This window comes from Lacerta agilis, chromosome 15 (genome assembly GCF_009819535.1).
Source record: "Lacerta agilis isolate rLacAgi1 chromosome 15, rLacAgi1.pri, whole genome shotgun sequence".
NCBI classification, from domain to species: domain Eukaryota; kingdom Metazoa; phylum Chordata; class Lepidosauria; order Squamata; family Lacertidae; genus Lacerta; species Lacerta agilis.
In genome coordinates this window covers 31,365,021-31,491,480 of record NC_046326.1, presented here as the reverse complement: position 1 = coordinate 31,491,480, position 126,460 = coordinate 31,365,021, and the positions used below count along the sequence as shown (strand labels likewise).

Here is a 126,460-nt window from a genome sequence, read left to right as displayed (position 1 = left end):
TGGACTCCAGCCCACTTTTTCACAGGCATGTCATGAAATTTTCCTTTGGGAAGTACAGAAAGGAGTAAAACGTAAGGTCAATGGTCCCAGTGACCATTGTGGGGTTGAGTAGACAAAAGCTTATAAATGCGATTGTCTTTAAGGTGCTTGCCACTTTTGGTGACAGAATTCTGGATAGCACAGAACAGACTGGAGCAAGTAACTGGTGAACTCCTGGATTCTCACGCTTTTGAGATAACCTCACTAAAGCTCTCTCCTAGTAACGTACCAGAACTTGTAGATGTAACAGACACATAGACCTCTGTTTCTAATTAATAGGGAGATTCATTATACCTCTGATATAAGCTCTGACGTGAATTTGGTGATAATTGTTTTCTCATTTCACTAAATCTCGGTGCTGACAGAAATCAAAGCTCTGCTTCATGTATTCCACTGACATCCTCTGAAGGAGAATGTAAATTGCAACCCACCCATTTATCAGGGGTGTTAATGGAATATAAAAGAGATAAAGGGGCAGGAAGAGTTGTATAGGAGAAAAGGAAAATGTAAGCATAGTCATCTAGACATCAGTTGAACTCAGATGATACAGTTCTTCCTGGAACGGTATTGTTTAGAATACTGGGGAGGTCATCAACTCAAATGCTCATCTTGCCAGAACTTAAGAAAATTATTGTAGGAACCATTCCCAAGTGAAGTCATTTCCAGGCGAACAGAAAGTACCCATTTTTATGACCGACCAGTAGAAAGAAGCCAGCATTGCTCTGGAATCCTAAGAAACCCAAAAGTTGAAATATTTAGGTCTCCCGTCTTGGTTCAAAATGGCTTCGTAACATATCTAAACATACATCCAAACCCACTCTTTGATCTTGGAAACCATCACGCCAAATTGGGTGATGAGGTCTTCAGAGGTATCCAGATCAGTATGGAATTGCTTGGTCTGCCACCTTGTCCAATGGCTCCTCTGTCTTGGAACCTTCATACCAAATTTGGTGATGATATCTCTAGAGCAGGGATGTCCAACATGTCGATTGCGATCTACCGGTCGATTGTGGGGCATCGCTCAACAACTTTGTTTCTTCCTCTCTCAAAAAATCTCAACAACTCTGATCAATGCTCCCCCCAAAAAAGCTCAACAACTTTGGTCAATACAATGGGTAGATCACTGCCAGTTTTTTTTAGTGGGAGTAGATCGCAGTCTCTTGGCAGGGGCAGAGCGAGGGGGCGTAGGGGGTGGTCTGGCCCCGGTTTTCCAGGGGAGGGGGTGACACTTGGGCTGGCCCCACCCACCCCACCCCGCTGACGGGGCCGCAGGGCAGAGCAGCCTTGCTTGGCCGGCCTGCATGGGCGCTCCCTTCCTGCTGCTCGGTGGATGGAGCAGCGGAGGGAGGAGCGGGCCCAGCAGCAAGGTGGTGTCATGCTGACAACCCCTTGCTGCTGGCCCGCCTGTCCCTCCCCTCCCCTGCTCCGCCCAGCACCCAGCGCAAGAAGGGAGAGAGCGCGCCGGCCAGCTGAGCGAGCCGAGCCCCCGCCGTGCCGAGCGAGGTTATTGCTGGCGCCAGACCCGGGCTCAGCTCGGCTGGCTGGCATGCACTCTCCCTTCCTGCTGCTGGGCGGATGGAGCAGCGGAGGGGAGGGGCACTCTGCAGGGCAATGCCCACCCCCGGGGTGCCTCCCGTTTGCAGCCCCGGGCACCCAAGAGGCACCGTTTGCCCCATCTCTTGGAAGTTGGACATCCCTGCTCTAGAGGCATCTGGAATCATAGAACAGGTGAACAAACATTTCCCCATAATATACAGTAGATTGACATTGATATGTATTACTCATGTCATAACGAATCCTCTAGAATAAAGGGACATGTCACTAAAGAGCAATCACCAGAGGCAAGGGATCTAAAAAAGAACAAACAAAATATGCTATTCATTGTCCCCAAAGAGTTATATTTTGGAAGTTTGTGGGGAATGTAGATTTCAACCACGCTTTTCGAAAAACTTCCGGTTTCCCGCGGATCGCTAACAGACGCTAGTTTTCAGAGCTCTGAAACAAGCACTCTCCGAGAGGCTAAAAAAGGGGGTGCCGGGCTTCGCAGCCCCCCAAAAGGTCTGGGAGGGCATCCCAGACCTGACAAGGACACGCTGGGGTGTTGGAGGGGTTCCCGCCGTTGAAGGGGACCACAGACCGCCGAGCCAGCGTTCCCCTGCCGCATGGAGAGGAAGCCCGATTCTGGGAGCGACCAAGCGGAGAAACCCCGTTGGAAAGAAAACGCTGGGAAGCTCACGAGTTTAAAAAGGTCAGTCTAAAGGAGCTTAAAAGGAGGACTTTTTGCTTACGAAAATAAATTAAAGATTCCTGAAACATCGGGTTATAAGGACGTGAGAGGCTGGAGCTGAAGAGGTTTAAACAAAGGAACTTAGGTGAGCTTTCCCAGGCGCTTACGTTACGAGAAAAAGGAGGGGGCAAATCCCTTTGCTTTCTACGCAAATAACTCCGAAAAAACAATATCCCTTTGAACTTTTGGGAGCTGGAAATTGCATGCTTATAACAAAACGGGGGGGAATGAAAGCAGAAGAAGCGTCGGAAAGTTTGGAGACGTTAATGTGGGACAAAGTATATTAAAGAGGACTCATGGAGATGGTGGTGTAAAAGGAGTGGGCTTGAAGCTCTAAAGAACGTTCCAAGTCCCGGCCAAATGGGGTGGGGAAGGGAGAGCGAACTAGTATTACCTAGAGATTTACCCAGCGCTATAAGGAAAATTTTGAAAGGTTTTGCCAAATCTTGAAGGCCTCGGGAGGAGTGAGAGTGAGAGTGAGAGGGGTCTGGATACTGTTGTGTGGAGAACGATTTAAACAAACTACCCCGAACACAGCGATTTGAATTAGCACATTGATCTGCAGAATTGGTTTTGGAAAATAACATTCTAAAGCAAAAGCAAAACAAACATAAAAGTTTAAGCCAATTGAAGTGTGCCCCCTGGAAAGAAGGGAAAAAGTGGAAGAATCTTTGATGTAAATAAAAAGATGAAAGGACCTAAGAAGCTTTGACAGACACCACCTACAGGAAAGAAGAGGAACAACAGATAGGCTAAAAAGAAAAAGAAAAAAAAAGGGGAAAAATACAAAAGGAAGAAGACAGGAAAGCTGCTGCTTTTGGACCTGATTGAAATATAGTGTCGGATCCTTCTTCAGTTTCTTCTTTTTTTATCTTTATTTCTTTTTACAACCCCTTAGGATCTGCACTGGCCCTCCTCTTTGTGTTTTTTCTTTATACGAAGTTTGAGACCATAGTACAGGAAGGAAATTTAGGAGGAGGAGGGAACAGAACAGAATTGAATATTTTAATATCTTACTCCAAGACTGTCTGGGTTAGTAGGCTGTGTGAACTATATCAGGGCTTTAAGGAAATTGTTGAAAGATTGTGGTTGCCGATATTTAAGTTGTTGATATCGTAGAGGGATTTAGAGTGAGACCAGACAATAAATACAGTAGATATTGCTGCCATGTCTAATGCGAATAAGAAATCTTCCAGCTCCATGTCATCGGCTGTGACAACAAACTCCAATAGAAGGAACTCAACACAGGAACAAGAAATGAATTTGGAACTGAGAGAATTGCTCTTAGGACTTAAGAATGATGTTGCAGACTTAAAAAAGGAGATGAACGACAACACGAGATCAACGGAACAAAAACTGGATAAAATGGGACAAAAAATAGATGACAATGCAAGAATAGTCTCTGAACTTACAGGGAAGATTAATGACTTGGTGGTTAAGAATTTAGAAACAACTAAGATAGTACAGGACCTAAAAGGGAAAACAAATGCTTTGGAGGAGGGGTAAAAAAACTTCAAAAGGAAAATAGGGAAAAGAAGGGGGAAATGGAGAAAACTAAAAAAGAAATATCAGACATGAAGCAAACCCATGAAGCAGTCCTCGATGCCATTTCAATGATCGAAATGCATAGAAGGGAAAAAACACTGAGGTTCAGATCGATACCAGAGGAAGTAGATGAGGCAATACAACAAAAGTTGACTGTAGAATTAGCAAAATGGATTGAAATGGATGAGAAGGAGATGGAAAGCAAAATTGAGAGAGTGTTTAGAATTAAATCTAGAATTGCTAAAGAAAATAACTGGCCAGGGGACTGCCTAGTGACGTTTGTCAACATGGAGATTAGGGATAAAATTCTGCAGACCAGCAGTAAGAAACGGTTCAGGATACAGGAGTCGGAAATAATCATACATAAGATAGTTCCACCAAGACTCCTGAGGAAAAGGGACAAATTCAAACCTCTGGTGGAGGTGTTAAGGAAAAAATCGATTGCTCACAAATGGGAATTCCCTGAGGGAATATCTTTTTTCTTCAAGGGGAAGAGGAGAAGATTTCTGACTTGGCCCGAGGCAGATAGATTCTGGAGGACATATAAAGATGAATTGGGAGGTAAAAGACAGCTGGGAGGAGGGACGGACGACAATAAAAACTTATCAGAAGATGAAGAGCTTTAAGCCCTTGAGAAATTTTATTTAGTAAGACTCAGTCTAGGGTTCTCCTCTCGCTTTCTCTCTGTTTTATTTTTTCTTTCTTATTTAACAAAAAGTACTCTATAACAAATAAAGTTAATAATGGATATAAAGATTATGACTTGGAATATCAATGGTCTAAATGAAAAAAAGAAAAGAAATAAAGTAGAGCACATACTCGGCAAACAGAAATTAGACTTAATATGCTTACAGGAGACGCACATCCAAAAGCAACACACTAGAGTCCTCTGCAATAAAAAATTAGGGATAGATTTTGTATCTTCAAATAAATCTAAAAAAAATGGAGTTGTAATTTATGTAAACCATACTTGGACCCAAAATTGATTTATACCGATCCACAGGGGAGGGTTGTGATTGTGGAAATATCAGTAAAAGGGGAAAGAATTAAGGTGATTGGTTTCTACGCACCAAATGAAAAAAAAAGTGAATTCTATCAAAAGCTGTCTAAACAACTAGACGTTTGTATAGGAGAAAAGATTATTTTGTTAGGAGATCAAAATGGGGTAGTGAATCCGGAATTAGACAGATCTGTAAAGACAGCCAAAAGAAAACAATTAAAATTACCAACAACTTTTTTTCAGTTGATAGATTTATTAAATCTGGAGGATGCATGGAGAACCAAAAACCCGTGGAATAAGACTATACGTACTTTTCATACCCAAATAACTCGGCAGGAAGGATTGACGCCATTTGGCTAACAAAAGATTTAATAACAAAAATATCTAAAACAGAAATCCAACCAAAAACCATCTCTGATCACAACCCAGTGCAGGTAAATTTATCATGCGGGTCAAGAAAAACTACAAGGTGGAGATTAAATGAATTAATACTGAAAGATGAAAAAATAATTGATAAGGCCAGAGTGACGTTAAAAGAGTTCTTTGATTTCAATTTAAACAAGGGTACAGATGCAAATACGGTCTGGGATACCAGCAAGGCGGTCATCCGTGGCTTTTTCATTCAACAAAGTATAATCCTAAGGAAACAAAAAGAGAAAAAGAAGCAAGATTTGCTGGAAAGTATTAAGAAGAGGAGACTGAACTATATGAGAAACCAAATAATTTTCAAGTTAAGAAAGAGATAAAGATGTTGCAATCTCAATACTCAATGCTATTAAATGAAGAGATAGAGGTGAAATTAAGGTATTTAAAGCAAAGATATTTTGAGTATGCAAATAAACCGGGGAAACTTTTGGCCTGGCAATTAAAAAAGAAAGAGGCAGAGAGATTGGTAAGCAGAATAAAAGTAGGGGAAGAGATAATAGTGAACCCTAATGAAATAGAAAAGAGATTTGCCCAATTTTATAGAGATTTATATAGGGAAGGTAATGAGACGGGTGAAGAAGTAACTGATTATTTAAGAAAAAACTGCCTGCCAAAATTAACTAAAGAGCAAAGAGAAAGTCTAAATGGCCCAGTAACACCATATGAAATCCAAATAGCAATTAAAAAGGCGAAATTAGGAAAGTCACCAGGGCCGGACGGCTTATCAGCAGTATATTATAAGAAATTTGAAGATATTTTGAGTGAGCCATTAAAGAACATCATGAATAATATTCTAAAGGAGGGAACTATGCCGGACTCTTGGAAACATAGCTATATAGTATTAATCCCAAAACAAGGTGGGGACCCTGAATTAATGAGCAACTTCAGACCGATCGCACTCCTCAATAATGATTACAAATTATACGCAAATGTATTAGCAGAAAGATTAAAAAAGATATTGCAGTCTGTGATACATGAAGACCAGGCCGGATTCCTACCAGGGAGGCATATGTTTATGAATACTAGAAACATTATCAACCTGCTGGAATATTTGGAATTAGAAATCAATAAAGAAGCGGCCTTTATGGCGATAGATGCTGAAAAAGCCTTCGACAGGGTTTCCTGGAGGTTTATGATAAGAGCTCTAGAACAAATGGAATTTGGAGATCAGTTTGTAAAAGGAATAGAAGCCATTTATTCAAATCAGACAGCGAAGATCATAATAAATGGAAACTTGACGCAGGAATGCGAAATAAAAAAAGGGGTCAGACAAGGGTGCCCACTCTCCCCACTAATTTTTATTCTAACGCTCGAAATCTTATGTAAGCAAATTCGGGAAGAGATGAAATAAAAGGAATAACGCTCGGGAAGAGTAGTTACAAACTTAGGGCTTTTGCGGATGATCTCATAATTACAACGGAACAACCAATTAAGAGTCTGACAAAGGCATTGGAGTTAATTCGAGAGTATGGCAAGGTTTCAGGCCTGAGGTTGAATTTAAATAAGACTAAACTATTAGTTAAAAATCTTCCAATGGCTCAGAGAGACGAATTAGAAAAAATAACACAGATAAAGATCTACCCAAAAATAAAATACTTAGGATTAACAATAACAGCAAAAAACATAAATCTGTACAATGACAACTACTCCAAATATTGGAACGAAATCAAAAAGCAATTGGAGATGTGGAACAAACTAAATCTTTCACTGTTGGGACGCATTGCAGCTATAAAAATGAATGTTTTGCCAAAGTTTCTCTTTTTATTCCAAACTATGCCAATCTTAGGAAAAATCAATAATATAGACAAATGGCAAAAAGAAATCTCCAAATTTATCTGGAATGGCAAAAGACCTCGAATAAAACACAAGATAATGATAAATACTGTAGAAAAAGGAGGACTGGGCCTTCCGGACCTTAAGATATATTATGAAGCTGCCTGTTTTATGTGGCTGAAAGAATGGTGTATACTCCGTAATTGGAGAACATTAGATTTGGAGGGCCACGATTTGCGTTTCGGATGGCATGCGTATTTAAACTATGGCAAAACAAAGGTGCACAGAGGCTTCTGTAACCACATAATAAGGAATGCGATATACGGTGTGGGAAAAATATAAAAGATATATTGAGACAAGGGTACCAAAGTGGATCTCCCCCTTTGAGGCAGTGGCAATGAAACGAAAGAATAATGAAAAAGCAGAATGGATTACATACAATATGTTGCTAACAGAAAGAGGAGATGAATTGGTAGTAAAAAAATAGAGGAGATTAAAGAATATTTATCAAGTTGGCTGGATTACTTTCAAATAAACGAAATTTACAAACAAGACAAGAGGATTGGATTTGGGAAAGAGCCATCAAAATTCGAAAAAGAATGTTTAAATACCAACTATAAAATATCCCTGTATAAGATGTTGGTGGAACATGAGGTAATGGAGGAGACGGTAACTGCCTCAATGACAAAGTGGGCGCAGGATCTGGGCCACCCAATTATGTTTGAAGACTGGGAGAAATTTTGGCAGGTCAATCTAAAATTTACTGCAACCAGATTATAAGGGAAAATATGTTGAAAATGGCCCATAGGTGGTACCTCACACCGGCTAGACTCTCAAAAATGCATAAATGTGTTGCAAATGTTTGTTGGAGATGTGGAGTGGAAAACGGAGATTTTATACATATGTGGTGGAGGTGCCGAAAAATTAAAGCATTTTGGGGGGAGATATATGATGAATTGAAAAAAATGATGCAAATTGTTTTCCCTAAAAAACCGGAGATGTTTCTATTGAGCATAATAGATAAAGAGATACCGAACAAATTTAAGGAAGTCTTCTTGTACGCAACTGCAGCGGCCCGTTTAGTAGTGGCAAAGGTTTGGAAACAGCAGGATGTACCAAGTGTCGTTGACTGGCAAGTTAAGCTACAAGAACTGGCCGAGATGGCTCTACTTACGAGCAATATTAGAGGAAAGTCTAAGCAGAGATTCATTGAAAAATGGGAATGTTACAAAAATTATGTTGAAATATAACAAAAGTTTTGTCAGTATGCCAGCTTTCGAGGAATAAGGGAAGAGAGGTAGGTTAAAGGGAGATGGTGGAGTAAATAGATTTTAGAGAATGCATGGGATAGTAAATATAAGATAAAGTGCGATGTCGTAAGCACTCAAATTGAATCTCAGTTAAAGCAAGGGGATTTACCAGGAAGTTGGACACAAGGGTTCATATGTATGTGTAGGTATATGTATGTATATGTGTATGTATGTAGGTATGTATGTATACATATATGTATATGTAGGTGGGTATATTTGCTGTTTTTTTTTTTTTTTTTCCTTTTTTTTTTTTTTTTTTTTCTTTTTTCCTTTTTTTTTTTCTTTTTTTTTTTTTTTTTTTTTTTTTTTTTTTTTTTTTTTTTTTTTTTTTTTTTTTTTTTTTTTTTTTTTTTTTTTTTTTTTTTTCTTTTTTTTTCTTTTTTCCTTTTTCTTTCTCTTTCCTTCCCCCCCCCTTTTTTTTTTTTTTTTTTTTTTTTTACTTTCCTTTTCTTTCTTTTTTATCTCCTTTCTCCCCTTTAATATAAAAGGAGGTGGCAAAAGGCAAAAGGTACAGAAGGATGAAAAAGAGACATAAATAATCACTAAGTAAGGTTCCAGATTTTATTAAAATCTTGTGTTTGATGGAGTGGTTTGGTAAATCAATGAATAAGATCTAAATGTATAGGCGATATGGATTGGTTACTTTGTCATTTGGGAATTTAGGGGGGAACAAGGTATTCTTTCGTTGTTTGTTAATAGGAATTTTTCTTTTGGTGTTTTTGGTTTGATGTGTTTATTAAGTTTTTCCTTATTTTTTACCATGTATCTGTCTATTTGTGTATGTCTTGTGCTTTTGTGGTTTAATAATAATAATAAAAATAATAATAATGAGATTTCAACCACGCTTTTCAGCTCACAAAAATGCATTGCAGTTCTGATCTGATTTATTTGTAGAGAACGTTTGTGATATACGTCAAACTCCAAGCCAGAGGACTTGTCTGCATTATGAATATGTACCTTAGGGGGAGTCTGTGGCCCACCAGATGTTTGTTGGAGTCCAAGAACCATCAGCCAGCATGACCAAGAGATGAAGGGAGATGGAGTCCAACAACATCTGAAAGGTCACTGGTTCTCCAGCTGTGAATTTATTCTTCAAACATGGATCTGTTTATCACTGAGACAGCACCTTCCATTCATAATAGGAACATATCAGTAGACTTGCCAGGGGAAATTTAAAGCTTACAGAAATACATTTTTTTAAAAAACATTCAGAAAGAAGTTCCTAAGTGAGGGACAAAATGAATCTACTACATGTCCACAACAACCCTGTGAAGTAGCTTAGGCTGGCCTCCAAGTTCACCCAGTGAGCTTCAGGGCCAAGTCCTAGTCCAATACTTTAACGACTAGGCCACACTTCACCACACAAGTTGCTGTTCATCCCCTGGGAGGAACATACTGATCCCTGTGGCACGTCTAACTCCTCCACCTCCAAAGGAAGAAGAGAAAAGATAAAGGTCTGGGGAAAGTGATTTGGAACAGGAAAATGGCAAGGCACAGCCTCCCCAACCTGCTTCCCTCCAGATGATTTGGAGCATGGTCCTGAGAGACCCAGCCATGGGAGCTGTAGTCTGAAACATCTGGAAGGCAATAGGCCAGTGGTTCCCAAAGTGGATGGTACTGCCCCTTGGGGGGGGGGGATTACGTAAGGAGACACTAAGAGGCAGGGGGGCAGCAGGGAGGCGTTGGGGGTATAAATGACTATCAGACTTTGGAAAACTGTTATCACGGATCAACAGCCTCAGCTGGCAGAGCACAAGACTCTTAATCTCAAGGCTGTAGGTTCAAGCCCCATGCGGGGCAAAGATTCCTGCATTGCAGGGTTTGGAGACTAGATGACCTCGTGGTCCCTTCTAATTCTACGATTCCAAGTTCATCGGTTGTGCTGAATTAAACCAAATGTGCAATTAATTGCTACTATTTGGAAATTTATTGTGTTTTTCTCTTCCTTAGAGGGCCATGCAAATCGCTATTCCAAAATAATTATAGACCTGGGCAGGGGGCACTGGGGATACGTTTATGGAACCAAGGGAGTGGTGGCCTCCCAAAAAAATTTGGGAATCACTGCACTAGGGAAATAGTTTTGAAAAGCTGTTGCTGCTCTGTTTTGAGATCCAGGCAGATCTCTCCAGCAATGCACCTCTTTGGCCTGAAGACATACACAGGTCAATGGAGCATCTTCCAGGGTGTTTGGGGAGAGAAGAGAAAAGCACAAGGTTTTCTGCTGGAAGGAGCAAATGAAAGAAGGCATTCCCTTCTGGAGATGTGTCATGTAATGGCCTACATTACCAGTAATAAATAGGCTGCCTCGTTTCCCCCCCCCCCCAGGGTGCCTATCAGAACTGCCTATTCTGAACACTTTCTCAAAACTATGCTGATAAATTGGAACCAGCTCAATTTGGAAAGAGAGGCAGCCAAGACAAATATCTATTCATTCAATTTATCAGGGAGATTTTTTCTTTCTTTCTCCCCCCCCCTTTTTTAGAAGAGCAACCCAGAAATACAAACGGAACAGTTCTTATAAACCAGACATGCTATTAGTGAGCAATATTTTAAAAACTAGATATTTTTATAGCACTCAACGTATTGATAAAATGCTTGCTGGGAAATGAGGGCTACGGATATAAATTTGTGATCCAGTGCAGCATGGTGGTTCGAGTGCAGGGCTAGCACCTGGGAGATCAGAGTTCAAAACCTCACCTGACCACGAGGCTCACAGGGTGTGACTTAGGGGCCGGTCACTGCCTCTCGGCCTAACCTACCTCACAAGGTTGTTGTGGGGATTAAATGAGGAGGGGGTGAACCATGCTCACCACCATGAGCTCATTGGAGGAAAAAAAAGTGGTATAAATGCAGTAAATAATAGTATTAGGAAGATGGAGAGCTGGTTCATAGCATCTTTTGACACTGGGCCCTAGGAGATGTGCTCAGGGAGATCTTGAGGTGATGAATAAAGTCAAGGAAGCATCCAGAATGGGAGAAGCTGTAGTAATGAATGACTTCAGCTACCCTCAGACTGGCTACATATGTGTTCCAATCATGACACAGAGGTAAAAATTCTGGGTACCCTAAAGGACCGTGCCCTATGCTCTGGTAACTTCCTGGTTGGATTACTGCCACGTGCTCTACTTGGGGCTGCCCTTGAAGAAACTCAGAAACTTCAGCTCGTCCAAAATGCAGCAGCCAGTTACTGGCTCGTGTTTCCCCCGATCTCGTATGAACCCCTTTTTCAAACAGCTGCGCCGGTTGTCAGTTTCTTTCTGGGCCTAATTCAAGGTGCTCACGTTAGTATTTAAAGCGCTAAGCTACAGTACGTGCACCGCCAATGCCAGAAACATCAGCAGATACAGTTCCACTTGGTAGAATCATGGAATTGTAGAGCTGGAAGGGACCGCAAGAGTCGTTTGGTGCAACCATCTGCAATGCGGGAACCTTTTGCCCGAACCCACCATACTGAGATTAAGAGTCTCGTGAGCCACCTCGGTTCTAGTTCCAACCTCACTCAGACGCTTGGGATGGTAAGGGCTGGGAGAGGGTGTTCTCTGCAGCAGCCCCCTAGGTTGTGGAACTTCCTCCCTAGAGCGGTGTGTGTGGCACCTTCACTATACAGCTTCCAGGTGATGATGATGCACCTCTTTCCACCCTGGCATTTGGCACCTGCGCTGTTTCCAGGAGTCACCCTATTCCTGTGACTACGATCTGTTTGAAACGGTTTTAATTCTTAAACTGTTGTAACCCACCTTGGGACCTGCTGGGGAAGGGTGGGTTAAAAACCACAATCACAATAGCAACAACAGCTCTCAGCTGGATGATTTGCAGCAATTCGTCAAGGACTTCTGGCAGCAAAAGTGAAGAGCACATACACCACAACACAGATGGTCACACATTCGTTCTCAGCACCTCCAGGTAAGAGTTTGATTCCTGTCTGAAACTGGAGAACTGCTGTCAATCGAGAACACCAAGGATGAGACACCTGTGGTTTTCAGGACCCATCCTGTTGTTGTGAATGTTATCCGTTTCCACTGTTTTTAACACTGAATTTATTTCACAACCAAGATGGGCATTGAATCCTATAGCTGGTCTCTTAAACCAGTTGACTTTCACTGCTTCTCTTCTGCTCAGCCTTACAGCCCGAGCATCTCCCAAAGGCTGCCAACTCCCTCCCCCCTTGCCCATCTGCCATCACTTCATTCCCAGGCATCCAGCTTGGCTGGATTCTCAGGACCCCCCTCCAATAACTTATTCCACATGGAGGCCAAGAGTTTTGCCAGATCAGCCTCTGCCTCCCCCCGCCCTCTCACACACAGCCTCCCCTGTTTGCATTTCTCTCTCATGCTCTTGTTTTTCACAGACTTTTGTCCGAATCAATTTGATTAATCCTCTTCACCATTTTAAAAGGCATCTCGGCTGAGCCACGGGGAGATATTTCTGCAAACCCAAACGAGGCCGGATCCCCTTTGCTTCATAACTTAACAGTTGAAATACAGCTTGGTATTATCTCCTGGCCTGAGCTTTATCTCCCCACCCAGATCCCATCTCCTCGCAGACAATTCTTTGCTCTATAGATACCACTCTTGAGTTGTCTGGATGTGATCATATGCGAGCAAAACTGCCACCTCCTTGATTTATCGCCTGTTTCTTCAGAAATACTGTCTGGCATCATGTTCTACATTTTCCTTGCTACGTACATCATTCAAACCTTTTGCTATTTAAGGGATTTTTTAAAAAAAGTGAATTGGGTTTAGCAATCATGGCTGCAATTGCAGTACAGAGCGATGGAATCAGGCTTCTTTCAACACAAAACCCAGTGGGATCCTGGTGCTTATTTTGAGAGCCGAGTTTCCCTAGCCACGGGGAAAGGTCACCATGGAGCAAACAATTCCTGTGATCTCCTGGGGCTGCTTGGTTCTTATAATTACACCATGCATGAGGTGAAACAGAAATCATAGAAACTTTTTTTCTTACAGTATTATTACATTTGTATTCCAGCTTTCTTCCACAGAGCTCAATGTTGAGTACATAGTCAGAGGCGTAGGAAGGTCAGGTGGTACCCGATGCAGAAAATTTATTGCCGCCACCCCCACACATTGGTGTGTTGTTGTTGTTGTTTGCAAAAAATGGTTTTACGTTATTTCATATTTTCTTACAAAGGAATGTGGATTCTGGGCCTCTGATAACAAGTAGGTGACTATGGACAGATACTTAAATCTACAGGATGGATTGTGTTTGGCTTCTGTTTTTTATTTTTGTTTATTGTTTATTTATTTAATAACATTTATTTTTAAAAACCTGCAAAGTGGTTTACCAAAACAAAAACAAAAAAACAAAAAAACCACAGCGTGCAGGGGGCGGGGCGAAGGCAAGGCAAGGCTAATCTACTCAGCCTAGTCTCATTTTCTTCATATAGGCCGACTTTCCAGGACCTGGGAATTCCAGTGGAGGATAGGGCAGTAGGGTGGTTCATAAAATCTTTTTTAAAAATGCCTTCTCCAAAGGTCTTATCTTACTAAACTAGGGATTATATGGCTATATCTGAAATTTCAGCATATCAGTTAATATCTTGACCCAGCTCCACTGAATTGAAATTTCAGCCTTCACAACATAAGAAAACAGCCAAGTAAACAGCTATTTTCGTGGAGGAGGGTCAAGATATTAACTGATATGCATGAAATTTCATATATAGCTATATAATCCCTAGTGTAATAAGATAAGACCTTTGGAGCAGGCATTAAAAAAAAAAAAAAAAAGTTTATGAACCGCCCTAGTAGGGCAGTAGCCTAATTGTTCCTTGATAATTTGTCACCCCTCTCCATGATGGCACATGAGGTGACCCGTCCCCCTGCCCCCCTTTCCTACACCCCTGTGCATAGTTCTCTTCTTCCTCATTTTATCCTCACAACAACCCTGAGAGGTAAGTTAGACTGAGAGAGGCCCTATGTGAGCTTTGTGGCTGAGGGGGAATTTGAACCCTGGTTTACCAGGCCCTAGTCTCACCCTCTAAATTCTACACCACAAATAAAATCCTTCCAGGAATATTAACAGCACCTGCATGTTAAGTGATAGTTTTTTTTTTCTAACAGGGAGACAGATCAATCTTCCATACCCTGGGACATTCAGTTTTCTTGTGCAAGAGCAAAAGCAACCATTTGGGGTGCTGTGATCTCACATGATTTCATACTGAGATCTCACCCAGAAAAAAGCACTTTCACTCCAGAAAATAGCACATTTTTGGGGAACACAACCTCAGGTGGCACCCCAAACATGGCCCAGGGGAAAAATGTATTTCAGGCTCTGTGATCTCACACAGGTCACATGACTTGCCAGTTTTGGCACTCAAGATGTTGGAGGATATGGTCTTTACGTGTTCACGTGTTAAGAAAATGGGGGAGCGCAGCAGGTCCATCAGCTCGGGCTGGGTGGGAAGGTATCCTCTTGCAAGAGAGATCTTGTGCCTGAATTTGCAATTTCCCTCTGCCCTCCTTTTCCCTTTTCCTTTTGTGTCGTGGATTTTCAATTGTAAGCCTGTAAGGGATTTCCATTATCTTTGTGAGCCGTGGTGGTACAGCATGCTGTATTGATACTTCTGCCTTCGCACACACAGATCGTTATCAGGTGGCTGCACTTGCGGTGTAGCCCCGGGTGTGTGTGGACATATGCACAGCCTTAAAAACACGGGAAGTTACATCATGCCATACAATTTGTCCATCCAGCCCCATATTGTCTGTTCCGACTGACAATATCCAGCATCTGGGGCAGAGAGTTCAAGAGAGATGCCGGGGACTGAACCTGGAACCATCTGCAAACAAATCAAGTGCTTTACTATGGAGCTTCAGTCCTCCCCTTGCGTCGTCTTCTTCTTTGGCAATCACTCGTAGCGGAGTAATATTGTCTTCCATAAACATTTTAACAATGAGCGTGTGACTGTGGAGGCTAATTCTGGATCTACACATCCTTCCACAGTGGGGACATTGATTTTGGGCAGGAGTTGATCATGGTGTGGATTTGCCAAGCATGCCTTCCTCTTAGCACATTTCTCCCTTGCGTCCTGAGTTCGAGTGTCTTCAAACCCATGACACCTTTGGGAAGGCTGTTATCCACTGGAGCGCTCGCAGGCCAGTGTTTCCTAGTTGTCGGTGTTTATACTACATTTTTAAGATTTGCCTTGAGAAGTCTTTAAACCTCTTTTGTTGACCACCAGCATTACGCTTTCCATTTTTAAGTTCAGAATAGAGTAGTTGCTTTGGAAGACAATCATCAGGCATCCATACAACATGACCAGTCCAATGAAGTTGATGTTGAAGAATCATTGCTTCAACACTGGTGGTCTTTGCTTCTTCCAGTACACTGATATTAGTTAGCCTGTCTTCCCAAGTGATGTGTAAAAATTTTCAGAGACACCGTTGATGGAATCTTTTGAGGAGTTGGAGATGACGTTTATAAGTGGTCCATGTTTCACAAGCATATACAGTGGTGCCCCGCTAGACGAAAATAATTCTTTCTGCGAAAATTTTCGTCTAGCGGTTTTTCGTCTTGCGGAGCCAGCAATGACAGCCGCGCTCCGCAAAACGAAGAAAAAAAAAAAGACGAACATTTTTCCTCTTGTGAGGCAGCCCCATAGACTTTTTTCGTCTAGCGGGGCAGCCTTCCGCTAGATGAAGGCATTTTTTTCATCTAGCGAGGCATTCGTCTAGCGAGGCACCACTGTACTGTAGTAAGCTTGGTAGTAAATAGCTTTGTAAACAAGCATTTTGGTTTCCCTGCGTATGTCCCGGTCCTCAAACACTCTGCACTTCATTCGGGAGAAAGCCACACTCGCAGAGCTCAGGCGATGCTGGATTTCGGCATCAATGTGGCTCTTGTGGAAAGATAACTGCCTAGGTAGGAGAAGTGATCGACCTTTTCCAACGTTACACCATTGAGTTGGATTTGTGGTGCTGTAGAGGGGTTATTTTTGTACTTGTTGATGCAGCACTTTGGTTTTTTGGATGTTGAATGATAGGCCAGGCTTCTGGGCAAGCTTCTGCAAAGAGATTTAGGATGGTTGGAGGTCATCCTCTGAGCGTGCACACACTACATTGTCATCAGCATACTGAAGCTCTATGACAGAAGTTACAGTAACCTTACTCATTGCTTTCAGCCTGCTCAGATTGAAGAGCTTTCCATCTGTACAACATATGATTTCTACTCCGGTGGGGAGTTTCCCTTCGACAAGTGTAGGATCATGGCAATGAAAATAATGAATAGAGTTGGGACAATATCACAACCCTGTTTAACACCTGATCCCACTGTAAATGGTTCACTTTGAGAGCCATTGTTATCTGTGATTGCTGCTGTCATATTACCGGTATCATGGAAGAGCCGAATTTACAAATTTATCTGGGCAGCCAATTTTCAGAAGGACAGTCCACAGGGCATAACGATTTACAGTGCCGAAAGCCTTAGTCAGGTAATAAATGCCATATGGGACCAGAGGATGATAAAAAAAACAACTCACCAATGTTTTCCTTCTTTCCCCCGCTTCTTTCTGCTTTGCATCCTTCAGTGCCTATAATCCTGGCAATCGGTCAAGAGCATAAAATTCTGACTTGGTTTACAGAGCTCAGGCTGATTTAGCTGTAGTCCCTTCATTTGCTGCTGAATGCTGTCCCCGTTGCTCTTCGCCCTGTGGTCTAAGGATGGAAGCAAGCAATGGTTTTCATGAGAATATTTCTCTGCCCTTTCTGGTCAGGCCACTTTTGCAGGTGTGTGTGTATGTGTTGTGAAACAATGCAAAAGTCGTGGAAGCTGTTTGTCACAGGTGAAAGCGCTCTCTAGTTACTTCCCTAGCCAGGCAATTCAGCTGTCAAAATTAACCTTCCCCAACCTCTCTCCTTCCCTATCAAATGTTTCCCAACCAGCCATGATTGGCTAAGGGCCCCCAGGAGGTTGATGGGTGCTGTCTTCTTTCAATTGAGTGTATGTAAGCCACTCTGGGGAGGCTTTTTGGCAGAAGACGGGAATGCAAGTGCTATAAATAAAGAAAAAAGAAAGGCTTCCAGGGTGCCAAATTGCTTTTTTAAAAGTCTAACAGCTGCCTGGAAAGCACTTGGGGGTGGGTATAGCTGTACAAGGAAGGGTTAACCAGGGCTACCTATGACAACCTTAATGATGATAGATGCTGGTGAAGACGACTTTTTTCTTTTGCAGCAACTGAGAGCTGCAATAGGAGGTCCTCCTGTCCCGCCATCTCTGTCATCCCCTGTCCTGACCCCCCCCCCCCCCAAAAAAATTCACAAATGCCAGAGTGTCAAGGGAGCCTGGTAGATGAACGAGCTGCCCCAGAAGCAAATGACGACTGAGACCGCCATGGAGCTGAACTTTACAAAACTGTTATTTCTCAGGACGTATCAAGTTCCCGCAGGGGAGCCGTATCAGGTTGTCGAATCCACCGCCCGTCACCAAACAGCCGACTCACTCCTTTCAAAAGAAAAAGAGAGAAAGTATATATACTGAGAGTTTAGATGCAACTGTCTGGGACGTGTGCAGGCCACCCAGACTAGGCTGGGCGGGCAACAGATTCTGCATCCTGCACACAACCACACCAGAGAATGCAATGGTAGTGTATGCCGAGGGGAAAGTGCAGTTTTCAGATTTCAGCTTCCATTATAGCAGAAAACGGAACAGGGCCAGGGGGCTGCACAAGCGGCCAATCCCCAGAGGATACAGTGAAAAACTGTCAGTCATATCAGGTTAAAGGAGAACAGAGAAAGGAAATGAATTTAAGTCTGTTCCGCCACTAGGTGCTACTGTTGGTCCATGGAATTTGATATTGACAGTTGCTTCATCAAACACACACCTTTCTAATATTACTTTGCAATGTACAGTGTTATACTTTGAATGAATTTAGTCTCTGGTAACTCTAAAGAGATTATGTACATGAAAATCAATGGCAATGTATGAAAGGAAAAAAAGCTAGCAGACACGCATGGAAAAACTACAAGGCCTAAGAGAGCAGACTGAAAAAAACCCTAAGTGTTTTTTCATTCAGCATATAATTAATGACAGTGAACAGGAAAAGAAAATCTTCCACACATTTTGCAGTCTTGAGGAAATAGCATGTTAACCGTGCTCTAAGTAGATTTTTTTTATGTTAGCATAGCACACAGAGCATGTAGCGCATTAAAAAACTTAACAAAAACAGCTATAGCAGCAGCAAGAAAACTACCTCTATTAGTGTACTGCTACCCAGTACTACTAAATGTGTTCCACAGAGTTTGTCTTATAAAAGTTTCATATTAACGCAGGAAATTGAGCCTCCTGGAACAACAAAAGCATTGCTCAAAACTGGCTAAGGTGACGAGGAAGAATGGAGGCTCATGCATCTTACTAGCATTAGCTTCCAGATTTTTCTGGTTTTTGTAGCTTAATCAGCATGTGCTTCATATCTCCTTTTTGTAAACTACTTTGAGGTTTTTTATAGAATCAACTGGTGTATAAATTTTATGAAATGTGTGGTTGATGAGATGCCGATTAATGTGTTGCTCTTTTGTAATTGGGATGGGGAACCCTTCAGATTAAGTTTAAACCAAAACAAAACATCCTTTAACATGTTCTTTCTAAAAAGTTTGGATAGCCTCTCATCAATTTGAAATGGACAGTTGCTTGTACATAGACATGCTGTTATTCTTCTGAATACTTGGAAAATAAAGATTTATGGAGTACAGTAACTTTTATGTAAAAGTTTGGTTGTTTTTTTTAAATGATAAGTAGTTCAACTTGGTGAACAAGGGGTTTAACAGCATAATTCTGTACTTGTGTACGCAGAACTAAGTTATCTTTCTCTTTTACTATAACAGGTTTTTTTTTAAGCCTACAGTTGTAATGTTCATTTGGGAATGGCTCTGTGAGATCTACCTGAAAAACAGAACATAAATATCTTAAATTAAATAATTAATAAATACCCCAACATACCATACTATTGAGTAACATCCAGATCGGGGGTGGGGCTGAGGATAGATCTGGATCTACTGGCAGATCTCTGAATGATTTGCAGATTGATGAGGATTCTGATTCCCAATCATTTAACAATTGCAACAACAAATGATATGCACACACTAAATTCTACTGCAGAAATGAAGAAAGCTTGGGGATTTTGTGTGTGGAAGGGGCTGGGAGTGTCACTCAGTTCTGCTACTAAAAACAAAGTCCTGGTCTCAGAATTTTCTTAATTCTATGTCTTTTGTACAGGACACACGCCTGTTGTACTCCAAACAAAATAAAAAAAATATTCCTTCAAGTAGCACCTTAGAGACCAACTAAGTTTGTTCTTGGTATGAGCTTTTGTGTGCATGCACACTTCTTCAGATATACAAGTCCTCCCTAATTAAGGTTGGAATTCTATGCACATTGACCTAGAAATAAATCCCATTTAAACACTGTGGTCGTTCACACGTGCAAGAGTGGGCTTTAAGGATGCGACCCTTTGTCTGAGTAAACATGGAAATACCCGGCTGCTATGAAACGAGCCGTCTCCGATTTCCTCCGCCGGGGCTTCTCTCCGCCCTTAGCAACCGCGCCTGGCAACGTCGCGTCGCTGGGTTGGGCGGAGTCAGCTGGCATCATTCGACCCGCCCTTTCGGCCGTTTGCTCGGGTTGGTTTTCTACGCGAGGCCGAGGCTATGCGGCCTAGTCCGACGAGGGAATGCTGAAGGTGAAGATACTCTTCGTTGGCCCCAGCGAGGTGAGTGAGCGAAAGAGCGCCTAGGGTCCCTCTTGGAGGAAAGGAAAGCTCCCCGCGGTCTCACAGTCGCCTCCTCCCCAGCCCTTAAAAGCGCTGCGAACCACAACCATCCAGAGGCAAAGCTGCTTCTTGACTTTTTCAGATTAGGGCAAATCCAGTATTTTGTTTCCGGCAAAATGCCTTTGGGAAACATATATACCCTGACGTGATGGAGGCAGCTATTCCTGGCTGTTTGCTTTGAGCACCTGGTTTTCTGGTACACTGCCTCTGAACATGGAGGTTCTGCTAAATGCCGGGCTAATAACTTGTGTCCATCTCATCTCATTCTCATTAATGTCTATTTATTACTACAATCTGCTCTCTGTGGCACTTCCTCTGTGTTTGTTCTGGAAGCTGCATTTAGTTCAGGATGCTACAGCAGTGTTGCTGCTAGGAGTGAGACCCTGTCCGCATATAACACCTGTGCAGGTTGCCAATTTGCTACTGTGCATATCTCAAGGTGTTACTATTACTAAATAAAGAAGTGTGCATGCACACGAAAGCTCATACCAAGAACAAACTTAGTTGGTCTCTAAGGTGCTACTGGAAGGAAAATTTTTATTTTTTATTTTGTTTCAGCTTGGGAGTGGCTTACCTGCAATATCACCTTTCCTCATATATGCCCACTTCAGTCTGTGGAACTAGCACTGTTACAGGTGCTGCCTAATACCCCTTCTGCATTTATAATAAATTTGTATTTTAGTGTGGCAGTTCTTATTGACCTCAGGTGGGTGCCTTCACTGTACTCTTTTCAGCACCTGCTAAAAGCATTCTTGTTTAGATGAGCCTACCCAAATTTGTAGAATGTTTTCATGTGCTTTGATCTGTTTTAGGTTATCACTGATTTTAGATATTATTTGAATGTTTTACAGAGTTGTTTTGAATTGTTTTTACTGCAAAGTTAATTGTATTATTCTTTCTGTAAACTGCTTTGAGGTTTTGTTTTACAATCGAGTGCTATATAAATTTCATGAAATAACAAATAGAAAAAAAAACAATCTTAACATTGGGGGAGGATCGTAACTTAGGGGTCAGAAAACATACTTTGCATGCAAAAGATCCCTGGTTCAGTTTCTGTCACCTCCAGGTAGGATTGAAAGAGACCCCTTTCAGAGACCCTGGAGAGTTACTGCCAGTCAGTGCAGACAATATTGAGCTAGACGGTTTGACTTGGTAGCAGGAAGCTTCCTATTTTCGATTGCTAATCTTGCTTCTGTATTCACTTGTGATAGGCTGGAAAGTCTGTCTTGGCAAACTTCTTCTCAGAGAGCACCGAAGGCATTGGTAGTTACCTCCCTACACATGCAGTAAGGTGAGTTTCAAGCAGGTAGAGTGGAACTGCTAGCAAAACATGGATTCCCCCCCCCCTCCATACAACAGGGGTGCAGAACCTGGTATCCTCTGGATGTTGCTGGACTACATCCCCCATTATCCCTGATCACTGGCTGTGCTGAGGCTGATGGGGGTTGGAGTCCAGCATCTGGAAGTCCACAAGAAGTTCTCCATCCTTTCAAAACAGCATGGTTGCAAAATCTACAAGATTTCCTTGACATCAATTTCTTGGTTTTCAAACCAACTGGGCCTTCTTCAAGTGATGAAGTGTTTGTATCTGTTACACAGTCCAGTATGTGTGGATTACTAGTAAAGTCTTAAAATGGTACATGAAATGGGGGAAGGAGGAATGCCTCATAAGAGAGGGCAGCTGCTCCAGTGCCAAGTAAGCCAAATGCTTGGTTGGATGGAATTTAGGGCTGTGATATTTTTTATTTTAAAAAAAAAATTAACATGCCTTTCAGGGCACACTGCTTACAAAGGTGGCTTACAAAGCTAACACCACATTCCTAACTAAATATGTCCCCTCACAAGTAAGTTCTGTTGAATTTAATGGGACTTTTCTCCAGGTAAGTGGGGGTGGGTTTCATCTTTAGACACATGAAAATACAATTACGAAACATGCACACAGCATGGGTAACTCAGAACTGACATTGGAAAAAGGGACCAGCAAATATGGATGGGAGTTCTCTCCTTCAGGTAAGCCCAAAGAATGCCAGCCTTACTTATTTGTATAAAATACATATTGTTAAATTCTAGGATCCTAGAATACGAGATGCCAAATTTCGGTGGAAACGGCAAAGGAGCAGGGTGTCGGTTTGAACTGTGGGATTGTGGAGGAGATCAAAAGTAAGTGGATCTCTTACGTATCCTGCCAACTTTCTCAGAGTAAGTTGGGGTAATTCAAACACTACACCAAGCCATGGTTAAAGAAGGGGAGGGAGGCTATTCATGAGAAGTTGGGGCAAAGCCCTACCATTATTTTTTATCCTTTAAGAAGCAGAGGGCACTCTGGGCATGTTGGAAACAAGCACTTGTGTATGGGGCATTCTAGTTTGTGGTTGGTGAACCCCCTTCTAAAAACGAAATTCCAGACAAGGCACCGATTTGGTAGCCTGCTTGCAACATGGAACTTCTCCTCTCTGTGCGCTCCTTTTATTGCCCCTAAATATATTCTGCAGGGTTGAAGAAGAGGCATGGGGACATGCAGCGGGAGCAGGAGAAAGGGAATCATTCTGCTTACAATAATTACTTAGTTGGATACAGCCCAGTATGTGCAAAGCAGCTACAGAATCTCAACTGAGATTTTTTTAAGCAAAAAAATGATAAAGGTAGGTAGGAACCTAAAAAGAGCCCTACTAGATTGGGCTACTGGCCCATCTAGTCCAGCATGTTGTTCTTACATTGGCCACCCAGGTGCCTGTAGGAAACCTGCAAGTAGGACTTGAGCACTAGAGCACCCTCCTCTCCTCTTGTTTCCAGCAACTGGTATTCAGAAGCTTTGCTGCTTCTGACTATGGAGGCAGAGCAGAGCCATCATGGCTAGTAGCAATTGATAGTCTCATCCTCCAAGAATCTGTCCAATTCTCTTTTCAAGCCATCCAAGTTGGTGGCTGTAACTGCCTCCTGGGAGAGAGAGTTCCACAATTTTCTGCATGAAGAAATACTTTACTTTTTTTCTGTCCTGAGAACAGCTTCCAACTTTTGGCTTCATTGGATGTCCATAAGTTCTAGGGTTATGAGAGGAGAAAAAAAATCTCTCTAATCACTTTCTCCATGCCATGTATAATTTTATAAACTTCTATCATATCATCTCTTTCTCGTCCTTTCTTTAAACTAAAACGTCCCAAACACTGCAAGCTTTCCTGATAGGGGAGTCTTTCCACCCTCTTGATCGTTTTGTTGGCCCTTCTCTGAACCTTTTCCAACTCTACAATATCCTTTTTGAGATGAGGCAACCAGAACTGTACACAGATGATGCCAGCCATGCCGTTTCTCTGTTGCGCTTCCAGATTCGAGACTTGCTGGCCAGCACTGATGAAAGATTCCCATGGAGTCGTCATTGTTTTCAACCAAGACTCGCCCACTCATTTGAAGGAGATTGAAATGTGGCACTCCTGTTTTGTGCAACAACAGCAGCTGCTGGACAGCCAGTGCCTGCTCATTTCGCATCACAAGCCAGGCAGTGTAATGGACCCGGAGAATCTCACCTTGCGTAAGACCCTGATGCCTTGCTTTCCTGGCTCTTACCTATATTTGGTGTTTTGTCAGAATTGCCAATAGTTTTAATGGTTTGCTTCTTAAACTTCAAAGCTCCACCGCTGAACAGGCTGCAGGTGGTCCACTCTAGCCTCGAAGAAGATCCTGAAGATGTCCGGATGGAATTTGTGAAGTACCTCAAGGGCATCACCAAGTTGGTGAATGAGAACCGAGACAGAGAGGAGATGCTGCTGATCACTTAAAAGCAGGAGGAACGCTGCTGCAAATAAAATAAAAGAAATACCCATTTAAACACACACACACACACATACACTCCTGGTCTTTTGCTTTCTACCTAACCCTTAAAAAAAAAAAAGAATTTGGATTCCTCAGGTTTACACTTAAAGAAGCAGTTTTACAGCAGTGGAAGTGGCATGCATGTAGTGTAGTGGTTTGAGTGTAGGATTAGATGCTGGGAGACCAGGGTTCCAAGACCCACTTGGCATGAAGCTCACTGGGTGACCTTGGGACAATCACTCTCAGCCTAACCTGCCTCATAAGAAAAAATTAAAAAAATCCTTCCAGTAGCACCTTAAGAGACCAACTAAGTTTGTTCTTGGTATGAGCTTTTGTGTGCATGCACACTTCTTCAGATACACTGAAATAGAAGTCACCAGACCCTTATATATAGTGAGAGAGTGAGGAGGGGTATTACTCAGAAGGGTGGTGGGAATGGGTGATTGGCTGATGGGTGTGGAAAACCTGTTGATGACTGTTAACGACTGCAATTAGTCTTAAAGGAAAAAGCAAGGGGTGAGATGGCTAAAGATAGCTTTGTCATGTATAATGAGATAAGAATCCAATGTCTTTGTTCAGACCAGGTCTCTCCATGGTTTTGAGTTTGGTAATGAGTTGCAATTCAGCAACTTCTCTTTGCACTCTATTTCTGAAATTCCTTTGTATTAAGGCAGCTACCTTGAGATCTTGTATAGAATGTCCTGGGAATATACAAGGTCTCAAAGTAGCACACGAAAGCTCATACCAAGAACAAACTATATATAAGGGTTTGGTGACTTCCGTTTCAGTGTATCTGAAGAAGTGTGCATGCACACAAAAGCTCATACCAAGAACAAACTTAGTTGGTCTCTTAAGGTGCTACTGGAAGGATTTTTTTTATTTTTTATTTTGTTTTGACTATGGCAGACCAACACGGCTACCTACCTGTAACTGCCTCATAAGGTCGTTGTGAGGATTCAATGAGGAGTGGGAGAACTGTGTATGTCACCCTGAGCTCCTTGGAGAAAAGAGTGGGATATAAATGCAATAAATAAGATAGAAGTTCTTAGCTTAATCAGGGATGAGAACCCCTTTTCAGCCCAATGGCCACATTCACTTTAAGGGGTCTCATGCCAGTGGTGAGCAGGGCCAGAGGCAAAAGTGGGTGAAGCAATTAATGTAAATTGTAACTTTGTACAGGAGGCTGGTCTATAAACACACATACTACTTTTCCTGGCATGTCTTATCTCAGCCCAGGAACACATTCTAGCCCAACAAAAACATGGAGGGTACAAAGCAGGGTTGGTGAGGCTGTAGCTGGAAAGGGGGGGGGGGTAACCTGAGAAGAGTCCCAAGGGCCAGATAGAGAAGCTTAAAGGGCCACATGTGGCCACCAAGTCTGAGGTTCAAAAGACACTTTTTTTGTCTTGCTCTTTCAGCTGGCTCACACCAGAGCACTGGACCAAGTGCTGTTTGTTTTTTTGGTCTCACACTCATCAGCTAGCTCTTAAAAGAGCTTGGGACCAAAAGATGCTTGTTTTTGGTCTCACACTCTCGCATAACACAGCTGGCTTGTGCCAGAGTACTGGACCAAAAGACGCTTGTTTTTTGGTCTTGTGCGAAACAGCTGACTCCTGTGAGAGCCCAGGACCAAAAAAACAAGCATTCCAATTTTGATCAGTGGGATGTTGGAGGGGTATGGGTGACTTAACAGGCTAAGCTGGCTACTCCTTGGTTTGTTTGTTCCTGCATGAGTGGGTTATATCCACGAGCGCCTAGCTTGTGCACACCACAGTTTATTAAGCAAAGAAGTATGGCTTACTGTTAAGGATAAAAGTGGCTACTGTGCTGCACTGTGGGAAAAGATGATTCCAGGAAACCGTGGCCTGTGGAACATCTTGAGCAATGATGGTGCACCAGACTGTAAGTCATCTCCCAACTCTACAATTCTATGATTCCTTCTGCTTGCATCTGTATTTCCCACAGTGAACAAAAAGGGGAAGAACTTGGTAGGCTTTGAGAGTGCCACATAAGACATAAAGATCTGTAATGCGCACCATCACTTCCCCTTTCCCCCCAAAATAGAACTGATCTGTAAATCATATGGATGCCTACCCCTTTGCTGAGAAATTCCATATTTTATTGAGGGAGTCAAATTCTAACAATTTTGGTCCCAGTTCATGTTGAGCTGCAGCTGAAGTTTGTTCTGGTTTCTTGTTTATGTCCATAAAAGTTTTATAACCAGTTCACACAATAAAATTTTAAAAAGAGGCACATTATAATGATTGTACAGCTGCACAGAGCAAGCTAACAGAAGTCTAAAACTCACTTTGGGGCAATACCTTTATTAGGCCAACTATAATGAGCGCCACAACCCCAGAGTCGTCCGTGACTGGACTTAACGGTCAGGGGTCCCTTTACCTTTATAATGTCACAAAATAGTGCCTAAGCTTTGAGTTCTCAATAACTCAATAAGTCAGCAATAAGGGCTAGGAAACCTATCAGATGAGTCTGCTCTACCCACCACCCCTACCCCATGTTACTCTAAGAGCTTTTAGATCAGGAGTGGGGAACATTCCTTTCTAGGCAACCTTTTGCAGCTCATGTGCCAGAAATTTGTAAACTTGGAGGCACAGGCTCAACGGCAAATGTAGGGTTGCCAGATGTCCTAGCAGAAATCACTGAAGGTCCGGGAAAATCTTTATGCATAACAGCCCATGTCAGTAATGTAGATCTTGGTGAATTTCATGAAAAATAGCTCAAAAAGCTCAACTAGTTTGGTCAATATTTTAAAAAGCTCAAAAACCAACAACTTTTGTGTCCGGATTTTCACTTTTTAAAATATGGTAACCCTAAGCATTTTACAATTATATACAGAAGCCTTCTTTCTACACGTACACAAACATCGCCACCCCATCCTCCATCCAGGCCTGGCAAGAAGAAAAAAGAGAAATTTAATAAGGCAGCTTTCAAATGAGGCCATGGAGCATGTGTTTGTATCTGAACTTGTAGACAGCATACTTTTGGGGGTACACACATATACACACTCATCTGCATTCCATCTATTCTGAACCATACACCACATGGAACCTTTTAAACAAGAGGACAGGAATAACATGGTTTCCTGATGGTACTTGCAAAGATTTTCAACTGTGGAAGAATGTCCTACATTTCCAAAGCAGAATTATAAAAAATCATAAAGCCGCTATGGGCCTGTTTCTGCTTAGCAATGTATATGCTCGGTTTTAGTCTAGTATGTGGTCATTAAGACCAAGTGTGTAGAAAATACCAGACGTGGTCTTTGGGTGTTTGTGAGATGCAGCCTGAAAGATGTTAAGTAAGGGCACTGAACTATTCAAAGGTTTGTTACAATACTGTGGTTAATCGCTGGGAGGTTAGGGGGATTCCAAGCAAAACAAAACTACAGCAGATAACACATTTCACAAAATAGAATAGTCAGAAGGGTCAGACGGTGGTTGCTAGATAAACTTCCTAAAATAAGGGATCCTAAAGCATTGGTATAGTCTCCTATGTCTGCATTGGGAGTATAGTGGTACCTTGGTTTAAGAACAGCTTAGTTTATGAACAACTTGGATTAAGAACGTTGCAAACCTGGAAGCAGGTGTTTTGGTCTGTGAACTTTGCCTTGGAAGCGGAACATGTTCCGCTTCCTACTGAGTGTAAATTGAGCCCCCCGCTGCTATGGGAAAGCACGCCTTGGTTTAAGAACACTGGTTTAAGAACGGACTTCCGGAACAGATTAAGTTCGTAAACCAAGGTACCACTGTACATATGTGTGTTGGACACTGGTCAGTGTGTTTGAAAAACAGTGTGTGTATATACACACACTGTTTTTCAAACACACTGACCAGTGTCCAACACACATTAGACCCACATAAGCCCATTGACATGAATGTATTTAGCAAAACATGGACATCTTGTTGTGTCAATAGAGTAAATTTGAATGGAAGAGGATTATGGTGCAAACAATAATATTGCCACACCTGCTTGGTAATTATTTTCACACAGGATTAAACTAAGTTGCCACCTTGCCATGCAACTTTAGAGTTACAATTCTTCTTCTTGAGTCTTGTGAACAGAACCCCACAAGGGGAGAAAGAGGAGACTGACAGGAGATATCCGAGTCATCTTCAAATATCTCAAGGGCTGTCACATAGAAGATGGAGCAAGCTTGTTTTCTCGTGCTAACGAGGGTAGGACCTCAACCCATGGCTTCAAGTCACAAGAAAGGAGATTCTGAGTAATTATCAGAAATAACTTTCTGAGGGTAAGAGCTGTTTGACTCACCTTCTTTGGAGGTTTTTAAGCAGAGGCTAGATGGCCATCTGTCATGGCTGTGATTCCTGCATTGCAGGGGGTTGGACTGGATGACCCTCAGGGTCCCTAACAACTCCACAATTCTACGATTCCATGTAAACCGTAGTGCAGTTTTACCCCTATTTTTGTGCGCAACTTTGCAAAAACCCAGCCTCTATTTCCCCACCCCCCTGCAGTTTGAACAATGCTTCCCCGCGCTTAATTTTTGTCACTCGGCTTTTGAGCCCACTGGCGCGTAACGTGTGAACGCGCCCTTAATTTCTGTACGCGTGTGTGTACCTCTTCCTTTTTTAAAAAAACAATACCCCCTGCCGCGGGACCCTTCCGCGCCGCCCTGGGAGTCCTTGCCAGCTACAGCTCCCCCCAAAGCCGGCTTTCCCCGTGATTATAAACCTCCCCGGCTGCGTTTCCCTCCCACCGCCCGCCAGCCTCCCCTCAGAAGCTGCCGACCCGGGCGCATGCGCAGAGCTCCCCCTCACTCTCCTCCTCCGCCCCCCCCCCAGCTCCTCGCCCGCCCCTTTTGCCTGTCAGGATGAGGCGGCTGAGGCGGCCCAGGGCCGGCGGCGGAGGCTGAGGCGGCGGCCCCTGTTGTGCTCGCTTCGCTCCCCTCGCCTGACTTAGCGGGCCCGGCCTCGGCTTGAGCTGGCTCAGCCATGGCCCAGCCCGGGGCGGCGGCAGAAGAGTCGTCGACCGAAGGTGAGGAGGGGAAGCCCGGGCGCGGCCTGCGAAGGCTTACCTGGGCCTGGGGGGTCGCGTGTGTGTCTGTGTGGGGCGGGCAGATGGCGTTGGGGATGCAGGCCAGGGAGGCTTGGAAGGGGGGCGGCGGAAGTGTAGCCCCATCCCCAGGGGGGCTTCTCCCCTCTCCCCAATATCAAGCCCCTTACACCCCCTGTTCGTGCCCCCCCTTTTAAATTGTCACTTTCCTTACCCCCCCCCGTGTTTTCTCCTTAGCAGTCTCCTGTCTCCACATCACAGGACTATTTCACACCCCCCCCCCCCATCTCGTGCTTTACTTTATTCTTCTCTCTCCCCCGCCCCCGCCAGTAATGTATCTTTCTCCTGCCCCACCACGACAGGCATCCCCATGCAACTCCTTCTTTTGCTTCCCTAACCCTTACTTCTCCCTCCCCGCTCCTCGCAGTGCTATCTCCTTATCAGTCTTCCCCCTGTCTCGTGTTTTATTTTATTTCTCTTTTATCCTCTCCGCCCCGTAATTTATCTTTCTCCTGCCCCCGCCAAAGGCATTGCCTTGCAATTACTTCTTTGCACACTCCCCTACTGGATTCTCCTTATCAGTTTCACCCTATCTTTAGGACTGTTTCTCTCCCCCATCTTGTGCTTTACTCGTTCCTTCTCTCTCTCTCTGTCTCTCTTTCTTTCTCTCTCTCTCCCCCCCCCCACCACAGTAATTTATCATTTTCCCGCCCCACCACTACAGGCATCACCTTGCAATTCTACACACACACATACCCGCCAGCCTACTGGTTTCTACCCTCAGTAGCTACTCCCTTCAATCCTCACCTCAAGCGCTCTGTGTTTTTCTGTCTTACTCCCCTCATGACAAATCTCTTGAGTTTGCAGCACCTTAAAAGAATAACATTTATTGTGGCATTAAATTTTGTGAATTGGAAATCCAACATTCAAATTACAGTTGATCTTAAAATCATTGCTGGTAAAATATTCCACCACCACCCCCTTTTTTGCAGCCATATACAGCCCATTCCTTTAGCCTATTAAGCCCTATGCAAAAATGAGCCCAATGTTCCATGCAACAAACACTTCAAGCTTTCCCCCTTCTGCACAGTGGGCCGCCTCAGTTCCCTTTTCCTTCAGCTTCATGCTGTTGGCAGTTGCACATCCGCAGCCCTGGGTTATCCCATGTTTCTGAAGTTGTGGTTGACCTGTAAGTCTTTGGTGAAATGAACAAGACAGATCCAGTGGGTGAATTCTTCTTGGAGAGTAACGAGAGTCAAAAAACTGTAGAGTTGGGTTGTGGAGTTGGATTTTGAGAGAGAAGTGTGAGCGTGAAGGAAGAGTGTGTGTGTGTGTGTGCATACATGCAAGTCCCATGTGGTAGCAGAAATGTTCTTTCTGTACAATGAAACAGCAGTTATTTTACCTGGTGTGACACTACTATTGAAGCATACTAATGGGATTTACCTGGATAAGGATGTGCCCAACTTTTGAAAATCAAATTTTATGTGGTGCTATCATAAGCTACATCAGCTACATATTTTTACATTAAAAGAAAATTTTATGTTACTTGCAGCTCTTTAGGAAAAAAGTCAGGTAATGAGGGGCATGATAGAAGTGCATAAGATTCTATATGATGTGGAGAAAGTGGACAGGGAGGCATTTTTATTCCTCTCTTGATATTAGAGCCTAGGGCTGTCCAGTGAAGCTGAATGTTAGAAGATTTAGGACAGACAAGGTGCTTCATCACACAGCACACATTTAAACTGTGGATTTTGCTCCCATAATTCCGTTCAACAAGATGTAGTGATGGCCAGCAACTTGGATGGCTTTAAAAGAGGATTACACAAATTAATGGAGGATAAGGATAGAATTAATGTTCTGCCTCCACCTTTGAAGGCAGTGAATACCAGTTGCTGGGAACCACAGGTGCTGGAGTGCTGTTGTGCTCAGGACATGTCTTAGGGCTTTCTGTAGGCATCTGGCTTGCCACTGTCAGAACACATGGGTTGAACCAGGTGGGCCTTTCACCTGATCTAGCAAGTTTCTTCTTATATCCTTATTCACTTATCCACTACTGCTGGGCTCTCAAAGAAGTTTGCAGTAATTAACAGAAAAGTAAAACGGCTCTAAAACAATAGATTGTAAAACCACAAATCAGACTAAACTAACAATGCAATAAAAGTTGTTGCTACTGTTCAATAAAAAAATAAAAAGGACTTCTGAAACAGGAAGGTCTTAACAGTTGTTCTAAAAACGAGGAGTGAATTGGACAGGCCCAAAGGATTGAGTTCCTAAAGACGCTTAGCCAAAACAGAAAAACTACCACTTTACACATCTCCAGGAGTGAAGACACATAGAGCAGGGCTTCATCTGCAGATTTTTAGAAGATGCAGGTGTGGGAGGCATATTTGATAAAGGACAAATACTATTTCATGTTTTGAGTGTAATTACTAGCACTTTAAATTTGACATGAAGGCAAATGGGCAATACAATTGTACCTCGGAAGTCGAACAGAATCCGTTCCAGAAGTCTGTTCGACTTCCAAAACATTTGGAAACCAAAGCATGGCTTCCTATTAGCTGCAGGAAGTTCCTGCAGCCAATCGGAAGCCACAGAAGCCCCATCAGACATTTGGCTTCCAAAAATAATTTGCAAACCAGAACACTCACTTCCGGGTTTGCGGCATTTGGGAACCAAAATGTTCAAAAACGAAGCTGTTTGAAAACCAAGGTACGACTGTAGTGTTCTTCCTTAATAATAGCTGCATAATGTTCTCTCTGGCTACATAGGGCAGGAGTTTAGCTGCTGCATCCTGGATCATAGGTAATTTCTTCACACCATTCAAATGCAGCCTCATGGTAGAGTAAATTGCATTAATCCTGAAGAGTGATACAATGGTCAGCTGTCTCTTCCCAAAAAAAGAGCAGAGCTAGTAAACAGTGAAGAACACTTGTCACCTGAGAATCAAGTAGCAATACAGAGTTTAGGGTTACGTGACTGACAATACCTGTCATGGCAATATGGATGTATTTCTATGAGAATTTCTACCCTACTCATCTAATAATATACAGTACATCACAAAGTGTTGTTGTTGTTCAGTCGTTCAGTCGTGTCCGACTCTTCGTGACCCCATGGACCAGAGCACGCCAGGCACGCCTATCCTTCACCGCCTCCCGCAGTTTGGACAAACTCATGTTAGTAGCTTCGAGAATACTGTCCATCCATCTCATCCTTTGTCGCCCCCTTCTCCTTGTGCCCTCCATCTTTCCCAACATCAGGGTCTTTTCCAGGGAGTCTTCTCTTCTCATGAGGTGGCCAAAGTACTGGAGCCTCAACTTCAGGATCTGTCCTTCTAGTGAGCACTCAGGGCCGATTTCCTTGAGAATGGATAGGTTTGATCTTCTTGCAGTCCATGGGACTCTCAAGAGTCTCCTCCAGCACCATAATTCAAAAGCATCAATTCTTCGGCGATCAGCCTTCTTGATGGTCCAGCTCTCACTTCCGTACATTACTACTGGGAAAACCATAGCTTTAACTATACGGACCTTTGTTGGCAAGGTGATGTCTTTGCTTTTTAAGATGCTGTCTAGGTTTGTCATTTCTTTCCTCCCAAGAAGCAGGCGTTTTTTAATTTCGTGACTGCTGTCACCATCTGCAGTGATCATGGAACCCAAGAAAGTGAAATCTCTCACTGCCTCCATTTCTTCCCCTTCTATTTGCCAGGAGGTGATGGGACCAGTGGCCATGATCTTAGTTTTTTTGATGTTGAGCTTCAGACCATATTTTGCGCTTTCCTCTTTCACCCTCATTAAAAGGTTCTTCAATTCCTCCTCACTTTCTGCCATCAAGGTTATATCATCAGCATATCTGAGGTTGTTGATATTTTTTCCGGCAATCTTAATTCCGGTTTGGGATTCATCCAGCCCAGCCTTTCGCATGATGAATTCTGCATATAAGTTAAATAAGCAGGGAGACAATATACAGCCTTGTCGTACTCCTTTCCCAATTTTGAACCAATCAGTTATTCCATATCCAGTTCTAACTGTAGCTTCTTGTCCCACATACAGATTTCTCAGGAGACGGATGAGGTGATCAGGCACTCCCATTTCTTTAAGAACTTTCCATAGTTTGCTGTGGTTGACACAGTCAAATGCTTTTGCGTAGTCAATGAAGCAGAAGTAGATGTTTTTCTGGAACTCTCTAGCTTTCTCCATAATCCAGCGCATGTTTGCAATTTGGTCTCTGGTTCCTCTGCCCATTCGAAATCCAGCTTGCACTTTTCTGATATGAGGTACATCACAAAGTACCTCATATCAGAAAACAGTGCTTCCACCATAGGAAGGACAGTGTGAAGGACCACTTCATCAGATCTTAGGCAGTAGGCAGGCTGTTACATGAGAAGGTGGTCCTTCAGGTATCCAGGACCCAAGCCACTTTGCGATTTAAAAGGAATTACTAACACTGTGAAACCTGTAAACAAATTGGCAACCTGTGCAGCTGATGCTGGATAGGTATCTTCTTCTTTGGCGATCACTCGTAGCCGAGTAAGATTGTCTTCTGTAAACACGGTTTTAACAATGAGTCCGTAAGTGACTGTGGAGGCCAATTCTGGACCCACACGTCCTTCCACAGTGGGGAGATTGGTTCCCGGGCAAGGGGTTAATCACGATGTGGATTTGCCAAGCATGCCTTCCTCGTAGCACGTTTCTCCCTTGCGTTCTGAGTTCGAGTGTCTTCAAAGTCTACAACACTTTTGGTGAAGGCTGTTCTCCAACTAGAGCGCTCGCAGGCCAGTGTTTTCTAGTTGTTGGTGTTTATACTACATTTTTTTAGATTTGCCTTGAGACAGTCTTTAAACCTCTTTTGTTGACCACCAGCATTACGCTTTCCATTTTTAAGTTCGGAATAGAGTAGTTGCTTTGGAAGACGATAATCAGGCATCCGCACAACATGACCAGTCCAATGAAGTTGATGTTGAAGAATCATTGCTACAGTCTTCACCATACTGGTGCCTAGTTTTGGACTAAAACACCATTCATCTAAAGCCAGCACATCCTGGAGAGCACCAGGCTGGATAGGCTTGTGTAATGTTATCCCATGGGCCCATGAACAGCCTTGCAACCATTTTCTGGGTCACTTAAAGTTTCCTAACACTCTTCAAAAGGAAACCCATATAGGGTGCATTACAATAATCCATCCTGGATGTAGTTAAAGGATATGTTACTGTAGCCAGATCTGACATCCTCACAAATGATGCATACTAGCCTAAGATGGGGAAAGGTCCTTTGGCCCATCACTGGCTGCTGTGTATCCAAATACAATAGTACCTCCAGATGGTGAACCAGATTCTTCAAGGGAAGTACTATCCCATCCCAAATGGACTGCATCCCTGTTCTGCAGTCTGTTCCCTTCTCATAAGAATCACCTCTGTCTTGTCTGGAATAAGCTTCCGTTTATTGGCCCTCACCTAGCCCATTTATACCAGAATGTAAAGATCCTTAAGGTAGTCTTTTCTTTGGAGCTTCTTAATGTGGCTGCTCTACTCTCCCTCTTCACTAGCTATGTAAAGATTTGGGAAGCCTATCTTCAGAGGGATGAATCTGGAAAAGTAAGTATGTGGGATGAAGAGAGAGGATGTTATTTGAATATTACTATTTCCTAAGAACAGCAGAATGTGAAGTATTATACCGGGGCAGAAAACATAATATATTCAGTTTATGCCTCTATTAAAACTCTGTTAGTATGATTCATCTTTAGTACTGGCTGGTGATCTGAATAAATAGATACTGAACCATTCACAATATGTTAATGCAGACAGGGAGTGTAAAATGTAAGCTTGTATACTTGTGGCTCCAGCCTAAGACTTTAGAATGAATTTATGTGGAACAATGTAGGACTTGCAAATGGAATGGTACACATTGAAGGTCCCACTGAGGCATCAGTTTGCAAGGTAACATTCTCAGTTTGAAAATACCGGTAGTTATTGATTAAAAAGCTAGTCATAGATTTATTCAAGAAGAGTGGCTCCTTTACCTCTAGTACACTAATTAAAAGGCTATGGAAGTTCTACCTATGTATATAGAGAGCAGGGGCCAGAAATGCTGCAAAGAATTTAGTTGACAGATTTGTGTAAGAAATGTATCACTAAGGTCAGGGAGTTCACTTGGATGAACTAGATGTAATGAAGTGACCTAACATACTGTTTTAGGATTGAAAGAGGTACTGTATTCATCTGGGCAGGTAATTAAGATTATTTGTGTTTGGAAAGGCAGTTATAACAATTTCTGTAAGAAAACTTTTACTGAAGCTTCATAATATTAACCTAGGACATTCTGGGGAAAAGTTAGTTTAATCACTTCACAATTAACCAGTGGTATGTTTTTTGGAGAACAAGAAACAAAGATTGGATAATACTTTGTGGGGGGATTAAAGGAGTTGAGCAAATATCTTTATAGAACAGAGAATTAGACTTGTTGATCTTTACTTTTAGTGCATTCTTAGCTACCAAATTATATTTTATGCAGTACATCAAACCAAATCTGAACTGAAAACAAGATTGAACCTTTATTTTTGTTCATTTGCAACAGGACCAGAACTGTTGTTCAAAAGCCTCTGTTGAATGTTAACTGGAACAGAGGTTTTTTATTGGTTTAGAATAAGAATTTGACATTATCACATCCTTTTAAAAAATGTATATGATTTTTAAAATTTTCAGTGGCTCCAGTTGGAATGACTCATGAGGGCACAAAACCATATTTTATCCCCCCCTTTCCTCCAGTGAACTCAATACTGCATGCATGGTTCTTTCCTCAACTTTTATCCTTATAATAACTCTGTGAGGTAGGTTGGGCAGAGAGGTGGTGACAAACCGCAAGGTCATGCCAGTGAGTTTCACAGCTGAGTGTGGATCTGAATCTAGATCTCCCCATTTGTAGTCTGGCACTCTAGCCCAGGTGCATGGAACCTGTTGCGCTCCAGATGTCATTGGACTCAGCCCCAGCCAGCAGGACCAAATGGTCAGGGATACAAGCAACATTATCTGAGTTGCTGGTAAGAGATGTGTGAGGTTTCAACTACTGCCCAGCTTTGTAACTTCTTCAGCCTAAGTTTATAAAAGTTACTCACTTGCCAGCCCACACGTATAGATTAGTCATTTCTGGCACATGGGTGGCATGAAAAGGTCGTAGGAAGAATCACAGTTTAAGAGTTTCCCTGCCTACTTGCCTGAAGGTGACACCACAGGTGGTTAGCTATTTACGGATCCTGGTATACAGTGTTAGATGGTAGTGGTGGCCGTGTACAGGTCATCTTGCAATGTGAATTTTATTTATTTGAAACATACTGATAACATCCTTCATTCTGTTTAGAGTTTCAGGGCATTGTACAAACTATTTCAGGGTGGTGAATGTAATTCAGACTTGCAGATTCGGCTTGAGAAGGGTGCTTGCCCAGCATCTGCTCTGGTCACCCATCTCTTGTATATCACAGCAGTTGGTCGCACTACATCACAGAGAGCTGGACTTCATGCATAATTTCCCCCAGAATGTCAAATGATGATGGGATGGGGGCTGGTACCCTGCCACCATTTGCATGGGACCTGATGGGTCCTGGTTCTGAGGCAAGCAATTGCTCCCTGGTGTGCTTCTCCCGAAGGGAGACACCACCACCTGCTTTGGGTCAATCCTGGCTTCAAGCGTCCCTGTTTTCTCCCCAATGTGATTGGGGTAGCTGTGCATGTAAAACTACTATAGCAGCATGTTGGCTGAACTTCTTGTCTCTTTTCAAGCTGAAATGAAGTGTTTCATTTGAGTGAATCACAGGATTTAATGTGTATTCAGTTCATTGTTCTTTAATTAAGTGGGGAAAGTTAAATGAATGCATTTTATGTGAAGTTGCTTGTTATGACTGATTGGAGCTTCATAGATTTATTGTGTTTGTGATTCAGAAATTTTTGTGTGCCTTGGTGGCCAACCAAAACTTTGTGGTCACTAGCAACCTGCTCTCTCCCAAAGGAAAGGATTGTGACCCTGGCTTAGTGCTATGTCCCCATATACAATGTCAAGGGCAATCTTCTATTCTCTTCCTCAACTCCAAACCTGGACCTGGATAGCAGGGTGAGGTAAGGATTGCTCCTACAGTTACATTGCTCTTCCAAAGTATTTGGAAAAGCAGCAGCAACACAAGCCCTCTTCTCTCTTCTTCAGGGAGTAAGTCTGCAGTATATCAGTTTGTTGCTGCACTTCCAAGGTGCTTGGAATGTTTTTGAAATGCAGTGCCAAAACTGTCCACAGTCCCTCTCCTGACCCTTGAGGTGTGGGGTGGGGAATCATTCCCACAGTTGCACTGGAGGTTTTTTTTTAAGGATTTTTGCAGTTATTATAATGACTATCCCACTTTCTGCCCCTGAGGTTGGCTTGCCTCATTTGTGTTTCATTTTCCCAAATCTGTTTCTGTAGTTTAGAGGTCAATGTTTATCTTCATGTAGCCAAAATGGCACTATCTATGCACAAGAGAGAAATATTAGCAGACTTTAGCGAAACCTCAATGTTTGCAAAAGTGCCCAAAAGAAGAATAAGAATAAGAAGAAAAGTGCTAAGGGGTGTTTTTGTTGTTGTTTGTTGCCAAAACAGTTTAGTAGGAACTGAGTGTGGCAGTGGACTGCTGACAGACTGTTGGGAGAGAAAAGGAAAAACCAGGTGAGAAGGGAGATGAAATGGAGTATCATGGATGAGGGCATGGCTGGGTGGATGAAACGAGCATTCCACCTTGCAGGATTTTCTAGTTTCCTGGCATTTTGGATGCCTACAAGGATTTTTGCAATGCTGGAAAGCAATAGCCAAAGAATAAAAGTGAAGTATGCAGCAGATCTTTTTGTCTTATAATTGCTTTCATAGCAAAAGCAATTTATCGAAAAATGTGGATTTTGTTCTTATCACCTCCTATAGAAGAAGAGCAACATTTTTGTCGAACGGCCTGTCCAGCTACTAATTTTGTATGTTCTTTGCTTACTTCAGGACATCTTCAGGGTGCTATGCAAAAGCAGGAGTGAAATTTCCGTGGGTGTACTGCAGCCTTTAAGCAAAAACTTTATCATTCTCTATAATTACTAGGGAGTATGGCCGGCCCATCCATGAGGCAAGGTGAGGCAGGATCCTCTGGGGTAGCAGATCCTGATGTTGATTTTCTTTCCCCTCTTTTTTCTGATGTAGATCTTCCCTCACTCCTTCTTCCCTGGCAGGAAGTGGGGTACCATTTTGGGATCTGCCTCAGGTGCCAAAACGTATTGGGCCAGCCCTCCTTGGGGGGAAACAATGTATTCCATATTACAGTATTATGAGCTGCTGATTCTAAGACCCACCCTCACAAGTTCTGTAGTTACCTCTTCCTGCTGTTGCTGCTGTCCAGTTATTTATAATGTGACTGAGTGTTTTAAGAGAGAGAAAAATCAGATCTTCCACCCCCTCAACCACACTGCTCTCTTGCTCTCCGGAGTCTCTCCCATGCACTGAGAAGCTTGGGCAGCTAGCCATCAGAGATAACTGTCATTAGTGCAGTGCTGTGTTTTTACAGCAGTGGCTGCTCTGTCTCCCTCCCCTAGAGTTAGAATGTAGGGTTCTAGCCTAGGAGAGAGAAAGACAGCAGGAACTTTTGCTCTTTCTTGCTCTCTACCCCTCTCTGCCTTTGCCAGTGAGAAACAGTTGTCAGTATTCTGTGCTACATATCCTGAGCCCTTTTCCTTATCAGGAGTTCTAGGGAACATGTGCATACTATCTCCTCTCTGCCTTTCATTCTTCCACTGGAGGTTGCCCAGAGATAATCATTACTACAGGTGATCTTAATATTCCTCTAAATAGAGGAATGTTTCTGATGGATGATTTTGCTGTGCTCTTTGTGCAATTGCCTATACATTTTGTGCAGTTGCTTAGACATCATGGCGATAATGGGGATAAAGTAGAGTTAAAGAAAACCATGTACAGTATAGAGTGTGTTTCTGTTTTTGCTAGGAAATAATGGACAAAGATAAGAATCTTAATGATGGATTCACAGGATTTCTGGCCAAAGGTTTTCTATGTACAGTGGTACCTCGGGTTACATACGCTTCAGGTTACAGACTCCGCTAACCCAGAAATAACGCTTTAGGTTAAGAACTTGGCTTCAGGATAAGAACAGAAATGTGCAATGGCAGCGGGAGGTCCCATTAGCTAAAGTGGTGCTTCAGGTTAAGAACAGTTTCAGGTTAAGAACGGACCTCCGGAAAGAATTAAGTACATAACCAGAGGTACCACTGTACTGGGAAAAGTGAAATAAGGAAGCCTGCCCCTCTCTAGTTGAGTGCAATTTTCCACCATGCCTCAATAGATGATTACCGTATGTGAGCAGTTTGATTAGTACTAAGCAACTGCATGGTGGATGTGTGTAACAGTGATATAGATCAGTGTTAGAAATTGAGATATGAAAGCTAGGAGCTAAAAGGCACCTTAAACCTAGGTTATGGGCGCAACAAGAGAATGTCTAGGTGTGCTTTTTTATAACAAGAATACAAAGCTGAAAATGAATGAACTGCAGCTAAAATATTATGTTCATTTTTCACATGGTTTCCCCAGCCACTCTGGGCGGCTTCCAACAGAGATTAAAAATACATTAAAATGTCACACATTAAAAACTTCCCTAAACAGGGCTGCCTTCAGATGTCTTCTAAATGTCAGGTAGTTTTTTATCTCTTTGACATCAGATGGGAGGGTGTTCCACAGGGCGGGCGCCACTACCAAGAAGGCCCTCTGCCTGGTTCCCTGTAGCTTTGCTTCTCACAGTGAGGAAACTGCCAGAAGGCCCTTGGCGCTGGACCTCAGTGTCTGGGCAGAACGATGGGGGTGGAGACGCTCCTTCAGGTATACTGGGCCAAGGCTGTTTAGGACTTTAAAGGTCAGCACCAACACTTTAAATTGTGCTCGGAAACGTATTCTTAAGAGGGTCTCTTATCCAGTCTTAAGAGAGTAGCTGGAAGTGGGGAGGTCCTCCTTTCCTTCCACTCCGCAGTTTTAATCTGAAATCTTGGGTACTGTACTGTGCCCAGAGCTCAGAAACTGCTCGCACTAATGAAATTCCCTGTCGCAAAATGTGCCTAGAACAATGGGAGTTTCAAACACTGATATAGATAGAATGACTTCAGTTCAAAGAAGAGAGCAGGATGATTCTTGCATACATCAGGACTTTCAGCAGCTCTACTGAGTCGCCCTGGAAGCTATCAAAGCAACTTCAGGAATGTCAAAAGCAGCTCCTGATGTGATGCACGGCATCAAATATATGCTCATTTGTCCCTGGGCTTACTGGATTTGGGCTGACATGTTGGATGAGGCAGCATGGAAGCCTTTGCAGCTGCAAAATAGTTGGATAGGCCATGAAACTCATTTGGGAAGGCACTTGGACAAGTCATTTTCTTGTTACCATAACCTACCTTTCAGAGCTGGTGTGAAAATAAAATGCTGCTCTGATGTTTGGATGTTAAATGTGGTCTGCACATTTTAATAATAATATGGTAAACATTCAAATGGAAATAAACTGCGCTATATCCAATTAGAGTAGACTCACTGAAGTTGATAAACCTAAGTTAGTCATGTCCATTAATTAGAATGGGTCTCCTCTGAGTAGGACTGACATTGGATGCAACACCTCTCAGCCATGGAAAGTCCAGATCTTCACATAAGACAGCACATGATAAAGACTGAGATAAATACTGCTGAATCTTTGGTTTAGCAGACTTGCTTTCCCCCTCTTCCTCTGTTGATGTATTTCACTCCTGTAGTTTTAGTCTGTAACCTCTTGGTTTTCATGATACTGTATGGTGCTTTAAGGGTACAGTACTTTGCTGGTATCAGCCAGTTACTTTGGGCAGTGGACAAGCTCTATTCAGCCTTGCAGTGGCAAATAAACAATTAGGGTTTGGGCTGTAACTTGAAAGGTTTGCCTTCTTGACAACCTTCTTTCAAACAAATGGGTGGGAGGGAGGTGGGGCTGCTCATATTAATCCCTAGATTCCAGTAACCTATGGAAACATGTTTATCTCTAAGAAAGTGCATCTTTCCCCAAAGCTATCAGGTGTTCAAGGACAATGACAACAGCATTCTCTTAAGAATTTAATGAAGTTAGAGCTGATGCTCATAGGGTTCCAAACTGAAAGGAAAGGCAATTGGTTTTAAAGTGCAAGGTTCTGATCTGTTGATTTCTATTCTGTGCCAGGGAAATATAAAATTCATGTGTGGAATGGATTGTTTTAGTTAAGTAGTTCTGTATGGTGTAGTTTCAAAAAATCACCACTAAGTTTTTAATTTATTTGACAAAGGCAGGAAGGAAACAGAGAGATCATGAACAGTTTGGCTGTAGGGATAGGAAGGAAATGCAGAAAACTGCAGATCCAGCTAAAATCTTTGTTTCTTTAGGTTCCTCTGCAAATCTGTGAATTTGAATATAGACTGGATAGAATTTACAGTTTTCAGGTCATAACCAGGAGCAGATTGGTAAACACAAACACTGAAACATTCTCCCTTCTCCTATTGAGTGGTTTAGCCTGAGTGGTTATAAGTTGGAAATACCACATCGAAAGTTCTTAGGCCTCTCTTTTCTTGCTCTTGAACACTTCTTAAGTGAAAGTCATTTGTAAGGAACCCTTGGTTTGCCTTGTGACTGGATCCAGTTGAGCAAGTATTAAGTTCTTCCTTTGGATAAAAAGCATTGAATAACCAGATTGTTGATCCCTGGATAAGAAGCTTGCCCCTTTCTCGTGAAACTATTTTTACTTGTTTTTTTATCATATTATTGCACTGCCAAATATAAAGTTGTCTTATGAAAGCACCTATGCAGGTTAGTTAGCTGTTTGTAATATGTTTAAGATAATTGTGATAACTGTTGTTCCGTGGCTGTTATTTTAAAAGAAAACCAGTACCCTATACCTGTATTTTTCTTCAGGAGAACCCATAAATATACTTTGTAAGGCAGTATGACCCTTGTTTTTTGCTTATCTATTATTAGTTTGCCTAATGACCCAGGACAGCATAATACAGTTTGTACTGGCACACATGAAGCAAAGCATTCTTGTACTTAAACAAAAAAACAAAGATTCTCTACATTGATGTAAGAGTTGGCTAGAAAGCAGTTTGTGGCCTTCTTGGTCTCTGCTCATCATAATATTGTTAGTATAACCTCATTTTCAACTTTATTTCTCCCACTGTGATGTAAGAGAGGAACAAACAGTTGTGCTGTTGAAATAACAAGACATATTCTACTATCTTCATATGCTTGCAAGCTGCTGCATTGTAGTTTGTGATAGTTTGTAATCTCTGGTCACTGGGCAAGTTGACTGCCCTGGATCTCTTGCAAAATACCAGGTAGCCACTAGTGATCAGGAAATGTAAGCAAGTAGTCAGTAAGAGAAGTTTTACTTTGCTGCTAGGTTTGCCTGCGTCTATTGTAGGTCTAGGGGGCAAGCAGCTCTTACTCTTTCCCTTGGGAACAAATGGTGCTATAATAAAATACAGAACTGGGAAGCTGCCAGCTACATAGGGGCATTCATGACATAATGGAATATTTGACAATATTTGACTGTGGTCAGAAAAGAAGTCAACTTATGGGCATGCCAACCCCAGCCTATATGAATCTTGACACCTTGCAAAATTGGATGAGGGGAGAGTACTACACACCCTTCTCATAGTAGCAGAATGGCCCCTTTGTGGTCAAAGGTGTTGGGTGATATGCGAGTGAAGAGATTTCCCAAAGATTTCTATTCTCCCCATATGAATATTCATAGTAACTGTGTCTAAATTGTGTTGGACAATCCATTTTTTAACAATTCATTTATTTTACATTATCTGGTTTAAAAATGTGCTATCCTATTTGGTTTCCATGCTTGATGCACAATTTAGCTCATTCTCATTTCAGTGTTTTAAAATTTCTGAAGTGTTGTCTTTGAGCAAAAGTGTTCTGTGGTTTATCCAGCCTCACAACAATCCTGTTTGCCTGGCTTCAAATTCAGCCTGTCAAGTCATCAGAAACCCAATAGAGCAAGCACCTATTGTTCCAATGGGACTGAGGCCATGAGAGACTTGCTTAAAGTTGTCATTAAATATATATGAGTAAAACTCTTATTACAAATAGTAAATGACAGAGGTTGCACCCCATAGTGGGGTTTGTTTGTTTTTTTGCTAATGGAAGCAGTTCCACATGTGCAAGGTAAGACCCTTGATTTTTGCCCAGCTCACACACCCCCATGCCTCTCAAAACTTCTTTTGAGGTCTGGGGTACCCTCTGGAACAGTATGGGAAATGACATTGAGAGCTGCAATTGGGAACAAGACTCCTAACTCTGGTGATGGTTATATAGCTTGGTTTGCTGCCTGTGGGAAGGACAAAGCAGTTTAGTAATTTATCCAAAGGGAACCTCATGACAGGTATGTAAGCTGTTTCTGATTTTAATGTTAGTACTTCCACACACACCCATGTTGTTCCCCCTGAATATTTTGTTTGACCTTAACTGGATTGTTACTGATGCATGGACAACCCCCTGCTCACCTACTTGCTTATAGACTAACCCAGTACAGTGGAACCTTGTGTTTCGTACCGTCCTCCTTGCGAACTCTTCGAGTTACGAGCTCCGCTAACCTGGAAGTAGATGCTCCTGGTTGCGAACTTTGCCCCGGGATGTGAGCGGAAGTGGCACGCCAGCAGCGTGGCAGCAGTGGGAGGCGCCATTAGTGAAAGCGCGCCTCATGTTACGAGTGGTTTCGGCTTAAGGATGGACCTCTGGAACGAATTAAGTTCGTAACCGGAGGTACCACTGTATAATATATAGGCTGTGGAACTGTTTGGCATTCATGGAGCTGCTACAAAGTAAAGGGTTGGTTGCTGAAGTTCTGATCTTTCTAAGCATGGATGCTACCAGCTCCCTCACAGTCATTTAATACTACATCAGTAACCGTCTCCTCTCGTCCCTCTGTGGGATCCTTGTGTTCTTAGGAATAGATGTGCATGTATCATATATGGACCTTTGCTATTGCTGTTGTCTTGGAATAAGTGATCAGTCCCTGTGTGTGTTTTCTCCCTGTCTTGGTAAATGATTATGCAGTTGCATTGACCTGGTATTATAGAAGAATACAGAATCAAGGGCAGCAAAGGGGTCTGCTGTGGGAGCAGGAATGACACAGAAGTGTATGTACATTGCTGGAAGGCAAAGCAATGCAAAGCAAATTATCTGGTAGCAATTCACATATAAAACACACAAAGCATTATCCAGTTAATTTTGCCTTGCTCTGAATATTCATGTTTTTTCTCTGAGTTAAATCAGGCGAAGTCAAATTGCTTCACCTCTAAACTGAATGTTGATACAGAGATTAATATGATTTCATTCCAATCTTTAGTTAATCTAGATTATTATCCTTGTTAATACAAGCCCTGAGGTACTTTATTTTAACCACTAACTGTTTTGAAAGAGACGACTCAAGTTACTGTATGACTTAAAAACCCATTCTAACCTATTTTTTTATTGCCTCCTCCCCTATGAAAACTACCCAAGACTGTTACAAGTGTCACTTGCTTCCTTTCATCCTGAGGCTTTAAAGGGATGAATAAATTTTATTTTTTGAGTAAAACATGCTTTGTGCTGCAAATGCTGAGAGTTTTCCAAAAGCAAGTGCTGGCAGTTACTGGGCAAAATTGTCTATGAGATGGAAAGCAAATAATCCATTCTGTCCATTTCTGTCATAAATAAATAATTTGAGGCAGAAACACAATACATGGCTCAGGTAGGTAAATGATGTAATTGAGGGGCATGGGATTATCATAGTGGTCCTATTGCATGATCTCAGAGAGATACAGGATGGTATCTTATGGATCATACTGACTATGATGATCTGATAGCTCTAGGGCCTGGTATACTTCAGTAAGGCTCAGCTGGGCAAAGGCAAGACTTGTTTATCAGCTTTGGCATAAAATGGCAATATGTAGATCAGTACTTCTGGAATGTTATATCTTTGCTTCCTGATTTCAAAGCCACCCCTGACCTCTAATCTCCTTGACAGGGTGAAGGCTCAAAACATTTCATGTATGAAAGATGTGCATGAAGATTGCCAGCAAAAATTCATTGGTTGCCTTGCAGTTGCCTGGAGGCCATCTGTGTGGTGTGCTGCAACACATCTATCATCCTTCAAATGTGGCACAGAACTCATTGTTTTGTAGCCAGCATAGCTACTCTTCTGGACTATTGTTTCAATAGATGACTTTCACAGTCTTCATTCAGAATGTTTGGTCCAGCTACACTCAGGTTGTTCTGAACTTGTGATGGCTTGTTTTGTTCTTGTTGCATTCAGGAAAAATGTCTGTATTTAGAATCAGACTGTCCTCAAAATAATTTTATGGATAATCCGCTGTGCCTAAATTCTGGAGCTGCCTTCATGTACTTTGCAAAACTAGAAACTTTAGCATAGTTGTCATTGAAATCTGGCCAATTTTAAATATATGGGGTATAGCTGACATTATCTATCTATAACATCTGTTTCCCAGTTCTTTGCATATGTGAAAGGCTTTTATTTTCCCTCCTCCAACTAAGTTCACAAGTAGAGCATTCCAAATCAGGCAAAGGAGTAAAACCCCAGGACCATGAAATCCAGAGCTGTGCTGGGCTCATGTCAACAGACTGGAAGGCGGAGAGGAAACTGTGTTTCTCCTACTATTACTTTTCATGCCTTTTTAAAGATGTGGTTCTCCTTGTCCTCAGTCTTGGCCAGAACAAGTGTTCCTACTCCAGAGCCAGAGTATAGCGTCTCTCATCTAACCTGACATGCTTTCAGAAAATCATCTTTATGTTCTCTGTGTAGTATCCACAGCTGCAAGGAGGAGCTTCAAGTAGGAGGCCATAGGATTCTGCCCTAACAAAAGTTAGGCAGTCAGGCAATTATCTCCTCATTCCTTCCATCCTTGAAGGAAGTGGTAGTTGAGATTTGGATTCAAGGAGTGAGTGGGACAAGAAAGCATGAGTGGAGAGCTCATGAAACTGAAAGAATGGGAATTCATTTACCACAGCTCCTAACTCCCAAGATTGAGTTGACCTAAAGACTCTTTAAATATGAATTTTATTTTGTTTTTCTAATTAGGCATAAATGCTGAGTGTGCTTAAACTGGTGCTGTGTCTAGCACTGAAGTGCCTGAACTAAATCTAGCTTTCAAATAAGCATTTTCTCACTCTTCTTTCACCTACACTTTCTTAATTGCAAAATCAATTGAAAAGCATCGCTCAGAACTTGTGGGAGGAATGAAGTCTGTTGTTACTTCTCATAGCACATACTTCATTATGCTTAACCAATTTACAAGAAGACTGCTACTTAAAAAGAGCTCTTCTCTAGGTTAGGTTAGAGTATGAGGATTTTGGTTTGGAGTTTGAGCCAGTTCCCTTATTTGCTGTTTATCCCAGTGCTGGCACACATCTTTAAGATGTGGCATAGTCAAAACTGGTTCTTGTGCTACCCAACTGGCCAGTTGAGGGCCAGGGGAATAAGAAAGGAAGCCGTTGTATGTGTGGTGTGTGTGTCTCCTAGCCAAAAGCTAGACCAGAGGTGGGGAACCTATAGCCCTCCAGATGTCGGGTCAGATTGACCAATGATTGGATGATGGGAGTTGTCATCCGACCACATCAGATGGGTCACAGGTTCCCCATCCATGGGTTTGAGCAACAGTTTGGCTCCTGAACAGCTGTGAACAGAGTGAGTTGAATACCATGAAATGCACTTCCTTTTATACTCTCTTCTCCAGCCTCTTCACAGCTTGTCTCCTGCCTGAGGTCAATATCTCCTCCAGATTCCATGTTAAGAGGGCTCAAGTAGAATTTAAGACTTGGGTAGTAAGAAATGCTCTATGGAGAGAGAGAGAGAGAGAGAGAGAGAGAGAGAGAGAGAGAGAGAGAGAGAGAAAGTAGTAGTAGTTAGGAATTCTTGAATTAGAAGAGGCCAGCTGCAGTGTCACCTAGGAGCTGCTGTTCCAACCAACTGCCTCAGTGGGAGAGGTTGGAATCAGGGCTCATTCCACCAGCTTTGCCAAAAGCCCAGCTCCATCAGGTACCCGCTACCACTGGACTACACCATTACAAGAACAACCATTTAAGAATGAGTGCCTGAGTCTTATTTCTTTCCCTCTTTCCTTCCTTTCCCTTTTGTCTTGTGTGTTGTATTTTTTAAGACTATAAACCTGTGGTCAGGGACTGTCCTGTTTTAATTAATTGTATGTAAGCCACTCTGGGAGCCTTCTTGGCTGAAGGACAGGGTACAAATGCTCCCAGTAATATGAAGTCTGCTTCAGAAAAACTGGTATGACAAGCTTTTTTTGGGCATAAAAACAAAGCAAAATGAGAGAGATACTGTGAATCGTAGGAATTAAGTTTTCCTATGTAGCATGAATTTTGTGGGCCCCATAGCAACCTCATTCCAGTGCTTAGAGAGCATATTGTTCTGTGTCTCCTGTTTCAGTCAGATGGTATTGCATTAGTGCCCTTGGCCTACCAAGCTTTGTTTACTATATACATAGCCACTGTAATTACATATGGAAGATTGTAATACATTGTGAAATTGTGAGAGTACAGCTGCACAAGTACTAAGATGGAAAACTACATAAATAGTGACACCAATTTTGTTTCATATTTCAGATCGTTCAGAGAGGTTTGGGATAGTCCTCTGTTTCAATATGCATGTCTGATACTATTTTGGCAGAACAGTTACTTAGCTTTGGGGGTGCTTTTTCCTAAGTCACTTTGGCTTGAGAATTCTCATGTTCCCCAGCCTCTAGATTAACCATGATATTTCTGAGTGGCCCTAAGTAAGTCTCTTAATCTCAGCTCCTTTATACCTTGGGAACTGCAGGGGACCAGGATGTTGATAGAAGGAGTGTGGTGATAATGGTGTTTTTGTTTCTCCATGAATTGAATGGAAACCCAGAGATAGCTGCTTGGAATATAATATAGTGCATGGCATGATAGGGCCTAAATGGACAGTGCTGTGATATCTAATCTGCCTGAATCTGTGTCCCAATTACCTATGAAAATTGCCTACCTGGCATGGTTGTCTCTGGCCCCCAGCCCCCACAGGGTATTTGATGCCCAGAAGCAGGTGCCCAAGGGGATCAGGCCCTCAGGTAAAAAAAAAAGGTTGCCTGATCTAATTTAGAACATATCAAAAAGAAATTTGAGAGCATGACACTTACTAATAAGTCAATTAATATTATCCTATTGTAGCCTAAAAGTGGACGGTGTTAGTACCTAGCAATCCATGTACACCAACTTTTATACCAGACCTAAATGACCCAGAAACCCCCTCACAGTTCTAGCAGGTACTCCCATATGAAGGCATCTAGAACAGGAGGTAGAGCATGGCAGGTGGAAGCAGCCCTCTCCTGATAGCAACCACCTTCTCTTTCGTTGATGGAGGCGCCATAGAGGAGATACAGAGCTTTAAGGTTTAGATGAGTGAATAGAATAGGTGTGGAGGTGCTTCTCTTCTTAAAGATAGCATGCATACTTACTGTATGAACTCATTTCTGAATCCCCCCCAATTATATATGAAATGGGTATTTAATACTTGAAGGTGCTTTAAGTGCATTTGTTAATTGAAAGTTTTACTGCAGGGTTTAGCTAAAGTGGTGCTCAGAATAGAAACAGGATACAAGCTGGTTAATTTTTTGTGGTTAATCTACTTGCCTAGTGTGACTTAGAACTTTTAATATTGGTTGGAAAGGTATTATTGTGAGGTGGAGGAGGGGTAGGCTGTACCTGGTATCCTAATTCATGAATGCAATGGGAATTAGTATACCTGTACCAAGGTATCCTAATTCCTGGATCCAACAAGAATTCAATTGCTGGATAGCCAGGCAAATTTCTTGGTAATGACCTCAGCGTGGTTCTTTAAGGTAAACAAAAGAAGTGGCTTTGTGCCAGATGGTAAGTGGGTGGACCCCCCTCCCTCAGATTTCTGGTAGTTAGAAAGACAAGGCTGTAGTTGAGATGTGTGAGCTAGAAGCAGGTTGCCAACTGGGCAGCTGAGAGACAAAGTCATGCCTAATTTCTGGTGGAATCAAAGGCTGTGGCCATGGGAGAAGCAAGACCCTCTTGGGGTGTTAATACAGTGACCTTAAATTGAACAGCGGGTAAGAAATTGTAGTAGTAGTAGTAGTAGTATTAATAATAATTCTGTTAACTTCTGTTAACACTTGAAAACATGCTGCTACAGTTGTGGCAATATGTCCAGCTACGGTCATGTTCAGTTTTGTTCACAGCTGGTGAAGTAAGTTGGACCATTAGCCCAGTACTGTCTCTTATTGTGCCAGCAAATCAAATCAAATCTTTATTGTTACAGTCTGACTAGCATTAAAGAAGTAAAATAAGAAGTAAATAGAACACTTTATTCAGATATGTATACAGTGGTACCTCGGTTTAAGAACAGCCCTGTTTACTAACTATTCGGTTTACGAACTCCGCAAAAATGGAACTTTACCTTGGTCTAAGAACGGAATCTGAACGATGGAAGGGCACCAGCGGCAGGAGGCCTCATTAGGGAAAACATGCCTCGGTTTAAGTACGGTTTTGGTTTAATAACGGACATCCGGAATGGATTAAGTTCGTAAACCGAGGTAGCACTATAGTAGGATAGAATAAAATGGGCTTCAGTGTTTTACAATGTAATAGTAGCCATGTCACAAACTCCACAGTGGAAAATTACAGAAGTAAGTTCCTGGTGGGTTTTGCTTGCTGCAGCACAGTGCTTTGCCACACTGAGAGTGATTGATACATTTTGATCTGAGAGGTGCAAAAGGATGTAAAATGCAGCTGATCATCCTAACATACCATACGGTAGCAGTTTTCCAGTGTCTCAGGCAGTAGTTTTCCCTATCACCTTTTAAAATGAAGTTATTGTGGTTTGAACCCAGGACCTTCTGCAAAGCATGTGCTGTACCACTGAGCTATGGCTCCTCCCTAATGTAAGCGAAGAAGCAAAGGCAGCTTCTGTGTACAGGATTAAAGGTAAAGGGACCCCTGACCGTTAGGTCCAGTCGCAGACGACTCTGGGGTTGCGGTGCTCATCTTGCTTTACTGGCCGAGGGAGCTGGTGTACAGCTTCCAGGTCATGTGGCCAGCATGACTAAGCTGTTTCTGGCGAACCAGAGCAGCGCACAGAAACACCGTTTACCTTCCCGCTGGAGCGGTACCTATTTATCTACTTGCACTTTGACATGCTTTCAAACTGCTAGGTTGGCAGGAGCAGAGACCGAGCAACGGGAGCTCACCCCATCACAGGGATTCTAACAGCCGACCTTCTGATCGGCAAGCCCTAGGCTCTGTGGTTTAGACCACAGCGCCACCCATGTCCCTCATGTACAGGATTACCACCCTGCAGATTTTGTCCTTTGTGTGCTTCAAAGTGAAGGCTTTGCAGTGGGTTAGGTATATTGATTTGGCACAACATGATAACTATAAAACAGGACAGGACACACACACACGCCCATTATTTATATGCTGCCCATCTGACTGTGCTGCCCCAGCCACTCTGGGCAGATTTCAGCAAATCAAAACACAGTATAACATCAAACATTAAAAACTTCACTATACAGGGTTGCCTTCAGGTACCTTCCAAAAGTCAAATAGTTGCTAAAAGTCAGATAGTCAGATAGGATTCATACTAACCTGTGCTGGTCCCTTCCAGTCCAGGGGAAGGCATGAGGGCTAGAGTTGGTGGTGCAGTCCATAAGAGCATCTGTTGCTTTAAAAAACCCAAACTAGCAAGGACAGCCCTACTGTTAGGTAGTGTGAGGCAGCTGCCGGAGGCACCAGATATTGGGGATGCAGAGAATGGTAGTCAGAAGTTTGACGATGTGTGTTCTGTGGCCTGCTGTACACCTCCAAAACTTACCCGTCACCTTCTGACATACTGGAGGATGCTGTTCACATCCTCCTGGTGAAACTAAGGTTCATTTGCCAACCCAGAGACTATTGAATGGAAGGGCACACCTCATCTTTTGCCTCAGGCAGTGAAATGTCCTGTGCTAGCCGTACAAACTAGTTAGTATCTAAAGCATTAAACTAGCTAAGGGCAAAGCTGTCAATCTGGACAAACTCTTTATGCTTTTTGCCATGTTCCTTTCAGAAGAATAATTTGCCTTAGTGAGTAAGTGATGAAATGCAGCTCGTTTGATTGTCGAGGTCATGTGCCTTTTTTTCCCCCCATTGGCCCATTTTAGCTCTTCTTCAACGAGTAGCAGAACTGGAAAAAGTCAATGCTGAATTTCTACGCACGAAGCAGCACCGTGAGCAGGAATTTAATCAAAAGAGGGCAAAATTTAAAGAGCTGTATCTGGCTAAAGAAGGTAATACTTAAATTTACTGAATGTAGAAATTGTAGTCATTCATGTGGTCTTTAGAGTAACTGAACAAGTAAGCTATTTTAATTTGGTGTCGTTTTATCACATTGTGAGTTTGGGCTTTCAACTACATGCGTTGTTGTCTTGCAGAATGTCACAACTGTGCACTCCAAAATGAGTCACTACCAGAATATGGGTTGGCACAGAACATCACACCTTAAAATGGGGATATATAGTGCTTGCATTCATTGCTTCTGTCTCTTGATGTGGGTAAAACCACCAGACACCTGTGGATTAGGTTGATGTATCTAGTTACATGTCTAGCTATATTTAGCTCAGCTTCTTTGTGCAAGTTTAGAGAACACCTCAGGAAGCATCAACTGATTGGAAATGTTGGTGTCATCCTGAAACCTCCATGGGGAGCTGATGATCCCATTTGTTTGGATAGAAGTGCCATGACCACTAAGGAAACGTATTCATTGTTTTTGTGTTGACTGTAGTATCACAGACTTCAAGATTGGAGACAAAGAATGTCCTTGTTGGTAGTGAAAAGAGAGCTGGTAACTAAAAGATCTGAGACCAGACTCAAACTTTGGTGGCTTTATGAGTAAAATACACCCTGGGCATATTTGTAGAAGTTTGGCAAGCTCCAGGTCACAGTACACAGACAGGTCTGACTCATGCCCCTATCAAATTAGATAGACTACTACTTAAATTCCCATAGCTCCTAAATATGTGCCCTTAGAAATTCCAAAGAAGCCTGAACCACTACATTAATGATAATCATTGATATAACTAGAACTCTTTCCTTGTATATTACTTTGGACTTCACTTTCCTATACAGATGGAAAGTTTGGGAAAGCTTTTACACCAGGGATGGGGAACATCCCCCCCCCCCGCCCAATGTGTTGAAATCTCTCAGGGAAAGTGGGGGGCATGTTCCCAAAGTGGACAGGACCAACCCTCGCACCCCATTCACACTCCCTTCCCTTCCCTTTCTCACTTTGGCTTCCCTGCTGTGTGGTGAGAAATGGGAAGCCCTTTCTTGATGCAGATGTAAAAGGCTGCAATCTGACTAGAGAACTTGCTGCAAAATAGTACAAGTGGCCTAAGGGGAAGGTGTGTGACAGGGGTGGGCAGACTTCAGACTTGTTGCATCTACTTCATTTTGTACTAGAACCCTAACCAAAGCCACCAAACAAAAATATATCATTAGATTTAAAGAGCAGGATATTATGAGCATATTCCAAGACTAGGCATTTATTTCTGTACAGGAATCAGTACCAATACCAGAATTGAATGAGCTCATATTCCTTTCATACCAAAGTCTGTTCCTAGTTAGCTTGCTCCATTTCATCAATCTAATTTACATGGGAAAATATCAATTTCTTGCTATTGTTAAAACAATTGTGCTTCAGAATCTCCCTGCCTTGCCCGATCTATTGCAAATCACCCAATAATCTAAGAGTAGGTTTGATTTATCTTCTGCCCAAGGGAGAGTGTTGCGGGACAGATTAAGAGGCCTGGTGAGTCAGATTTTGCCCATGAACTGGAGGCTTCCCATGCCAGCTTTATATCAACCAATCCTAAAGGGAGAAAGGGAACTTGTATGGCAGTGATGTTATGGAGAAGTTCTTGTACTGGGAAGTTCTGTTTCGTAGCCAAAGGAATAATTATTTTTGTGAAATATAGATGAGCATAAGGTAAATTTTACCACTCCTAGTATGGTACAGACACAAGTGAGATGCCAGTGATCCTCTTGGTTAGATGAAGCAGTAAACTAAGTGCAGAGTGTACAGACTCATTTATGGCTACAATGAGGAACAGCAGGAGTTCTGTCCCCTTGGCTTCACTTTGAACCTCTGCATTAATGTATTGTGCTTTTAAGTGGAACTACTTTTTATTTCAGAGGATCTGAAGAGGCAAAATGCAGTACTTCAGGCAGCTCAGGATGATCTGGAGCAACTGCGAGCGCAGCTTACGGAAGCCCAGGCTGAAATGGAGAATATTAAAGCCATTGCGACAGTATCTGAAAATACAAAGCAGGAAGCTATTGACGAAGTGAAGAGGCAATGGCAGGAAGAGGTTGCTTCTCTGCAGGCTATCATGAAAGGTGGGACTGACGGAAATGGGTGAATTGCTATCAAAAAAGTTTCATATTTAGCGATATTGCTGATCCCCAAACCACTGCTTTAGTAGCACTGAAACCACATGCTTGAGATATCTCTTGTAGAAACGAGTGTATTATTTGAAGTTGGAAGGTTGACATTTGAGGTCATTCTTTAGTATGTTTTCTGGCTTTCTTTACTTTTTGCAGCCCCCAAACTCATTTTTCATTTGATTATACTGTACTTAGCATATTATTATCATCCTGTTTTTCTTAAAGATTACTTCAAATGCTAATGTAGGTAAATAATAAAAAATATAAAAAGACTAATAATAATAATAATAATAATTTTATTTGTACCCCGCCCATCTGGCTGGGTCTCCTAACAAGCAAGTTAGAAATGGCAGAAAAGAGATAGCCATGTGTATTTAACAAAACTATGAAACAATCAGCAGAAGCAGAAGGAAAAAAATACAGCAGAAGTTAAAAGAAATAAACATTTGCATTCCAAACTCCTGAACGGTCACCTCCATCTTTATAGACTAGCCCTGGATTTAAGATTGGCAGGGAAGGCCAGTTTTAAATTTGATTTCCACTGCTGTCAGAGGTTTCAGGAATGATGGCACACATGAGAGGGTCTTCTCAGTGAGGGTTCCTACAGTTCCGGGACAGGTCAAGCCTGGAACATTTTTGAATAGCAAGTGAGAAATGTGCTAAATATATAACAGTGTGACCTCTGAACCCTTCTTGTTTGCTTGGGAAGTATGTTCCTAAGGTGGAGAGGATCCATAGCTCTGTGGTAGAGCGTTGCTCTTCATGCAGAAGGCCCGGGTTCAGTTTCTGGCTTCTCTGCGACTGGGGTAGGCCATCCTCTTCTTGAGATTTTGAAGGACTGCTGCCACTCAGAGTAGATGAGCTGGGCAACCTTTGGCCCTCCAGATCTTGCTGGATCCTGACTGTCATCAGCCTCAACCAGCATGGTTGGCGCTCAGGCATGATGGAAGCTGTAGTCCAGCAACATCTGGAAGGTACCAGACTCTGAACCCTTGCAGTAGGCAATCCTGAGGTCAATGGACCAGCATTCTACGAGGCAGCTGTATATATTGTTGATTCCAGAAGGATATCAAATAAATCTGCTTAAAGATCTCACTCTGAGACGTATGCCAGCCTTTTAATGAGCTTGTCACCTAAAGAAGATGTGGGGGATTAAAGAAGTGATGAGCAACTTGTTATTGTTGTTGTTATTAAACAGAAACTGTCAGTGACTATGAACTCCAGTTTCATCACAGGCTGGAGCAAGAGCGAGCTCAGTGGAACCAATACCGAGAGAATGTGGAAAGGGAAATAGTGGATCTGAGAAGACGTCTTTCCGAAGGCCAAGAAGAGGAAAACCTGGAAAATGATATGAAGAAGGTAAATCAAAGCATACTAACTGCCAGATTTGTTTGGAAGCTGTCTGTCCGTTGTCTTTCTTCTTGAGAACTGGGAAATAAATAACTTATCTAGGAGTTTATCCTCTTTTCGTCATGACTACTCAGCTTAGAAAATAAAAGTAGGAAACAGAAGCTGGTATGAACTAGAAATGTTCTCTTTCTGCTTTGAAACTTGAAGCTGTGTGCCTGCGTTGAATTATTCCCACAATATTTAGGTTTGTAGCACAAACATCTCTTTAAATGATTCTCCTTCCTCGCCTCTGTTCTCCCCCAACATAAACTCCATTCCTGCTATTCCGCTTTCCCCTTGGTATTCCCTGCTCAGGCACCCCGAGACAAGTAATTAGGCAGATGCGAAAGAGATGTGGAGAAAATGGATAGAGATATTATTTCGCCCTCTCATAATATTTAAACCGAGGATCATCCTGTGAAACTGAAGATTCAGGACAAATAAAATGAAATACTTCACAGAGGTCATAGTTAAGCTACCACAAGATGTGGTGATGGCTGCTATCTTAGTCGATAAGTAAAATGGCTGCTTACAGGGGGATCAAACAAATTCATTGAGGATGCAACTCAGTGGCTACTAATCATGGTGAGACTATACCACCTGTAGAATCAGAGACAGCATTCCCCAGTATACTTGTTATAGTGGAACAGCAGCAGGAAAGGGCTATTGCCCTCAGGTCCTGTTTTGTGCAGTTTCCATAGGGATCTGGTTTGCTGCTGTGGGAACCAGGAATGTTGGACTAGACAGACCAGTGAAGGGGAACCTGCAGTCATTCCCATTTGGCCCCTGGTATGGTTTGGCACAAACTACAGTCACCTGATATCATGTGACTGTAGACATGGGACAGGTAAAGCTGTTTCCCCCCCCCCACACCTGTCCAAGTGGCATGCAGGAGGTTGGGAAGGGGAAGGGTTCTGGATCTGGCCCACTAAACCTTTGATCCGAGGGCTCTTCTTATATTGACTTTTTCTTAAGCACAGGGGCATAGACAGGATAGTTATGATAAAAGGAGTGGGAGAGAAGCATCTATATACTGCCCTGAATTCATTGGAGGAAGAGTGGGTAATTAAACCTCTCTAGCATACTCAGTCGAAGTGTGGACACAACATTGAGAGTCCATGTCTGAGCAGCAGATCATCACAGAAACCTGTGTACAAAGCAGTACTTGTGATCTGTAGAAGCAAATATGAAAGATAGGCCTGGCAACCATAACTCAGTGACCAGTTATATAACCCATGTGTTCAGAGGCTGTGAATACTTGACAACAGGTCAGTAGGGGGCAGGTATTGCTGCTCTTGTGAACCTCTGTAAGCCCATGCCAAAATGTGCCTCTTGGTTGCCTGACTTGATCGGAAGCAATGCTCCTGTGGGATAGTGTGGGAGATGGGCAAATCTTAATGAGGTGTAGCCCACCAGGAAATTCTCTTGTGCAGGTCTTGTTTGTTTCAGTGGGACTTGTATAGGGGAATTCCTGGTGAATTCTTCCTCGTACAAACATCTTTTTTGGGTCTCCTTGTATGCATATCCCCTATTGATATAATTTGAAAATGTGTAGTTTTGTTGTTGTTTTTAAAGTAGAGCGGTTATAATGAGATGCATGTGAAATTTTACGTAAAGTACTGATGCACATGTAGTTGTTTTTAAATATCACAATCTTTTGTCGCTGAGAATTGGTGTTTTGTGAAATGCTGGAATCTGCTTCCCCTAAGTCATACTTCTAATTTTACCCACAAAGTGTGGTTATAGTAAAACATGCTTAGATTTTTGGACGGAATGAGAGCCTTAATGCAGGCTGCTCTGTGGACTAAAAATGATGGCATTGATTGAGGCATTTAAGGAGTTGGAAGCTATTTCCTGGAACACATCATCTGCTTAAAAGGCAATAACATCTTGACTGTGTGTGTGTGTGTGTGAATGAGAGAAATTTGCAATTGTGCAATTATGGCTACTATGTGCAGTTATGTTCCTGACATGACATAAATACTGGTAGATATTGGCTGACCTAACTGGCTCCTTTTAGGCTACTTAAAATTAACTGACAGGGGCTGTTACTGTACGTTCCTGTGTGTTGATGTTACAAGCTTAAGGGCATGTTTGCATGAGAATATCTCTGAATTATCAGTTGAGTGTGGAGGCAGAGGCAACCTGTGTCCCTCCAGATGTTGTTGGGTTACAACTCCCACCATCTCTAACCACTGGTTGAAGCTGATGAGAGTTGGAGTCCAACAGTATCTGTAGGGCCATTCCAGCATGAGAGCAATAGAAAGACGGTATCCCCATCCCAACCTGAAAAAAAGTGCAGCAGGGTGCAGGAACCTCCTGTCCTGATGTGAAATGTTGGGCTGCGTGGAAAGCACAACATATTCATAACTATTTTGAAATTTTAATTCTGTTGATGCCTCCCTTAGCCTTCAGTAAGTTAGGCTTAAAAATATATATATTTTAAAATGAAATGGGCCGTGACTGTTGTCAGAGGATACATTAATGCAGAAGCCTTGTTTGAAGTTAAACAGGCCTGATCAGTGTTTTTTCATGGTATCATTTTAATGTTCTAAGTGAATTGTTGCCCAGAAAACTTTGGCTGCTTGATTCAGCAAGAGCTGCAAATTTGAGGCCCCTAGTTCTATGCATGGCAACTCGAGAGTAAGTCCCACTGTGAGACATGCTTCCCAGAAGCCTCTGCAACATATAGCCATCCTACACAAACATGTTTGGTACTGAAAGGCTACAAAGTCTGAAACCACTGGGCTCTGTGGCCCATCTCAGTCAGAATCAACATTTGGGGCATGTGGGTTGCATAGGAGTATTCCAATCTGAGGCTGCATTTCTGTTACATTTCAAGCAATAGAACAGTAAAGGAGCCCTGGGTCATTGTTGGTTTGTTACATCATTTAATGTTGACCTCAGGCCCAAGAAGATGCAGAGAAGCTTCGTTCAGTTGTGATGCCCATGGAAAAGGAGATTGGAACTCTGAAAGACAAACTGACAGAGGCTGAAGAAAGGATAAAGGAGCTGGAGGCTTCAAAGGTGGGTGAGGAAAATGTCCAAAGATCTTGTGTTTGTAAGATTGTAATGGGGTCATCTGCCTTGATACAGGAAACTAATATTTTTCATAGAACATGCTTCTCAAACATCTTGAAGCGGGACCTGCCTGTAAACTTAATATTTCAAGTCCTATTTTCCCCACTCTGCAACAGAAAACACAAGAATATCACATTAATGTGAATAGAATTTGAGCATGATGTATAGGAAGGGACTGAATGAATTAGCTTGGCTTTTGAAGGGGTTACACAACAGTAATGGTGTGGTGTGAGACAGGTGAAAGGGAAGAGGGAAATACTGAGGACCAATTTGTGGGTTGTGAGCCTTCAAGCTTCTCCCCCCCCCAAAAAAAGTAGTGTTTTATATGAGCTTTTATTCCTATACCATCTTTACTGATAAAGCTGGTAACATTTCTGCTGTCTAATCTTCAAGCTAGCCAGCTGCTGCATCATTCCCCTGCTTTGCCTAATACTTTTGGAGTTTGCTGTTTGTCTTCAGCAGAGGATTGTAGAAAATCTTGTATAGCAGGCAGATCTTGAAAGATAAGCAAGCAACATGTATTATCTAAGTCTAAAGCTTCAGGCTCTATCTTTCCACAGCACACAGGGGTGATGGGGAAGGTATTGTAGAGATGTCAAATTGAACAGGGCAGAGATGGTTGTGTGGACTAGAGGACTACCAGTATGTTCATTTTGGGCTACAGAAATCTTGTATGTATGTGGCCTTTGAGCTGGTGTCCTCTGTGTTCTGAACAATAAAGAAAACGTTCCAAGATCTATTTACTGTTCTTTGACTCTAGTTTTTCATCTTGGCAAGTATATACACTCCTTGCAGATTAGTTAGTTTCTAGCATTTTCAGATAGATGTGATTGACTTTGACGCTAGTAAGTTCTAGTGACTTACTAGCTTTCTATTTGAAATGGCTAATGATAGTATTTTAATACTAATGCCGTTGAGCATTTAATGGCAAATAATAGGAGATTTGAATTTACGATGGTTGTGTGTGCCACCACAAAAACTTGATGGCAACTATAGAACTGCAGTAAAGTACTCTCTGTGGAGTTTGTCATTCCTAGAAATGTGCTTGAATTCACTAAGTGGCTATAAACTTCAGTCTTTATGGTACAGCAACTGAAGCCAACTGCATGCATTTCACCACAATCTTCCTCTGATTGATTATATACCTTTTCAGGTTAAAGAACTGAATCATTATTTGGAAGCTGAGAAATCCTGCAGGACTGATCTGGAAATGTATGTGGCTGTTCTGAATACTCAGAAATCAGTTCTGCAGGAAGATGCAGAGAAGCTGCGGAAAGAACTTCACGAAGGTGTGAATTCTCCCCTTTGCTAAAAACATAGGAGGTGGCAACAGTAGACCCGTGCTCTAGATGAGGAGCGGGCAGCCAAGTGCTTGGGCTGAGCTGCATGCCCACATTGGCTTCCAGAGTGTTCCACTTCCAGAGTGTTCCACTTAACTTTCCACACGGTGGTATCATACAGAGCATGGTGCTGGGGATCATTAGAGTTTTAATCACAGGGCAGTAAAAAAGGTGGGGATTTGCAGGCAGGGCTTGTCCCAGACTCCAATTCTGCAGTTATTTTGCACATAGTTAAACTATGGAACTGTCTACCATGGGAGGCAGTGAGGGCTGCCCACTTGGACGGCTTTAAAACAAATTCATGGTGGATACAGCTATCAATGACTACTAGCCATGATGCCTGTGCTCTGGCTCCACAGTTGGAGGCAGCAATGCTTCTGAGTACCAGTTGCTGGAAACCACAGGGAGAGAGGAGTGTGCTCTTGTGTTTGGGTTTCACTTGTGGATTTTCCACAGACATCTGGTTGGCCACTGTGAAAACAGGATGCTGGACTGGATGGACCATTGATGCCAAGAGGCAATGGGGAGGCAGGAGGTGGGCCCCTCCAAGCATGTTAATTGCTTATTTACAGTCAATCAGGGTAGAGCCTAGCCTATATCATATAAATGGTGACTCTTGTGAGAGTAAGTGCCTGCTTTGTTTCTGTGCAGAAAATGTGAGCATGTTCTTAGATTTAAGTAAAAAGCTCTAATGTGCGGAATAGCAAACAAATGTAAGCAGAGTTACTTGGGTGAGAGAAGTGAATGGTGACCATTAAAACCCCAATTCATTATCCTTGTCTGTTTCTGCATAGTCTGCCATCTATTAGAGCAGGAACGTCAGCAGCACAACCAGCTGAAGCACACCTGGCAAAAGGCCAACGACCAGTTCTTAGAGTCGCAGCGTTTGCTGATGAGGGACATGCAGTGGATGGAAATGGTGCTGACCTCTGAGCAGCTTCGGCAAGTGGAAGAACTGAAGAAGAAAGATCAGGTTGGCGTGTGTGTGTGTGTGTATGTGTGTGTGGCAATCAAACACTGTTGCCTTTTTCAGAGTATAATAATTGTGGGCGTTTGGTGACAAGGAGGCTGGAGTGCAAGGATGCGGGGAGCATTTGTTTCTGGGTTTCGAATATTTTTTGACATACATTAAGGCAGAAAGACTGTTGTTGGCACAGGTTTGGAAATCTCAACAGATCCCAACAGTTGAGCAATGGCAACAAAAGATTATGGAATACATGGAAATTGCTAAATTGACATCAAAAATCAGGCAACAGGGTGACGAAACTTTTCGAAAAGAATGGGGAAATTATATGACATATATAGACAAGATGTGTATAGTAGATTAATATGGAATCAAACCTCATAACGGGAAGAGAAATTCAGTAAATGGAAATAGAACGGAAAGGTAATTAGTAGATGTTTGGAAAAAGGAAACAATATATGTATATTTTGTGAACATTAGATGTATAAGTTTGAGGGATTAGTTAATATATTATGGAAATTGGACAAGAATGTGAAATTTAAAGATTGATTTAAAGAAGACAGAATATGGACGATTGGAAGTCGATATTAGATACAGAATATAAGCTACTTTATGTAATTACTAGATGTAATTATATGTAAATATATGTGTATATTAAAATCAATAAAAATGATTGGAGGAAAAAAAAGACAGAAATTGTTTTAAGGAGGTTAGTGTGCATTGTCATGTGGGGGCATATTTACAATGGTTTAATATGTTGTGTGTATGTATGTGCACCCGAGATAGGTGGGCTTCGTTTTTCTTGTATCTGCTGTGTTTGAGACAGCTTATGTTTGTTTGTTTATTTCATAAAATTTATACCCTGCTTGATTGTCAAAAAACAAAACAACCTCAATGTGTTTTATAAAAAGACCTGCTCTGCGTGTATTTGATTTCTCTGTGAAGGAGATCACTTATTATTCTTAGGTAACACTGAAGCCGAGTACAGTCCCATCCATAAAAAGGGTAAACATTTTTACATGTTCAATTTCTAAATGACATATGACGTATATTTCTGAGATGCATGTGACTTGATGCAAATGGCTCTGCAGCTGGGTTCACTTGCTTGAGTTTTGCGCTTGGCGTGCACTTTCAGTTCTTGCCATGTGCGTGTGACGAGGGGTCTATGGAGATCCTCATGCTCGGCTCATAAATGACCTAGGATTTGCAAATACTGGAGGACTATTATGAATACCCAAAATGAATGTGAGCAGAAAGCAAACCTGTTCTTCCCTGCTGCATTAAACCCACATGTCCCAAAGCTTCCCTATGGTAGAGACCTTTTGATTCCAGCAGCAGTTTCCCCTCCAGGCAGCCCTTCAGATCATCTCTCATGCAAACCAACTGCTCCATTTGTTTATGCTTGGTGACTTGAAAGGCTGCACTTGGGCTGTGGAATGTGAGCAGAATCAAAGGGGGCGGGTGCTGCTTGCAGTTGGCCATGCCTGTGTTGAATTTAACTTGCAACAATTCCAGCAGGTGCACTTGCAAAGTTGAGCACCCCTGCTTCAAGTTCTTGCCCCATCCCTGTTTGTTAACATACTTGTGGTCTGGACTGAGATCTATGGAGGCCTGTTACCATGTGTGACTGATACTAATAGATGGCAGCTGACTTCTAAGCTGATGCAATAGCAGTACGCCTAGATCAGGGATGAGAACCTGTGGCTCTCCAGATGTTACCAAACTCTGACTCCCATCAGCCCTAGCCAGCATTGCTAGTGGTCAGGGATGATGTAGTGCAGCAACACCTGGAGAGCCAAAAGTTCCCCTTCCCTGGTCTAGATGACTAGAGGGTTGTTGTTGTTGTTACAAGCTCCCCTGCCCCCAACCTTGCAGGGGGAGTTGACTAGATGACCCTTTGGGTACCTTCCAACTCTGTGATTCTATTATTCGTCCACCATTCTGTGACTGTGTTCAGTTGGACCTTAGAGCTCGCAATCATTCAGTTGTTCAATCCAGAACTTGATTCATTCTGACAACTAATGCTCCATTTGTCTTTTGTTTGCAATATTTTCCTTTGGGACGACCCCCCCCCCAATTCCTTCCCTGCTTAGCAAGGCGCTCAGGCGTCATCTGCCACGTTGAAATTCATAATGGTATAGGTGATGCTGAAAGCACATCAAAACACTTCTTTGTTTTTAGGAAGATGAAGAGCAGCGGAAACTTCATAAAAGGAAGGAAGACAAGCAGAAAGCCCCTGATGATGAATCGAAAGTAAGCTCCATCACTCATGATGAATCCCTTCCGCAGTTCCTTGGTGAAGAGGTAAAGCTGATTTGTTTGGCATGTGTTTCCCAAAACGTTATTGATAGTATTTAATGTTAGCAAACGCTACTGATGGCAAAAATCAATGGAGACTCCTTGGTAGCCATCTTGGCTTATTCAGACCAATACTACAGTGTGTTGAGAGCAAACTGTGACCCCCCTATCATGGGTTCCAGGGTTCAAACCCCCACTTTGGCCATGAAGCTCACTGGGCCAGTCACTCACTCTCAGCCTAACCTACCTCACAGGGTTATTGTGAGAATAAAACATGGAGGAGGAGAACTGCATACACCACCTTGAGCTCCTTAGTGGAAAGGTGGGATATAAATGTCAAAATAAAAATAAATAAAATAACCTGTAAGGAGTGTGACAGGTCTTGGAGGACAGGATGCACTTCACTCTTCGAAGGAACAAAGAACCATGTCGCATGAGGGTAACCCTAAACCCAATACCCCCCGTGGCAGGCAAGTCCTTCACCTTGTTGCAGTAACATCTAGAGATACTTTCCATGTGATGCTATCTTGTCACATGAGTTTTCTCATTCACTGCTACTTACATACATACATAATTTTATTTGTATGCTGCCTTTCACACCATGCTCAAGCTGGCTTGAAGCATGAAAAAACCCACATAACTACAACATAACAAAAAGTAGTAATAAGCAATAAATAAAACATTTAAAAATACACAACCAAACTGAACAATTTTCACATAAATCACAATAAGTACTAAAATAAAGTTACAAAAAACCAACAGCAACAACTCCCACCAACAACCCCGACATCACCCTAGTCCAAGAGTCTGCTCAGCAGCTTCAGCTTTTGTAGCTGGAGTCAGCTTGCTTACCATGTGTTGCCAAACTTGAAGATTTAGCATGATGAATGGTATTCTTGGTGTATGATCTACCTTTTAAATGTATGGCTGTAGTCTAGTAAATGTGAAACAAATGGTGCTGGAGTAAAACAAGACCTAAATGAGCAGAATGTAATTTTGCATGGCTTTGCATAAGATTTTGGCAAGAGATACCACTTGTTGGAAACCACAGGAGGGGAGAGTGCTCTTGTGCACGGGTCTTGCTTGTGGGTTTCCATTTGAGGCGTCTGGTTGGCCACTTTAACAACAGGTAACTGGCCTAGACGGGCTTCCATTGGCCTGATGCGGCAGGGCTCATCTTGCATTTTTGGGCCTGTCCTTTTAAAAATAGTTTAACAATTGACAGTTGATAACTATATACTCAACATACTACTCCAAGTCAGCCTACAATGGAATACAGATGTTTCAGCTCTTTCCCAGTGAATTCCTACACTGTTTTGTTTTTGTTTTTCCTTTTGAAATATTTCTCTCAACCTTTGGGACCTTCCCCTTCCCCCTCTTTTTAGGAACGAAACATGAGGCATCAGTTATCCAGCAGCTTTCTAAAGCCTTAATGTCACAAAAATTAAATCCTCATCTTAAAACTCTGGTAATATGCACATTAAAGATTTGGATTGCACACAAAACCTGAATTGTAAAGATAATTAAATATGGTGTGAAGCCTCAAGTTACTTCATGTGAACAGAGAGGAGCTGATTTCCTAAACCAGCCTTTGCCAAACTGGTGCCTTCTCTAGATGTTTTGGCTGTTCCAGCTTGGGCTGATGGGAATTGTAGTCTAATACACCTGCTAGGCACTGGGGTGGTGAAGGCTGCCTTGTCCTAAACTGGGATGTCCATGCAGGGTTGCGTATGTGGTTCTCACTTTTCCTCATTTAATCCCCACAACAACACTGTAGGGTAGGTTAGGCTCAAAGGCAATGACTGACTCACCAAGGTCACCTGCTGTGCTTTGTGGCTGTGTGGGGATTTAAACCCTGGTCTCTCCCAGGTCACTTAGCATAATTCTTGTGGTGGTGAATCTGAGATCCATTGTGGTGATAGGAATTGGCTTTGAATTTGCAAGTTGCACAGTTAGACCCCATTATTTATGTGTTTAAATAAGGATTCTGGTAAACAACTGGCTTTGGCTTGAATGTGACCATTGTTCTAAGTTGATCGCCTGGGCGTACTTGCTATGCTAGTTTTTGTCTTCCTTATCCCTTTTAAAACTGAGTCGGTTTTAAGTTCAGCAGCCACCCTCAGTGGAGCAAAGTCAATATTTCTCTGTATTAAAATGGATATTTTTACTGGGGTATACTCAGGACTGATGGTCTTTCCCTTGCTATTTCGCCTATTCTTCTTTCAGTTGCGTTGTGAAGCAGCAGAACATAATTCTTGTGTCTATGGGAAAAATTCTTTGTTTTAATCCTTTAACTTAAGGTGGCTGTAAGCCAGTTTTTCATAGGGCATGTTAATAGGATTTTCATGGGTTCTTTAAATGAGGTTCCATAATAATTGGCTCCCACCAGCACTAATTGCCTTCTCTGTGTCTTAGTGAAGTCCCAGTAAGCCACACAAGAGAATTGTGTGCTTGAGGTTTGACGTGTAAGCCCTTAAGACATTTTTATGTTGCTTCTGCTAGCACATCGTGCCATATTGCTTCCTGCAAAGGCTAAAGTAAAGTAGGAAGCTGGAGTTGTGCAGATGGTTTTAAGCAACACACACACACACACACACACCTGCATACATTATAAATAAGGAGACGTACTGCTACAGGCATGCTTAAAAAGGACGTTCCTTTCTGATTAAGTCCTGTGAGCTTGTTCACATGAGAGGGGCTTTGGGCTCAGTAGTAGAGGGCATGCATTGCATGCAGGAGAAAGTGACATGTTCAATCCTCAGTGGCTTCTCCAGATGAGGCTGGGAAAGATCCCTTCCTGAAACCCTGGAAAACAACTGCCAGTCATGTTGACAACCCTGATTCTACATGATCTTACTTTGTCCAACACAGCTTCCTGTTGGGTTAAAAGAAATAATGCTTGAATTCTACTTTTATCCCCAGGTGACAGTCCTGAATTAGCAACCTTCTTAATGCTGTGAAGGAATTATAAGAAAGATTAGTCACATGGAATAACAAAATCATTAAATGATAGAATTGGAAGGGACCCCGAGGGACATCTAGTCCAACCCCTTGCAATGCAGGAATCTTTTTTGCCCAACATGGGGCTCAAACCCACAGCCCTGAGATAACAGTCTCATGTTCTACTAACTAGTTGTTTCAGGTTTCTGTTGCTATGTGCTTCAGGGAATTTGGGACTCTACCCACCTCTGCTGGAGTCATGAGTCTAGTTGGGGGCGAGAGTGTGGGGTGAGGAAGACATTGATCAAAGAGATTTATTTTTCCTCTCCCATATATAATATTGGGGTGTTATAGGGTTGCCTGATAGATGTAGGTCAAACAACAGAAATACATATGTAAAGTTTCCTAAGGCAAAGTGAAATAGTGGACACTAACTTGTCAACCTTTAGAAAGTATTAGACAGACCTATTCTTCTTCATCTGTTTATTAGTGACAACTGGCCATAACATTTAAACAGAAAGTTAGTATTTGTAAATGTAAAATACTGCATGAAACCAACAGGAGTTGGCGATTGCTTTTGTGCTCTGCTTGTAGCTTTCCTAGAAGCATCTGGCTAGCAGCTCTCCCAAGTCAAATGCCACACTTGGTGAAATTTACAAGGAAAGATATCTGGCTGAAACTTTTCAGAGCTGCTAAAAAATACAAGGAAGGCCTTCTGGATCAGGCCAGTGAACTGGTATTCAAAAGCATTACTGCCTCCAGCTGTGGAGAGCAGAGCCACCATGACTAGTAGACATTAACAGCCTTCTCCATGAGTTCGTCCAGTCGTCTTTTAAACCATCCAGGTTGGTGGCCATCCGTGCCTCTCATGGGAGCAGATTCCACAGTTTCACTGTGTGCTACATGAGGATGGACTTCCTTTTGTCTGTCCTGAATCTTCCAAGATTCAGCTTCCAAGATTTCTAGTGCTTTGAGAGAGGGAAGAAAGCTTTTCTCTATCTGCTCTCTCCATGCTCTGCAAAACTTTATAAACTTCTATCTTACTTGCCTTTCCTTTGAATGAAAAAGTCCCAAACATTGCAACCTTTCCTCACAAGAAATTGAGGATAGGTGCCAGTCAGAGTAGACAGGATTGGGTCTTGGTATAAGGCAGCTTCTTCTCTTCTCAGCTGTAAGCATTGCCTAAGTGTTTTTATCTCTCTTTAAATTATAGGTGCATATAAACAGTACTCACGGTTCAGTCCACTCACTCGACACAGATGCCCTGTTGTCTTCGGGAGAATCTCTCAAGTCAGACAACGACATGTTCAAAGAGGGGCTGCGGAGGGCACAGTCAACGGACAGCTTGGGAACATCAGGATCCTTGCAGGCCAAAACTCTGGGCTACAACAACAAAGCCAAATCGGCTGGGAATCTTGATGAGTCTGACTTTGGACCCTTAGTTGGGGCGGACTCTATGTCAGAGAACTTTGACACGGCCTCCCTAGGCTCTCTGCAAATGCCCAGTGGGTTTATGTTAACCAAAGACCAGGAGAAAGCAATCACAGCGATGACACCGGAGCAGGAGGAGACAGCATCCCTGCTCTCCAGCATCACACAGAGTGTTGAGAATGCTTACGTATCTCCTAGCGGTTACAGATTAGTTAGTGAAACCGAGTGGAATCTCCTTCAGAAAGAGGTAAGTTTTGTATCCACCATCTTCCTCCCACCTGAAGATTGCTGCTGTGGAGGATGGTGCATCCACCAAGTACAAAAAACTGCTCTGCTCTGCCCAGAATCCTTAAACCTCCACCAGCGGTTGCTGCAGCCGCCATCGCAGTGCAGTCTTCTGTGATACTTTGGCATTGTTTTTGCAGAGTTTCTGCAGCTTCCATGGCAAATGATGACTTTTATGTTCTCCAGGTGCAAAACGCTGGGAACAAGCTGGGCCGGCGCTGTGATATGTGTTCCAATTATGAGAAACAGTTGCAAGGAATCCAGATCCAGGAGGCAGAAACCAGGGATCAGGTGGGTCCAAGGTTGCTCTCTTCCATGCAAAAGTGTCTTGGTGCTTAGAAGTTGCTACCAGTTCACAGGGCAGCATAGCTCTCAGCTGCATGGACACTGGCAGATAGCCAGCCTCCAACCTTTGAACTGAGAAAATAAAATGATTCCTGGAGTGTCCGACAGAAGTAAAATTTTCACATAGGACTGTTACTATACTTCAGTATAAAGGGGAAGAAATGTTGACACTTGCGGGGTGTGTTTCTGTGGTTCCCAGAATTGCTTCTTTTCTTGTAAAGTATAATTTGTTTCAGGATAGGAAACCACTTTCTTTTGAGGGCCACGTCCACATCCCTTTGAAGTAGTAATGTGTTAGGGGCTGCACCCTGGGGTGGTGTTGGGCAGAAACAAAAGTGGAAGGGCGTCAGACTCTTATTCTCTTCTGCCATCGTCCCCTCCAGTGGGTTCCTCAGGGAAGGACTGATCACTTTTGCCAGCGATCTGAACTGATTGCTTGCCAAGTGATCTTTTCTCCTTCCACGTGGCTCCATCTATCCAGCCTTTCTTGCTCTCTTGTCGTCCTCTTCTTCCTCCTGGCTGCCCACCTCTGTAAAATTAGGCCATGGGCTGTATGAAATTAGGAAGCCATCCTTTCTCACTCTTTATCTTCTACATCGTCTTCTGTATCTGCTTCAACTATGTTAAATCTAACGTATCTAACAGCTCCCTAGCAGTATTCTTTTATCAGCTATGTTAATAATGAAATCAATAATCCACTTCCTCAGTTACATTATATAAAGATCTGAAATGCTTAACTTCATTACTTTGTGGCTGAATGTTTCACTCTTGCTCAAGTTCTTGTTGGGCTCTTTCTACTTACCTGTTGTTCATAGTTTTTCCCTTTTATTTTGTCTCTTACACACAGCATTTTCTTAGTTTAAGTTTACCCTGATGTTAAATGGGTACTTTCTTATTTGCCTTCACTCTGACATTTTACTGCACATGTATTGCTTGGGGAAGGACAGGAAGCTCAATGGGTTATGTGGTTTTGTTTTTTTACTTGTGAGCTTACTTGCAAGCTTGGTATTCTTTTTGTAAGAATTTTCTTCTTTGTTGTATGTGGTCCCCCCCCCAACAGTAAAAATATATACATTAACAACTCCCTAGCTAAGTCAGCAGAGTGCATGATCAGCATTTCTCTTCTCTAATCAATTGGCATTTTAAGGGAAAACCCCACCTGTGTTGATCGTTTTCCTTATTCAACCTTCAGGTTAAAAACTTAGACTCCTCCCTCCCGGAAAGATCTGATAAGATTGACTTCATCACTGGGCATTTGAAATATCTCACAAAGTGACCTTTGAGTCTCAGTTCAAGATGTGACCAGTATATCTCTTGGATCATGAGTGTTTCTTGAGTTGTGGTTTCTTATCAGAAAGTCAGGAATCAATAGATGCATCTTTATCTGAGTCTGAACACGCCCATCCACTAAACCAACCTGCTGTACTCCAGAGGTTCAGTATGGGCCCTAGTCAGCATGGCTGTGGTGGCTGGGGCTGATGGGTGTTGTAGTCCAAAACACCTGGAGGGCACCAGGTTGGGGGATGCTGCACTAAATTAAAACGGGAGGCAGCTGGTTTCTCAAAGGCTCAGTCTAGACCCAGCCGAGTCCCCAACACCTGGGACTTCTGCTCCCTGCATATTGCCCATCTGATAAGGTCTAACCACCTTCTCTTCTGTGGAAGCCGCAAAGCTGTGGAGCTCTTCCTGTTGTGCATCTCAGCTGCTGATTCCCATGCACAAGTCAAGAACAGGCAAATGAGAATGAGCAGCTGAAGTGCAGCAGGCTTCTGAATCCTCTGTTGCTACTCATAGCAAGGATAGGAGGGTAAAGGATGCCTTTGGCTGCATCTGGGCTCAGGCAGGTGTGAACTGGTGGTGGGAGGAGTGAGTGTTGCTGGCCGTTGGGCCTTGTGCAGTTCAAAGACTGCCCCTGCTAAAAATGTGTTGCAGAACAAGAACGTCTGTATTACTTTATTATTAAAATGTCTTACATAGAGCTATCTTGCCCCTTCCCTTCTGTGTATAAGCACCATCAGTTTTACTATTTTGGCAGAGTTACAACACACACCAGGCTGGAGGAGGAAAGGGAATCTTCCTTCCTATTGCAAGTGTTACCAGTGTCAAAGCAGTTGTAATAAAAACCTCTTTGCTGTTTGTGCAGAACATAAAGTTTGGATGGTTTAGGGCTAGGCAATTCACAAATGAAGCATGACTCAGCCTGTACTTTCAGTCAATATTCTTCTGAGATTCACATTTCTAGAGGTGGGGAGCCTGCAACCCTCCGGTGTTGTTGGGCTTTAGAACCAGCACTGGCCCTATTGGCTGGGTCCATTGGGAACTGGAGTCCAGCAGCACTTGGAATTCTATAATAGCTGTAGGTTCCCAATCTCTGGTGTACAGACCAGGGGCTTGTTTGCAAGATCAGGTTGGCTGAGGTTGAGTTTTAGAGTTTGTTGACTCGGGGGTGGTTTCCTGGATAGAAGATCGTAGGGTTGTAAGGGACCCATAGGACCCACTAGTTCAACCCCCTTCAATGCAGGGATCCCTTCTCTACGTGATCAAGGAGGTCTACAGTTCACCCAGTCACAATGTAACACTCACTTTCTCGTATAATTAATTCACAGGTCACTTGTGACTGCAGGGAACTCTGCACTCCACCTACCTCTGCACATCAGTGATAACAACTCCGCTATTGTTTGCGTGAGAGGTGAGTCAAGAGCCCCTGAGATTGTGCAGGGGCTCCTTTCCTCTCCTTCAACTCACTTCAGCCTCTGATTCATGCCTTGAGTTAAAATTGGAGGTTGAAAAGAGTTTGGGGGTTGTTAACCCAGGGCAGCCTTTTTGCCAACCAGATGCCCTTCAGATGTTTTGGATTGCAACTGCCATCGGCTCAACCCATCTGGAAGGCACCGAGTTGGAGAAGGCTGCCCTTGGGTCATTGATCGTGTAGACAAACCCCTCTGGCAGACAGATTAACTGCTACCAGATCTTTCAGAGTCTCTCATGTCCAAAAATTCAAACTCTTCTTCACATTTAAAATATGTTACACTTCAGCTTTTTTTGTGCATAGCTACACCTACATCTAGAAAACTTGGCATACTTGATTTTTGCAATTTTACATAAAGCTTTTGATTTTTTTGCAGAGAAGAAAAGGCAAGTTGTACAACATTTTGATTACAGTTAGGAAAAGAATTCAGAATTCTGTCCAATGAATCATTTGCTGCAGTGTTGGAAAAGGTTGCTTCCTACAGGTGAAACTCGAAAAATTAGAATATCATGGAAAAATCAATTTATGTAAGCAATTGTTTTCATTAGCTACTGGAGTTTAATATATGAGATAGACTCATGACATGCAAAGCAAGATATGTCAAGCCTTTCTTTGTTATAATTGTGATGATTATGGCATACATCTGATGAAAACCCCAAAGTTGAAATAGTTAATTTGGGGTTCTCATCAGCTGTACACCATAATCATCACAATAATAACAAATAAAGGCTTGATATATCTCGCTTTGCATGTCATGAGTCTTTCTCACATATTAGTTTCACCTTTTAAGTTGAATTACTGAAAGAAATAAACTCTCCCACGATAATCTAATTTTTCGAGTTTCACCTGTATACAGGGAGGCCTTTGGTCATAGCCGCTCTCTCATCAAGAGTGCAAACATTAATTCATGATGAGTTTTTTTTTAATCTACGGCAGTCTTGACACCTCCAGATGTTTTGAACTACAACTCTCATCGGCCAAGGCAGTTGTAAGTTCAGAGCATCTAGAGAACATGAGGTCAGTGAATACTGACCTACTGGGATACCTCAGTTGGTAGAGCACGAGTCTCTTAATCTCAGGGTTGCGGGTTTGAGCCCCACGTTGGGCAAAAGATTCCTGCATTGCAAGGGTTGGGCTAGATGACCCTCGTGGCTCCTTACAACTCTACAATTCTATGATACTATTGTTGGACAGTTGTCCTCACCCCACCCCCTTTTAGAATAAATGTAATTTATGGTGTGCTCTTGTCCTATCCACATAGGTGAAGAAGCTTCAGGTGATGTTGAGGCAGGCCAACGACCAACTAGAAAAAACCATGCGAGAGAAACAGGAGCTGGAGGAGTACATGAAACAAAGCACTGAAGATTCAGGAAATCAGGTACAGAAAACCTGGAGAAAAGCAAAATTCTAAAGGAAGAGCAGCAGTCTGCAGAAGGGTATTCCCGGCCTGAAACTTTTTCATTGTGAAACCCCATAGTTCCCTGGAAGAACAGTTCAAGCTTTTAGCCAGCTTAATACCTACCCAGTGTGAGATTTCCAGCCCTAGATTAACACCATAAGTGTGATTTCCCTATGCAAACAGCTTCCCTTAATGGTAGTGATATAAAACAACCAACCAGCCATGGAATTTTAGTTTGATATAAGTTTTAAAAATATAGACAAAAGAAAAGGAAGAATGCACGATAAAACAAGATCATAGTTAAGGGGAAAAGGAAACTCCCTAATTACAGAGTATCACAGGCAAGCTTCTGGGGACCATTAGAGTAAAACAAGCAAAGGATTTCCAGACTTCTCTATGTTGTTGTGTTTCGGCAGAAACGATAAAATCACCATCACTATGTATATAACTCTGGATAACATTGCATGCTTCTGATGAAATAGACAGTAGTCCATGAAACCTTATGCCATAATAAATTTGTAAGGGTGGTGTCATGGCAACCTTGCCTTTGGAGTTGCTATGAGGCAGCAGCCCGGACGTTTCTCGGTTTTCAAAGCATTTTATTGCACTAATTATTTACAGAGCTACAAAGCATGTCTGCATACTTCGGTTACAAACATCTCAACTACTTTCTTCCGGTTCCCGCTTTTTCCAACACAATAATCTCCGGGTGTTCCGGAAGTGACGAGAAAACTTCTTCCGCTCTCTTTTGCTCCCCCCCCCCCTGTTTATTACTGACATCCGCACACCCCCTTTCTTCTGGCGATAATTCTAAGAAAGGGCTGTCGTCATCGGACGTATCTGTGGAGATTAATGGGGTCGGTTCTCGATAGCCCGTTTCCCTCACTGTTCCTCCCCCCACACTCCCTTCCCGATCCAGGCTTGTCTCCGTGACATCCGGTATTCAGCTAAATTTTACTCAGAGTACACCCATTGAGATTAATAAACATGACTTAAGTTAGGTCCATTAATTTCGAAGGGGTTACTTAGTTGAATACCACCTTTAATCTTCAAGGGGCCACAAGATTCCTTTGCCGTTTTTATAGCCTGAGGAGAAGTTTAGATGTGTGCAAGTTACATAGCCAGATCGTAGCTGGAAAAATATATGTGCGCAGCCTGAGGAAGTACCATCCACCTTGGGCCTGCCCATAAAAAGCAAGTCTAGAGTGAGAGGCTTGGATGTTTCCTGTTTCCAGGAGCTCTTCTCATTGTGAGACTTTTGCAGGTGAGCTGAAATTTGGTTTTGCCCCTGGGTGAGAATGCAGAGGCTGAGAGGGAGGGTGTGTCAGAAGGAAAATGAATAGATATTGATTTACATATATGAGTAACTTTGTATTAACGTGTATTACATGTACCAGTAACTTTGTATCACATTTTTATACGTCTCTGTGCATTTTTGTAATGTTCTAAGTTGTCTGTTGTTGCTTCAGTTATCTGTACGCTGATTGGAGAGATTTTTCAAAATATTTTAAGCAGTATAGAAATTAATCAAATGCATCTATGCTTGAATGACATGTGATCAGAAGCTTGAAGAGCTTCCACACAGAAAATAGAAGTCAAATGGAATGTATGTAATCATGGCCTCCCAAATTTTATCAACTGCTGTTGAGAAAGCTGCTTGGGTGACTTCAGTTGCATGCTATATAAGAGACCATGTACCAGAAACTCCTGCACTAATAGACACCCCCACCAATCTGTCCGTGGCCCTTTCAACAATACTGACTTTAGTTTGAACATACTGATTGAAACATTGCAAGGGGCAACATACCATCTACTGACAACTTTGTATAGTGCTTCCTTTTTGTGTTATATTTGTGTTGGTTGATAAGGTCCTCTTTCCCCCCTCCCCTTTAACAGATCTCCTCGCTTATTGTTAGAGTTCAGGAGTCCGAGGCCCTGCTTAGCGAACTGCAACAGGCATTTTCTCAAGCCAGGAGAGATGTCCAGGACCAAATGGTAAAAGAAATGCAGACTTTTTAATAATCTTGGGGTTTTGAATAAATAAATAATGTCACTGTATGGCTTTTTACTCCAAATGACAGCCTTGTAATTATCTACTTGCCTGCCCTTCCAAGGCAAAGAATGGTTGATTCCAGGCAGTTAACAAGCTTGAGTGCTGTCCATCCTCACCTACCTACATATATGTATATATAGAGAGAGAAATAAAGGAGATTGTACCTGGCTGACTCCTGACAGCAAAGCTAGGTGTGCATCTGTTTCCTTGTTCTCTCTGCTTATCCGGCTGTTGGAGGAGCCCAGATATGCACATGGTGGTGGGGAACCCATCAAGATGGCCACTTTCTAAGGAATATTAAGGAAGGCAGGGGAAGGGGGCACTGAGGACACTGCAGCAATAAGAGGAGTAGGGATATCTCAGTTGGCCATGTCCTGGGAGATGCAGAGGAATCCAACAGAGCTACTAGCATGGTGTCACAACCTCTCAGAATAACCTCTCGGACATGAGTCACAACCTCTCAGACTAACCTACCCCACAGGGTTGTTTTGGGGATTAGATGCCGGGGAGGGGTTAGAGAGAACCAAGTGCACTACCTTGAGCTGCTTGGAGAAAATAGGTGAGATACAGATGCAATAAATAAGTAATAAAATAATGATGAATTCTGCCTGCAGTGTAAAGGCCAGAAAGGCTGTCTTGTCAGAAGGTGGTAAATGCTCAACCTAAAGTCTCTTGGGGACAGTTGATGGCATAGGTTTTATGTCTTCCATCTTGTCCTGGGGTAGCTTATTCTTATCCAGCAATGGCCTGTATTGCTACCATGGCTTTTAAACCCACTCTATCTGCACACTAGAACAGTGGGAAAAGTGGATTAGGGATTACACAGGTGGGATTCAAGTATCTACAGTATGAGGCCAAAGTGTCTTCCTAGTGTCATTTGTTGCTGGCTCTGTCCCAGAAACTTCACAGTGATAGGAATGGACAGTAGGCTAGAAGTGTTTGCCCATGTCTTGACCAGTAGATCAGTCTTCCTTTTCCATTCAGGAGACAGGCACAAAATATGCCTGTCATAAACTTGTTTGTACTTTCAACTTCCTTCTTTTTCATATGTAAATGCAGATTCTGATTTTAGATTTTGTAATACCTTTTCTTGACTGGCAGTGTAGATGTTTCTTTATAATGTTACCCACCATGAAATTGTTTTTCTGATGAAGGTTGAATGCATAGTTTGTAAACAGCAAATGCATACTTATTTGCACACTCAGTTCTGAGCAGTAGAACAGTTGTTGTCATCCTAGTACTGGGTGTTTTGAATTTTTCTTTTCACTTCATGTAACAAGATTCCTTTTTGTCTGTTTACCTTCGGAATCATGTTAGTATGAATTATTGTTCAATTGTGTCTGCTGCAATCGATTTTACTTTCAACGTTAAACTTTTCTAAGGCTATTAAAGCTCTTTGAGGTAATTGAGAACTCTGACCTTGCAATGGAGCAAGGGCACCCTTGTGGACAAAAAAAGACACATATATCCTTTACTGCTTCTGGTAATTTACTGCTTGTTGGAATGAGAAACCATAATGCGATTGATCTTCGGTTGGTTAGCTGTAAGGTGTTTTTCTGCAACAGTTTAATTTCCACTGACTCCTAAATAATTTAAAATCACTTCCTATTTCCAGTCTGGGGTAGGTGTTGACACAAAGAGATGCAGTGTTTTACCTTCCATGAGCTTAGAAAATGTTGGAGATGCAACTTCATTGATTTTGAAACAGTGACTTTGAAATATTTGTGTGTGTTTTTTCCACTGGAGGCGGTCCTGACGCAGTCGAGGGAACATGTCTCGGAGGAGTTGTTGAGACTCCAGAAAGACAATGAAAGCCTTCAAGGAAAACATTGCCTGCATGCCTCTTTGCAGCAGGCTGAAGACTTTATCCTGCCAGAATCTGGAGAGGTAGGAGAATAAGTTTGTGGCGATTGACTGAAAGTTATTTTCAACATGAAAAGCTCAGGGAGATAGTTGAGTAAAGATGTACAAGCTAGTTTCAGGTGCCTCTGTGTGCACACAAACATAGGGATTCTCACTTCTGCTCCAGTGAGAGGTTAGGTTAATACCTGTTGACCTTAACTTCTGGGCACATGCACAAATGAGCTTGCTGTGTGCATAAGTGTGACAATGAAATAAATGCCTGCTCCTTTAAAAGTCCAGTGTACCTGGGCAATGGCCTAACCTTCCCCATTGCATAGCAACCTGCCTGTCACATTTCCAAAACCCTCCATGCATTCAGGCTGGAATTCCTCCCTTGATGGTTCTGTCTACCAGGAGCAGTGTTCGAAACTCCCATCATTCTAGGCACAATTTGCGACAGGGAATTTCATTAGCATGAGCAGTTTTTGAGATCTGGGCGCGGTACTGTGCCTAAAATTTCAGATTAAAACTGCAGAGTGGAAGGAAAGGAGGCTTTTTCTGCCTCCCCACTTCCATCTTACTCTCTTGAGACTGGATAAGAGACCCTTCAAAATATATGGGGTGGGCAAGGGAAGGACTAGACCATGTGAAAAATGAACATAATATTTTAGCTGCAGTTCATTCATTTTCAGCTTTGTATTCTTGTTATAAAAAAGCACACCTAGACATTCCATTGTTGTGCCCATAACCTAGGTTTAAGGTGCCATTTAGCTCCTAGCTTTCATATCTCAGTTTCTAACACTGACCAGGAGTGGGTTGGATATCTCTCTCTAGATTCTCACCTTTTCACTTCCTCCTTCCTGGGTTGCTGAAAGGTGCCAATGATCCATCTCCTTCTCTCTGTCAAGACATGACATGTCCCAAGTTTCATCCCCTAGAGGTGAGCCCAAGTCTAATTGGCCATACCTGATCAATTGGCCATACCACCCTCTCCAATCAGTTCCCTCCCCTGACTCTACAGGGTGAAAAGAAATAAGATGATTTCCTAGAAAATGTGACATCTCTCTACTGAATGTCATGCTTGATCCTTGCTCCCTCCTCACTAGTATGCATTTTCCAGTTGTACTCTAGGAATCTCACACAGGTGCCTCTTTGCCGAGACATCATTCTCTGCTTGAGGACTCTGCTCTGGTGCTTTTAGGCCATGGGACCTTGCTGTCAGATGCTCCTCAGCATGGATCTCTACTTCCTCAACATTTACTCCTCACCCTGCCACCATCCCCCAGAAGACTTTCAGAAAGAGATTATCTAGCATTTGGACACACAGTTTTTTTTGGGAGGGGAATCTAATGTTGGTTTCTCTCTTTAGTGTATACTTCCCTCTTCTGCTAATTTTAAAACCTGTTTCTACAGGGACTAGGATGGTAAATATTTTGTTATGTTAGGGCTGTGTCTGGGCATGGGAAAGAGAGAGTGCTTTGTTCTAGAACTGTGTCAACCTTCCTTTTAGGAACTCCGCGACCTGGTCCTCAAATATCGGGAAGACATCATTAGTGTGCGGACAGCAGCAGACCACCTGGAGGAAAAGCTGAAGGCAGAGATTTTGTTCCTGAAAGAGCAAATTCAAGCTGAGCAATGTTTGAAAGAGAACATAGAGGAGACTCTGCAACTGGAAATAGAGAATTGCAAAGAGGAAATAGGTTAGAGAAGGGCAAGTTCTGGGCCTGGAGGGAGAGGGCAGCACCGAGCACCAGAGCAGAAAGGTACCCTGAGTTGCACAGAAGGATCAGTGTCATTCATTGCATCTAAACCACACTTCTTAGGTGTTCAAAGTGCTCTGCAATATCTTGGTAACCCCTTCAAGAGCCTTGAAAGGTAGTTTTCCACTTCTTGTCCCCCATATTGAGAGGAGCATCCCAAGAAATGTTTTCAGGGTCATGCCAGTGTGCTTTAATGAAACCACTTGAAATAAGTCCAATGTGTGAAATGGGATCCTGCAACCAAATAACTGGCTAGTTGAAATTGATATGGGAAATTCAGTACTTGTTTCCTCATCCTGCCTCTAGCCGCTACTTCTTGACCCTCCTTGCCTCCTTAGGGTTGCCAGTTCAATCCTCTAGTGACAGCAGACATAGCATGCAGCCAGTCCACAGCACTTTGCCTCATTATCCCCTTCTTATTTTCTCTCCCTCAATCAGACATTTACAATCCACACTTCCCCTTTCCCTAGGCTCTTCCACACTCAAGTGCGCCACTCCTCTGGTCATCTTGCTTATGGAATTCCCTGCTCCTTCCCTTTCTAGAACCTTTTCCCAGTCCTCAGCCTGCCATACAAAGGCATTCCTGGCCATTGGGTCTGTGTGAGACTTTAATCATAGCCAAACACAACAGCGGTTGTGATTTTTAAAAAATGGTTTTATCTTTTTGTAAACAGCTTTGAGGGGTTGGTTTGGGGGTTGTTGTTGGTTGGTTTGTTTTTTTGCAATCAAGCAGGGTATACATATTAGGAAATAAAAATAAATACATAAACAAGCTTTTCTCCCCCCCCCCCAAACTTCTTATCTCTGCTGATTTTAGATAGATGGCATGAGCTTTGTGTCACAGGCTCAGAGTCACAGGATAAGGTGCTTCATATTTATGACTGAGAGCTAGTAGTTTCCTGAGAACAGAGCACAGGTATGAGGGAGCCACCTGCCACTGCTCAGCTTCCTTCCCTTTCAAAGGGAGGACAGGGCCCTAATATTCCGTGCCAAGATAAGTTGACAGGAAAAAATCAGCAGCTCGAGGCTCAGGCAGGAACATACATTGAAATATGATAAACAGTCTTTTATGGAATTCCATCGGTGAGAAAGTGGTATTGGTGACTTTAGTCCCTATCTGGCCAGCATGAGCTGAACACAAGGTTGGTTAATGAGCTGAAAGTCTCTCTCTCCTCTTACAGCTGCTGCTTCCAGTCTGAAAACAGAACTGGAGAGAATAAAAGCAGGGAAGGAGCAGGTAAGGGTTCCACCTGGATGCTTTAGGGGATGCTTGACATGCCCTCTCTGCCCACCTTGTAGCAGCGGCACCTGTAGAGCAGGTGGGTGTCACTTGCCCAGGAGTTGCAGTTGGCCTAAGTTTTCCGGGGCTGTTCAATAAAGGAGAGTGTTCATTGACTGCAGGCTTTTCCATTCTGGTTTTATTAAAGGCCAGGAAATTGTAATATTTCGTTAACTTGCAGTCAATTCATGCAGGTGAATGCCAGACAAGGGCAGTGTTGAACCTTATGCAACTTATTCATGATTTCACAGTTGGAATCCGCCTTGAAGGAGAAAAACCAACAGCTGGAAAGCTTGCAGGAAAGGAGAAACAGCCTTGAGGAGCAGCTGAAGAAGGAGTTGGCTGCAAAGGTAACTATTAATGAAAATTGGGTGTGTTCGTGTAAAAAAAGGGGGTCCATTATTTACCACTCCAATGCCCCCTGACCACCAGGGCTATCTTACAGTGCAATGATAGGCCCTTTCATGCAAATAAAAACTTGTTTCAGGCAAACCTGGAGCAGCTGATGTTTGAGGAGAAGAACAAAGCTCAGCGGCTGCAGACGGAACTGGATGTTAGTGAGCAAGTGCAGAGAGATTTTGTGAAGCTTTCGCAGACCCTTCAGGTAGGGTTGTTGGCACAATTGGTGAGGCACTTAATAAACTAATGGGAGATTCAGAAGAAATTTTCCAGACTCCGGAAACCCCAAGCTGGACTGGGTGGGCTCTAATGCCTGAGTAATGGTAGTAAATCAACAGCTAGTTGCCTTGATTATTATTATGGTCTTTTTTTAAAAAAAAAAATCATATTTATTGATTTTCCAATATATATTTCCAATTACCAATCGAATTATAATCCAAATTAATTATACAATTCCAATTATAACAATTCCAATTATGCCAAATTTTTTAATTTGTGAGTTCCCCATGTCTCGGACTCCGGAGCGCTTTTCTAATCTCTTCCAGTTGCTTTCATAAACCAATATTTTCACAGCCTCTGATAGATGTCAACAAGCAGACACGATTATAATAAATAATGTCTCTGTGTGGATAAAGCCATCTCCTCCAAATATCGCATTTCGGCCGACGCCATCTTGTCAGTGTCTTATAAATCAAGCTTGTAAATCAAACTGCGACACACCAGTCTCTTCCCCTGCATGCCTTCCTCCACTCCTTTCCAGGAGAGCCAGACACCTCGTAAATTCCACTATCAATCGTCCATCAAAGCTGGCTTCTCCCTTTGAAGTGGTGTTCAGCTCCACAGGTTCTCATCAACAATCCACAATTAATTCTAGCTGTGTCACTGCCAGCCGAGGATCCTCCATTACTATTGAATCAATCCAAGTCTTATTTCACCTCCACACAGTTTATTTTTTGTAATTTCCAATCTAATTTACATTCTGTCTTTAAAGTCCACTTGCCATTTGCCTGTGAAAGTGGATTTTCTGGGGGAGGTTTCGCCTGTGTTAGTAAAACATTGAGGCAAAACAAACGGAGATTCCAGAGCTTACCCCCCCTTCTTTTCCCTCCTTCACATACCAATGTAAAGTCCACGTCTTCTTCCAGTCTTCATTCTTAATCACTCAGGGCTGCAGTTGGCAACATTCTTCCCACTCCTTTGTCCGAGACATGCCCAAAATCTTTAACCAAATTTATAAATCCAATTCTAGGGAACGTGCACGAATGGGGCCGGCTCCAGGAGCTCTATCTAGGACGAGCCCTATGTGCCCAGACCCACCCACTCGGTCTCGAAGGACCCAAAGTGGGTTAAAGGGTACCGCGGGCAAAGGCAGCCCTCCCCGTCATCCCGGGGAGGTCGGGAGGCTGCTTACTCCCATCGCAGCCGCCAAATTAACTCGTGATAGATAGCAGAGATGTTACGGTCCGCCATTCTCCCGCTGTGCACGCTGGGAACTCCCGATTATTATTATGGTCAGTGCATCTGACAGAGTATATAATAATAATAATAATAATAATAATAATAATAATAATAATAATAATAAATAGCAATTGTGGAATAATTTATGTTAGTTAAACCATACTCTAAAGAAAGTCCATCTTTATCATCCTGTTACAGTAATACATGCAAATAGCCTTTTTAATTTCTTCCCCTCTAATTAAAATGTGCTCCCATTCATTAAAAATGTTTCCCACCTATTAATCAGCTTTAGCAGCACAACAGAAAACAATCCATATGGGCGGATGGGTTTTTCATAGCAGTTTACAGTACTTTTATGATCTAAGGTCTGGGAACCTGGATATAATGAACCAAATCATTTCCCCCCCTAGGTCCAATTGGAACGGATCCGGCAGGCAGATTCCTTGGAGAGAATCCGTGTGATCCTCAACGACACAAAACTGACAGACATTAATCAACTGCCTGAAACATGACACCCTCCATAGCAGGGCTCTAAGGCTGCAATTTTTTTGTTTTGTTTTGTTTTGTGTTTGTTTCTGGGGTTTTTTAAAAGAAAAACCCTCATCTTTATAGCGAAACATTTAATAATTATTATTTAACTCTTAACTGAAAGAAGCAGAAGATGACACAGGGGAACAATGATCCAGGCTGTGTTTCTGGAAGGGAGAGATGGCTTTGTGTTGGGGGCAGAAAAGTGTCAGATGGAGAGATGAGCAAGATGCTGGGGGGGGGGGGGCTTTAGTGGGGGACTGGACTAGTCAAAATAACCACCCTATCCTCCCTCTCTCACCTCCACCCTTACTCTGGAATTCGGCTCTTTTCTTTCTCTCACCTCTTCCCATTAAAAACAAAATATTGTGGTGAAGGTAGTTCTGCAAATCAAATCTCCCCTTCTCCCCAAACCATATTTTGGAGCGAAGCTGTTGAACTCCACCCCAATGAAGACTGAAGGGCTACCTGGGGTATTGAGTGAGAGAGCAGGCTAGGCAGATGCCGGTCTAGCATGCTGTATGAATATTTTATATTAAAATATGAATTTACCTGCAGGGCACTGGATTTGGGGTTTTTGAGCTCGGTGCACACATTGTATCTCGTAGGTTGTGCCGGAGGAGACCAATTGCTGTTGAAAAGTGTGATGGGACAGGATGTTCAGGGATGGGGTGGGGGCAATTAGATGAGAAGGTTCTGAAGTTGTCGAAAGAGAGGACTCGGCCTTCGGGGGAAAGTGACCACTAGAAATAAAAAGCCTCGCCCTGCAGATTGTTGGGGCAAGAGAATGGGTGGCAAATGCACCCTGGAACGGCTGCAGGAGCAGTTTGAAAACAACACTTTTTGTGTTGCCTTTATTTCAGAGGTGGCAGGCAAAGATATCCTGCCCTAGTTGAGCTGAAATTTAGGATCTTTTCATTTATGCACTCCTTTTAGCAGTGGAAGGGAGCTATATCCCACCATTCCTCCCCACAAAGTGTGTGTGTGTGTGTGTGTGTGTGTGTGTTGGGGGGTATTTAATCTGAATACGAAAGAACAGAGGATGGAATTAGGTTTTTTATGACTCTTTAATAAAACAAACATGTCGATTTCAAGGCACCGCCAACACCAATTGGAGCAGGTGCTTTTCAGACTCACAAATTTAGAAGCTGTAAAATATGCCGCTCTTTTAAAATAGATTCTGAAAGGTGGTTAAGCTTCAATGGAATCATTCTTGGATATGCCCCTTTAGATGCAGACTTCCCTTGCTGTGGACTTTGGGTTGGAAGCTGATCATGCTCTGGCCCCGTTATAAATCAGTGGGACCTCCATGCAACTCATTTGCCCTCTGCATCCAGCCATTTGAGCATGAAGGCAGGGGTGGAATGTACTGCAGAATTTGGAAGAAACGGGCTTTGAGGCAGAGCCCACCATGAAATAAACCTTATTTGCAAGTTTGAACCGTATCAAAAGTATTTTTGATCTCCCTCAACCATGATTCCCTGCATTTCCAGTAAGAGCATGTAACTTCCTAGAAAGTGCATCTCAGAAGAAGGGTTGTGTGAAATGGGCAAGGTGTGCTGTATCCATGAGATGCAGCTCCCTTGCATTCCTAGCCTTTTCCTGTAGCAGAACAGATCACCTTCAGCAGGGAGGTGCTTTGGGTGCAAAGAGCAGCCCATTTCCCCTTTCCCTTTCTATTCCTGCTACTGAAAGCCCAGCCATTGCTCCATGAAGCTGATTTGCTAAAGACTGGAATGAGCCTAGCATGGTCCTTAATATAATCATGTTCACCATTACCTGATTATTTCCCAAACAACTAGTGATCTGAAATTCCGCTTCATATTTTATCAGTGTAAGAGGAGGAATTACCACAGTTCCTTCCCCCCCACCCCACCCCACCCCACCCCACTCCTGCTAAGGGTCCCAGTCTGGACTTAATCACTTGGGGCCAGAAGTAATCAGTCACTTTGGCTGTTCTTCAGGTTTCTATTGTGCTGGAAGCTATCTCCTATGGGAGTCTCTTGCTCAGTGTGGTTCCACCCACATAATTGCTACAGAATCAGAAAACACTTGCTGGAATCCAGTCTGTTTGTGTGTATGTGTGTGTGTGTTTATGGGAGGGGTGGAATACTGCAGCAGTAAAGAAATGGCAAGGTTGGGACACCTACCACTGCGAGGAACATTTGCAACCAGTAGGATTGGGAGAAAAGAACCTAGTCTGCATTGACAAGTTTCTTTGGATTGTTAATTCGGTCCTAGAGGCTGCAGGGGAGGTTTTTCTATTTCTTCAAGCATGCCTGAGGCTAATTCTCCCTGTTTTGCTCCTGCCATTTCAACATTGCTAAATCTTTTTCAGTATGAGTCAGGATGGATGTAGTGACTCTTCTGTCCACCTCCTCTGGTGAGCCACCTTTGGAAAAGCTCCCACAACAGTCAGTTTTATTTAACTGTTTGTCTTAAAGTGGTTAGAAACTGGTTAAATAGGAAGATAACTATATAGCATGTAGAGTAGCACAATAAGACCATTACTGAACTCGCTGCAGCTTATGCATTGAAGAGCAGTACTTTGTGAGGTCAGGTTCTTGATTAACCTAGTTTTTCCATCCACATGCCTAGTATGGCTTCAGAGACAACAGGTGGAGTCTGTTTTCAGCTCCTGAGGACAGGGGAATAGATCAGCAGTACTAGATTTTAAAACTTTCATAGTTGTAACTAAATTAACAGAAGATTGACAATGTAATGCAGAAATTCTCAAACCTAGAACCCAAGATACACACAGGATGAATTAAAGAAGCCGTCCAAATAATTTAGAAAAGGGAAATAATTTTGTTCAATGCCGGGAAATCCTCAGTGAAAGTAAGCAATTTAATTGTGGACATAATTCCTTCTATAATTAAGCTCCCCCCCCCCCTTTTTAAAGGGAAAGTTGCACCCATCTGACCTTAGGTCCTGGCTCTCTTGCTGTAAAGGATTGCTTAATTTGTACCATTGGCTTTCAGGATTACGCACTGAGCCTTAGCTACAACAAACAGGGAATATAATACAGTAACTCTTGAGAAAGGGGCTGTGTGCAGAATTTAAGAGAAAAAGCCTTCAAGTTATAGCTCTGTTCTGTATACTTGTACAGTCTTAATATGTGCAAAAATAAGTTCTTGCAGCATGTCTAACCTGTTAACATCTTCTTTACTTGACTCCTGTGCCATTGCTATACAACCTCTTAAAGCATGGTTTGGATAAGGATAAGGGTAGGAGGCAGGCAAGTCATCTATAAATATAGTCCCTTAAAAAAAAAATAGTTAAGCCTTTAAATTCCAAATGAGTGTGTCTGGAATACTACATTCCAATGAACCAAGCCTCTGGTGTCCTGTGAAAACTGTGGGTGTAAAATTCTCCTGTCTACCAAATTCAGAAATGTAACCATTTGTTAACTGTATTTGAAGGTGTATCCTTAAGAAGTGTTCCAAATTAAAGGAGGTAAAAAGTATTTTGTGATCCTTCTCATACTTCCTTTCTGCCCTGGTGAATGTTAGGTCATGAGGATGGAAAGAGATCAGTGATGCTTTCCTCAAAATGGTCATAGTAGGCGACCAATCTAATGTTCTGTTCATCACTGAGCCTAAGGATTTGTTTCCATTATCCTGTGTTAAATCATCCTTATGACATCATGGCAAGTTCTGACTTGCTTTTATGCTCAGAACTGAACTGCAGGTTGCAGGGAGGACAAATTACTGTATTTACTAAAATGTAATGCATGTGTTTATTGGCCAAATTGCATCGCAAAAATTAGGGTGCGCATTAAATTTGATGCCACCAGCAAATAGTTTTTTGGTTTCAATGTTTTTGAAAATTGTGGTGCGCAGTAGATTCGATGGCACATTAGATTTGCGTAATACAGTAAGAACTAGAAAGGCAAGGATTAACATCCATTTAAAGAGGTTTTCTGTTCTAGTAAGGAAGGAATAGATTTTCTTTAAAAATATATGGGGTAGGGGCTTAATTTGCAAATGGGTAATTGGCTACATGGTTTTTTACTTATTGGACAAAGGGTTGACTTGAATTAAATTGGGCAAAAACATAGGCTGACATTTTGGTTGTTATGTGAATGCTGCAAAAAAACTTGAATACATGAGCAGCACTGACCTTAATATGGCACCTGCAATATCTAGGAGTAAAACCGTGCTTGTGCTTTCTCCTTTCGTTTGTGGGGAATTAATCAATTCTGTAGAGAAACTTTCAGAGTAGCACTGAGGCAGTGATGGCATGGACTGAAGGAAGAGGCTCCATGTACAAACAACTGAATATAATCAGCAGTAGCAAAAAGCAAGCCTCAATACTGTGAAAATCGGCATATTGCTGATTCCAGACCCACACGCGTTTGCTTCCTGGGGATACTTCCAATGGCTGGTGGTAGGTTAAGACTAATGTGCCTCTTGAATGAATTTCCTTCTTGTTAACAAGGACAACGGGACGCAGGTGGCGCTGTAGGTTAAACCACAGAGCCTAGGGCTTGCTGATCAGAAGGTTGGCAGTTCGAATCTCCACGATGGGTTGAGCTCCCGTTGCTCAGTCCCAGCTCCTGCTAACCTAGCAGTTCGAAAGCATGTCAAAGTGCAAGTAGATAAATAGGTACCGCTCCAGCGGGAAGGTAAACGGTGTTTTCGTGCGCTGCTCATGCTGGCCACATGACCCAGCAGCTGTACGCTGGCTCTCTCGGCCAGTAAAGCGAGATGAGCGCCACAACCTGAGTCATCCGTGACTGGACCTAATGGTCAGGGGTCCCTTTACCTTTATGTAACAATGATATCACCAATAATTAACATGAAGCACTGTCTGGGAAGTTCTGCTGCACAACCCCTCATAGAAACAACCAGAACTACACTTCCTGGTGATTATGTCCAAGATCTATTGGCAGGATTCTTCATGTGTTTTGCCTTCTGGAGAAGAAACAGCAGTACATCATTTAGAAGTGAGACAAGCTTTCAAAAAAAGTATTTATTCACAACAGAGAAGTTTTATATATATATAAAAAATAACACAAGGAACCGACGTATAAAGTAGGAGAAAGGCAGTTTGTGTTCCCTTCATGTTTCACAAGTTTGCTTTACACTATTCATGACAGCTCTAAAAGGTCACATGGTTTCTGACATCATTTATCTGTTTTACCATCGCCTGGATGCGTTCTCCCCTGCATCAGAGAAAGAAAGAGAAAGCACTTCAGTGACTTGCAGACAAGGCATGAAAAACAGAGTGCAACACACAACTTTCCCGGGTGGGGTTTTCACCACCACTACTGCAAGCGGCTACACCAGCAAACAAGCATTTATTAATTAATATACTGCTTCTAGGCAGTTTGCCAGTATAAAATCAATTGCCAAAAATACAATTAACATACACGATAACAATTTAATCTAAGCACGGAAACGACTGCACTTAAAATGTATAACAAAACAAGCAGCGCAACAATTGGAAGAGTGAAGCAGGAGGTTCAAATCAGGTGATAAAGGGAATGTTTGAGCAGGTGTGTCTTTCACAGCTGGCACAGTGCCAATACCCCACATGTACAACCCCTCAACATTACTGCTTCAAAATACAGCACAATAACTCAGCGGCCAAGAGGTGGGCCTCTTGACTCGCTTGCTGTTCATTTGCCAAGTGTTTCAAAGTGCAAGCACCCACTTACTCCTCTTTCAGAACTGCTTGGATGCATTTCCTCTGATAAGTGTTAAGGTTGATGCTAGGCTTCCGCAGACTGGTCCCCTTCTCCATTTTTCTCTGCTGATAATCCTTTTTCATTTTAACCTAAAGGCAAGCAGTAAATAGCACAAGAGACAGATGCTTCAAAAACCCTTGAGAAAGTATTTCAGATACTGCCTTCCAGCTTTATGCGCAATGCCTCTAGCTCCCACCCTCCACTTCTACTTATTTATTTTTTAAAGGCTTTTTAGATCACTTGATAATCCCTAAGCATTATACAAAAACAGCCAAATGTTATAAAAACAATGCACATCCACACTTACTTGCCGGATAGCATTTCCCAAGTGCTGCAGTTGTTCTTGGATTGTCTGTAGTTCCTTCTTCATGTTCTTTTCACTATCTGACAAGACAGGCAGCTGAGAGTGGAAGTTACGCAGAACCTTCTTCATCCTTCAGCCCACAAAGACAGTGTCAGTCAATCAATCTTTTTATTATGCAGTCACAGACTAGAACAAGATAAAACCAGCAGCCAATTCTGCTTTTAGAACCGGGACAAATTTACATTGTCAAGTGCTAATTAAGCAGGAACGGAAGAGGGGACTGTTGCCCTACACTACAAACATAATTTCCTAAAGACAAATTCAGTCCTTGTTTTCAAAACGCTGAAAGTTGCCATCAAAGTTATATATCAGTTGACAATTATTCCAAAGCAGGTCCAAAGACAAATAATAATAATTTATTATTTATATCCCGCCCATCTGGCTGGGTTTCCACAGCCACTCTGGGCAGCTTCCAACCAAATATTAAACTGCATATACAAACTGCATATCACCCATTTTCTAATCAACGTTACGCAAAATTATGCACATTAACTGTGGTTCCCCAACTTGCAAAGCGCTCCCAACCCTCCTTTATTAAGTTGGCTTCTGTCAACTGCTTTTCAGGAAGAATGAGACCAATTAACTTCACACGCAATCCACTTGCAACTGTGTTGCTTACCTATTCTTGCTCGGTTAATACACTGAGACCACTTAGGCAGACACCAGGGGGTGTAAGTTTGGCTAGATAATGCCAATTCCAAACAGCTTGCCCTTCCAAAGACAACAGCATTGTTTGGGAGCATCTCTGCCATTTTAAACACTGGTTTAAAGGCTTTAGTCAGTGAATAAACTTGCATGAAGTTGTTAGCAGCAGCTTAAGTTGTAGGTTTAGTTCAGCTGGCTGCCAAGCTGCATGCTGTTCAGCTGAAAGGCCTCTCCACAACCTGGCTTTCTTGATCATTAATTCAAGCCCAGCAATTCCGAATGGTGTACATCTTAAGGACAAGGCTTCAGCACAAGCCCAAAGCATACTTGGCATCAGACAGGCATGGGCATTTTCTTGCTCCAGCCCCCAGCAAGAGAGCCTTGTGAAAAAAGTGCCCCTTTACCTGTTCACAATGTCTTCCTGCTTCTCTTTGGCTTCCTCGTACTTGTCAGCTAAACGCTCTGCCATCTCCCGCAAGCTTTTCCTTTGGGCGAAAAGGAAATGTTATTCTGGGATAGTGGTGTGCATTTGTCTCATAAAACAGAACAAGTGGGGTCTATTTGTTGTTTCTTATGAAACAAAGCAGTTCTAAAGAACAGTGTGTATATTTTGCACCCTTCTCTTTCCATGTCTCCCAACAGCAGCTGCCACGTCCACATGAGGCTGCAAGGGAGAGTTTTTAGGAAATTTTGACTCTCTTCCAAATCCTGGACACCAGTTACTGTAACTTAGCCGGTGGTGTGTGCCTTTTAAAAATGGCTCATAAAGGGAGTGTCTTTGTCTGAACTTGACAGGTCTGTTATCGACATGGAATGCATTTTCATGCCAACTGGATGGAAAACATAGAAATGACAGGCAGCAGAAGAGCAGCTGGGTCTCCCATAGACATCAATGGGGAAAGAAAACTCATTGCAAAGCAAATGAGACTTTCTCTAACAAACAAATAAGCAGAGAATTATGTTGCACACCCTTTTATTTGGGACAGAAGTAGAGATTTGATGAGTACAGTGAAATAAGACAACCGAAAGTAGTTGAATCCATGTCCCTGTATAACTACTGAAATCCCAGTAATGTCCAGGACATCCCAGCAGCACTACCCACTGATAACTGCTATGTCCCATTAAAAGACAATGCCAACTGATGTTGTTTGAGACATGTTATAAAAAACAGCCAGAAACAAATAAAAGCTTTTTCTAGCCTACTATATGTTTTGGAAAGTGGTCTGTCCAACTGTATGTTCTCTAGGCATTCTTAAAATGTCATTGCCAAACTTGGTACAACAGTGCCTGAAGCCAAGGAGCCAGTTTCCATTGATGCTTGGATACAGTAGGCTGCCATTTTGAATCAAGATGGCAGAACGAACTGTTTCTACCTCTGTCAATTGGGAAATCTCTGATGACATTGTTGCCCAGTTAGGCATAATGGTTCTTGAGGCAGAGTGGGTTTTTGTCTAGGTTTGGATACTGTCAGATGCCATTTGGATTTTAACCAAATCTGACAGAAAATTAAAGGGGTTGCGCACTGGATTTAGTGAAAGCCTGAATCCCATATCAAATCAGCCCAATCTGGACTTTAACCAAGTTGGGCCATGACAACCCTGGATCCAAACTGCACTGGTTAACATTTCTAGATCTGGCATGGTAGTTCCTGAGATGGTGGAGGATGTTTTGTCTCTATTTAGATATAATTGGGTGTTGGGAGGTAACATCAAGAGTCCTAGAAATTACAAATTACATTATCCATTTATAAATACCAGCATCTTTTCATTTCTAAGAATCCCTGAGCAGCGCCAGGAACTTTTAGCTAGTAGGTTTTTTGTTTTTAAAAAAGATGAGCAGGAGAATATTATGTTCTAGTGCTACTTTGGGTCCAATTCAGGTACAGGGCTCTTCTTATATTCTTAAAAGTCGCATAAAGAAAAGCAGCCAAGTGGCAGAAGTCTAGTGGACACCCCAGACAGTTATTAGGAACACATTTCTTTAAAACAAGCTTACACTAAAACATCACTAATGAATTAAACTATCACTAGAACAGGAACACACTAAATCACATGGAGAAGAAGAGTAACAAAATCAGCAAATCATAGCTCTCTTCAGGTTTCAACCTGGGGTAAAACGCTTTTATCTAATATTGGAGCTTAGTGGACATCTCTGGAAAGGATGCTCTGAAAATTACCTTACACAACCAGGCCAGATCATTCTAGGCTCAGTGATGCCTACTCTGGCTGGTAGCAGCTCTTCAAGGTCTTGCACAGGAGGGCTTTCCCGGCCCTAATACCCACAATTGTTTTTCCCTAGTGATGGATGGGGTTGAACCAGAGATTTTTGACATGCAAGGCACGTTCTCTACCACAGCTCTGAGCTGCTCTCATGGGGCGACCCAGTTCTTTTCAACTACCAGCCAAACAAGCTTAAAAGGCAAAGAGACAGTCACCTTACCTTTCCTCTCGACAGTAGGCAAGATCTTCCAGCTGCTTATTCTTCTGTTCCCGAAGCAATTTCACTCTGGGGAGCAAGGGTTGAAGGGATGGCCAAACAGTTAGGTTTTTTGTCTGCCTGGCTTGCCTTTCTGCTCTCCCCTACACCTCTAACCCATTGTTCAATGAGAAAAATAAATTGTGAGGAACAAGGGGGTTAACCAAGGGGGGGCATTTAAAGACACATATACTACAGAAAGGGGAATTGTGCTATTGACTGCTCTGTTCCGAAAATGAGAGAAAGGGGGAGGATGACAACCTAGCTGTAGAACAGAAGAGGGCAACCTTTTTCGGGGGGGGGGGGGGCACATTTCCTTGATACTCTGTTAGGGGCTGCATTCTCTGGTGGGCAGGCCAACCCCTTTCCCCACCCCAATCCAGAGGGCTGCTGGAGGAGGTGTACCCTTACTCTCCTTTGCCAGAGGACAGAATTGACAGCTTGCAGAAGGCTTTTGGAATTAAGCCAAACGTTGCCATTGATTGCCTTTCCTCTAAAGCAGGGATTGGGGGCAAACAAGGCAGGGATTTCCACCCATTTATGCCACTCTTTCGATTAGCCCAGTGATAAAGCAAATCAAGAAGATGCTCTTCAGAAAAATGTAAATAATTCCCAAGGGCAGGAAAGCTATTCACTAGATATTCTTGTCGGTATTGTATCATAGAATCCTAGAGTTGGGTTCAACCCCCTGCCAAGCAGGAAACACCATCAAAGCATTCCTGACAGATGGCTGTCAAGCCTCTGCTTAAAGACCTCCAAAGAAGGAGACTCCACCACACTCCTTGGTAGCAAATTCCACTGCCGAACAGCTCTCACTGTCTGATTACATCTGATGAAGTTGGCAGATAATAGATTGCAGGCTCAGGATCAGAAAATGGCCAGTTGTTGCTGCAACAGGAGGGAAGAAGAGCAAGGATTTAGAAGCCAAGGGATCTCCTCTCTTTACCTTCGCTGGATCTCCTCTCGGGCCAAGTCCTGTTTCAGAATGTATTCCTCCCTGAACACTTGAGTGGCTCTGCTGAGAAGCTGAAGGCATTCTTCAGGGGGAGGGGAAAATTCTTTATCTGCAGACCTGGAAGACGAACACAACACCATCTTGGCCATTATACCATATTGCCCAGTGTTGTTGAGTTTTGGGTGGGGTGGGGGGTGGCCCAGAGTTGTTGACCTTTTTTAAGAGGGAGTTTGCCAAACATCGCTCACCCACCTGCCCTGCGCGCTGCAACTCACATGCATTGCTAAAGCCACCAATCACCCACACAATTGCCGCAGCCACAAATAACACGATCAATAGCCGCTGACAATCTCCCAGCAGCAAACAATCCCACGTACCCACCCACTTCCCGTGCACTATCCGTGTATAAGACGCCCCCATTTTTAACCTACTTTTTAAAGAAAAAAAAGCTCATCTTATACATGGAAAACTATGGTATATGCTCTGATAAAGAGCATTTAGAATCATAGATTATATGGAAGGGATCCGAGGGTCATCTAGTCCAACCCCCTGCAATGCAGGAATCTCTTGCCCAATGTGGGGCTTGAACCTATGACCCTTATACTAAGAGTCTCATGCTCTACCGACTGAGCTATCCCAGGCTGCTTTGCAATACAAATGCTTCTGACACCATATGCCCTAAGGCTGTGTGCCTCAAGAAGCTTGAACTGGAGAGAGGTCCAGTTATTTAGGTAAGATTTCTAACTGGCCTCAAACTGAGGGTTCAGCTCAGATAAGGACGTTACAATCAATTTGCATTTGATAAAGCCCTCGAGTCGGATGCTCATCAACACACCAGAAAGCCAATCTTTTTAAAATGCCCAGAAACACTTCAGACGTTCAATGCTGACTTTCCTCATCTCCTATGCCATCCTTCCCTTTCAGTTAATAATATAGTAAAGAGAAGCCAAGAAGCCCTGCTCATTGCTGTAGCCCACCCACCCTGCTAGATTCATGTCTCATGAGCCTAGCAACCCAGCCAGAACCCCAAAGTGACTGTGCCATGACTGAGCAGTAGGATGCGGAAAGAGAGCAGCTGGTGCGGAAAGAGAGATTTATGGTGGCACCAGTGAAGTTGCAAGAGCTGTCAAGTGTGGGAGAAGAGGAGCTTAGATCAGTCAGAACAAAAGACCACTGTGCATAAGTCCATCCTGAAGATGGAGGTGGTGGAACAGCAAGTGTAGACCTTATGCAGGATTATAGCTATGAGAAGGGTGAACCCTGTCAGAGGGAAAGGAAAGGGGCTGAGAATACCAGATGATGGAACCCCCTCTTCTGAACAACACCAAAGGCCAAGGTGTGCCTTTGCCTTTTGGGGACATGGGGTGGGGGTGGGGGGATGGGGAAAAAGATGATGAAAGCCTTTCGTCTCCAGAAAGATTTCATACTTCAATAGCAGAGGGTTAGCAGAATTGCGTTCCAGGATATTTCGGATGTGTCGCTCAAAGGAATCCTGCGATTCGGCCAGGATGCGGAGAGGCGAGACTGTAACTGGCGAATCTTGCTTGGTGCACAGAAGTGGAGGGCATGCTGGGTAGATGGCAGAACTGTCAATACAAGTGTCAGGCATCAGTTAGGCATTTCCAAAGACACTCCCCACTTGCTTTCATGAAGTTCTTTAGAGGTTTTTAATTCTTTAACCCCCTCCCCCCCAAAAAAATGTTTGCAGACCTTTGCAAACATCAGGCATGAAATACTAGAAAAGAAACTTCAGAGAATTATTAACACAAACCTAAACAAAATAGAAAATTCTTTCCAGTAGCACCTTAGAGACCAACTGAGTTTGTTCTTGGTATGAGCTTTCGTGTGCATGCACACTTCTTCAGAAACACTGAAGATACACACGAAAGCTCATACCAAGAACAAACTCAGTTGGTCTCTAAGGTACTACTGGAAAGAATTTTCTATTTTGTTTCGACTATGGCAGACCAACATGGCTACCCACCTGTAACTAACACAAACCTAGTTAGGAATAAGGGAAAGGCAAGTGTCCCAATCAAATTAATGAAGGGGTATGTCAGGGATTACCAGGAGAACCAATAGTCATGAATTCAAGGTCAGCAGAGCTGGGTGCCATGGAATCTTGAAGGAGTTACCTAGGCAATTCAGGACTCCTAGCAACTATATAAGGGAAATATACTGTGTCCTTGGAAGTATGCCTACCATATTTCAGCATTAAATAGGTAAATGTGGCTCAGTACGTACAGAAGAGGTTTGGTGACACATTCGTAGCTCCTGGTGATGCAGACCATTGTGGGACCCAGAATGTCTGAGACGATCCAAAACCCTATAATTGAGGCTGCTTGGCTGAAGGAACAGAACAGAGAAAATATCAAAGTATCCCAGAAAACATTGGCAACCCCAACAAAAGAAGAGCAGAAGCCACTTGCTGTCTTCAGACTAGCACAACAAAGAATCCACCGCAGAATCTTAAAGAATCTTTAAGTGCCTCTTATCAGATTCCTCCTTCACTGTAGCCATGTTTACAGCCTCATACTGATTTGGTTTCCTAGGCTTTTTGATTCTTAGTGTCTCTCCTGGTCAGTCTTCTGCAAAAACTGAGCAAGAGTAGAGGTCATCCCCACTGTTGTTCTCAGATCTATAATTACCAGAGATAATCCCTCCAGCTCAATATCGTCTATTTAGGCCCTATTCCTATATTTGGATCCAATTTGACTCTGCCTCTTCATCTGGAGGCTGAATGCAAGATTTATGTCTTTAAATATCCAGGAGCTGCAGTGGACCCTATGCTGGTGTCTTGCAGAGATTCTACCCATCACATCTATAAGACCACTAGGTAGGTCTTGAAATGTCACAACAGGCAGAAATGCCTGGATAGTTCAGTTGGTTAAAGTGTGGTGTTGATAATGCCAAGGCTGCAGGCTTGATCCCTGTATCGGACAACTGCATATTCCTGCATTGCAGGGGGCTGGATGATATGATCCTCGGGGTCCCTTCCAACTCTACAATTTTATGATTCTGTGTTTCAGTTTTCCACCAGTATCACCGATGTGCTGCTTTTACTGCAGTACAGCCTCAAGTGGGGTTCTGTTCCAACACCTTGAAAAACCAGTTCAAAGTCGTGCGTCTGTCACGTTTACTAGAAGAAAGCTGAAATTTCCACTGGCCCATCCATGCATGTATTGCTAGTTAAGAAGGCCTCCTTCTCTGTTGAACCCACCTGGGATGCAGATGTTTTCAACCTGGGATCTACACAAGGTTCTGAGAGTATTCACTAAGGAAGTGCTGAGTGTGTCTCACATCAGTAAAGATTTCTGTTTCATTACATCTCCCTGCCCATCTCTGGGTGATGGGGCTTAACCTTTTGCTCACTGAAGGCCTCCTGCGTATCCCCAGAAGAAGCATTCATGCCTTGTTCTCTCATGTTCTCCAAAAAAGGTCTTTTTCCAGCCAACATCCTTACCCAGACCAAGAAAAAAGAGCACCCCCAAAACGGTCAAGAGCCTTGTCTTCACCACAGAGAGACACAAACACAGTTCTCCTTCCCTGTCCACCCTGCTTGCTCATCCAAATCTTAACACAAACAACACCAATGCTTCATTTTTCAGAAACTGAGTTGTGTATAACTGTTTTCGGCCTGGATTCTCCAGCAGTAAGCAGCTGCAAGAATATGGATTTGGGAAGTAGACTCTTACCTGCTTGGCAGAGGTTTTGTGCAAAGGATGTGCTCTACGATGCATTTCTGTTCTGCTCCAAGTTCTTGCAAACGGTCCTTGTCTTCTTCATCTGAAAAAGCAAGTAAACATGCAGGTTATTGGGGAGTCACACCTATCACCCCACAGAACAGTAATGAGGAAATCAGAACTCCTAGCCAAATGTCATGCGTGGGGGGTGGGAATCTGCAGGGGAAAGGGGATTGGTAGGGGGAGGGAGCCAAACTGGACTGAGTAACAGAAGATGCAAGTGATCATTTCAGATCTCTGAGAAAAGCCATCTGTCCCTTTCCTGGCAGCCCATTGAGAGGTAGAGGAAGAGAAAAGGAGGTGGTCCTGACCATTGGGAGGACGCAGATACTGACAAGTTTGATCTGGCCCTACCAGTTTTGGGTCACATTTTTGAATGGGTTGTGCCAGCAATATATGGGTTCAGTTCACACCATGGCTGTGTTGTGAGTGTTATGCCTCCTCTCTGCACATGCTCCGATGCCCTTCATTATTTCTGGCTCAGTCAAATCTTAGTTTACCTCCAAATCTTAATTGGAAACTACAGTTTGAAGTAGGTTTTCAGTTCTAGTTGGAGGTAAACTATGGTCTGCCAGATTCAGATGTCTCACTATACTGTACCAATGTCCACTTTATTTATATCCCACCTTTCCACACGCACACTACTCAAGACAAGTTGCATCTCTGAGAAACAAGGCTTAGGAATGCAACATTCCATGGCAGGAAGGTCTCACTACTACCTGAGTCAAGGAACTTTTGAAGTTTGTTGATCCAGGTGACTCCAATGCTGTGCACCCCAGCGTCATGTGTACAGTGATATCGAGAGGGACATTTGGGATCTGAAAATGCAAGTAAGACATTTATGCATTCATGGAGAGTCAACAAGGACACGGGAAGGTTTTAGTCCACGTATGATAGCGGCAACGCGGAACTGCGTGAAAATGGAACTGTGCCGAACCTGTTTATGTAAAGCAGTTCCATGAACTCCAAGCAATGACCCACATTGTTGCCGCCCTCTCATTTATTGATGGGCAATGCTTGTGGGCTGCCTCAAGATGGCAAAGCAACTCAGACCACCAAGAGCTGCAGAAAGAGACAGTAAACAGCTTGCTGGGCCAGCTGGGTGATGCTATCCTGTGACATAAAGCTACATGCAAATCTAGGAACAGGTAGCCTGGCATTTATTAATTTTTGTATTTACCTGCAATGTCGCTTTAATTGGATGCCAAGTGAGCAGAGCAAGGGGAAAGCAAGAGAGGTGACTGACTGTGCTCCTACCTCTTTGCAATTTGATTGGGCAGGAGAAGTCCGACTCCAGGGGTTCCTCCCCTTCCCTTGAAGCCAGTTTCAGTGCAAGCTCCAGTTCAACACATTCAAACACGTAGAGCGACGGAATGAGGTCAGTTCTTGAATCCCAGGATTTGACAGACTGCGGGGATGATTTGGTTAACACTTCTAAATTTGTCCTCCTTTCAGATAATAGCTCAAGGGATTAAATTCACTTAGGAAGCACCTCCCTCCCCCGCCACAAGAAAGGTCAAAAATTGGGGTTTTGTTTATTATTTTAATCGCACATTGCATGTATTTTAATTGGGAAACCCAGCATTTGATGAAGTGTGGGCTGTAAGTACAAATAATAAAGAAATATAGAGCAGTGTTTTTCAACCTTTTTTTGGGCAAAGGCACACTTGTTTCATGAAAAAAATCACGAGGCACACCACCATTAGAAAATGTTAAAAAAAAATAACTCTGTGCCTATATTGACTATATATAAAGTAATTTTTCAATTTTTCCCACGGCACACCAGGCAACATCTCGCGGCACACTAGTGTGCCGCGGAACAGTGGTTGAAAAACACTGATATAGAGAACCCTTAATTGTTTCCTAGTGAGCTGGTGGGGGGGGGCACACAATATCTACTTCTTACTCTTTTGTATGTTTGTGCTTTTAAGGTCCAAATGCGGATCAATATTGTGCATTTCCGAGATGCACAGGGTTTTTAAAATAGCTCCTCAATACAAGCGGAATATGAAATATAAGACACCCGGCAGTATTTAGTCCTGTCCATTAATTCTCAAGGGGTTGAGTATTACTTACTGCATTTATACCTCATCTTTTTCTCCAAGGAGTTAAAGATGGTGTACATGGTTCTCCCCCTCCTCAATTAATCCCCACAAGAACCCTGTGAGATAGGTTAGGCCAGGGGTAGGCAACCTAAGGCCCATGGGCCAGATGCGGCCCAATCGCCTTCTCAATCCAGCCCACAGACGGTCCAGGAATCAGCGTGTTTTTACATTAGTAGAATGTGTCCTTTTATTTAAGATGCATCTCTGGGTTATTTGTGGGGCCTGCCTGGTGTTTTTACATGAGTAGAATGTATCCTTTTATTTAAAATGCGTCTCTGGGTTATTAGTGGGGCCTGCCTGGTGTTTTTATATGAGTAGAATGTGTGCTTTTATTTAAAATGCGTCTCTGGGTTATTTGTGGGGCATAGGAATTCGTTCATTTTTTCTTTTCAAAATATGGCCCGACCCCCCACAAGGTCTGAGGGACAGGCAGCAGCTCTCTGTGATCTCTGGAAGAGGCCTCTCCTACCACTTGTTAGCCAGTCCTTTTCACTGGAAAAGCCAGAGTTTGAGTGTGGGAACTTTGGAGCTACAGTCCCTCCTCATATAACAGGGTGGTGGTGGGGAAGCTCTCCTGAAAACTCCAAGTAGTAACAGGCAAACATACCATCTGTTCATCATCTTCTTCTCCCTCCAGCACCACGCAGTGATAAAGCAGCCCCGACTCCGTGGCAATCACCAAGATGTTGGGAACGCATGAAAGGCAGAGAACCGCACAAGCGTCGTACCCATAGTTGTCTTCAGCTGCAGGATGCATTGGCAGTGGGCCCAAGAGCCGACCAAGGTTTCCACTGCTACAAAAAAGAAAAAGGAAAAAATGGGGGGGGGGTGTCAAATGAAGCCTATTGGGAAGAGCCCAAACTTCTAGGACAGTTTGCTGCTGCTGCCACCACCCTCAATAAAACTCCAAGCAAGCCATAGCCAAATACCTGGAACAGCAAAGTTTTGCAGCCAACCAAGACACCAAACTGACCTTGCCAGCCTCAAAGCAGAAAGGCTAGGATATGCTAATCAGACACCAACCAAACCACCTTAACCATACAAGGAGATAATACAGGCAAGCAATGATTCCTGAACCCTCGATTTCCATTCAGAGTTGAACTAGGAGCAACTGTTTTGGTGTTCAAATCAGTACCCTCCTACCGCCCAGCCATCTATGAGGTCTGGTGAAGCACTGCCCAGTGCAAAAAATGAAGGTGAAAGGGGGATCATGAATCTGGGTTAGACCTTTACCTGTGCAGAAGACTAATGTAGGTCAGAAAAGTCTCCCCATTTTCATACAAGATGTAGAGAGGATACGCTAGCACTTCCTCCTTCTCTCGCTGCCCAGCAATGTTCTTGGGGACTGCTGCCAGGGGCCCAAAGTCGAATGCTACTGCTGTTTCTCCTATCAATGCTGTGTAGGCTCTCCTAAGGGAGGGAGCAGGCAGTTGAGTTTGTAGCAGTTCTCTGCACACATTCAGTTTGCCCAACAAAAAGTGGCCGCTGGGGTGTGCTTGTAGGGGCAACTAAGAGGGAAGCTTCAGACCTCACCCCTTATTGAGCCTCAGAGTCTCCTCATCAGCTTCTGAAAGACGAATCACTTTCACGGGTGTCTGGGGTGAATTCAGGCTGTAAATCCTTAAAAGCAAAATATGACATTTTAAAAAACAAGAAGCACATCCCACACAATAGCTTCTATAAACCCAACCTCTATTGGCTGAATAAATTTACAATTTTCAGTACTGCACCCAACATTATTACACTGGCAGAAGCCGATGCAGTATCACTTCAGCTGAAGAGCTGCCCTGGTGTCAGACCAAGACCAGAGACCCAGTTTAAAGCCCTGCTTTGCCCTCAGCCTTGCTGGGTAGTCCTGCCCTAGTCACTACCTCCAGGTCTGACATACCTACTACACATGGTTGCTATGAGGATAAAATAAGAGGACAGAGCATACATGCTACCCTGAGCTCCTTGGAAGAAGAGTGAGAGAAAACTGTAATAAGTATTGCTTAAACAATTGCTCCGTGGGTCTCTAAGCATGTGGTTCCAAATGACCCCATCAAATAAATATTTAAAGGAGGCTACATTAGCCTCTGAAAGCATTTGTACTCTGCTAATTAGCCAGAAAAGCTCCTAGGATAATGCTGTGAGCCCCTCCATTTGATGCTCAGATTGTACATATGATTTTTATAAAACCGTATCTCAAAAAGACACCAGTCTCCATTGACCTTTATTGCAAGGGAACCAAACCCAGGGAAGCACTGTCTGGAACCCCTTGGAGGCTCTCACTGCACAGATTTTTTGGGGGGAGGGGGCATGCAACAGAACAATGATACAGCATGTGCAGTGCACAGAAAATATTTCAGACCTTTTATTGTCCCCCCTAAAGTCAACGAGGCAGCTGAAGAAAGAAAGATTGCCCAAGATCAATGAGTGAGTCTGCGGCTGAGCAAAAGATTTGAACCAGAAAACTAAAAGTCTATGGCTTACACTCTTCACCACTATATTTTATATATAAAAAAGGATGACTAATATATATTGGACACCAGCACCACCTTTTTAAACAGTGAGGGAAACCAGGTCCTTGGATTTCCCAAAGCCTACTCAAAAGCAAACCATTCAGAGCAATAAAGTTACCTTATTGTGTTGTCAGATGTTAAGAGCACAATGTGAGGGTCCAGTGTCTCACTGGGGTACCAGGCGGAATGCTTCAGGGTCAGGGATGGTGAACTAGTGAAGAACCTTTCAGCAATAGGGATGGTGCTGCAAAAAACAGGTCTCCATCATGAATGGCACTATGTTCCAACCTAACAGAGGGCTGCCAACTGTTTGGACTGTTGTTGTGCCTTTGACCAGCAGCTTGGGCTACAGACGTTCATGCCTGTGTCCCCTGCCAATTTCTGCAGATCAAGCTAGTGTCAAGAGCACAAGAACAGGCTAGGCTTTTCCTCCCTAAATGGTTGGCAAACCTATCAAAAGCAAAAAAGCTCAAGGGACAGACATAGGCTTGTAACAGTCCTTTTTTATTTCCTAACTCGATGTGTTACATGCTTAAATGATTAGCTGTCATTGGTCCTGAAGGGTCAGTACTCAAACATTTTATCTTCTGTGGTGAAATAATTTAACTAAGGAAGCTTTCTTCTAGGTAAAAATGTAGTCACAGACTCGGTTATCAAAAGCGCTTCCAATCTAAAATCAAACTGATCTTCCCCACAAATGTAAAAAAAAAGGTTGAAAGTGTAGCTATTGTCCAAAAATAACATTTCCTGAAATGTTCCCCCAATAATGTATTTGTGAAGCTCTCTCTCTTCAAAACCTATTCTTTGGCATAGTCCCTTAGCCTCTATCTCCTAGTGCTATAATTATGTTCAAGTACATATATCTGAAATATTCACGTATCCATTCCTTGTTTACCATTGCCTTCATTTGTCTCTCATCGTCCATTGTCTTCCTTGCTCTGTTTATAGATTATAAGCTCCACGAGGCAGGGACCTATCCTCTCATATTTAGTGAAGTGCGCAAGAGGTCACTGATACTAGCAAATTATGCAAAATGCCAGGCTGTGAGTTCTCTGTGCAATGTCCTCTTCTGTTTCTTCCACAATGGGGAGAAATTCAACAGCCTTTACTCTCTTCTCCAGCCTCGCAGTGATCTGCCAAATGTTAACTGTGAGCAATTTGAGCAAATGGATGGTACTACAGTGGTGCCTCGCAAGACGAAATTAATTCGTTCTGCGAGTCGTTTCGTATTGCGAAAAATTCGTCTTGCGAAGCACGACCATAGGAATGCATAGGAATGCATAGGAATTTAATTCCCATAGGAATGCATTGAAATTTTCGTCTTGCGAGGCAAGCCCATAGGGAAATTCGTCTTGCGAGTCACCCTTTCGTTAGTGAATGCCTTTCGTCTAGCGAGTTTTTCGTCTAGCGAGGCATTCGTCTAGCGAGGTACCACTGTACTTCCATTGCAAAGAAAAGTTGCCTTAGCCTCAACTTGAAACAGCAAAGCAAATGTGTCATCAGCAAAATGGACTGCTTCAGAACTTTGCTCAAAAGCAATCACTTTTAATGGAAAAGCATTAACACCCTGAACCAAGAACTGAATCTAGAACTTCAGGCCTACAAAGCCTGTATCCTAACACTGCACCATAAAGCACCTCAGCCACCCTTCTAAAAAAGTTTGAAAAGAGACTGCCTCTCTATAGTAGTGGAATGTATGCAACTGAAACAAAGTCCCTCCAAATATAATGCCTGAGAACTTCAGTAAAAACAGTCATCAAATGAGATTGACATAATGTACTTAAAACTGTTTTCTTTACAGACCCAGATGATAATGAAGTAGCAATCATCCCTAGTTCTAGAGCTGCAAAGCAATTATGAGAAATGGAGAGCCTACATACCTACAATTAACCACTGGTTTTCCACCTTCAAACTCAGAGTTCTTTCCCCAGCGTTTAGGTAACTCCAGCACCATCAGGCCTTTTGTTCCTATCAGAGCTACATGCTCCTGTGTAGGACTCAGTGCAGTTTGATACACCTCAAAAAGGGGTGAATTTATGCAGAGCAGGGTCTGGAAATCAAAGCGGCAATCGGTTAATGCTTAAATATTTGAACTTTGTACAGAACAAAATCTTAAAAACTAGTGCAAAATGCGTGTGTGTCACTCAATTACACATTTGGCTGCAAGCAAACTGCACCTGTTGCTTCCTAGCATTTCATCTGTGCTCACTCTTTCAGGCATGATCTGATATGGATGCTGAGCGATGAAGACTACCTGTATTATTCTTATGCTTCATGCAAGGCACTGGTAGCCGCTACTGTTCTTCTAAGCCAGGGGTGGCCAACTCCCAAGAGACTGTGATCTACTTACAGAGTTAAAAACTGGCAGTGATCTACCCCCTTTTGGGGGGTTCAGGTGAAATTTGTTGTTGAGCTTTTTTTAGGGAGAAGGAAATCCCTGGTTTTTTGGGGTCCAGGGCAAAAAAATGAGCTTTTTTAGGGGAACCAAAGTTGTTGAGCTTCTTTGGGGGAGCCAGTGATCTACCAGTGATCTACCACAGACGTCCAGTGATCTACCGGTAGATCACGATCTACCTGTTGGACGTGCCTGTTCTAAGCCAAGAGACCACTAAACCCACAGGGTCTGCCTTGGACAGAAGCTTCGAGAAACCAGCAGTCGTGTTCCTTCAAGCATTCTCTCCCAATGCTTGGATATCAATTAAAAACACAGTTGCAGTGTAATAGTTATCTAGACTAAAGCATCAGAGATCTGGCCATAGCCCCAAATCAATAAAGATCAATAAAAATACATAGCTTAATTGAGGTTCTGCCCCCCTAACGAAAGACCTGCCCCCTCCCAAAAATTCTGGCTACGCCCATGGACCTGCGTTCAAATCCCGGCTCAGCCACAAAACTCACTGGGGTCAGTCACTGCCTCTCAGCCAAACCCGCCTCACAGGGTTGTAGTGTGTGTGTGGTGGTGGGGTTAACTGGGGAAATATGTATGCCACCTTGAGCTCCTTGGGAGAAAAAAAAGCGGGATATAAACGCAATAAGCTATCATTATCGCTACTGATAATGCAAGCGTATACTCATATATGGAGGGGCTTTCCACAGGTGAGCCACCACCACCTTGAGGCCCGAAGCGGCGGCGCCCCAAACACAGGTTGGCCACCCCAGTGAGGGCCGAGCCCTATCGGGGCGATAGGCCGCACCTGATACTGGCCCAGCTTGTCGGGGTCGTCGCCCAGGCCCCTCAGGCTGACGGCGTAGAAGGCGACGCGCTCGCTGTCCCACAGGAAGAGCTCCCCGCCGAGGCCGAACAACAGGTCGCGCGGAAGGGACGGGCGCGACGACTCGGGCCCCGGCTCCGGCCCGGCCTCCTTGTCGGCCTGCTCTCGCAAGCGGCATAGCACGGCGTGGTGAGGCAGTTCCGCCCACCAGCGCTCTCCCAAGCCCGGCGCCACGGCCGCCATCGTCGCCGGTCGATGAAGCCGGTTAGAGCCTCGCCGCCTCAGGAGCGCGGGACTACGAGTCCCAGAGTGCACCGCGGACGGTGACGTCGGCGTCCCGGCGGACCGATAAAGGTGGTTAAGCCCAGCGGGCATCTTCGCCACGGGAGGGTGCGAGGGAAGTACGCGACCCAGAGTGCACCGCGGCCTGCTGACGCAAGCGGTCTCTGGACCGTAGACTTGTGAAAAGTATAGACGTGAAAAATGCGCGGGACTTGGGGGTTTTCCACACTCTCATTATCCTGGGGTGGAAGTGAGGGCTGCTTACGTCGAAAGAACATCACGCCCGTTCAAATCTTGGCAGTATTTCTGGCAATATTTTCTATTGACTAGACGGGGCGAAAAAAGCGGGGAAGGATCTCCGGGATTTCATATGTTAATTTAGTATCTTTTTTGTTTTTTGCGAATATTGTGTTTGGAATGCTACATTCATGTATCTTATCACTCCAATCGTTCTCCTTTACTGTTGCCTAACTAATATTTTTCTGTCTTTTGTGCTTCTTCATTCTAACATTTTCTATAATTGTTCAGCCACAATGGCATTTCAGTTTTTTGTTCGATCATTTTAAATTTTTAAAGTCATCCTTGTTTTATCAATATATCTCTACAGTTTGACCACACTATTCTTCCGCACGGTATTAGAAATATTGTATATCACACTTTCATATTGCTTTATTGCTTTGGTCACACTTTTTTCGTAAAATTGATTCCCACCTTCCCTCACGCACTTCATTGCTTTATCACTCTTACATTCCCATCTCCTTATCTTTAAGAGGCTTGGCTTGTTTACTTCGCCTTCTTCCTCCTCCCACCGCCAAAACCCGGGAAGGGACGTTTGAACGACGAGAACGTCTTCCTTCCGGACTACAATTCCCATCAAGTGCCTGAGTAATCCCTTAAGATGCAAGGTGCGAGGCGTTTCCCAGCATGCACCGGAGTCCTTTGCACGAACTCCATTTCCCAGGACGCCTTGGGCGAGTGGAAGGCGGTTAAAGGAAGGCGGCAAAGTCTGCCGTGTAAACGCAGCTGCCGGGTCCGGGTCCCGCGCTTCGCGAAGGGGATGGAGGGGCAGGTTCAGCGGCGCCAGGCTCTTTACAAGGGCGCCCGGACCCCGCCTTGGAGGGAGACCTACAGGCAGGTAAGGTGGCGGCGCGGGGTCCCCCCGAAACTCCCGTGGAACGCGGCGACTGCCAACGTTCCATGACTCCCGCGGAACGCGGCGACTGCGAACATTCCAAGACTCCCGTGGAACGCGGCGACTGCCAACGTTCCAAGGCTGGATACATTGCAAGCAGCCCTGCGCGTTGCTAAAGGGCAGATTTGACCGCCATCCTACCTGGATGGTCGTTTCCATAGGAGCCCAACCCCTATGGACCGAGCATACAGTACTGTATAGCTAAACTCCCTCCCACAAGAAGGTAGCGATGGCCATCACCTTGGATGGCTTTTAGAAGAGGATAGGACAAATTCATAGAAGCGGCAGCTATTGATGGCTACTAGCTGTGACGACTGTGCTCACAAACCATGTGTTTTTACAAGATCCTTGAACTGCGTTGATGTGGGTGCTTGGTTGTCTATGCTCTGCAAGAGGGTAGTTCCATAGTATCGGTGCCTGACGCAGAAGGAGAAGAGGGGCTTGTGCACATTTAGGAACTGCGTCAATGAGGGAAGCTTTTCATGGACCAGCACCTGCCAAGATTATTTATTTTAAAAGGGATTTCATTATGTGTGGGTTTGTTTGTTTGTTTTTTAAACCTCCCTTTTCCACACAGACCTTGGGCCCAGTCACAGTTTTTCAGTGTAACCTATATCACAATGTCATTGTGAGGAAGAAAGTAAGAATTTGGGGTACAGGCTGTACCACCTTGAGATCCCTGGAGGATGTTGTTGTTGTTTATTAAACTTGTATACTGCCCTATACCCATAGTTCTCAGGGCAGTTCACAATATAAAAAACAGAAAACACATAAGAATTCAATAACCTAATCTGCATCATCCTGAGGCTAGATGCTCTCAAAGAACAGTGCTTAACTAAAATGTATCAGTAAAGGAATGCAGTTGTACCTTGGAAGTTGAATGGAATCCATTCTGGAAGTCCATTTGACTTCCAAAATGTTCAGAAACCAGAGTGGAGAATGACACTATTTAGCAGGAAGAAATCCCAATGAAAATCCTCACGATTACTTATTTTAAATGGCTGTTTATTTGTATATATTTTAAATGTTATATGTGGATGTTTTATGACGTTTTATGATGGCCTATACTTGTAATGCCTATTAAAGGATTGGCTAAGTAGGTAATAAAATGAAGTCAAATATGCTGAATCTTATCAGTTTCTAGTCCATGAAGAAAACTTTTCTTCCCCCCCCCCCAAATATTCCAAGAATATTGAAAACCTACATCACTGTAGTCATATCATGTGAATCTTTAAAAAAGAATAATATTCAGAAAGCATTTTGTCTTCCTAAGTAGGGGGCTGTGGGGAAGTCAGAGAAATGGTTTTGCCATGCTGGTGTCTTTATCTCTCTGTTCACTGCCCTCCAGCGCTGCGTGGAGAGGCTGAAGAGCAGCCGTGCCAGGCTCTTGGACAGATACCGCCATGTGGGAGAAGACACAGCCCATCAAGCGAGCAAAGCCCTCCTGGTCCAGGAAGTGATGGAAATGGAGTGGCAGGCTCTGCAGCCTCTGGATTTCCAGCTGCCCCTCCCCAGGAAACAAGAAACTTCCCCTGAGCTCACTGCGGTAAGAAGCAGTTACTGTGTTCCTTGTGGGCAGCTGTCCATATGGGGGTGAGGTGGGGAGGTTGTCAGCATAATGTCCTGGTGCCCACAATGTTTCTGAGCGCACACACACCTCACGGCCGCATGAAGTACCCTTGGCAACTAGAGAGGTGACCTTTTGTTCCCTCGGAAAGTACATAGAGCCGAAGGAGGAAGTTGGAAGAGCTTCCTCTTTCAGCTCTATGTGCTTCTCAAGGCTCAGATTAATTCTGGTGGATCTGCCTTCTACCCAGATCCATTGGAAGAGCAACGTAAGTGTGTCTGTGTCTGTCTGTCTGTCACTCTGAGGGTGGGTGGCTGGACTGATCCCAGGGGTGAAAGGTGAGAAATGCCCAAAGGGCACCCACAATACCGGTTCAATCCAAATGTGCCCATGAGCCTAAAAAGGTTGGCAACCCCTGTAATGTAGAGGGCTGGCATCCCTCTGGCTGTATACAAATTTAACTATTATTGATAATAATTCAAAGTTCTGGTTTAGACCTATGAAGCCTTATACAGTGGTACCTTGGTTGTCGAACAAATCGGCTCCTGAAGGCAGCAAACCCGGATGTGGGTGTTCCGGTTTGCGAACGTTTTCCAGAAGTCAAATGTCCGACGCAGCTTCCGATTGAGTGCAGGAAGCTCCTGCAGCCAATCGGAAGCCGCACCTTGGACTTCGAACGGTTCTGGGAGTCGAAACAGACTACGTTCGACAACCAAGGTACCACTGTACAGCTTAGGTCTAGAAGGACTGTATTCTTCCACACAAACTTGCTTGGGCTCTGATATATTTTGGGGGTAGCCCCTTCTCCCAGCCCCACCACCCTCGCAGGCGTTCTTGGTGGGGACGTTGAAGAGGGCCTTCTCGGTGGCAGCTCCCATATTTTGAAGTTCCCTTCCTAGAGGGGCTAGACTGGCTCTCTCCATATTGTCCTTCTGCTGGCAGGTGAAGTCTGTTTTTATTCTGTGGAGCTAATACCAGCTTACTTTGCGGTTCCCTTTAGATGCTGGACGTCTTGGAGGAAATCCAGGAGGAGCTGATCTTGCAAGGTACTTGATTCTCTCTTGATTCTGACAGCCGTGGCTTTAATTTCTGTTGGCACAGCCCGTGACGCAGGGGACGGGGCTTTCTCCCTTGCAGAACAGCTGGCCGTGGAAGAGTACGAACAAAGCCTGCGCTTTGACGAGGAGTGCCTGAGTGCAATCCTGGATGGCTTGGATGCAGAGCGCAAGGTCATCTGCCCGGTTTGCAGAAGGTGAGGCGAACACATACAATGCTTTAGGTCAGGTCTTTCCTCTGCCTCATCCCAGTTAGATGATGTGGAGAAATAGCTAGCAGGTGGCTGAAGTTCCCCAGGGTAAAGGAAACAAAAAATAATTCATCCCTGTTTGAAGTTTCACCCCTGATCGCTTCTCCACCTTGCATTAATTCATGGCTGTTTTCTTCCTAGGAACGATCTCTGTGTGATGAGTCACTCGGTTGTGTGTCCGTGTGGGCTTTCCATCAGCACGCAGGTAAGTAGGTGCACAAAAATCATTTGCGCCGTTTGGGGTAAAGGAACATGGCTCAGCAGCAGAGTGCACCAGATTTGTATGCAAAAGGTCTGGGTACGTTAAAACCAAGGGGGCAGAGAAGTGCATCAGAAATATCCCACCCACTTCTAAAAGGCCACAGGTGGTTAAGGGCCAAAAGGCCTTCAGAGCAGTGTTTCCCAAACTTGGGCATCCAGCTGTTTTTGGACTACAACTCCCATCATCCCTCGCTAGCAAGACCAGTGGTCAGGGATGGTGGGAATTGTAGTAAAAAAACAACAACCCCAGAGACCCAAGTTTGGGAAACACTGTATAGAGGAAAGTTCTTACCTAGCCCCTATAGATATGTAGCGAAGGTGCCAGGCAAACTTCACTGGAGAGAGCATTCCACAAATGGGAAGACACAGCAGAAAAGGCCCGCTGAGTTAAACAGCTGAGCAGCTTTCCTGGGCTGGATTTCACTATTAATTTTGTAAAGTTGTTGTGATTTATTGCCCACTATTCACTTCGGGGTCCCAGGGTGGGTTACAATAGTAAAAGGTAAAAGGCAAAGGACCCCTGGACGGCTAAGCCCAGGCAAAGGCGACTATGGGGTGCTGCGCTCATCTCGCTTTTCAGGCCGAGGGAGCCAGTGTTTACCTGCAGACAGATTTCCAAGTCGTGTGGCCAGCATAACTAAACCGCTTATGGCACAACGGAACACCGTGGCGAGTGCCAGAGCGCATGGAAACGCTGTTTACCTTCCCGCCGCAGCAATATCTATTTATCTACTTGCACTGGCGTGCTTTCGAACTGCTAGGTTGGCAGAAGCTGGGACAGAGCAACGGGAGCTCACCCCATCGCGGGGATTAGAACCGCCGACCTTCTGATCAGCGAGCCCAAGAGGCTCGGTGGTTTAGACCACAGCGCCACCTGGGTCCTTAGTGGGGGAGGGAAGCGGTTGGCAAGCGAGGTGTACATGTGTGGAATGGGGAGGACTGGGCTGCCTGCTCCACCAAAAGGGTTTGATTCCTTCTCTCTGTAAGGGGATGACCAAGGAGAAGCTCTGCTCCTCGCTAGAAGACAGCGTGACGGAACATGGCCGCCACTGTCAGCGCTGGCCTGAATTTGCTGTAACCAGCTGGGCGGAAGGCGAAGCGCATCTCCTCATGAGCTGTAAGGTAAGCGCCTCATTTTGTGACAGCAGTAGTGGGGTGTGCCCGTCTCCTGGAGAGGCAGTGTGGTGTAGTGGTTAGCATGTCAGGACTAGGACTATGAGAAGGCCCTTGTCCTTGTTTGGGAGAAGCGCTGGGGATATCCCTGGGTGTAGCCCCTATAGCGCTGCCAGTTGATGGGAAGTGATGGAAGAAGTCTTTTGATCTCCATAGCGCTGCACAGTATGAAGAAACCGCACACACCAGTTTATTTTTTCTGTCTTTTTGTGTTTTTAGGTTTGCGATTCATGGACAGTTATTTTGTAGCCGTGGCTCCATTTTTCAGCACTTTGCAGGAAAGCAGATAACTCTCGAGTCTTCTCCCCTGCCCCCTTCTGAGAAGCGCCTTATCTACGTGTGGGTTTAATACACACAAATGTACATAATGTCAAAAAGTGCCCTTTATTGATTCCTTAACTTGATGCATGTTGTTTATGGTGGTTCTCGGTTGAACCAAAATACCTTTCAGTGTTGAGAGAGGGTGGGTCTTGGTGCACATGGAACAAACGGGATATTTAGTTTTCCTGTTCTGTGACGTTAAGTGGGCGCAGCTGCTTTGAAATGTTTATCCAGGTTTCACTGATCCTGCTATTAGAGCAGGGAGTGTTCCTCAAAGTGCTTCCTTTTCCTGCTTAAAAAGTGCAAGGTTCACTGAAATGAAGGTAGGATGACATGAGATCATGAAAACCCACCGGGTTGATGTGTCAGAACCCACCCCCCTAAGGCAGACTCATGTCACATATACATCCTTTTAATAATAATTTGCGAATAAAGTTGGGCTGCAACTGTCACTGTCCAGTTTTCTCTGAAGGAACCAGACTAATCTTGAATTAAAACAAGCACTATTGCCTCCTCGTCATTCAGGGAACCACTGAACTAAATTCCAAAACCGGCATTTGCAATAACTGAAAAGCATCTGAAGATCTTTAATACACCGTTTGCACTACAAACTCTCTAACGTCCAGCAGTTTTTGAAGGCAGAGCTTTTACAGGATAATACTACACGGTTTATTCGTTTTCATATCAAGTGTCCCAGTGTACAAGTGCCAAGTATGTTTGGACTTGAGACATTCAAGGAAGCCTTCAGTCCATCCAAGAAAACCATTTTGCAGTGAGCTTTCCATCGAGAGGCCTGCTTCAAACAGAAGAAACACCGGTGAACCAAGAGTTGCATGAGGGGAAAAACACGTTGAATTTTTCAGTATCACCGGAGGACACTCAGAGAAAAAGGAGGATGAACTCTCCCAATATCTGAGGATGGTTAGGGTGGCTTTGGTATAAATGTAGATTTAAAAACCCCAATACAGGTTGGGAAAGATCAAATGTTTTTATTATGGGTGTTTCAATGGGAAAATTTGGATCACCATCATTGTTTAAACAAAAGAACTGATGGCTTACTGGTGTCTACAAAAGGAAACATGAAGGAAAAGCTATTAAGTGTGGAAGAAAATCTCCAGGTGTGGCACACCCCTAGCATGAATGGCAATCCATATTCACACCATACCCTTAAAAGTGCTATGATACTTTAAGCAGCCATGGCTTCCCCCAAAGAATTCTGGGAGCTGGAGTTTGTTAAGGGTGCTCAGAGTTGTTAGGGGACCCCTGTATCCCCTCTCCCAAAACTACAATTCCCAGGGTTCCCTGTGAAGAGGGATTGGTGGTTCAACCACTTGGAGAACAGCAGCTCTGACGGAACTGGGGGCTTCCTAACAACTCTTGTCACCCATTAAACAAACTACAGCTTCCAGGATTCCTTGGTAGAAGCTGTGACTGTTTATAAAGTAGTATCATGGTGCTTTAAATGTACCGTATGGGGTAAGTGTGGCCTTAGTTTCTGCTCTAGGGGTGGGGAACTGGATCGGGCCAGCAGGTCAGATCTTTTTCTCCTCCATCTCCTGTGGGATACAGCTTGCAAAATGGGCTGTGCCTGCCCTCCCTGCTTTCAGCCAAGGTGTGCAGCAGCCCACACCTGATAACATCTGTGTCACCATGTGTAGGCCAGGTGGGTTGGGCCAGACTAAGGCCTGCAGGCTGAGCTTCCAGACAGCAGCTCTGCTCTGACAGCAGTTTGAACACTATTGTGTTTTTTGTTTTTGTTTTAACCTTTCTGAGATTATTGTATCCCTTTTTGTGCTTCTGCTTTATGTAATTTGCTTTGCTATTTTATTGCGTGTAATAAAAGCATCTGCCACCAATTACAGGCTGTTTTGACAATACATGGAAACTTTGAAGCTTTGGGTGAGATTTCAACCCCAGTTAAGGGAGCAGACAACCCTATGGTATGAAAATGTTTCTATTTGTCTACATTTATAAACTCAGCAGTGCTTAAGCATTGCATCAGTATTCTCCATCTCTAGTATTCTTGTGTTAAAAAGGACAATGAAAAGATAACCATCTTTGCATAGATGGGATTCCAGTGTTTGTAACTTGAAATGTGAAGGAAATTGTTGGTAGCTTTATTTCAACAGACACACACACACACACAGCATGATATATTCCTTAGCCACAATCCTAGGCACTATTACACAGGAACAATTAGTGATAGCAGTAGCAGGAAGGTCTCAGATTTAATCACTGAAATCCCCAGTTGGAGCTGTGAAGTGAGGGCTGAACCCCTGGAGAGCTACTACCTGTCTTTGAGGACAATCCTGAAATCCTTTCCTTTAGTTTTGTTCTCTTCCAGGGTACCAGCTTGCTCCCCAAGTGCTGTTCTTTTCCCTCCTGTTTCTTGTTCTCTAGGGCTTCCCATATGTGCTAGACCAGGGGTAAGCAACCTAAGGCCAGTGGGCTGGATGCGGCCCAATGGCCTTCTCAATCCGGCCCGCGGATGGTTCGGGAATCAGCGTGTTTTTACATGAGTAGAATGTGTGCTTTTATTCAGAATGCATCTCTGGGTTATTTGTGGGGTATAGGAATTTGTTCATATTTTTTTTCCAAAATATAGTCCGGCCCACAACATGGTCTGAGGGACAGTGGACCGGCCCACGGCTGAAAAAGGTTCCTGACCCCTATGCTAGACAGCACTGAGCTAGATGGACCACAGGTTTAAGCAAGTATTCAGCTCAGGCCTCACTAGTCATCATACAAGCAAAGAATCAGAGTTGGAAGGGATCCTGTGAGTCATCTAGTCCATTCCCCTGCAATCCAGGAATCTCAACTAGATCATACACGAAAGATGGCCACCCAACCTCTGCTTAAAAACCTCTAAGGAAGAAGACCCCACCACCTCTTGTGGGAGTCTGTTCCATTGTCTAACAGTCCTTGAAGGTGGAATGTTTTCCAAAATGAAAACCTCCAAGGTTTACTTTTTCATTGGAAAACATCCCATTTCATAAGTTCATCAGTAACAACAAACCGACACAATACAGGCTGTTTCAAAGTGATTTGTTTATTTTTGTGTATTCGGTAAACCAAACCAAACACCCTGGAACACCTTACTCTAGGGAATATTTATTATTTAAAACTGGAAATTTTGCAATGCAAGTTAAACAATTTTCCAGTTCAAAGCATTGCTGGAAAACACACATCACTTGAAGGTACATTGTTGATAAGCACACTTGAGAAACTAAAGGGTATCGGCACAGCTAACCGCTGAAAACATTTTTACCCTACGCTAGCCTAGAAGCAGCTTATCAATAAGGTAAAATTATAAACCATGAGGGCAGGGGTCTGAAAGACAGGAGACGCACAAAGAAAAATGTGCCCATTCTTAAAAGTTTCAAAGTTGAGAGTGTAGTTATATAGTTCTGCATACATACAAGGTGGTCCAAAAGTAGGTCTACAGAAGAATCAAAGAACAGTCGAGAACAAAGAAAGTGGATTCTAAAGCAGTATACCTGCTTTTGGGTCGTCCTGTGGATTCCAGCTGCCTGAAGGAGCAATTCCTCCCCAGAAGAGGTCCTGCAATATATTGGGGAGTAGTGTCCATGGCAGGGTTGCTCCTGTCACAGAGCTCTTCATTAGAGGTGGGTGGGTGAAAATTGATGGGTCATGAGAGAGTAGCTGTTTTGACCAACAGCTAGTGGGACCACAAGGCCATCTCCAGATGCAAAAAGCTTCTCGCCATACTTTTAAGGCAGAACAGCAACACCGATCCAATGGATCCCATTTTATTCGCTACTAGGGGGTGAGAAACATGTGGCCGGACTGGGTCTGATTGGCCATGCTGGGTCTGATGGGAACGAGAGTCCAAGAACACTTGAAGGTTCTCTACCCCCACCTTTACTCAATCACTTCTTCAGCTTGTTCATTTTCTCTTCCACCTCCCGCACGACACTCTGGAGTTTGACAGTTGTTTTTGACAAGGCGGAAAAGCTTTCTTTCAGGTTGCCGACCCCCGCTTCTCTGCCTACGTTGTCAAGGCTGTCAAACCACTGGAGGATCCCTTCAAAGTGTGCTTGGACAATCTTTTGCTCCTCCAGCTCCGCTAGAAGAGCCTGTTCGGCTGAGCTTTCGGCCTTGAGTTGTCGTTCCAGCTGGTCAATCTCATGCTGGAGCTCCTGAAACTGTTCTGGAGTGTAGTGGAATTCCTCTTGGCCTTTGTCTTCCGGAAGCAAAACATTTGGGGGGATGCTCAACACCGTTTTCAGAAGGGTGTCTTCCATTTTGCCAAAGAGGTTGTTGAAAATCTTCTTCATTAAAGAGAAGAACTGCTCCGTGCTCCTCCGGATTATGGATGGTGTGAGCTTATTGGGACGGATGCACTCCAATTTATTCAGAATCGTGTCCTCCACCACAAGCATTACGTGAGCAAGGTGGTCCTGGAAGGCTACATATATCCGCAACATGAACGTCTGAGGAGTGAAGCCGAAGAACTGGGCCTCGTAGGCCATGGGATTTACCGACATTTTTGCAAAACTGCCTACACAAACACAGCATGGAAGTCTGTGAAATAGAAAAAAGGGGCAGTGTTATAAGAGGTAAAAAAATACTGGACGACCCCATTGGCAAAACCAGATACTGGCTGTTAGCTATTATTATTATTATTATTATTATTATTATTATTATTATAGCTCAGCAAAGGGGGCTATTTATTATTATTACTATTATTATTATTACTATTATTATTACTATTATTATGTTGCCCATCTGACAGGGTTGCCCCAGTCACTCTGGGCGACCTGCAGCAATTATAAAACTACAGTAAAACATCAAACATTAAAAGCTTCCCTATACAGGGCTGCTTTCACATATCTTCTAAAAGTCAAATACTGTAGTTGTTTACCGGTATTTCCTACTGTAATGCCATGTAAATAACAACATTCTGACATGACACAACATTGTAATACTTTGAGAACAGGTCCAGGGGTGAATTTTTAGAAAAAACGATGATTTCGTGAGGGAAGAGGGATGTAGGGGGGAGGGAGTGTCCTGTGAACAAAACATGATCTAAACATTTGCCTGCTAAGAAGTTGCTCTTCATCTTACTCCTGCATTCTTGCGTTGTTCACTGTGCTTCAATATATACATATAAATAAATGTGTTAGCTACTACTGTAAGTTTGTGGTCTTCCTAGTTTAGGTTTCGCCCACCAAGGTGTGATCCAGGTTAGCAGTAACTTTATAATATTTTTACTGGCGTTTACAAGCCCCTAAAAAGCTGCAGTGCTAAAGATAAACTGAGAAAACGTTCAGTCTGGGAAAATGATGTTTAATCATTATTGCTAATTAAATTTATTAAGTCACTGTTTTTTAAGCAAAAGAATTTCAAAGCAACTTACAACAGCAGGCAAACTCATTTAAACCAGCAGAAAGCAAAGAGAAAGTCTAAGACAAGTCAAGGCCACACAGATAGTTATGTCTGTGACTGAACCCATAATTATTTCCTATAGAAATACCGGACATTTAACGCCAAGTTCCCGTTTCGAGATCTAGAGCTCCTGACCTCAGTTTTTTTCACCTTTCCAAGCGAGGATTCGAACCCACAACCACGGCAGCCTCTCCGGTGCAGCGCCGACTGGAAGCCCCTTTGCTTTTCCCGCCACTTTTTAGCCTTTCACCTCCTCGGCCCCGCCCACCGCTCATCTCACGCCCTCCTTCCCAGATCCGATCATAGTGATGAGGGCAGACAAGAGCGACACCGCGGCTTCCAGTAAGCCGCCGTGATGGCGAACACGGAGCAATGAAAAAGACAAGAGGGGATGGTTTCATTGGTATACTTTTTGCGACCTAGGACGGAACCGTCGTGGCTAGTAGCCATTCATGCCTCTGCGGTGTAAGCATCCCTATTTCAGGTTGCAGACTGGGATGAGGCTGGGGGAATCGCTGCCAACCAGAAATTAAATAATACAGGTGAAACTCGAAAAATTAGAATATCGTGGAAAAGTCCATTTATGTAAGCAATTGTTTTCATTAGCTACTGGAGTTTAATACTGTATATGAGGTAGACTCATGATGACATGCAAAGCGAGATATGTCAAGCCTTTGCTTGTTATAATTGTGATGATTATGGCGCACAGCTGATGAAAACCCCAAAATTGAGATTGTTAATTTGGGGTTCTCATCAGCTGTACGCCATGATCATCACAATATCAAATAAAGGCTTGACATATCTCGCTTTACATGTCATGAGTCTATCTCATATATTAGTTTCACCTTTTTAAGTTGAACTACTGAAAGAAATGAACCTTTCCACGATATTCTAATTTTTCGAGTTTCACCTGTATAATAATATATAATAATATATATAATTAAATAATCTAATAATCTAATCTAACGAATCTGCAGTTGTAGGGGGGAGAGGTCCAACTGAAGGGGTTGTCATCCCTACAGTTGCTGATGAGGTTCTACCTTGCAGATTTAGAGATTGGGCGGAGATAATTTACAACAACCTTGCAGTGTTGCCCATGGTTGTGAGCTGTGTGTCGCACAGAGCTGAAGTTGACACTTAGGCCAACCTGCAGGGCTGTTCCCTCTTAGCGTCAATGGGCTGAAAGAGGAGCTTTGACAATCCTTCGGTGTGTTGACTGAGGGGGGGGGGTGGACTTCCAGCCCAAAGTCCCCTCCGACTGCAGCAAAGGCCAGTGGGCTCTTCTTCCTCCCTCAGAAACCCCGGACTCCACTGAGTCATAGGATCATAACAGGAAGCTGCCATATAGGGAGTCAAACCGTTGGGTCATCTATAGCCCAGTATTGTCTGCACTGACTGGCAGCGCCTCTCCACGCGACGCAGATGCTCTGCCACTGAGCTACCACTGATGTCCCCGCAACAAGAATCAAGTGTGTTCCTTAGAGCATGGCTCACTCTTACCCTGCCTCTATTCTTAAGGAGACACGAGACTCCCCGTTGCCTCTGCAGCATTACTCTACCATCTATTTAATCTATGGGCTCGAGGTCTTCGATTCCGATTAGGCTTGCGAAGGCGAAGGAAGACGGCGCTGATTTGACGGAGCGGAGATAGAGGGCGGGCAAAAGCAAGGGCGGGGAAGGCTCTTGATTGGTCAATGGTCGCCGGCACGGATTGGTCGAGGCTGAGGGGACGCAAAGAGGCGAGGGAAGTGCTTAGGCGGCGCCGACGCCAAGATGGCGTACCAGACCTTCCGCCAGGAATACCTGCAGGTTCCTCCCGTCACCCGGGCCTACACCACCGCCTGCGTCCTCACCACCGCCGCCGTGGTGAGTAAGGGGAGGAGGGAAGAAGGCTTAGGCCTACTCGCCGGGCCCCTGTCTTCGGAATGGGCGGGGCGAAGGACCTATGCTCATTAGCATAGCCCTGCCCACGCCCCGCCTCCACCATGAGGTCGCCCAGGCTGGGCTGCCCCCTCCCTCTCTTGGTGCCAGTCCATAAACTTAATGAATGGCCTGCTTTAAGCTGCTAATTAAGCCCACAATTCATCCCGCTCTTCCTTCTTCTAGAAATCCATGATACCCTTTCCAATATCCTCCCAGCCGCCCTGCGAGGTAGGCCAGCTAATTGAAAGAGAGAAACCTAGGAAACTGCCTTATACCGAGTCGGACTATGGTCCGTCTAGAATCTAGATCAGCACTGGCTACTCTGGCTGGCAGTGGCGCTCCCAACATTTCAGACCCCAACCTTACTTGGAGATGACATCGGGTACTGAACCTGGTCTCCTTCCCTTGCAAGGTGGGTGCTCTACCACTAAGTTATATGACCCTTCTCCAAAGACTGGCTTTTTCATTTACAATCGAGGTAAGAGAACTGTGGCCCTCCGTCAGAGGTTGGAGTATGGCCATGGGTTGGGTATGGTGGGAGTCCCAATGAGCCGCTGACTAATGCCCTGCAAGCCTATGCTGTTGGGATTACGGGTCCAAGACCCATCCACACTCCTGGAGGAGCGGTATAGCATCTACTTTGCCTGCACAATGGGTGGCATCTCCATGAAAGGCTAGGATACACCTCTGCCTGAAATCGTGAATAGCTGTTGCCAATCAGATGACTAAGCACTTTAGCGACGAAACGTTGGATTACCGGAACAACATCTAAGCACTGAACCACTGGTACTGTATATCAGAAGTGGGCGCTTTATTACTGTGTTTGCAATTGTATAAGAAAAAAAATATTTTGGAAAGAAGATATGAGCACTGAACCACTGATATATTACAAATGTACTCTTTATTTACTGCATTTGCTATTGTTTAAGATAAAACCTATTTGGGAAAGAAACTACTTTTGCCCTTTTTATGGACGTTTACTGTTTGTTTACAGATAGTTGCCTTGGTGATATTGTCTTGTGCCGATTGCCGTAGTCATTGTAACACCACCCTGTTTATTGTTTTATTGCCAGTCAGTGTAGGCAATACTAAGCTGCTTAGACTAGTGGCCTGATTCAGCAGCTTCCTTGTTCCCTCCATTTCTAGGAGCTAGCCTAGTGTAGTGGTTAGGCTTTTGGACCAAAAGTAGGGAGAAACTGGGTCCACTGGCCACGAAGCTTTCACTGGGGTGACCTCAATGCAACTTCATCTTTCAGCCTAACCTGCCTTCAGGAATGTTGTGGAAGTTAAAGTTGGCTTAGAAGAACTGTGTACATTGCCTTGAGCTCCTAAGGTAGTTGGGTAGGAGGAAAATGTAGTGAACCTGAACTTGGGGCCATCTGTAATCAAAGCACAGGCTCTATGCTTGAGCTCAACAGTATTTTCCAAAACCAGAAGATCATTGAGAGTTGGCTGCTCCAGTTAGCAGAGGCTCTCAGTGGCATTTTCCGGTTCTGCTGTCTTGAGAATCTTTAATTAGCCATGCCAGCAATTGTTCCTTTGATCAGTGCTCAGAGCAATGAAGTACTCCACCCCTTCCAGCATATGAGCCTTTCATTTTTCTATTTGTTTTGTATGCCCATTTACCAGTGGCACCTGGAGTGACAGTCATAGCTGTGGTTAATCAAGTCCAATATTGACCAAACTGTGGTTAACCCAAACTATACATAACTTGCAAAAGTACACAAAAGTACCTGGGTTTCTTTTTCTTTCCCCTTTTTTGGTATATTTTTATTTATTTTCAAGAATAATATCTAGGCACAGAATAATAAAAATGTCTGCAACGGTACAGGTGTTTGTCATTTTTAAGTTAGTAACAGCTTTTGCAAATGTTGATGAATTCAATACATCAAGTAACAATATAACAAATAACTATTACACACCCCCTCCAATAAAATTGGGACACTGGCCTGAGTCAACAAGCTCTTCTTAGGTTCTTAAGTGGAAAGATCTGAGAATTGGAATACAAGGCAGAGTTGACATACTAGCTCGGCCTTCACAAAACTGGTGACCTCCACATGTTTGGAGGGCAGTTCCCATCATTCCCAGCCAGCATGAATATAGATGGTGAGTTGTAGTTCAATGATGTCTGAGGGACCCAGGTTGGTGAAAGCTGTATTGGCACCCAGTGGTGCATTTGTAAGTTACATTACTGCACTGAAATAATTCTAAGCTCTTTTGCATTCTCCTTTGTTTCAGCAATTAGAATTAATCACGCCATTTCAGCTGTACTTCAACCCTGAATTAATATTTAAGCACTTTCAAGTAAGTAGATTTTGCTTTGGAATTTTTTTTATTTTTTATTTTTATTTTTTGCACGTCAGTGATGTTGTAAGAAAAAATCTGCCCTTATTCCCTTATGGGGTACACAAGAGCCCTTGCAAAGTCCTTTGCAGGTTCTCCATTGGTAGGAGTAAAAAACAGAGGCCAACCAGAGAAGATTGAGAAGCAAAGCAGCTAGTAAGCTTGATCTTTATTGAAGCTGTTGCAACAGCAGTGATTTTCAGGGGGAAAGACCCAGAACAAAGCAAGCATGCTCTTATAAAGACATTTAAAAATCCCTCCTGGAGTCTAGCCCACCCGCAGAAACAGCATCCAATCACAGAAGGGGGGGTCAGAGGAGGTAACTTGGGAATTTTCCACACCTATGCCATCTCTCCTTGACCCCTCCCAGACACACATTTCTGCAAAACAAAAGGTTTCCTCCCTGGCCGGTAGGGCTAGTGGCTGTCCTTTGTGAGGGAAATGGCCCATCCTCAGGCAGAGACTTCTCACCCACTCCCTGCAGATGAAAACACTTGGCCAGCCAGGAGACAAAATGGAGTGAGGCCTGTCTTTGTCTGTTGTTTTCAGACATGTGGCCTTATTTGCTTGGTACATTACTAACTATTATTATATATATATGAAAGACCTTAAAATTCTTATAACAGTGACTTTTAAAGGCAGTTGTTAAAGCCGTGTTTCCACAACTGAAAAATCACTGCTATTTTCACACTACAGTAGTGGAATGGAGCAGATAATCAAACTACCTCTCCAACTGCGAGATGTTTTGGGGTTGCTGCAGGTGGGATTTGAGGGTTTGGGTGGGACAGACACAAGTGCTTCTGTGATGGCTCCAGGCAATGGTTCCATGCATGTTAATACCACTGAGCGGTAATAGAATGATTGTCCTCTTTTAAGTGGAAGACTAAATGCCGCCTGATTACATCATGCTGATGGGAATGGGAGCCTGTGTTATGTGGCATAATTACATCATACTGTGGTGGAACGGGAGCCACAGCTGGATCTGCTGTGATTTCGTTTTCATCTTGTCTTTAAGACACCAATAGAGAAAAGGGGGGTTGAAAGGCAGAAGACTCAAATCTGGTAGAGTAGGTCAGGAGATTGCCATTTTAATGGATGAGGTTTGGGCCCACCCTTTTCAATCTTTTATCTCTAGTCAATATCTGTTCTTCCTCTTCTGCATTCTAAAACCTGGACCCATTATGAGAAAACATCAGAACCAGCCCTAACTCTGTTGCCCAGAACTGCCATTTTTTAGTGGAAAAGTGATTTCTCTGCTAATGTTATTTAACATTTTTTTAAGTATTCAGATCTCCACTTTCATTTTTTTATATACAACGTAAGCATTCTGGGTCATGTCAGATTTGATTTCTAGTCAAAGAGTTGACCCATGGAAATTATTGGAGCTTTCACTTAGTGATGACGAAAAGGTGCTCTATGCAAACTTAGATGTTAATTATTTAATTTCCGTTTGATTAAAGAAAGGGAAGAAAATATGTTTTCTGTGCGATGTGGACTTAACTTGTCCATTCATTCATATGCCAGGGGTCTGATCTGCCTTCCCAAGACCCCACTGATTTCTGGTAGCAGTGGCAAAAAAATTAAAAAATAGACAGGGCGCAGGACTGGACCTAGTGCTTTTACTCCCATCAGATTGATTGTTTGGTAAGCAAAGAGTGAATGAGGCCTTCGGTCTGAAAGGTTAGATGATTTAAAGCAAATTGAGATTTCTTCTAATTAAAGCAATGAAGCATTTCCTGAGAGCATGCAGGTAACTAACATCTGCTCCTTCATCTGTTTTGCAGGTATGGCGGCTCGTAACGAACTACCTTTTCTTCGGACCAGTTGGATTTAATTTTTTATTTAATATGATATTTTTGTATCCTAAAATTCCCCAGAGCGCAAAAATAATTATCGAAGGTTTGTAAGAGCCTCTCTGGGAAGGCATCAATATAAAGTTGGCAGGAGCTGCTTCTCTCAAGTTCAGCCTTTAGCAATGACCGGTTCATTCAAGGGTAGGTGGCTGGTTTGTATCTGGCCCTCCTGGCCCTCAAGGGCTGCTTGGTCTTTGGCTTATAGTGGAAAGATTTGTGCTGGCTTCACAGTTACATAGCCCACCTTGTATAGGCTGTTTTTAAAATATTTTTTGACACTGTTCCCGGTGCCCCATCTTTGGGTGTGACTGCCAAGGGAGGAGGCATTTTGTATGTTGGCACCCAACTTTTGAACACCCACTGCAGGCAGGAACATTGAACTAGGTGAAAATAATGCTTTACCCTTTACCTCAAGACATTCCATGGGATTAGAATACAGTAGTTACAGTAGTAACTGCAGTAGTTACAGACACATAAATTGTAGCTCATCCGTGATGTTTTCATTACTAATGTTTCTAATGGTTGGTTCTGTAAGCTGCATGAGGTATATGAAATGAGAGGGAATGCAATGTTTTGAATACAGTAAATATATTTGTAGTCCTTCGAAGCGGATGAACCTTGGTACAGTAGCCCTATTGCTAAATATAAATACACCACTACAGGGACAGAACCCTGAAGTGAAGATATGTTGGCTATTATCTGATTGTGATCTGCTTGTCACATACAAATCAGTCCTATTTGCTAAAGCCGTTAAAAGTATTAATGCTAGCTGTATAAAAGACAATGTTATAGACTGCACAGGTGATTCACTGATTTGACTTATTGTAAAAGGATGTATATCTCTGGATTTCTTTTATCAGGTTTTAATTGACTTGCTGGATCTGTAATTGAATTTGTAATGGCTTTTAGTCAGACACAATAAATGGTTGACTGACTAAACATAAATGCAAATTCTTTAGAAAGTCCTGTGCTTAGATGAAGGCCACAGCTACAAAAACAAACTCTACAAATCTGCATAAGGGTCAGGATACCTCTGTTGCAAGACTCACATTGAGATCAGCTGTTTTTTTTTACTGAGTTTTGTTACACCTTTAAGTGGGTTTGGGTATTGTGTTCTTTCTGCAGAAAAGCAACTTGTGAATTTATCGGTAGAAGGAAACCTTGTTGGCTGAAATGCAGCCACATTGGACAGGAAACTCCCTCTCCTCTCCTTCATTTTAATGCTGGTGGCTACTGAGTTCTGGGAAAAGTGAGATGGCCCTTGCCATAGTAAGTTGGCAGGGTTGCCCTGGCAACCATATCGCTTGGCTAGATGGGGAATGAGGCAGGTTGGAAGACTGATCCTTGCTGAGATTCCCTAGAGTTATTTTCATTTTAGCAGATGCCCCTGATGTATGAGTTATGGAGCCTTGCCAGTCCATTTGCTTTGCTTCTGTTAAGAATGTTGGCACATTTTGTGGCCGCTTGGTATGAAATCAGACTGGAGATGCCCCTCCTTGCTGGCTTCAAATCCTTTTCCCCACCCACTTACCCAAATCCCTTCTGATACCCAGAGACTAGTTTCAGGAACTCTTTGAAGCTCAAATGCGGAATGTATTTTTCATTTCCCTGCAAAGATTAAAATGGTAAATGCATGCCTGTTATCGAGCATTTTTCCTGACCTTAATAACTTCAGATACCGCTACTGCCGAATGCTTGAGGAAGGATCATTCCGGGGCCGGACAGCAGACTTTGTATTTATGTTCCTTTTTGGTGGACTATTAATGACTGTATCCTTTTCGATGTTGAGATAAAGATACTGTGAGACTGAAAAGAGCTGAATAAATCATCATAGCAAAGTGGTTTTCCAGTTTTTCAGCAATCCTTTTAGGGTAGGCTAAGCTTGAGTATGGGTGACAGGCCCAGGTGGACTTTGTGGCTCACGTGGTGACCAGGACCTGGAGCTCCCTGGTCCCAGTGAAGCATCCTTCAACATGGTGCCCTCCAGATGTTTAGGATTCCAACATCCATCAACCCCAAGCGGCAGGGTCTGTGCTCCTGGATGGTGGATGTAGTGTGGCGTAAATTTGATGGTTGGACTATGACTTGGGAGACCAGGATTCAAATCCCCACTGAGCCATGAAGTTCACTGGGTGACCTTGGGCCAGTCACCATTTCTCAGCCTAACCTACCTCACCACCTTCGAGCTCTTTGGAAGAAAAAAGTGGTATATACCGGTAAATAATAACCCCAAAAGTTTAGAGAGCACTAGATTGCAGAAGGCTGCTCTGTGCAAACAGGCCAATCAGAATGGAAGCAGTAGCTCCGAACCATGTTTTCCCTTTTGTATGTTTGGAAGCTCAAACTGTAGTGGGGATTCTAAACAGTGGCTAGCACAAACCATAGCTTGGCATGATATCTTAACTTTTTGTTTCAGCTTTTGTGATGGGCAGAAAAGGAAGTTGATACATCTTGTTCATTCATCGGCTTATTTTTGGGGGGTGGGGGTGGGGGTCAAGCTTTGGATTTTTTAAAAGAAAGAACTGAACAAGAAGCACATCCTGCAGTATTGCACCATTGGTCTTCCCACTGTTTGTTTTTAAATGGTTATGTTTTCTGGACATGGGTGCAGCCGCTCTTTCCTTAACCACTCCTCCACCAGCTTTTTGGCTTGTTCGTCAACTTGGTCTTCCTAGGACAGGCGTTTACGATCATGTTGGTTTACGTCTGGAGTCGCAGGAACCCTTTCGTCCGCATGAACTTCTTTGGGCTTCTCATCTTCCAGGCTCCCTTTCTCCCCTGGGTCCTCATGGGATTTTCACTCTTACTGGGAAACTCTATTATTGTTGACCTTCTAGGTAAGGCGATGATGGTCATTCAATCAGTACTATTATTATTATTATTATTATTATTATTATTATTATTATTATTTATTAATCATCCCTTCACTTTAAGGTCACAGAGCTTTGGTGAAAGTCTGGCCTTTTAATAATAATAATAATAATGTGTTTATTGAGTTTCCAGAAACAGCAGCATACAAACAATAAGCCAAGATTGAGGACTGTGTGGATCACATTTAGAAGGTTCTGAATATTTCCCCTTGACTTTAGGTATTGCTGTTGGTCATATATATTTCTTCTTGGAAGATGTCTTTCCAAATCAGCCTGGGGGAGGAAGGCTTTTGAAAACACCATCAATTCTGTAAGTGTCTCCTGTGTAGTGTTGGGTTATTATTATTATTGGGTGGGGAGAAACTGTCCCAAAACCAGTTCAGAGAGGGAATGCTAAAACTAGGGTGTCACCAGGAGAGATGGGGTCTGATTGGCAGAGATGCCTAGACCTATCTCTCATCTTTTAGTATTGTTGCCTTTGTTTCCGGGACCATGAAGGCTAAACACCTGTTTTTTGAAAAAGCTGAAATTCTACCAAAGTCTACCAGACCGCACACAAGAGCTAGATGGAACCTCCTACACTGAAGGCAGTATATCTCACTGATAGAGCGGATGCCGTACATGGAGAAATTCTCAAGCACCATCCCCTAGTTCAAAGGATGCGTTAGCACAGTGGTTCTCAACCTTGGGTCCCCAGAGGTTTTTGGCCTACAACTCCCATCAACCCTAGCTAGCAAGACTAGTGGTCAGGGGTGATGGGAGTTGTAGTACAACAACACCTGGGGACCCAAGTTTGAGAAAGGCTGCACGGTTAGCAGGTGCTGAGAAAGATCTCTCTCAAACCCTGGAGATGTGTTGCCAGTCAGAGTAGACAATAATGGGCTAGATGACCAGCGGTTTGACTCTGGATAAGGCAGCCACATATGTAATTGCAAAGCTCTAAATGCCGAGGGCTACTGCCAGGTCAAACGTCATGCTTTTGAGTGTGAAATAACATTGAATCTGAAACGGATGAGAGAAGCCAAGTTGCCACAACCATACCACAGCCCCGCAGAAGGAGTGATCTAGTTCGTAACCAGAGAGGAGAAAATAAGCTGTACCAATCCATGTTCTTTTCAAACAGGGATTTTTAATTCACGTTCAAGGTATATGCTACCTTGAGAAAATTGCACTGGATGTGGTGCATAATACATAAGACATACAGCAACCGAGTAGCAGCAGCACATCAACGTTAATTCCATAATACTGTAATATTCCAGTGAATAACAATTCAGACAAGCAGAGTGCCAAAGCAGTACAGTCACATCCCGGGTTGCGCACACTCCGTGTTGCGTACGTTCGGGTTGCGTACTCTGCTGACCCGGAAGTGCAACACGGAGCGTGGACGCTTCTGTGCATGTCCGCGCATGCGCAGAAGCGTTCTGCGCAGTTTGCACATGCGCATAAGTCCTATATCATGCTTTTGCACATGCGCGAAAGCGCTGCCCAGGTTGCACACTGTTCGGGGTGCGAACGGCACCCAGGAACGAATTCAGTGCGCAACCCAAGGTACCATTGTATTCCTAATAATCTGGCCTGGAAAGGGATAGCTCTTCTTTAGGACAAAATTTGACCCATCACACTTGCCAACCCCAGAGTAAAGGGTCACATGGGCAGTGGGCCACAGTGGGGTTTGGGGGACCTGGCTCCTTTCTTATAATAGCCCTCATGGCAAAGGTAGTTGCCAACCAGGTTACAGAGAGCTTTCTGTACTTGATAACATTATTATTATTATTATTGCTTTAACAGGAAAGCCATATTTGATACACCTGAAGAGGATCCCAATTACAACCCGCTGCCCGAAGAAAGGCCTGGAGGCTTTGCCTGGGGTGAAGGCCAGCGCTTGGGAGGCTGAACAGAAGACAGACTGGCAGATGTCCTAGACACAGGGACCTTTCCAGAGACACTGACCTGGAGAACTTTCCCGGAGATTTATTTGCTCTCTTGTGGATAAAGGAAGTTTTAATAGCTTTACTAGTCTGAACAATATGATGCACTTTTTTTCTTTTTTTAAGGAAGGGGTTGGTGGGAAGGTGCTCTAATCAAAAGACCTTTTCCAGGAAATTTACAGTAACTGCAAACCCTTGCCGGGGCTTTAGTTGCATTCCTGGGTTCAGGTGTGGATGATCTTCTCCAAGCCAAGACAAACGAAGTGGAACTTTCGCAACTCATTTAATGAGATCATCAGTTCTTGTGTAAAAACAAAATATATTTATAAGGCATTCTCCATCCCCATTTATTTGATACAGAGACTGGAGAACTTCAAAAGATGATTAAAACTTTTTGATTTTAGTTTTTCATTTGTACTTGATTACGTTTAAAACAACTGATGTCACTTTTATTTTTGGCTGTGGCAAAAAATGCTCCTGAAACAAACCAGCAAAGAGGAGTTGGTTTCTGTCTTCAAAGACTTGGGCGGATCCTGTAGGTAAAGTAACTCTCAGAAGTTTTAGTGCTTTACGGAACTTGGCCTGCTGTCATGCCTGTGATGTGAGGCTTATTCTGGGCAGCGATTGGCGTATCTGAATAATTAACATTGTGTGTACATATTGCGTAAAATGTGGAATTTGGACCCAGCAGTTGGAACACATTTTGGCTTCAGTTTATCTTAAAAGAGAACGTTTCTACTTTGTTGTGCCGGTAGTGGGAGGGAAACTTGTATACTGTTGTTATACACTGATGCTCTGAAGGAATAGATATTTTTCTGCAGGTGAGTGCTGTCCTCAGGGACACAGTTATTTACATCTGAATTTAAGCAGGATCAGGATCACAAGCTAGTGCAGATGCTGAAGTTATATTTGACTTAACAGCACAATTCTAACCATGTCTGCTCAGAAGAAAATCCTATTGAATTCAGTGAGGCTTAGTTCAGGCTTCCTCAACCACGGCCCTCCGCAAGTTTTGTGACTACAATTCCCATCAGCCCTGACCACTGGTCATGCTAGCTAGGGATCATGGGAGTTGTAGGCCAAAAACATCTGGAGGGCCGAGGTTGAGGAAGCCTGTTCCAGGTAAAAGGAGTTGGAACTGCAGCTTGAGACTGTGATAATGACCACACTTTCTAGAGAATTAAAAGTAAATCCTCATGGATGATGAGGCTTACAATGGTTACTAGCCATGATGACTATGCTCTGACTCCTGGTTGGAGGCAGTAGTGCTTCTGTATATCAGTT

General features: G+C 43.3%; 6 protein-coding genes across 11 annotated transcripts; 4 read left to right on the top strand and 2 right to left on the bottom strand.

The window, feature by feature from the left end:
* Window positions 1-19,915: 19,915 nt before the first annotated feature.
* On the top strand, window positions 19,916-23,985 carry IFT22 (intraflagellar transport 22). Of its 2 annotated transcripts, XM_033172283.1 has the most exons (5): window positions 19,917-20,096; window positions 21,368-21,447; window positions 22,227-22,316; window positions 23,480-23,682; window positions 23,781-23,985. In XM_033172283.1, exons 1-5 carry the CDS (start codon window positions 20,058-20,060, stop codon window positions 23,927-23,929), a joined length of 561 nt encoding a protein of 186 aa, XP_033028174.1. In that variant the 5' UTR covers window positions 19,917-20,057; the 3' UTR covers window positions 23,930-23,985. The 2 variants fall into 2 exon arrangements, with proteins under 2 accessions (XP_033028175.1, XP_033028174.1); XM_033172284.1 differs by lacking the exon at window positions 21,368-21,447 and having other exon boundaries at window positions 19,916-20,096.
* A 4,806-nt stretch (window positions 23,986-28,791) lies between these two features.
* RABEP1 (rabaptin, RAB GTPase binding effector protein 1) lies at window positions 28,792-82,160 on the top strand. 3 transcript variants are annotated; one of them, XM_033172550.1, is made up of 19 exons: window positions 28,792-28,976; window positions 51,236-51,361; window positions 53,265-53,468; window positions 54,715-54,875; window positions 57,813-57,932; window positions 59,140-59,275; window positions 60,121-60,299; window positions 61,257-61,295; window positions 62,472-62,594; window positions 66,742-67,206; window positions 67,431-67,535; window positions 71,600-71,716; window positions 73,634-73,732; window positions 75,537-75,677; window positions 77,143-77,332; window positions 78,574-78,629; window positions 78,923-79,021; window positions 79,159-79,275; window positions 80,939-82,160. In XM_033172550.1, exons 1-19 carry the CDS (start codon window positions 28,934-28,936, stop codon window positions 81,038-81,040), a joined length of 2,622 nt encoding a protein of 873 aa, XP_033028441.1. In that variant the 5' UTR covers window positions 28,792-28,933; the 3' UTR covers window positions 81,041-82,160. The 3 variants fall into 3 exon arrangements, with proteins under 3 accessions (XP_033028441.1, XP_033028443.1, XP_033028442.1); XM_033172552.1 differs by lacking the exon at window positions 51,236-51,361; XM_033172551.1 differs by lacking the exon at window positions 61,257-61,295.
* A 3,855-nt stretch (window positions 82,161-86,015) lies between these two features.
* Window positions 86,016-103,138, bottom strand: NUP88 (nucleoporin 88). Its single transcript, XM_033171484.1, has 17 exons — window positions 102,731-103,138; window positions 101,417-101,586; window positions 99,655-99,780; window positions 98,569-98,655; window positions 98,269-98,445; window positions 97,643-97,829; window positions 96,188-96,338; window positions 95,650-95,748; window positions 94,883-94,973; window positions 93,432-93,533; window positions 92,615-92,773; window positions 91,179-91,304; window positions 90,197-90,262; window positions 88,162-88,242; window positions 87,056-87,182; window positions 86,719-86,837; window positions 86,016-86,223 (listed from the first exon to the last, which is right to left on the bottom strand). Exons 1-17 carry the CDS (start codon window positions 103,121-103,123, stop codon window positions 86,160-86,162), a joined length of 2,325 nt encoding a protein of 774 aa, XP_033027375.1. The 5' UTR covers window positions 103,124-103,138; the 3' UTR covers window positions 86,016-86,159.
* Window positions 103,139-103,699: 561 nt separating this feature from the next.
* Window positions 103,700-110,064, top strand: RPAIN (RPA interacting protein). Its single transcript, XM_033171485.1, has 7 exons — window positions 103,700-104,165; window positions 105,571-105,768; window positions 106,790-106,835; window positions 106,927-107,041; window positions 107,237-107,300; window positions 108,344-108,478; window positions 108,749-110,064. Exons 1-7 carry the CDS (start codon window positions 103,929-103,931, stop codon window positions 108,776-108,778), a joined length of 825 nt encoding a protein of 274 aa, XP_033027376.1. The 5' UTR covers window positions 103,700-103,928; the 3' UTR covers window positions 108,779-110,064.
* Window positions 110,065-112,680: 2,616 nt separating this feature from the next.
* Window positions 112,681-114,507, bottom strand: MIS12 (MIS12 kinetochore complex component). 2 transcript variants are annotated; one of them, XM_033172382.1, is made up of 2 exons: window positions 114,410-114,507; window positions 112,681-113,395 (listed from the first exon to the last, which is right to left on the bottom strand). In XM_033172382.1, the coding sequence occupies exon 2, from the start codon at window positions 113,356-113,358 to the stop codon at window positions 112,741-112,743; it is 618 nt and encodes a 205-aa protein (XP_033028273.1). In that variant the 5' UTR covers window positions 113,359-113,395; window positions 114,410-114,507; the 3' UTR covers window positions 112,681-112,740. The 2 variants fall into 2 exon arrangements, with proteins under 2 accessions (XP_033028273.1, XP_033028274.1); XM_033172383.1 differs by having other exon boundaries at window positions 114,395-114,477.
* A 1,455-nt stretch (window positions 114,508-115,962) lies between these two features.
* DERL2 (derlin 2) lies at window positions 115,963-125,579 on the top strand. 2 transcript variants are annotated; one of them, XM_033171963.1, is made up of 7 exons: window positions 115,968-116,125; window positions 118,421-118,486; window positions 120,310-120,383; window positions 122,054-122,147; window positions 123,020-123,215; window positions 123,468-123,558; window positions 125,037-125,579. In XM_033171963.1, the coding sequence occupies exons 1-7, from the start codon at window positions 116,033-116,035 to the stop codon at window positions 125,140-125,142; spliced, it is 720 nt and encodes a 239-aa protein (XP_033027854.1). In that variant the 5' UTR covers window positions 115,968-116,032; the 3' UTR covers window positions 125,143-125,579. The 2 variants fall into 2 exon arrangements, with proteins under 2 accessions (XP_033027855.1, XP_033027854.1); XM_033171964.1 differs by lacking the exons at window positions 120,310-120,383; window positions 122,054-122,147; window positions 123,020-123,215 and having other exon boundaries at window positions 115,963-116,125.
* The last annotated feature ends 881 nt before the right edge of the window (window positions 125,580-126,460 follow it).

What these genes read in the sequence shown, in the direction of transcription:
- DERL2 (XM_033171963.1), top strand. Translation starts at nt 116,033, where the DNA reads ATGGCGTACCAGACCTTCCGCCAGGAATACCTGCAGGTTCCTCCCGTC. An exon ending in TAATATTTAAGCACTTTCAA is followed by an intron (nt 118,487 to 120,309) that starts GTAAGTAGATTT and finishes TCTGTTTTGCAG; the next exon opens with GTATGGCGGCTCGTAACGAA. An exon ending in TATTATTGTTGACCTTCTAG is followed by an intron (nt 123,216 to 123,467) that starts GTAAGGCGATGA and finishes CCTTGACTTTAG; the next exon opens with GTATTGCTGTTGGTCATATA.
- RABEP1 (XM_033172550.1), top strand. Translation starts at nt 28,934, where the DNA reads ATGGCCCAGCCCGGGGCGGCGGCAGAAGAGTCGTCGACCGAAG. An exon ending in GCGGAAAGAACTTCACGAAG is followed by an intron (nt 59,276 to 60,120) that starts GTGTGAATTCTC and finishes GTTTCTGCATAG; the next exon opens with TCTGCCATCTATTAGAGCAG. An exon ending in GAATTGCAAAGAGGAAATAG is followed by an intron (nt 77,333 to 78,573) that starts GTTAGAGAAGGG and finishes CTCCTCTTACAG; the next exon opens with CTGCTGCTTCCAGTCTGAAA.
- NUP88 (XM_033171484.1), bottom strand. Translation starts at nt 103,123, where the DNA reads ATGCCCGCTGGGCTTAACCACCTTTATCGGTCCGCCGGGACGCCGACG. An exon ending in ACTCTGAGGCTCAATAAGGG is followed by an intron (nt 98,446 to 98,568) that starts GTGAGGTCTGAA and finishes TCCCTCCCTTAG; the next exon opens with GAGAGCCTACACAGCATTGA. An exon ending in AAGAAGATGATGAACAGATG is followed by an intron (nt 96,339 to 97,642) that starts GTATGTTTGCCT and finishes TCATCCCCGCAG; the next exon opens with TCTGTCAAATCCTGGGATTC.
- IFT22 (XM_033172283.1), top strand. Translation starts at nt 20,058, where the DNA reads ATGCTGAAGGTGAAGATACTCTTCGTTGGCCCCAGCGAG. An exon ending in TCTTCGTTGGCCCCAGCGAG is followed by an intron (nt 20,097 to 21,367) that starts GTGAGTGAGCGA and finishes CACTTGTGATAG; the next exon opens with GCTGGAAAGTCTGTCTTGGC. An exon ending in CCCGGAGAATCTCACCTTGC is followed by an intron (nt 23,683 to 23,780) that starts GTAAGACCCTGA and finishes TAAACTTCAAAG; the next exon opens with CTCCACCGCTGAACAGGCTG.
- RPAIN (XM_033171485.1), top strand. Translation starts at nt 103,929, where the DNA reads ATGCAAGGTGCGAGGCGTTTCCCAGCATGCACCGGAGTCCTTTGCACG. An exon ending in GGAGGGAGACCTACAGGCAG is followed by an intron (nt 104,166 to 105,570) that starts GTAAGGTGGCGG and finishes ACTGCCCTCCAG; the next exon opens with CGCTGCGTGGAGAGGCTGAA. An exon ending in CTTCCCCTGAGCTCACTGCG is followed by an intron (nt 105,769 to 106,789) that starts GTAAGAAGCAGT and finishes GGTTCCCTTTAG; the next exon opens with ATGCTGGACGTCTTGGAGGA.
- MIS12 (XM_033172382.1), bottom strand. Translation starts at nt 113,358, where the DNA reads ATGTCGGTAAATCCCATGGCCTACGAGGCCCAGTTCTTCGGCTTCACT.